This window comes from Salmo salar, chromosome 07 (genome assembly GCF_965601325.2).
Source record: "Salmo salar chromosome 07, fSalSal1, whole genome shotgun sequence".
In the NCBI taxonomy this organism is placed as follows: domain Eukaryota; kingdom Metazoa; phylum Chordata; class Actinopteri; order Salmoniformes; family Salmonidae; genus Salmo; species Salmo salar.
In genome coordinates, this window is record NC_138297.1 from 50,052,046 (window position 1) to 50,156,733 (window position 104,688).

At 42.5% G+C, this 104,688-nt stretch overlaps 6 protein-coding genes across 6 annotated transcripts; 4 read left to right on the forward strand and 2 right to left on the reverse strand.

The window, feature by feature from the left end:
• Positions 1 to 678: 678 nt before the first annotated feature.
• Positions 679 to 1,878, reverse strand: LOC106609464 (fibroblast growth factor 23-like). Its single transcript, XM_014208328.2, has 3 exons — positions 1,644 to 1,878; positions 1,436 to 1,539; positions 679 to 1,119 (listed from the first exon to the last, which is right to left on the reverse strand). Exons 1-3 carry the CDS (start codon positions 1,876 to 1,878, stop codon positions 679 to 681), a joined length of 780 nt encoding a protein of 259 aa, XP_014063803.1.
• A 1,501-nt stretch (positions 1,879 to 3,379) lies between these two features.
• LOC106609473 (fibroblast growth factor 4B) lies at positions 3,380 to 11,628 on the reverse strand. The gene is made up of 3 exons (XM_014208338.3): positions 10,806 to 11,628; positions 10,193 to 10,296; positions 3,380 to 7,864 (listed from the first exon to the last, which is right to left on the reverse strand). Exons 1-3 carry the CDS (start codon positions 11,143 to 11,145, stop codon positions 7,685 to 7,687), a joined length of 624 nt encoding a protein of 207 aa, XP_014063813.1. The 5' UTR covers positions 11,146 to 11,628; the 3' UTR covers positions 3,380 to 7,684.
• A 27,273-nt stretch (positions 11,629 to 38,901) lies between these two features.
• LOC106609453 (RAD51-associated protein 1-like) lies at positions 38,902 to 42,198 on the forward strand. Its single transcript, XM_014208306.3, is given in 10 exon segments — positions 38,902 to 39,087; positions 39,090 to 39,120; positions 39,429 to 39,475; positions 39,601 to 39,745; positions 40,463 to 40,569; positions 40,776 to 40,868; positions 41,016 to 41,153; positions 41,263 to 41,463; positions 41,588 to 41,758; positions 41,910 to 42,198. Coding segments are annotated over 10 exon segments (1,125 nt in total). The 5' UTR covers positions 38,902 to 39,023; the 3' UTR covers positions 42,038 to 42,198.
• A 1,275-nt stretch (positions 42,199 to 43,473) lies between these two features.
• Positions 43,474 to 56,841, forward strand: LOC106609440 (dual specificity tyrosine-phosphorylation-regulated kinase 4). The gene is made up of 15 exons (XM_014208284.3): positions 43,474 to 43,605; positions 43,895 to 43,964; positions 49,013 to 49,093; positions 50,024 to 50,197; positions 50,359 to 50,473; positions 50,641 to 50,804; positions 50,932 to 51,068; positions 51,177 to 51,317; positions 52,693 to 52,831; positions 52,987 to 53,068; positions 53,189 to 53,361; positions 53,481 to 53,541; positions 54,050 to 54,179; positions 54,554 to 54,750; positions 54,950 to 56,841. Exons 1-15 carry the CDS (start codon positions 43,574 to 43,576, stop codon positions 55,231 to 55,233), a joined length of 1,980 nt encoding a protein of 659 aa, XP_014063759.1. The 5' UTR covers positions 43,474 to 43,573; the 3' UTR covers positions 55,234 to 56,841.
• Positions 56,842 to 60,067: 3,226 nt separating this feature from the next.
• Positions 60,068 to 83,077, forward strand: LOC106609392 (putative polypeptide N-acetylgalactosaminyltransferase 8). The gene is made up of 11 exons (XM_014208174.3): positions 60,068 to 60,391; positions 76,221 to 76,467; positions 76,914 to 77,080; positions 77,212 to 77,395; positions 77,476 to 77,673; positions 77,878 to 77,992; positions 78,160 to 78,345; positions 78,613 to 78,750; positions 78,913 to 79,008; positions 79,162 to 79,326; positions 79,451 to 83,077. Exons 1-11 carry the CDS (start codon positions 60,199 to 60,201, stop codon positions 79,583 to 79,585), a joined length of 1,824 nt encoding a protein of 607 aa, XP_014063649.1. The 5' UTR covers positions 60,068 to 60,198; the 3' UTR covers positions 79,586 to 83,077.
• A 6,250-nt stretch (positions 83,078 to 89,327) lies between these two features.
• Positions 89,328 to 91,123, forward strand: LOC106609391 (putative polypeptide N-acetylgalactosaminyltransferase 8). The gene is made up of 4 exons (XM_082977223.1): positions 89,328 to 89,478; positions 90,108 to 90,354; positions 90,598 to 90,764; positions 90,896 to 91,123. Exons 1-4 carry the CDS (start codon positions 89,328 to 89,330, stop codon positions 91,081 to 91,083), a joined length of 753 nt encoding a protein of 250 aa, XP_082833349.1. The 3' UTR covers positions 91,084 to 91,123.
• Positions 91,124 to 104,688: the final 13,565 nt, after the last annotated feature.

A 104,688-nucleotide genomic window follows, 5' to 3' on the forward strand; every position in this document is an offset into this window, starting at 1 on the left:
GGGGTGGTGAAATTGTGGACATATTTAAAAGAGATCTTAAAACATCTTTTTAGCTTTGCTTTTCCTTTGGGTCCTTTTTTGTTGTTCAGTTTGTGTCATTCTTTTGTTTTTTTATCTTATGCTTATTGTTTAGTAAATATTTCAGCTTCTATTTTCATAGTTTTTACACTTTTTTCCCCTGTAAAGCACATTGTGTTGCATTCTATGTCTGAAATGTGCTGTATAAATAAAGCTTCATTTGATTTGATAACCAACGATTTTTTTGAAGGCTTCTTACATTGTAAAACATTTAATAAAGTGACTTCAGCTCAACTCCCTTTTTTTCTTCAAACAAGACGCACAAATATTTCGGGTTTCAGCATGATTCTCATAAGAATCCATCCCGTAAACAGAGCACACTCAAGTGCAGAATTTGCGTCATAGAATTAAAAAGCACGGAAACCAATAGTTACATAATCACTAGCTACTGTGCTATAGTGAAAAATGATCAACATACAACGTTCCATCTAATGACTATATACAAATGACTAATATGCTCTAATAAACCTGTCACGGTCAGACTTTCACAAGTGTAATAGTTGGGGTTTGTTTCCAGACCAGCTGGAAAAGACCCAACGTGAACGCGCACACAATTTATATTCTTAAACCAAGGTGTACAACTGCAAGTGTCCTGTCCCCTTATCCCACCATTGCATTCATGATACGGGGGCTGGGAGGGGGGTTTAGGGAATGCACGTTCCACGGGTCGTCGGAGGGAGAATGGGGGGTCTCCCTGGAGATGTTGCGTCCCTCGGGGAGTTCAGCCTCCTGGTCCAAGGTGTCATCCAGCTCCGGCATAGCCCGGGAGTCCTCATCCTCCTCCGTTTGTCCCAGCATGTTGTACGGGTCAGAAGGGTCAACCACCCGGTTCCTCTTCTCCCGGTGCAAGAGGCGCTCCAGCGGCACGGTGTTCTTCTCCGACAGGAAAAGGGAGGTTTGCGGTATATTCTGACCCACAGTGTACACTTGCTTTATCCCTTCCAAGTTGAGCAGAATACCAGTTCTGCAAGAGTAGTACACATCGCGGTGGTTTTCCAATAGCTTGTGGTTAAAAAGACAGTCTTCCTTGTGGCAAACGGTCTGTAAACAGATACATTCATACATTTGCGTAAAAACGCAACTTAGAAACGTATATCCATTAACTTAATTGTTTAAGTGTTGCTTGAGTGCTAAACACAAGAATACTTCGACCAATGTAAACCAAAACAAGATATAGGCTGTATGTTTGGATAAAAGTGGTCTGAAATCCGTGCGTAAAAGCGCATTTTTTTGGTTTGTGTCAGAAAGGGTTCAAATGAGGGAAAAGTGCCATTCAATTATCTCACGAGTTTTATTCTCAATGTTAAGAAAACATGTATTTCAGTTTAATGTATAATGAAAATGGGCATTTACTTACAGAGCTGAAAGGGTTTCCCAGGGCATCCATGCACAGGTAGCGGTTACTTTTGACTCCAAGTATCGCCACGCGCTCTCTTGTTTCCGCCTTCAATAAAATCACACCTGTTGACAAAATGTATTGTGTTAGACTATAGAAGCAGATTAAATACAAAAACTTAAAACCAAATTTCATTCAAAACAAAAGGCCAAAAGTAATAAGAACTTACTGTATGAGCTTCGAAGTGTAGTTTTGCACACGTGGCCATTTAAACTGATCTCAAGGTAGAAATTGTTCACATCTGAAGACGTCTGCAGGTGTACGTATCTTCTCGGATTCCCCCAGTTGGATCCCAGGAGAGGGGATGGGTTTGGAAGGGCATCCACAAGTCGAAATCCCTGAAGAACAGCCAGTAAGAACACAAGGACGACGTCCCTCATCCCAGATGTCTTGGTTATTTCCATCTTTTCCCCAAAGAACACTGAACATATATCACAGAGATTTCGGATGTAGCTGTGAGTTCTGCAGCAAACTGTTTGCAAACTTCAGCTGATCTGATGGTCCAAAGTTCGAGGACGGTTCTATTTAAAGGGACCCAAATGCCACTCCTGCTCACATCCTTTAGCCTACGCTGCGCTCGCCCCCAACGCAGATGTGGGTCTTTCTTTCGGCGGAAGGAAGGGGGTGCATCTCCACCTGAATGTTTGTCTAGAGGTATTGGTCACCAAATAACGTAGTAGTCTCCTTGAGCAATGTCTGTACAAAAGTGACGTCTTTTTTTTCACGCAAAAAAACGTTCATAATCAGGATCCTTGGACTCACGTACCGTTTGTCATCTCAGTGTGTGAAATATACCCCTCTGTCCAGTAAGCATATTTTAATTACATATATATGTTTTTGAGATATAGAAAAAAACAATGAGTCAAGGATAACCTTTATTGAATCCAGTTTTACCCATTTTATAAGTCTATAGATAATCTATACAACCAATGTCCAAGGTTTCCTGTCCCTAATCTATACAACCTATTCCCAACACCATTCTAATGTTTTGAAAACTGAATTTTATGATAGTAATGGAACATTATGGTACAATCTGTTTGAATTAAATGATAAGACAACATCTTAGACTTAGATAAATATTTGACCATTTAAAAACACTGATCTAATGTAGTGCTGTATTTCTATCTAACGTTTTCTATTTCATTATAAAAACATGAATCCATGCCTGAATATGACTAATTAAGCTCCAAATGAACATTACACTGAGTGTATATGTGATGATGAGTGGCCCTCGTAAATAAAGTATGGTTGTTGGTGGCGACTTTCCATCACAAACAATTCCACCATTACAGAGTTTGACCAGCAGAGGGAACCACAAGGTAATTTATGTCGCAATATGGACGGCACGGGGTTCTAGTGTGGGACCAAATACAAATAAAATGAACAGTCATAACTATCTTATTTCATATATGTAGCCTATTGCCCTTTCAAATTCATTTTAATATTCTGTTTCTATGTTTTATGTACTTGGTCTTTTTAAGCACCTGACTAAATGAATTTCCCCTGGTGGGACAATAAAGTTGATCTAATCTAATCTTCAGACATGATGATTTCACGTTAGACACTTTTCCAAGAGAGAACTATTGCCGATTTGCCTTTGTTGTTGGTGCTTCAACATAAGAAGTGTCAACATTCTATAAGGGGGTTCAGGGGTCACATTTTGCAGAGCAGTGCCCCTGAACCTTAAAATAGTAGATCACCTTAAGTATTGCAATAGGCTGTAGAGGGCATAGCACACTGGTCAGTGTGCATTACACACTATATGGTAATTCATTCATCTTTGTGAGTGAGGTGCTAGAAGGAAATCAAGTTGATCTCATCCTAGGTGACGTGTACATGATTCTCTGTCATGTTTAACAAACCCATACAGCCCCGGGCTCAATAAGAAACCAAGAAAACAACAAGTATAAAACAAACGTTTATTGGTATCTCAGGAATACAGTAGAATGCTGTGCACAGCACATACGTACAAAAATAAAAGGAAAAACATTTTCAATATATTAGTAGTCTTACGTAGCCTCGTCAGTTTTTCAGAAATAAATGATTGCAGAAGTCTACTATTTTACAATCGTCATAACAAATTAAAACTAAGGCAGAAGGTGAGGTATATGTTAACAGAGAGAAGGGGCATATGTGGAAGCTCACTCCCCTTAGTGCAGGGGTACAAAACCAAGAGAAAGAAAGTTTTCCAGAAACACACAAGGGAAACACATGCAGACACACTCCCAATCAAGCATGATAACAGGATGCCTTCTCTGCTGAAGTTCATTGACACATTTCACAAATCATTTTCAAAAAGAACTAGAATTTATTGTGGTCGTATGTTTTGGTCAAGTCTGATAGGGAACAGAATATGAACCTGTAATCTTTATGCTTCCAGCTTTTAGTTGCCTCACTATCCCGTTACCATGCTCAGACATAGGAAAGACAGCATTTTATAAGCTACTTTGAAGATAGCAAACTTTCACTTTTCACAAGAAGCACTACTTTCAATATTTTCGAAGATATCTGATAAGGTGCACCTTTGACATCTTGTTGACTTTGAGGGAGGGCGTGCAAGACTCTTACACTCACGCACGCACGCACGCACGCACGCACGCACGCACGCACGCACGCACGCACGCACGCACACACACACACACACACACACACACACACACACACACACACACACACTTCACACACACTTCACACCCTGGTATGTTGACATGAGGATTAAGCTGTTCAAATGAACTCACATTGAACTTATTAAAAAGATATTTGACTCAGTTTTATCAGAACAATGTATCTGATTATGTTTTCGTTTTTACATTTACCAATGTCAATAACTATCCCAGAATGTTTTCATGTAATACCACATGCAGTCACAGCAGCAATACGTCTTAAGTCTGATCTCTGAGACCACTCTTTAACCAATAGACAAACAATAGGATTTACTTCCAGTACATATATTCTCATTACAACAAGTTAGGAAAAGGAGATTTGAACCAGGCCACTATACCATGTGACAGATTCATTGTATGCCCATAATAATCCATCCTAAAAAAAGTAAATTCCTGTCGCACACCACTAGTAAGTGTACAGGTAGGTAGGTGCTGCCCTTTAGAGAAAGCTTCCATCAATCCTGAAAATAACCTCAACGGACTCTTGTAAACTGTGGAAATTGTTTAACAGTTACACTGCAATATGAAACTCCCCTGCAATACTCCAATGTGCCACTAAAATCTTTAAATAACCGTTCCAAGACCTCTCTGTTAAGATTGCGAAAGTGTAAGGGAAGGTTTGTTTTAGACAGGATTGGAAGCTCGTGTCCACAGTCTTTTGACATCAGAGCCTTGGTTCTCAGGCAGAGCCAGGTGATTCCTGAAGAGCGGTTGGTTGGTTGACGTCACAGTGGCCCACAAGGTCTGCTGTAGAGACACAGAGAACTGGGAGGATAGAGACTTGCAGTGACTTTGCTCTTTGCCTCAAGTACTGCATCAAGTCTGCAGAGGTCCCCTCCCCGGAAGTATTCGGATGTAGACTACGCACAAGTGTGTGAGGGAAGGGGTGTGAGAGGAACAAAAATGAAATCTGCATTCACATTAATGCAGGGCAGAGATGCATCAAACCAAGTGTTTGAACTTCGGCAAGAGAAATTAAAGACGTAACTCAAATAACTGTAGATCTCAGACACATGCATTCTCAGCCAGGCAATCAGATATGAAAAGTGACAATGATAGTTTTTTTAAAAAGCTACAGTCTATGATTCGAAAAACAAAACGCTGCCTAGCCACTAGTTTTTATAGTTTTAACCCACAGTGTTTGTTTACAATTACATTGTTCACAAACAGTGGAATAAACCAAGCTTAAATTTTGGGTTCTGATGGGGTAAGACTGTTTAACTAAGGTCATGAGGCATTTCTAAGTTGTATTCTTTAAGAATAAATGGCTATAAAGGCTCATTACATTACATTTAAAGTCCAAAAATGGATGCACCAATCACAGACTGTAGCTTTAAAGCCACGCACATAAGAGCAATTAAGGACAAGATGGAAGTCTTGGAGGCCACTGATGGTCTTTCTATGGAGACCATTCAAACAGTGCATAAGGAATTCCATAAATAAATAATCAACCCAGCACAGCCCTGTATGTCCCTTTAAAACCAATCAACTAGCTTTACATCAAATTCATTGCAAATTAATCAAATAGAGAGATAACACTATCAAATAGAGACAAATATTGATTTGATGGGAGTGGGGGGGAAAGGGTGGGGAGGGGGTGACTCAAATAGCAGACCCCCCTGGACACAGAGTCAGGGTCAACACTGGTCCATGACTCTGACCGTGAACTAAAAAAGGACTAAAGCAGGAGAGGAAGCTCCTGAGTTACTGCTGGAATCCCAAGGTCCCTCCAGCCCCATGGGTTTTCACAGGGTTATCTGACGACCGGGGTGGAACTGGTTAAAGGGGAGTATGTGGGGAGCAGCCAATCCTCCTGGACTGAGACACATTCTTGCAGGGGATTCAACAAACAGAGACAGCAGGCCGCATCCCATAAGTCTTTCCTAGGTTAAAATAGTCCTGCTTCTCCTCGGCTCCACCAAAGAGAACATTCCCAGAGGGTGACTTGGGGTGGGCAGAGTGAGAAGCCTCAGTTTTCAAGTAACCAGCAGCAGAGGAAAGAACACTATCAACTATGAGGCACTGCACTGTCCTTCAGTCCAGTGCTACACATTGACTCCAGGAACTGAGCCTCCCGTAATTACATTTAAAACAACTTTCTGCCACTGCAGTGCTGCTGCAGAGCACACTGATCTGGGAGGGGTCTATGGGATTTCACCAAACACACTTTAACAAACAACTAAATAAATAATCATGTATGGGAACGATTCTCACCAACAAAAAAAGACATCAGGCACCATCATGGATGGTCACTGTGCAACCTGAACTACGCAACTTGTTCCTGGTTCTTTTTTTCTGGTTCACATTTGTCAATATTTACATAATTTTTCATTGGCTTAACAGACATCTTTATGTATGGCGATGCACAAAAGCTTGCAATTTTACATTTCACACACTCACCCAAAGCCAAACGCTAAAGCTTTTGGGTACGTCAGCAGTGTCCCAGTTTGTGAGCAGATACATGTTTTATTGTGCGTTCTTATGCTAGTCCCTTTTTCAGTTCATTTCAAGCCATGATGCAAATGAGCTCTGAGACAAAGGAGGTTTGAATCCAGTCTGTAACACATAACTGCCCCACCATGTTTAAATGACCTTGCGGAGAGACTGGAGTCTCACATGGCGGTTAAACTTCTACTGTGGGTGGGCAACTGAGTTTCTCTACCTCCCCACACTCATGGAAGTTCTCCTCTAGTCTTCTCTCTGTGTACCAGAGTGTATATTACTTAATCGATCTAATTACAGAAAAATAAAATAAACCAGAGATAGACCTGCCCCCCTGAGGCCCTCCTCGGAGTGTCAGCCCTATTTCTGACTACAGCGGGTGTCTCTTACATGCAAGTTTAAGGGGGCCACAAGTGGGAACACCAAGGCACCTTCACATCGTGCAGCAAGGGAAGTGCATTTAAGTAGTCTCGTTCTCAATCCCCCCTTTTGCTAGAAAATAGCAATCTTGAACACAGGGGAGTGAACCAGCAAGTGCTCAAAGGTCTCAGAGAAAGGATAAACTAAACAGGTATTACCTTGAGCATACAGTAACTCCATGCATCTCTTTATCCAGTCAAGTGGTTCTTTGAGGTAATAAAAAGTATCCATTTCACTCCTAAAAGCTAAGGATATTAGTCATCCACCCTAAAGACAGGGTGAAGATGACCCAGTATCTGTGAGTTAGAGATGTCTTTAACGCCCAGGAAGCTCCGATTCAAGCTCCCATTAGACAGCTATGCAAGCGTTATAATGTCAAAATCCGTTTGTTATGGAGTTTGGCTGCGCAACTATCTTCATTTACTCCCGTTACAACCGGTATGTACTTCCAGAAAAGGTGTAAATACACTCCTCAATCGATAATGATAAGTGATAAGCAGCAAATAATGGCATATACATAAGTTCTAATACAAAGGTAGCTATCCAAATATACATATATAAAGATAATAAATACTTGTGTAGTTTTTGCAGTCCTTTTGTAATGGTATATATTTATATTGTATAATTGTATATTACCTGGGAGAACATCCACATGTGCAAATTAGTGAGTTATTGCCAGCTTTGATCATAATAATCGGGGGAGGAAGTGTGTGACAGTCATGGCGGTGGTGGCCTTGTTGCCTCTCTTTGCGCGGCCATGTTTGCTGAGGGCGATGTAGGAGCCCTTGTAAACCGAAGACTCATAGGCATTGTAGTTGTTTGGCAGCAAGGTCTCCTTGAACTTGCACTCGTCCCGGAAGAATTTCTAAAAATGGCAAATGGAGAGACAAGGTCAACAAAAAGCTTTTAGCATAACAACATTTGGGAAAAAAACGGCTGGAATTTTAGCCTGTTAAGGTGGGATGGAGTTTTTGGCCCACAGCATGACATCATAATTTGATCTGGTTATTCTGACCAATGACTGGTCATCTTTTATTTGTATATGTATTCTCCTACTGTGAAGGGGTAAGCGGATTAGGCTCTATAGTCTAGACGATTCTATCCACCAATCGGGGTTGTGTATGTAAATATATTTACATTTCTACCAACCCGCATACATGATCAGACATAATTTCAATGGCAAAAGGAGGTGCAGTGAAATAAATGAGAAAAAATATATTTGGAGTTATTTTCCATGAAATAGACATACAGCGACGATTAAAAATGTTAATTAAAAAGACTGCATGCTGGCTTTAAATGACCACTTCAAACTTCTAAAACCACATGCTCTAAATTTCTGTTGTAATGCAGTCATTCATATTCAATAATTTCCAAGTTCTATAGTAATCATTTTTTAGATAATTTTTCATGATTAAAATATTGGGTTTTCTGCCAATCTAACATAAACATACAGACAATAAACTATTTCAAGAGTAATCCAAATACAAAGGAAACAGAGGACTGGACTCAACGTGGTTAAAATGAGTTCTGACACTCCTTGTTCATCAACGTCATGATGAATCATTGCCTGCTGATTTACAGTGTCTTGTCAAACTGAACACATTAAATACATTTCAGCAAGTTGTAGATCTCCTCCACGGCAATAGATTTGGCTGTTTACTGCAGCTAAACACTACTCAATTCAGTCACAGTTTATAAAGCCAGAGGCCCAACATCGCGAGACTTCCGGAGTGAAAAATTCTTCCTTAGTTGTTCATTTTCTCGAAATCTAAAGGCACAACCTAGATTGACACTTACATGTTTTAATTTTCGTCAAAAACAACTTCATATCAAAGGAGTGCCTTTGATTGGTGGCCTACACCTGCGCAGTTCGGCGCCAAACGACCATTAGTACCAATGATGTGTTTCTGCGCATGAGCTTAGCTAGCCAACGTTGCCATGACATCACCTACAAGCGAGATAAGGGATTTCTATTGGAGATGCAGTTTCTACATACTGTAAAACTTAAAATAATAGCCAGAGCGGTTTATTTGCTTCAATCACCGAACACAACTGGCACTTACATTATAACACTTGCAGATCTGTCAAATGGGAGTTTGAATTGGAGGCTTCCATTTGAGCAAGGCATCTATTGCTCAATAAAATGTTGAAAAGACTACCACACTTTATTGTGACCAGTATGACCAGTATAAACATTATAATAACACATCCAGTGCAGATCAGACTTGCAATGACTAGGCTGCCTATCACACACCGCAATTTCAGCTTCAGCATCATTCTCTCACTCTTTGTATCCACTGTAATTGAGGCGACCATGTCAAACCACACTGCAGTCTCATCCATGGCAATAATGTTGCTCTCCTGTACCTTCTATTGCGCAATCTTTACCATATGCACTGAAGTTCACTTGTAAACAATGCATTTAGACCCATCGTTTATTTGAAACATGCGTTTATTTGCTGAAATGTGTGACGATGTCCGGCTATTAAAAGGAACAGGCGGCTATTTGAGACTGCATTTTATTGAAGTTTTATTGTATCTTCATACTAAACCATCTTTGACTGCAGGACAAAAGCAGGGTGCAGTTTTATAGGCTAAAATGTCAGAGCCAAATGTTTGCCAATTCAGACCAATTTACAGCAGTAGGCCAACACTAGACTATATGGTGCAATATTTTCATTCAACATTGGGCCATAAAATCAATCTTAATATAATCAATGCTAAAACACCTTCTCTTTAGATTAGTAGGCCTACCTTGAACGTTGATTGATTCCTTCAATAAATAACTTCAGACATTCAACTCCCAGAAAAGCAATCAGATGACTGATAGACTATTAGGCTAGTGTTAACTAACGAGTTCAATAGGCATAATTTATATCGTCTTATTCAACAGATCATATTTCAATAAGAATTACATATTTGTTATCCTTTACAAAACCCCTTTCCATTATGCTACACAAGCTACAGAAAGACCACACTGAAACAAGTTATAACCGGGGAAATTGGGAATTATGAATAATTTACAGTGGAATCATTCCGTGCCTCATGAACGCTTCCTGCAGTGAGGTAATATTTGATTTGTAATAACATATTAACAAAGAACTTAGCTAATCTCAAACACATTGCGTTTTTCTCCATCTCTCTTAGAAATAGCATGCCAGCAATAGAGGGAAATACAATTGCGCACACCTACCGTTCCATACAACCTTCCTCTGCTGTTCATTGCGACAAACAGCTCACTTCTCACTCCATACATACTTATCACTCCTCTCTCCACCGTAGAGATCTCTATTAGACCTAGTCAAACAAAGCATGGTGTTATACAGAGGAACCTTGTCAAATTGACAGTGTATCAATGCGTTTGATTATGGGGGAACAAAGACGTGCATAATGCAGCGGTGGGTGTAACCTTGTAGGTGGCTACTCTGCATGCATCGTCTTTGTTCTGTATCATTTGGGGAGCAATGCTGTTCATTTCCTATTGCCCAAATGAATATCTATCATAACTGCACTTTCTGACGTGCATGGCAATCCTTTTCTGGGCCACAGAAGGAGCCAGTGTAAAAATAAGTTGGCGTCTATATTGGTCCAAGCATTCATGTCATGTTTTGGCCTGGGAAGATATTTAGCACTGACTGATACAAGGTTTTTTAATAGATTTGTCTTTGCTTTGAGAGACATTCAATGTTGCCGACGCCAATGATTAAATATCATGCAAGACCGACAAGGAGCTCTCAAGTCGCCTTTACTTGGGACCGCTCATATTATATGTTCTCTATTGAATTACATTTCAGGATGCGACTCACTGTACTGGCTCTCATTATGTACACCGTTTATCCTGCCGTCAGGGAGGATCTGCAGGTGAAATCCAATGCCCACGTTGCAGTAAAGTCGCCGCACTCTCTTGATGCCCATCAAATAGTCACTCTCCCAGTTCATGTCCGATTTCGCCCCAGAGATTCCCAGAACGGAGCGGGAAAAGAGGGTCTCCCACCTTTGCTCCAATAAAGTTGCATTAGTCCTGCTTGGAATCGGATATGATGACACAATCCCCAATAGAGACCCCAAGAGAACAATTGCAGTCAACGTCGAGTGCGTGTTGGCTTCGTTGCACATACCGATGAAGAACCTTTGCGCAATGGCCATCCAGTTTACCTTCGGGGCACGTGGTCAAAGTTAATGGCCCTAAAAATACCTGTCTTCTTGTTTTTCTTCCTTCGGCATGGTGGTAAAGGCTTATTTTTGGAAGGCAGATCAGGTCTTCTGGCATGAAATGACAGCCCGAAAGAGGAGTAGAAAAAGGAGAGAGCGTGACAGAGCTTGAGGTGGTGGTGCTGATCATCTTTTGCAGCTCCGCGCCTCTCTCGATAGGCAACGCTGGCGCCTCTCTCAATAGGCAACGCTGGCTGTGGAGAATACCACTCACCAAAAACCTATGTCACCTTGCCAGGCACTCGTATCCTTATATGACATCACTCTGACTCCATTGCTGCCCGTCAAAGTGAGGGAGGGGAGAGAGAGAGGAAGAAAAAGTTGCAACCCAGCAAGTGTATGCAGCAAGCGCCGAGCTGCAAGTCTGATGAGAGTATGTGCAGCCACTGTCACTTCACATGTGAGATGGGGCAAGGGGAGAGGAGTTTCATTGGGTAGAGTTGAGCAATCATGGGATGCGATTGGTACTTTGACGGAGCCCAAATTGGGACGCTGGTCATATGTCTGACAGGCTGCTTCCTTATTTAGAATGAAGGTGTAAAAACAGTCCAGTAGTCACCGGAGAGCAATGGCAATCCTGTCCGCCACTTCCTTCGCTGTTTGTTCAGGAAGTTTACACAGCAACACATTTCAGAATTCCTGGAAAGATTTCAGTTTATTATAGAGAGAATGCACTTGCCACCGATTAAAAAAGGAAAACCAATATTAACATGTCACAGGAATGTGAGTGATCTTTCAGTCTACGGGTTCCTTTACCCCCCAACCTCCAGGAAAACGCGGTGTTATTGTCAGCCTTGAACAGACCACATAACGCATACGCCGCGGGGAATGCCTACACGTCAGAGAGTACCATGCTACGTGGTTCCCCAGGTGCTTAGGGTGCCAAGGGGCACAAGTCAAGTCATACCTTGGCAACCACTAAGAGGGGCGCTGTTGCTGATACACAAACAACAGTTATATGAAATCATTGCTTTGCTTTGGTAAAATTCTCATTTGAAAGACAAAGCATTTTGTCTGCTACATTTATATCTATACATTTCTTAAAATCAGAATGTAGACCAGTTTCCATGATAAATAACATTTTAGCCTATAACATTGTATTAACATGTTATTACATAGCAACGGTTGCATTGCAATTGTATTTAGGACTACAGGAATGGAGTTGCAGCCTGATTTTTGTTCTTCCAGAAGTGGATATGGACTGTTCTTCCATTTGTGTAATAACATAAAACACTCCATTACTATTAAATAAGCAATGACTGTTGTAAATGTTGTAACTTCCAAAAATGATTGCTATAAAAATTCTAATTGGGACAGTTGTAGTGGGGTACCAAAGAGTCAGAGCATTGCAATATTTTTCACAATTATACAGTTTAAGTGATCTACAGTTCAAGTGAAAGGGGAACAGTAGAATAGGCAAGCATGGCAGAGAGTTTATTCAGCAGTCTGCACAGAGGCCAACACGCAGGTACAGAGGCCAACAAACCATTACAGAGGCCAACAAACCGCTACAGAGGCCAACAAACTGCTACAGAGGCCAAAAAAACGTTACAGAGGCCAACAAATGGTTACAGAGGCCAACAAACAGTTACAGAGACCAACAAACCGTTACAGAGGCTAACAAACAGTTACAGAGGTCAACAAACAGTTACAGAGGCCAAATGTCACGTTCACTGTCCTCAAACTCCCTGTCATAAATCAGCCAAGGCGCAGCGTGCCGGTAATTCCACATCTTTATTTGAAGGTGAAAATGAACAAAACAATAAACAGTAAAACAGAAAAGAACGTGACGCAACTGTGGCGCACACAAAACACTCACAGAAATAATAATTACCCACAAACACAGGTGGGGAAAAGGCTGCCTAGGTATGAATCCCAATCAGAGACAACGATAGACAGCTGCCTCTGATTAGGAACCATACTCGGACAAACAAAGAAATACACAACATAGAATGCCCACCCCACATCACACCCTGACCTAACCAAAATAGAGGAAATAAAACGTCTCTCTCAGGTCAGGGCGTGACAGTACCCCCCCCCCCCCCCCCCAAAAAAAAAGGTGCGGACCCATAGGGAAGGGTCCGGGTGGGCATCTACCCATGGTGGCGGCTCCGGTTCGGGGCGTAGCCCCCGCTCCGCCCGCTGATCCCTCTGCTTTTGTCTCACCGGGCCGTGGATTGTCGTCGGAGGAACCGGACCGTGGATCATCGCCGGAGGCTCTGGACTGCAGACCGACGCTGGAGACTCTGGACTGCAGACCATCGCTGAAGACTTTGGACTGCAGACCGTCGCTGAAGACTCTGGACTGCAGACCGTCGCTGAAGACTCTGGACTGCAGACCGTCGCTGGAGAATCCGGACTGGGGAACGTCGCTGGAGGCTCCGGACTGGGGAACGTCTCAGGAGGTTCCGGACTGTAGGCCGTCTCAGGAGGTTCCGGACTGGGGACCGTTGCTGCAGGCTCCGTGCCATGGATCATCACTGCAGGCTCTGTGCCATGGATCATCACTGGAGGCTACGGGCCATGGATCATCCCTACAGGCTTCTTGCCATGGATTATCACTGGAGGCCCCGGGCCATGGATTATCACTGGAGGCTTCGTGCCATGGATCATCACTACAGGCTCCGGGCCATGGATCATCACTGGAGGCTTCGCGCCATGGATCATCACTGGAGGCGTCGGACCATGGATCATCACTGGAGGCTTTGTACGTGGAGCCAGAACGGGTCTCATCGGACTGAGGAGACGTATTGACAGCCTGGTGTGTGGAGCTGCCACAGGGCGTAACAGGCTGGGGAGACTCACTGGAAACTGGGTGCGTGGAGCAGGCATAGGGCGTACCAGACTGGAGAGACTCACTGGAGGCCGGGTGCGTGGGGCAGGCACAGGATATACTGGGCCGTGGAGGCGCATTGGAGGTCTCGAGCGTAGAGCTGGCACAACCCGTCCTGGCTGGATGCTTACTTTCGCCCGGCAAATGCGGGGCGCTGGTAGTTACAGAGGCTAACAAACAGTTACAGAGGTCAACAAACCGTTACGGAGGCCAACAAACAGTTACGGAGGTCAACAAACAGTTACAGAGGTCAACAAACAGTTACGGAGGCCAACAAACAGTTACGGAGGCCAACAAACAGTTACGGAGGTCAACAAACAGTTACAGAGGCCAACAAACAGTTACAGAGGTCAACAAACCGTTACGGAGGCCAACAAACAGTTACAGAGGTCAACAAACAGTTACGGAGGCCAACAAACAGTTACGGAGGCCAACAAACAGTTACGGAGGCCAACAAACAGTTACAGAGGCCAACAAACAGTTACAGAGGCCAACAAACAGTTACGGAGGCCAACAAACAGTTACGGAGGCCAACAAACAGTTACAGAGGCCAACAAACAGTTACAGAGGTCAACAAACAGTTACGGAGGCCAACAAACAGTTACAGAGGTCAACAAACAGTTACGGAGGCCAACAAACAGTTACGGAGGCCAACAAACAGTTACGGAGGTCAACAAACAGTTACAGAGGCCAACAAACAGTTACAGAGGCCAACAAACAGTTACTGTTGATGTGCCCTTGGTCAGGGCGCTTGACCTGGTTGCTCTTTTGGGTATCTCTGGATGGGAGTGTCTGCTAAATGATTAGAATGTCATGTACGTTTTGAACGGCTTCACTACAGGTAGATTGTATGTTTGAATATTCAACAACACCAAAAAAAACAGTTACATAGGCGTTTTGCAATCTTCACTCATGAATCTATATGAGCTGCCTGCGCACAGCGCTGTTCAGTGACCGTGGTGCTGAATCAGCGATCTTCTGTTTTCTTTCCGCTGATTGCTGTGTTGTCCATTGTTCCAAATGTTTGGCTGCACTGTTCCGTTTAGTTCGTGCTGATCGAGGTACTGTCCATGAGGCTCACTGTTTGGCCGTACTGTTCTGTTTAGTTCATGCTGATCGGGGTAGACCTACTGTCCATGGTGCTGAATGTTTGGGATCGTGCAGTTCTGTTTACTTTGTGTGAATTAGGGTACTATCCATGGGGCTGAATGTTTGCTCTTGCGTTGTTCTGTTTACTTCGTGCTGATCTGGGCTCTGTCCATGGTGCTGAATGTTTGAGCGTGCGCTATTCAGTTTACGTCGTGATGATGAGCGCTCTGTCTGTGGTGCTGAATGTTTGTGCACCGTGGTATTAGGGGGTATTAATATGCAGTGATGCATCACCTAGCCACACTAGCTTTGTCCAGAGTGGCTCGTCATGTGGTTGCTAGCAAGCCAACAGCATGCTAGGTAGTGCTCAGTATCAACAGCCAATCCAGTAGGGGCTTGAAGCTATAGTGAGCTTCGATTGGTCAATAGCCCCGCAATATTGCTGAGAACTTGGATAAAGTTCAGCTTTCCCAAACTTAAGTCCCGCCTTGGTCACGCTCTCTTGCCCATGCTCGCATCGCCCAACGATCCCCCGCCCACTTCGCTTCTCATCACTTTTCTTCCGTTGATAATGAATGGCTTCCGTTGTTTCATCGCCCCACATCGTCTTCATTTAACACGGGCCGTTAGTGCACAACAATGGTCGTCACTATCTGGCCAAGAAGACCTGGTTTCGTAAAGTCTGATTTTGAACCTAACCCTAAGCTAATTTTTTCTCATACATTTTAACGATATAGAAAATTTTGACTTTGCAGCTTGGCCATAGTGGGAACCCACAACAATGGATTCCTGCAAGCTAGTTAGATGTCTTCATTGTACCTGCTGCTTCTACAATTTAAGTTACAACATCAGTAAACCATGATGAAAAGAACATTTATTGTATGCCTACAGCGTTTAACTTGCTGGGCAAGCAGAAAGTCCTGCAAACAGCATCTGAATAGGCAAAAGGAAGATGTCATTGACAAAGTAAACCTTAAATCAATTTTGGGAAAGCTATGTTAATGAGAACCATGCTGAGGCCCTGACACTGACGCTGCTGAGCTCTGAGACACAGACATGGACCACAGAGAGCTTTCAACAGTCTGATTAAAGTGCAGCTAAAACTGCTGTGTGTAATGACAGCCTAACAGATAGTGATTTTAGGGTAGACCTTGCTATACCACCACCATCAGCAGCAGCTTACCACCATATGTCCAGTCCTGACAATACTGCAGGGATGCCTAATGATAATGTATATGTCTAATATTGGCCATCACATCTGCATCGTCTGTACAAAAAAAATCATGGCAAAAAAAATGGATTATCTGTTTTTGTCCAGAATTTCCATATCAAGTGCGTCTGTACTGACAAAATGTAGGGGTTTCATTAGCAGAAATTGAAGAGATCCACTGGCAAATTTGAAGTGCACAGCCGTTATGGGTTGTTTAATGGAATTCACTCTTTGGGACATCCTAAAAAGAATGTTCTGGAACAAAGTTCATATTTCAAATGCTTAGGGGGGTTGCCCAATGGCCACGTTAATCTTGTTAATCTGATGAACGACCCCTAAGCACCTCTGCATTTTGAACTGTGACAATACTTTCAAAGCACCAACAGACCATGAGGAGATGATGGCATGGGAGGAAAACTAATGGGTATCAGCCAAGAACATTGCAATTTCGCAGAGCATGTTCTGACATACTTTCCATTAGCATTTCGAATGGATTATATCACATAGCAAGATTAAAAGACAACACGTCTAGATGCATGAATCCTTGACAGAGACAACTGTACTCGACCCATTAACAGCTGGGTTACTATCCACAGCAATCTGACTAGAAAAATACAATTAAACACAGCTGCCTGCAGCACAAGAAGGAAACAGAAACAGTTCAACAGCAACTGCCGTTGTCGAACAAGCCGGGTCTCAAATGTGCGTTTGCTTTCATTTATAATAATATACAACCCATTTCAGAAAAACTAAGGATACCATCGAAAAGAGAAATTCTCTACTCTGAGAAGAAGTAACCCCCTCTATGGAGTTCATATCATCGTTTCTCTTCCTCGCTCCCCACCACATTTCTAAGATCTTACAGTTTGTTTGATATGTAGAATATCACTGAGTCAGCAGGATTATTCAACACTGAGGGTGAAAGAGAGATTTTCAGTACTATAAATTATTGATAAGCAAACTCAGCCTAGGCCTACTACTAATCTGGCACAACGGCACATAATATCAAGATGTGATTTAGCCTTGTAAGGTTAACAGCTACAGTGAGGGAAAAAAAGTATTTGATCCCCTGCTGATTTTGTACGTTCGCCCACAGACAAAGAAATGATCAGTCTATAATTTTAATGGTAGGTTTATTTGAACAGTGAGAGACAGAATAACAACAAAAAAATCCAGAAAAATGCATGTCAAAAATGTTATAAAATGATTTGCATTTTAATGAGGGAAATAACAATTTGACCCCTCTGCAAAACATTACTTAGTACTTGGTGGCCAACCCTTGTTGGCAATCACAGAGGTCAGACGTTTCTTGTAGTTGGCCACCAGGTTTGCACACATCTCAGGAGGGATTTTGTCCCACTCCTCTTTTCAGATCTTCTCCAAGTCATTAAGGTTTCGAGGCTGACGTTTGGCAACTCGAACCTTCAGCTCCCTCCACAGATTTTCTATGGGATTAAGGTCTGGAGACTGGCTAGGCCACTCCAGGACCTTAATGTGCTTCTTCTTGAACCACTCCTTTGTTGCCTTGGCCGTGTGTTTTGGGTCATTGTCATGCTGGAATACCCATCCACAACCCATTTTCAATGCCCTGGCTGAGGGAAGGAGGTTCTCACCCAAGATTTGACGGTACATGGACGATTTACTTGTATTTAAGAGCAGTTGAAGGCCACGGAAGGAGAGTTGTATGGCATCCATCGTCCATCGTCCCTTTGATGCGGTGAAGTTGTCCTGTCCCCTTCGCAGAAAAACACCCCCAAAGCATAATAATAATAATAATAATAATCAAGGCGGTGACCCGATCCTGTAGGTTCATGCTCTACAACATTCGCAGAGTACGACCCTGCCTCACACAGGAAGCGGCGCAGGTCCTAATCCAGGCACTTGTCATCTCCCGTCTGGATTACTGCAACTCGCTGTTGGCTGGGCTCCCTGCCTGTGCCATTAAACCCCTACAACTCATCCAGAACGCCGCAGCCCGTCTGGTGTTCAACCTTCCCAAGTTCTCTCACGTCACCCCGCTCCTCCGCTCTCTCCACTGGCTTCCAGTTGAAGCTCGCATCCGCTACAAGACCATGGTGATTGCCTACGGAGCTGTGAAGGGAACGGCACCTCCATACCTTCAGGCTCTGATCAGGCCCTACACCCAAACAAGGGCACTGCGTTCATCCACCACTGGCCTGCTGGCCCCCCTACCTCTGAGGAAGCACAGTTCCCGCTCAGCCCAGTCAAAACTGTTCGCTGCTCTGGCACCCCAATGGTGGAACAAGCTCCCTCACGACGCCAGGACAGCGGAGTCAATCACCACCTTCCGGAGACACCTGAAACCCCACCTCTTTAAGGAATACCTAGGATAGGATAAAGTAATCCTTCTAACCCCCCCCCCCCTTAAAAGATTTAGATGCACTATTGTAAAGTGGTTGTTCCACTGGATATCATAAGGTGAATGCACCATTTTGTAAGTCGCTCTGGATAAGAGCGTCTGCTAAATTACTTAAATGTAAATGTAAATGTAAATGTAAATAATGTTTCCACCTCCATGTTTGACGGTGGGGATGGTACTCTTGGGGTCATAGGCAGCATTCCTCCTCCTCCTCCAAAACACGGCGAGTTGAGTTGATGCCAAAGAGCTCCGTTTTGGTCTCATCTGACCACAACACTTTCACCCAGTTGTCCTCTGAATCATTCAGATGTTCATTGGCAAACTTCAGACGGGCATGTATATGTGCTTTCTTGAGCAGGGGGACCTTGCTGGCGCTGCAGGATTTCAGTCCTTCACGGCATAGTGTGTTACCAATTGTTTTCTGTATCTGTGTATCTGTGTGTGTGTGTGTGTGTGTGTGTGTGTGTGTGTGTGTGTGTGTGTGTGTGTGTGTGTGTGTGTGTGTGTGTGTGTGTGTGTGTGTGTGTGTGTATGTGGAATGATTATAGACGGAACAAAGAAACAGGAAGTTACCCAGAGGGAAATGTGCCAATAGAGTTTTCTTTTGTTATTGGCAGGTCAGCTGTCTCCATACCAATTATAGGGTCCTCTATTCACACACACACACACACACACACACACACACACACACACACACACACACACACACACACACACACACACACACACACACACACACACACACACACACACACACACACACACACACACACACACACACACACACACACACACACACAGATACACACACAGACACACAGACACACAGATACACAGACACACAGACACACAGACACACAGACACACACACAGAATGGGCCGAAGGGTATAGCCATTCATACAGGCTTTGTGTACAAGTGTAAGTAACTGGATATACTGGGATATCAAGCTCTTTCAATTAGGCTTTTATTAACGTGGGGTTAGATGATATTGAAACAACAGCTGGGGAGACCCAATATGCATTGGAAGAGAATTGTTCAAGGATGACATCAGAACCACTAGCATACCCCCAGCAGTGTATTCAGCACAGCTATCTTCAAGCAACTAGCCCAACCAGCACTGTTAGTGTAGCCTATATGATATTGATGCCAACAGCATTCTTTAAACATAGGTTGCTATGAGAAACATTGTGTTGAAAGTCAATACTGTACTTAACAATTGTTGTACGACTGCATGTCTGCTCATCTCTGTTAACAACCCTCCAGACGAGCTTCAATGCCATACAACTCTCCTTCCGTGGCCTCCAACTGCTCTTAAATACAAGTAAAACTAAATGTATGCTCTTCAACCGATCGCTGCCTGCACCTGCCCGCCCGTCCAGCATCACTACTCTGGACGGTTCTGACTTAGGATATGTGGACAACTACAAATACCTAGGTGTCTGGTTAGACTGTAAGCTCTCCTTCCAGACTCACATCAAACATCTCCAATCCAAAGATAAATCTAGAATTGGCTTCCTATTTCGCAACAAAGCATCCTTCACTCATGCTGCCAAACATACCCTCGTAAAACTGACCATCCTACCGATCCTTGACTTCGGCAATGTCATTTACAAAATAGCCTCCAATACCCTACTCAATAAACTGGATGCAGTCTATTACAGTGCCATCCGTTTTGTCACCAAAGCCCCATATACTACCCACCACTGCGACCTGTACACTCTCGTTGGCTGGCCCTCGCTTCATACTCGTCGCCAAACCCACTGGCTCCAGGTCATCTACAAGACCCTGCTAGGTAAAGTCCCCCCTTATCTCCGCTCACTGGTCACCATAGCAGCACCCACCTGTAGCACGTGCTCCAGCAGGTATATCTCTCTGGTCACCCCCAAAGCCAATTCCTCCTTTGGCCGTCTCTCCTTCCAGTTCTCTGCTGCCAATGACTGGAACGAACTACAAAAATCTCTGAAACTGGAAACACTTATCTCCCTCACTAGCTTTAAGCACCAGCTGTCAGAGCAGCTCACAGATCACTGCACCTGTACATAGCCCATCTATAATTTAGCCCATACAACTACCTCTTCCCCTACTGTATTTATTTATTTATTTTGCTCCATTGCACCCCATTATATCTATTTCTACTTTGCACTTTCTTCCACTACAAATCTACCATTCCAGTGTTTTACTTGCTATATTGTATTTAATTTGCCACCATGGCCTTTTTTGCCTTTACCTCCCTTATGTCACCTCATTTGCTCACATTGTATATAGACTTATTTTTCTACTGTATTATTGACTGTATGTTTGTTTTACTCCATGTGTAACTCTGTGTTGTTGTATGTGTCGAACTGCTTTGCTTTATCTTGGCCAGGTCGCAATTGTAAATGAGAACTTGTTCTCAACTTGCCTACCTGGTTAAATAAAGGTGAAATAAAAAAAATAAAAAATAAAAATAAAAATAAAAGTCTAGCAACTAGCCCTTTCAGTACTAACATTCCTGACTATTACATTTCAAGAATTGACATCCCACTGGGCTCAGACGTAATTTCAGCGTCTAGTTTTGATTTAGATTTGGTTATGTTGTCAACTAACGGGAGTTCAGCGTGAAACGAACAAAAATGTGACCATGTCGTTTTGCACGTTGATTCAATGTCATAACGTAGATTTTTGTTGTTGTTGAAATTACTTGGAAACAATGTTGATTCAACCTGTTTATTCCCATGGGATGAGCAATTCACATTTCAACTTGAACCCCAAACTAGCAGTAACTATGTTGCACGAGCTCATTCAGACTACAAAGCTGAATTTCCATCTTACTGAAAGCAAGCAATAAAACTCACAAAAACAAAGTGGACAAGCATTCACTTCAGTGATATGGTGACAATTAAGAAACCCAGTAATCAATATGGGACAGACTTGAAATGAAAAGCATTGGATTTCATTTGGAAGGAATATAGGCCAGTCAAGTCAAAGGGGACTGAATACAATGTGGGGACTGAATACAACGTGGGGACTGGATACAACGTGGGGACTGGATACAACGTGGGGACTGGATACAACGTGGGGACTGGATACAACGTGGGGACTGGATACAACGTGGGGACTGGGGACTATTTTCTTGCTGATGCAGCCGATCCATAATTCATCAGCAGAAAAAGAAGCAGTATGACTTTGCCGTTTGGCGGTTCCTACGACTGCAGGAACCGGCAGTGTTGTATTTATTTATTCATTCTGTTTGATGGAGCATGTGCTTGTACATGCATGATACTATGTTCACATACTTATGCATGCCGCTTACTCAGAAACGTAACTGATAGCCTAAGTTATGTACTGTGGATAACATGTGCATACATAACATTCTGACAGGAATAAACACGTGAAAGAGTCAGAGGTGTATGGGAGAGATTGGGAGTAAGCTACTGAACAGCAGTGAGCACGCCACACAACACAGTAGCCTACATTCACTAGCCTAACAAAAAAACGAAATACACTACTAAACAGACAGGCTTCCACAGAGGGCCCACTGAACGTAATCAATAATAAAACCCTGGTTCAAATGGCATGCTCAGTGCGACCTTTCGGCGGCATTGATTTGGGTAAGTGTAGCTTGGCAGACGGGAGTGTTCAGAGTGGAGAGAGCAGTTTTCAAGGATACAGCCTCTGTAGAGAAAGGAAAAGTGCATCTGGTACACAAGTGTCACAGAAATTCTCAAATGGGCATAAGTGTTTGAGGGGAAATGTACCAGGGCAGAGGTGACCTTTCTGAAGGTCCACAGTCATCGATGACACAGCAGAAATCATTAGCATTTTACTTGAGTCAAAAATACAATTTAAACAGGAACCACTAGCAAACTGTCTTAGAAGAGGGCTGTAGTCGGAAGGATATGATACTTCTCCAGTATCTCCTAAGAGGTTTCTCAGTCTATAAATACAATACACCATGTTTGACAACAATGTAACCCAATGCCGATAAATTGCCAGCCAAACTCAATTGTGCATTTAAATCCAGTCAACACACATTAAGCAGAATCTGATATGAAGTCTTTAGATACTGTATTTACTCTCATTTTGATCACAAGGTTGCAAATTCAATGGACAAAATGAATTGGAGAATGTTGACCATGTGAGCATTTTCTCCTCATCTGGCTTGAGTGGTGAAAAGCAATTCCTGCCGAGCCACATCACTTGTAGGCTAAGTCATAGACTTGCTTTCACTCCAAATGACAACAGGATGCTTCACAATGGACATGGACATTGATTCACCCCGGGAGAGGTGAGGGGAACAGCAATGCCTCTTCAATGAAATGTGATCAAACAGATTACAAGGCCTTACATGGCAAAATGGTTAACATGTGTACTTTCCAATGTGCTTGCTCAGCTCTACTGACATAGTTGGCACCGATTAAGGATTTGTGTGTCATAGTCATCTGCAGTGTACATTTTTTAAATAATAATATATAGTTGTTTAAACTAATTATTATTAAGCAACTGGTTCCACAGGTTTTTTTTTTTGGTTTACTCAATTTTTCCGTCCAAGTGTTACCCGAATAAAAACATTTAGTTGGCCCTTACTCCAACTTGAGAAAACAAAATGCAGTCAATTTAAAATGATGCATTTGCTCAAATTGTCTCACATGTTCATTCAACTATATATTATTATTATTATTTGGGCTGTGCAAATGGTTACACACACACAAACAGTGCTTTTAACATACAATGTGTTCAACTATGTAAATATGTATATTTGACACACATGATTACATTGTGCATGTTAATTTCTACAGTGATTATTATTCAACATGTACTTACCTGGGATTTGAAATCACAACCTCTTGGTTCAGGGCATTCCAATCTTCCTGCTACACCACCGTTTCTGTGTACATTTTCAGTTAATCTGACTATTCTCTCATCATTTAGTATTTCGTTTTTATTAGGATCCACAGTTAGCTTCTTCCTGGGTTCCAAACAGGAACAACCCAACAAATAAAATACATAATATACATAAATATACATACATAGCACTTCATTTACATTATAATTTAGCCATTCAGCAGACACTCTCATCCAGAGCGACCCACAGCTATTGCATTCATCTTAAGATAGCCAGGCGAGACAACCACATATCACAGTTGTATCCCAAACACGTATCACATACATAATACAATACATAATACAATGCAAAATACATAAAAATGTCTGTGTGTCTCTTCACTGTCCCTGTCGTGCCGTAAGGTGTTCTTTTATATGTTTTTTTTTGTTGCCAGTTTGAGTTACATGTGGTGGCAGAGAGGTCCATGTAGTCATTGCTCTATTTAGTACTGTGAGTTTCCCAGCCTTTGTTCTGGACCTGGGGACTGTGAAGACACCTCTGGTTTCATGTCTTGTGTTGTACCCATGAGTATCCGAACTATGTGCCAACTGCTTGAACAGACAGTTCGGTACCTTCAACACATCACACCTCACACAAAGACCAATAGTGATGCAGTCAATCTCTCCTCAACTTTGAGCCAGGAGAGATTGACATGCATGTCATTGACATTCGCGCTCCGTGTACATCTAAATGCAATACGGGCTGCTCTGTTTCTTACCAACTGCAATTTGCCTATGTCCTTCCTGACCACACAACTGGACAGTAGTCCAGGTGCGATGAAACTAGAGCCTGTAAGACCTGTCTGGTTGACTGAGATATCAAGAAAGCAGAGCAACCCCTTTTCTTGGACAGACCTCTTCCCATTTTAGCACCCATTGTCTATATGTTTTGACCATGATAGCTTGCTATCTAGGGTAACACCCAGCAGTTTAGTCTCTTCAACTTGCTTCGTAGCCACATTATTCAATAACAGATTCAGATGAGGTTTAAGGTTGAGCGAGTGATTTGTCCCAAATATTATGCTTTTATTTATTTTTATTTTTTTATTGTTTATTTTTACCCCTTTTTCTGGCAACCATGTCAGCGTGTATGCGCCTGGCCTGCCACAGGAGTCACTAGAGCGCAATGGGACAAGGACATCCAGGCCAGCCAAACCCTCCCCTAACCCGGACGACGCTGGGCCAATTGTGCGCCCCCTCATGGGTCTCCCGGTTGCGGCCGGCTGCGACACAGCACAGGATTGAACACGGATCTGTAGTGATGCCACAAGACCGCTGCATCACTTGGGAGGCCCGTATGTGTTTTGTTTTTGAGATATTTAGCACCAGCCTATTGCTAGTTACCCATTCAAAAACTGACTGTAGCTCTATGTTAAGGGTGTCAGTTATTTATTTTACTGTTACAGATGACGTATATAGTGTTGAGTTGTCAGCGTACAGGGACACACAGGCTTTATTCAAGGTCAGTGGAAGGTCATTAGTAAACACAGAAAACAATAATGGTCCAAGCTGGCTGCCCTGCGGTACACCACACTCAACCGAATTTGCATTAGAAAGGCTTCCATTAAAGAAAACCCTCTGCTTTCTATTGGATAGGTATCTGTCCATCCATGATAAGGCAGAAGATGTTAATCCATAACACCTACGTTTTTTCAGCAATATGTTATGCTCAATGATACCAAAGGCTGCACTGAAGTCCCTCCAAAACAGCTCACACAATCTTCTTATTACACATTTCTTTCAGCCAATCATCAGTAATTTGTGTCAGTGTCGAGCATGTTGAGTGGCCTTCCCTATAAGCATGTTATAAGTATAATTTTTTTGTCTAATGTTGGTGGGGCATATTACTCTGTTTTAATGTTACTCCTTAATCACTATGATAAATAAAATAGTTTTTCTTGAGTGTACTTTTAACAGAGCTGAAATTTAATTTAAAGTGCAACGTGTAGAATTCAGGTAACACTTAAGCTGAGTAAACAGAAAAAAAGGCTGTGGAACCAGTTACATAATAATATTTAGTTGAAACAGCTAGATTATTGTTTTACAGTGTGGCTTTAGTTAAGGGTGGAGGACGGAGAGAGTGAGAGAGATCAGAGGAGGTGTCAGCTGCTGAGTCGGCACCCTATTCCCCTGGCTCCTCTTTCCTTACCCCCAGGAACCCAACACCGAGCCAGACGCCCCCAGACCTATCCCGGGAATGTAAGGAATTCTGTGACATATTCACTCACCGCTTCGCACGTTCTCACCCCCACACAACGTAAACTGTGCCACCGGCTTTGAGCGCGGTGTGAGGGTGTGACCACCTAGCCTCCGCAGAGTGATTTGTGATGCCATAGGCATCCATAAAGGTAATCATGCTGATGGAGATGCTCAGGGATGGCACATCGCTGTGGGTGTGAGTCATCGATACACCGATTCTGTCATTGTGCCAGCAGACCAAAGTTGACATAGTCTCTGTCTATCATGGCCTCTACAGAACAGACAGGATGTCCGCATTCACTGAACTTATCAAACAGAACTGAGGGGATAAATGTAATGAATTGAATAAAGTTGACAGTGATCAAGGCCTGCTGAAAACGTCTCAAAATGTTCAATAATGCTAATCAAAGCCCGCATCCACAAAGCGTCTCAGAGTAAGAGTGCTGATCTAGGATCAGGTCCTCATATGTCTTTACAATCATATTTATTGTGATCTAAAAGGCTAAACTGATCCTAGATCAGCACTCCTACACTGAGAGGCCTTTGGGATACAGACCCTGGTCTTTATATAAATAATAGTGTTTTACCATTTTAGTTTTAGTTTGGAAAGTTAATTTATTGGATCAAAATCTGTTATTTTTGGTGACATTCTTAAAATTCAGTTCAAGCTCTTGACAGTCCACATATTACAACAAGTAATCAAATTCATACTCCACCTTGTCGTCCAGATAGAACTCATAGGATATTTTTTTTTTAAATGGTAGGTAGCATATTTGTTAGAAAGCACTGTTGGATAACAGTCAAAATGCTTTACATTGATGAAAAAGACTTGGGGTAGCACTGTGAAAGGAGCTTCCATTCTGGGCTGCGTGAGTCACTGTTGTGAACATCGCCATCTGGTGTGAAACAGGTGGAAAGACAACCCACCTTGTCCAACAGATAATAATTCACTGCATTGCAGCATTCATTGGGCCACCACCAGCACACGTCTTGACTAAGCATCAACTCTGTCTTTTTTTTTTTAAAAAGGACATTAAAAAATATATTTTTTAAGAACTGTACATCTGCATTGTTTTCACAGACAATCTTCCCGTATTTGGAGCACGAACATAAGCAGATTTACTTTATCAAGCCAATGCATCATGCATTGTTTTAGTAAGAGGACACTGTGTCAGCCCCTGCATTGCAGGCAGTGAGTCTCAGTGGAATAGAAAACAGGAAAAAACTGCCCAGGAGCATCTACAAGAGGGAGCTACGTTAGGCCTAAATCTTTTTAATACGGCAGTTTAATTGCTGTAACTGTTGTTCCCTCCCTAAGGATAACTCATTTATCTCTTCCATTTGATATTACATGGATAAGTTGTAGAAATGTTGCTAATGAAATGGACTGTGAATAATTAATTGAGAAGGATTGGACTGGAGTCATCCCTTGTGCAGCAACCAAATTCATTGATTATATCGGAAGCGATGAGTGCTGTGTATGTGGGTTTGTGGGGACTCTGATTGGTCTGCAAGCTGGGCTTGTCTCTCTACATCAGCACAGAGGAGGAGAGTCTGAGACTAAGGATGACAGGGAGGGTCTGATACAGACAGCTGCACAGTTAACACACACGCAATACACCTATTGCTACATGAATCCCAGCAAAACTGTGTTTATAGAGTCATTTACAGATTTTAACGAGAAACAAAACACACATATTGTACAAAGAATATGAAATTAGTTTGCAAGTAGTCTCGTTCACCAGCCGGCTTTCTATACAGTAAGAATTAGCCTGGGTGGGGACAAGGTTATTTGGAAAAAAGTACAAAAGGACTTGAAGGTGTGTCATCTTCTCCAGTTAAATGTTCATAATTATTTTCCATACAGCCAGTTACATAGTTACATACATTTGACTCCTACATAGGAACGCTGGCTATCAAGATGGGATTGTTAGTGCTTGTGTCTATCAGCCAGACACTTCCCTTGGGGAGAAGTAGTCCTCAAGTCTTTCAGCCAGACGCTTCCTCTGGGGGAGAAGTAGTCCTAATGAGGCTGATCCCGGGTGCCCTTCAAGTGCCACGCCGGAGTGTAGAAAACTATGCTGTTTTAAAGATGCTATTTTGAATGGTGTCAGAGTGTAAGACTGGCAGCACTGAATGCTGCGAGGCCCTTCAGATGCTGTTTATATCCCCTAAGTCTGTCAACACTTGCAATCATACTGCAGATGCATGACCCAGGACTGACACTGGCAACAACCCCCCACATCCCCTTCCCCAGAACTCAAGTGCCTACATTCCTCCCCAAGAATGATTCAGCATATGAATGATACAACAGAATTGATATTTATTAATATGCACTATTCTGATAGTGCTCCATCATCAAACATAGAACTCTGTATTTTTGTTCTATTCTGTTCTGGAGTGTTTGAGGACTGAGATCTGCGCAAAGGTTACAGAATAATATGCCATTGCTGATGTACTATAGAGCTGCAACTGAATTCGGGTGTTTTCAATATACTTCCTGTACAAAACATTTACAATTTGGATACAATGTTTCACCGTGTCTGCTAGGCTATATCACAGATATTTACACACAAGGCCAGCTCAGTTCTGGGACTGGAATATGCCTACCTCACTCAAAGAAGCACTGATGAACTTGAGTCTGTGGTGAGACCCTTTGTGATTGTTTTTCTACCGCCTCACATCCCCCCAGCAATTAGCATTGTGGCTGCCTGGTGAGTGCACAAATAAAGTAACTGAAAGCGTACACTTATGAAGAGGAGTCATAGACAACAAACTCCGGAACACACTGATCGAGTGACTGGTCTGGCCCACTTTGGTCTGCCTGAGGGCTGGAGCGGTGGCTGCTGTGGTCAGAACTGTTTGGTGGCCAAAGACATCAGACCTAAGGCCATTTCTGAGTTACAACAACACCACGCTGACACAACCTCAGTACCGGCGGATATCCGAAACACTTATGAGCCAGACAATCCATATTTAGCAGAGGGTTGTGTGTGCATATATACAGCGCCACCTATAGAGTACAAATTACACTATCCGGTCTAGTAGTACTGAATTAACTGGTAAACAATCAATTAAATTCAACGATTTCAATATTCAATCCAATATATTGGTGTGATTGCTGTGCGATCATCAGGGTTGTGCCTCCGTAAAACAAATGGTGAAAACCTTTGGACAAGCATCCTTATGCAAATTATTTAGCGAAACTTAACTTTAAAAAGTAGACATGCCTTAAACTTGTGGTTTCCAAGGATATTCTTAATGTGAATACTAAAAAATACATGCACTGGATGCATGCGGTAGATAAACGCAGGTAGTGGATGCATGCGGTAGATAAACGCGGGTAGTGGTTGCATGCGGTAGATAAACGCGGGTAGTAGATGCATGCGGTAGATAAACGCGGGTAGTGGATGCATGCGGTAGATAAACGCGGGTAGTGGACGCATGCGGTAGATAAACACGGGTAGTGGACGCATGCGGTAGATAAATGCGGGTAGTGGATGCATGCGGTAGATAAACAAGGGTAGTGGACGCATGCGGTAGATAAACGCGGGTAGTCGATGCATGCGGTAGATAAATGCAGGTAGTGGACGCATGAGGTAGATAAACGCGGGTAGTGGATGCATGCGGTAGATAAACACGGGTAGTGAATGCATGCGGTAGATAAACGCAGGTAGTGGATGCATGCGGTAGATAAACACGGGTAGTGGATGCATGCGGTAGATAAACGCAGGTAGTGGATGCATGCGGTAGATAAACGCAGGTAGTGGATGCATGCGGTAGATAAACGCAGGTAGTGGATGCATGCGGTAGATAAACACGGGTAGTGGATGCATGCGGTAGATAAATGCAGGTAGTGGACGCATGAGGTAGATAAACGCGGGTAGTGGATGCATGCGGTAGATAAACGCAGGTAGTGGATGCATGCGGTAGATAAACGCAGGTAGTGGATGCATGCGGTAGATAAACGCGGGTAGTGGATGCATGCGGTAGATAAACACGGGTAGTGGATGCATGCGGTAGATAAACGCAGGTAGTGGATGCATGCGGTAGATAAACGCAGGTAGTGGATGCATGCGGTAGATAAACGCGGGTAGTGGATGCATGCGGTAGATAAACACGGGTAGTGGATGCATGCGGTAGATAAACGCAGGTAGTGGATGCATGCGGTAGATAAACGCAGGTAGTGGATGCATGAGGTAGATAAACGCGGGTAGTGGATGCATGCGGTAGATAAACACGGGTAGTGGATGCATGCGGTAGATAAACGCAGGTAGTGGATGCATGCGGTAGATAAACGCAGGTAGTGGATGCATGAGGTAGATAAACGCGGGTAGTGGATGCATGCGGTAGATAAACACGGGTAGTGGATGCATGCGGTAGATAAACGCAGGTAGTGGATGCATGCGGTAGATAAACGCAGGTAGTGCCCCTGTGAAAGCATCTTCCTGTCGTCTGAGCCTCTATTAAAGGGGACAAGTCAAACAACTAAAATCTGTGTGGTCAGACAGCCAAACCAAACCCATGTAAAGTAGGGTTCAATGAGACTGTGACCAGTAACAACGTCAATATCTAGCAACAGACCTAGATATTTAAATATATGTTTTTTAGGGGATTTTTTAAATGTTATTCCAGTGTAAAGAATGTAAATAACAACATCAAAGGCTGCGGAACTTCTACATAAGGACAGCCTGTCTATACTAGGAAACCCACTCAAACTGACAGTCATTAGTCTTATGCATAATGATAGGAGTTATGTTAGTGGTTTAAAGATAAAAATAAAAAAAATCCATTATTTTCTACTACATGTTCACAGTAAGTAGCACACAGATAACCACACTGCTGCAATGCCAAGTAGATAAACACTCAGTCATAAGACTGAATTATTTGTTGAATTTGTCAGCAAATACCCTACCTCTGGTAGATGATTTACATGGTGGTTACTCCGGCACTAGGCAGGTAATTACATTGTCACATGTAATTAGCCTACCTTGTCACAGAATGTTTTGAATGGGTAATTACAATGGAAATCTATTCATTAGACATTCACTCTTTAATTAAACTGTAATTTATTGTGTTTAATACCCATAATCTCCAGTTATTGATTAAATTGTAAATGTAGTGCAATATAGTGTATTTATTTGCAAAACCCATTAGCTGCCTGCCTTAGCAGAAACAACAGTGATGTTTGCTCTTACTGCCCAAAATATTATGATTGACTTTGTTTGGGTACATATAGTGGTCAGGGAGTGTGCTATTTCCCCTTTCTTGTACCAAGTTAAAAAGAGCTAGAAGTCTGTATGGATAAGTGCCAATGCAAATTTCTGATGGGTATGTCCTAGATCAGTTTAGCATAGTCTTGTCCCTCTATCCTCAGACTGTCAGACTGTCTGGTCTGTGGCATACGACACCAACGACCAACGTTTTGCATTCTGTATGCTATTGAAACACCTTTACCTGTGAAAGAGTGTGATGTTATGACCGCGAGATGGCCGGGGCTGATATTTTAGTCTGAACTGTAGGCAGTGTTGTAGGAGTAGAGGAATGTGACCGCAAGCCCTTTAGCCTCATTGCTGCAAAAGCATTCCGTCCTAAGTCTGGGTCCAGGGTTATGGACCATCAATAGAAAGGTCCACTGCGTGACAAACCACAGCCGACTGTCTGCCACCCACAAACTGGAAAATGACAACCCTCCAAAGTGGTGCTCGTTCAGAAGTCTCGTTGTAAGAGAAAATGAGTGAGTTGTGATTGCTTCCAGCCGGCGTGTGGGCGGGCTGGGGACGTGTCACGTTCATGTCACTCGCCAGGTCACCAGGTTGTCTGAAACTTACCCAGTAGGATAAGTCACATAGTGCCACCTGCTGGATCACTGGCTTCTGTGGAATTGTGGATGTCACCCAAGTCTGGGCCTGCAACAGTGATCGAAGGTATCAGTACCCTACGTACTGCTCTGGTCATGTGAAAATAGCTATTTCTTCTCACCCTAGACCCTGATGCGCATTAGTGGGGGCTGGTGGGATGAGCTATGGGAGAACAGGCTCATTGTAATAATATAATAAATGGAACGGAGTCCAACATGTGATTTCCACATGTTTGATGTTTTTGATACTGTTCCATATATACCATTCCAGCAATTACAATGAGCCTGTTCTCCTATAGCGCCTCCCACCAGCCTCCTCCAAGTTGCATGTTATGAATGATGATCATGATGCAGGAGCTCCCTCTAGTGTCAGTCCTTCACAAAAGAAATTGAACAAATTCTAATTATTTCACAACAGTTCAAACATGGAAACCAGGAGGGGTAGTAAGCTAACATATGACGTTTTTTAAGATGGTCATACCATGGATCATTTTGCTCTTAGATTTTTTTTATTTTAGGACTCCTTTAGGTATATATATAAAAAAAGACATTCAAATAATTAAGGAATAAGGATTTGAAGTGTCTGTCCTATATCTAGGAGATATACGAAAGCTCTGGAAATATTTGGGTTTTTTTGGACACATATTTACCCCCTTATTTTTGTTGGCACAAAACTACCTCCATACTTCCATTAATTTGAATGGATTCAAATCAAATCAAATTGTATTTGTCACATGCGCTGAATACAACAGTTATAGACCTTACCATGAAATGCTTACTTACACGCCCTTAACCAACATTGCAGTTCAAGAGATAGAGTTAATAAAATATTGACTAAATAAACTAAAGTAAAAAATAAAATAGAAAGTAACACAATAAAATAACAATATCGAAGCTATATACCAGTGCCAGTGCCGAGTCAATGTGCAGGGGTACAGGTTAGTCAAGGTATATTGAACATGTAGGTAGGGGTAAAGTGACTATGCATAGATAATAAACAGTGAGTAGCAGCAGTGTAAAAACAAGGGGGGTGTCAATGTAAATAGTCCGGGTTGCCATTTGATTAATGTTCAGCAGTCTTATGGCTTGAGGGTAGAAGCTGTTAATGAGCCTTTTGGACCTAGACTCGGTGCTCCTGTACCGCTTGCCATACGGTAGCAGAGAGAACAGTCTTTGACTTGGGTGACTGGAGTCTTTGACAATTTTTTGGGCCTTCCTCTGACACGCCTAGTATATAGGTCCTGGATGGCAGGAAGCTCGGCCCAAGTGATGTACTGGGCCGTACGCACGACCCTCTGTAGCGCCTTACAGTCGGATCCCGAGTATTTGCCATACCAGGCGGTGATGCAACCAGTCAGGATGCTCTCAATGGTGCAGCTGTAGAACTTTTTGAGGATCTGGGGACCAATGCCAAATCTTTTCAGTCTCCTGAGGGGGAAAAGGCATTGTCGTACCCTCTTCATGACTGTCTTGATGTGTTTGGATCATGATAGTTTGTTGGTGATGTGGACACCAAGGAACTTGAAACTCTCGACCCGATCCACTACAGCCGCGTCGATGTGAATGGGGGTGTATTAGGCCCTCCTTTTCCTGTAGTCCACGATCAGCTGCTTTGTCTTGCTCACGTTGACGGAGAGGTTGTTGTCCTGGCACCACACTCCTCCATATAGGCTTTCTCGTCGTTGTCAGGGATCAGGCCTACCACTGTTGAGTCGTCAGCAAACTTAATGATGGTGTTGGAGTCGTGCTTGGCCACGCAGTCGTGGGTGAACAGGGAGTACAGTAGGGGACTAAGCACGCACCCCTGAGGGGCCCCCGTGTTGAGGATCAGTGTGGCAGATGTGTTGTTGTCTACCTTTACCACCTAGGGGCGGCCCGTCAGGAAGTCCAGGATCCAATTGCAGAGGGAGGTGTTTAGTCCCAGGGTCCTTAGCTTAGTGATGAGCTTTGTGGGCACTATGCTGTTGAGTGCTGAGCTGTAGTCAATTAACAGGATTCTCACATACAGTCCATTAGGAAAGTATTCAGACCCCTTCCCTTTTTCCATATTTTGTTACATTACAGCCTTATTCTAAAATTGACTAAATAAAAATATGTTCTCATCAATCTACACAAAATACCCCATAATGACAAAGTGAAAACAGGTTTTTAGAAATGTTTGCTAAAAAAAAGACCTTATTTACAAAAAGTACCAGTCAAAAATTTGGTCACACCTACTCATTCCAGGGTTTTTCTTTATTTATTTTTACTATATTCTACATTGTAGAATAATGGTGAAGGCATCAAAACTATGAAATAACACATATGGAAACATGTAGTAACCAAAAAAGTGTTAAACATCAAAATATATTTTACATTTGAGATTCTTTAAAGTAGCCGCCCTTTACCTTGATGACAGCTTTGCACACTCTTAGCATTCTCTCAACCAGTTTCACCTGGAATACATTTACAACAATCTTGAAGGAGTTCCCACATACGCTGAGCACTTGTTGGCTGCTTTTCCATCACCCTGCAGTCCAACTCATCCCAAACATTCTCAATTGGGTTGAGGTCGGGTGATTGGGATCGTATACAGAAAATAGCCCTATTTGGTAAAATACCATATTATGGCAAGAACAGGTCAAATAAGCAAAGAGAAACAACAGTCCATCATTACTTTAAGACATGAAGGTTAGTCATGAAGGTTAGTCAACCACCGTGTCTTTGTGAAATACACAGTAGGTGAACGGATGATCTCCGCATGTATGGTTCCCACCGTGAAGCATGAAGGAGGTGTGATGGTGTGGGGGTGCTTTGCTGGTGACACTGTCTGTGATTTATTTAGTATTCAAGGCACAGTTAACCAGCATGGCTACCACAGCATTCTGCAGCGATACGCCATCCCATCTGGTTTGCGCTTAGTGGGCTTATCATTTGTTTTTTCAACAGGACAATGAACTGACACCTCCAGACTGTGTAAGGGCTATTTGACCAAGAAGGAGAGTGATAGATTGCTGCATCGGATGACCTGGCATCCACAATCACCGAACCTCAACCCAATTGAGGTGGTTTGGGATGAGTTGGACTGCAGAGTGAGGAAGATCAGCCAACAAGTGCCCAACGTATGTGGGAACTCCTTTAAGATTGTTGAAAAATCATTCCAGGTGAAGCTGGTTGAGAGAATGCCAAGAGTGTGCAAAACTGTCATCAAAGCAAATGCTGGCTACTTTGAAGAATCTCAAATATGGAATATATTCTTATTTATTTAACACTTGTTTGGTCACTACATGTTTCCATATGTGTTATTTCATAGTTTTGATGTCTTCACTATTATTCTAGAATGTAGAGAATATTAAAAATAAAGAAAAACCCTTGAATGAGTAGGTGTGTCCAAACTTTTGACCGGTATTGTAAGTATTCAGATCCCCAGGTACATCCTGTTTCCATTGCTCATCCTTGAGATGTTTTTATAACTTGATTGGAGTCCATCTATGGTAAATTCAATTGATTGGACGTGATTTCGAAAGGCACACACCTGTCTATATAAGGTCCCAAAGTTGACAGTGCAATCCTATCTCGTAGAGCTCCGAGATAGGATTGTGTCGAGGCACAGATCTGGGGAAGGGTACCAAAAAATGTCAGCAGCATTGACGGTCCCAAAGAACACAGTGTTCTCCATCATTCTTAAATGGAAGAAGTTTGAAACCACCAAGACTCTTCCTAATGCTGGCAGCCCAGCCAAACTGAGCAATCGGGGGAGAAGGGCCTTGGTCAGGGAGGTGACCAAGAACCCAATGGTCACTCTGACAGAGCTCTAGAGGTCCTCTGTGGAGATGGGAGAACCTTCCAGAGGGACAACCTGTCACACCCTGATCTGTTTCACCTGTCTTTGTGATTCTCTCCACCCCCCTCCAGGTGTCACCCATCTTCCCCATCATCCCCTGTGTACTTATACCTGTGTTCTCTGTCTGTCTGTTGCCAGTTCGTCTTGTTTGTTCAAGCCTACCAGCGTTTTTTGTATCAGCTTCTGCTTTTCCCCCTGTCTCTCTTTTCTCATACTCCTGGTTTTGACCCCTGCCTGTCCTGACCTTGAGCTCGTCCTCCTGACCACTCTGCCTGCCCCTGAGCCTGCCTGCCGTCCTGTACCTTTGCCCCACCTCTGGATTATCGACCTCTGCCTGACCTGACCCTGAGCCTGCCTGCCTTCCTGTACCTTTGCCACTGTTGCTCTAATAAACATTGTTACTTCGACATAGTCTGCATCTGGGTCTTACCTGATTCCTGATACAACCATCTCTGCAGCACTCCACCAGTCAGGCCTTTATGGTAGAGTGGCCAGACGGAAGCTACTCCTCAGTAAAATGCACATGACAGCCTGCTTGGAGTTTGCCAAAAGGCACCTAAAAGACTCTCACACAATGAGAAACAAGATTCTCTGGTCTGATGAAACCAAGATTGAACTCTTTGGCCTGAATGCCAAGCGTCACGTCTGGAGGAAACCTGGCACCAACCCTACGGTGAAGCATGGGGGTGGCAGCATCAAGCTGTGGGGATGTTTTTCAGCAGAAGGGACTGGGACACTAGTCAGGATCAGAGGAAAGATGAACGGAGTAAAGTACAGAGAGATCGTTGATGAAAACCTGCTCCAGAGCGCTCAAGACCTCAGACTGGATTGACGGTTCACCTTCCAACAGGACAACGACCCTAAGCACACAGCCAAGACAATGCAGGAGTGGCTTCGGGACAAGTCTCTGAATGTCCTTGAGTGGCCAGCCAGAGGCCAAAGACTTGAACCCGATTGAACATCTCTGGAGAGACTTGAAAATAGCTGTGCAGCGACGCTCACCACCAACCTCACAGAGCTTAAGAGGATCTGCAGAGAAGAATGGGAGAAACTCCCCAAATACAGGTGTGCCATGCTTGTAGTGTCATACCCAAGAAGACTCGAGGCTGTAATCAATGCCAAAGGTGCTTCAACAAAGTGCTGAGTAAAGGGTCTGAATAGTTATATAAATGTGATATTTAAAAATAAAAAAATATATACATTTGCTAAAATTTCTAAAAACCTGTTTTTGCTTCGTCATTATGGGGTATTCTATGTAGATAGATGGGGGGGACAATTTAATCAATTTTAGAATAAGGCTGTAAATTAACAAAATTTTGAAAAAGTCAAGTGGCCTGAATACTTTACGAATGTACTGAAGGTTTTCCTTTTGTCCAGGTGGGAAAGGGTAGTGTGCAGTGCGATTGAGGTTACTTTCAGATGAGTGAGAGTCTCATCTTTCCATAAAGTGGTCACAGTTTGTAGCCCAAACCGTTCAAACACTACTAACGTTTTTGTGAGAAGACTGATTTTGGGGATTGTCTCATGGTCTGACACTCATGGTTGGCCTCTTTACAGCAATTGCGAAAAGCCGACATATGTGGATGCTGCGGATTGAGACGCAGGCCACGCAAAAAACAGAAATCTCTAGTTTAAACTGACAAATTTTGACAGGGATTTTTTTATTGTTACTTAGATTGATGTACAGCTTTAATGGAAAGTTGCCAGGAAAAAGCTGGAAAAATATGCTTAATGTCGTAATAATTAAACACAATGTTCCACCAGCATGCTAGAGCGGCTAACGCTACTTCTTGATGTTCAGCCGATCCGGTTGCAGCAGTCTGTTGTTTACCCCTGGCTGAACGGCGTGTATTTTTTATGAACACTGTATGCATCATTTTTCCAGTTTATTTTCCGGATGCTCGCCATTAAAGCTAGTTAAGAAGGAAATCGACACCCTTGCATCCTGAATGGAGGATGTTTTATGTACAAGCCGGTCGCCAGGAGACACAAGTGTATAGCCAGCTGCATACATTCCAGTTGGACACACATGACAAACGACATAAAATAAATAATAGTGCCATCTGCCAGGGCTACTTTACCAATAACCACCTCAAACATTTCCGCCAGCACTAACCTTTTATACAGTGATGGAAAAAGTACCCAAACAAGCAATCAAATGTATTTATAAAGCCCTTTTTACGTCAGCCGATGTAAATTGTCATACTTGAGTAAAAGCAAAGATACCTTTATAGAAAATGACTCAAGTAAAAGTGAAAGCCACCGAGTAAAATTCTATTTGAGTAAAAGTCTAAAAGTATTTGGTTTAAATATACTTAAGGATCAAAAGTAAATGTAATTTCTAAAATACACTTAAATATCAAAAGTGAAAGTTAAAGTATAAATCATTTCAAATTAATAAAACCAGGTGGCACAATGTTTTAATTTATGTGTTTTAAACACTGACATAATTTACAAACAAAGCCCCCTCTAAAAAATAAATAAATAAAATAATATTTACCAAAAAAAAGCTACAAAAGCATTCCTGTTCAGTGAGTCCACCAGTTCAGAGGCAGTAGGGATGACCAGGGATTTTCTCTTGATAAGTGCAGTGAATTTGACAATTTTTGTTTCCTGCTAAGCATTCAACTTGTAATGAGTACTTTTGGGTGTCAATGAAAATGTATAGAGTAACAAGTACAGTATTTTCTTTATGAATGTAGTGAAGTAGAAGTAAAAGTTGTCCAAAAGGAAAGTAAAGTAAAGTACGGATACCCCCAAAAATGGCTTAAGTCGTTCTTTAAACTATTTTTACTTAAGTACTTACACCATTGCTGTTATATTGCACTTTCTTAAAATGTATCTTTCTTAAAATGTATATTTATGTTGCTAAACCTGTACAACTCTTATTAAATTAATTAAATTGATATCGTTAATTCACACAACAACAAAAACAAATTTAGCTCATCCAATTTTGTCGATTTTTAGCCCTGAAACAGAGGCCACAAATAACACTTGCTACATCTACAAGTTCAATTACATAATTTACAAATCAATTTTTTTTAAAGCACCAAACATGTTTGTACCACACAAAACCTCTCGAACTGTTAATTGATTAATGATTGTTGATTCATCTTTAAAGATACTTTGGTATAATCTGATCCTAGACATGGGGTTATAGATTCGTGAAAGTTGTATTTCTTCTCAGCAGATTCGCCTCTTCTCACCAGCTCACACAGATGGAACAAGGAGGGTTGGTTATAAAAATCTTTGCGAAGATGTCCATTGTTTCTCGTTGCGTCCTCTGTCCTCGTCACACATTGAATGAGAAAGCCAGAGGTCCCGCCCCTGTGACATTCTTCTTCATTCGGTTTTGAGAAGGAGACGAAGAGAGAGGAGATAGGACGCAACGATTTTGAAATTGAAATCTCCCTTTGTCTCACACAAGTGAAGAACAAACGACGAATCATCGAATCTGAATCGTCAGATTTGTAATCACATTTTCGGGCGGGATGATTGAAAGTTTGTTTTCGTGGATCAGTGACCACTGTTGAAAATCTGCATAGTATGTTTTATGGCTACTTTTATGATACGATCAGTAAAACATTTGAGCAATAATATAATTTTGACCATCGCTAAATGAAAAGAACTGATATGGAGCGACCATCGAGGTTTGTAACCAAAGCTTACCTTCTTTATTACCTAAGCCTCGCTAGCTATTACAGTAACTTGCTAACGTAACGTTAGCCAGTAGTACGAGCTGACAGCACAGACTAGAGAAATGTATTGCTTTGCTTGATCTTTAGTCTCGGAAATCCCAGACCTACATTGGGACATTGTAGGTGGCAACCCGTCTGTCTGTCTAGGTCTTGCCAAATCTTGTCACTTATAAGGCGTGTGTGTGTGTGTGTGTGTGTGTGTGTGTGTGTGTGTGTGGTTGGTTGGTTTTTATTGATTTATTATTCTTTTTTTTTTACAGGAAGACAAAGCTTGTAAATTATTCCGATTTCCAGGAATTGGATGATGGTATGTCAAATCCAATGTATTTCATACATTTATGGTGTAAATAGCAAGTTGGTGTTGCAATTCCCTTCTCCTTTTATGGTTTGTATGTAATCATGTGTTCCACTGTTTCTGATCATGTGAAACAGATGATGATTTTGCCTCTGTGAAAGCACCACCCAGCAAAAAAGCCAAGGAGAGTGTGAAAGAACCAGCACAGGAGAAAAGCAAGAAACCCTCAAACAAGACCTCCAGTCAAGAGACTGGCTCACAGCCCATAAGCCACAAGGACAGGTAGGAAGTTGAATCAGAAACAAGCAGAAACCACCCTTAAAAGCTTTACTAAACAACACCATATATTCAATAGAATTTATTGTTGTTTCTTTGTTCCTCAATAAATATGTTGTGGAGACAAAAGGTATGAAACATTCTTAACAGTTTTGTAGTGTGTGACGGCGCCTATGTATACAGAAGCATGCATGCAGAACACAAACACACTGAATGTCCTTGTTGCCCTCTGTCAGTGCCCCTTCACCTTATTCTGCATAGTGACAGATAAACAATAACAAATACCCAGTTGCAGGCAGTATTAGAGACACTGTGTCTAGATGGTGTATGTAATGACATCAGGCTGACCACTGGCCCAGAGAACTCCATAAATCAGTGCTCAAACTCAAATGAGTCTTTTAGCCAGACGCGTTGCTTGTGATCTGCCATGCATCAAATCACAAAAAGACACAATGTGTGGTGAATCATTGGCAAGGTCTCTGAGGCCAGTGGCAGTAAGGGTGTTTTGATGTGTCATGGTGACACAGAGTGACAGTCACTCTGAATGTAACCTTGTGATCAATCTGCTCTATGTTGATCAGTATTGTCTGTGAAACTGCAGCTCAGGATGACCAGAATTCACCTACACGTATCACGTGTTACATGTCAACTTTGTCACACTTTTGTCACATGTCCCTTTGAGAAGGCCTTTAATGTATCAGAATTGTACCTGTTGTTTTTCAGGAAACCATTGGATGAGAAGCTGTATGACAGAGATTTGGAAGCAGCTCTTACTTTGTCGTTGCTTAAAACCACCGAGATAAATGAGGAACAATGTTCTTATAATCCAGGTTTGCATTGGACTGTTGATTCTTTACAACTGGTGTTTGAAACATTGCTGTTCAACAGCAAAACAGCAATTTGGAGGGGTTTGGCTCATTGGTAGATTTATCACAATGTGCACATTACATAGAGTAGAGAATAGATGACACACATGTCTCACCTACTGTCAACAATTATTTGCAATTTAATTGAGTTTTATTCTATTTATTTTTAGAAAGATGTGTCAAGAATCAACCGCAAAAAGATGGTGAAAATCTGGATCCATCATTACGCCTTTCTAACTGCAGTGTGGACATCAATCATTTGGGTATTTATTTTTTATATCTAAAATGCATGGGTGGTGATGCTACAAATGCCCACCACTGACAAATCTCTTTAATATTATTGGATCCCATGCTTTTGCATGTCACAGACACTAGTGATCCCTTTGTGATTAGATCATCTCCTCCCTTAGGCCTTGACCAGATCACGAATGATCGGGGATCCCCTTGCGCCCCCTCCAGACAGAGGAAGGCAGCCTCCAAGGCTACAGAGCAGCAAAGGAGCATGCTGAAGGATGGCGATGAGGACTACAATCCCAAAGGGACACCAGGTTGTCATAGCAACAAAATGGCATAGGCTCTTTGTTTTTCTACATTCCAGGTGTATTTCATGACACACATTTGTTGTGTACTGTATACTGAATATTCCTTTCTATTCAGATTCAGAGAGTGATGCTGATTTCAGTGATCCAGCTGAAAGTGGTGATGATGATGAGTTCACAATAAAGAAACCAGAGAAAAAGAAGAAAAACACAAAAGAGAAGACAGCTAAGAAGGAGCAACCAAAAGCTAAACCTCAGGCGGCCTCAAAGGAAGAAAAGCAGCCTTCAAAACCATCAAAAACCAAACCACATTTGACAGGTACTTAATAGCTTTAGGAACTACTTTTACGCTGGTTGTAGTAGAACTGCCATTCTAATAACTCAATCTCTTTATGCTCCCAACCTGTAGAGTTTCAATCAAATTGTCCTTCTGTGCCTTACAGGGACTCCCAGTCTAAAAACTCCCACCTTAGGTAGAAGTCCAACTGCTAAGCCTGCTTCCGTGCCCAAGAGGTCTCCTGCCGCTTCTCCTGTCTCCAGACCTGCAGTCTCTGGCAGACCTGCAGTCTCTGGTAGTCCAGCAGGGGGCAGAATACCCAAGTGGAATCCTCCAGGTAAGACTGACTGAAAGGTCAAGGAGGTCATCGTAATCTCTTAATCATAAGCAGGTGTAGGACTGCATGTTTGGAAACAAGGTTGTGCCTTGTATTCAGGCATTTTAAGACCCAGTTCACCCATTATTTTTCTCATTCAACTTGTCATCAGGTCATGTTGGAAGAAGTCCCGGCTCATCACAGAGTGCCCCAGTGAAGTCTCCAGGGCAGGGTCTAAGACTTGGACTGTCTCGCATGGTGCGGGTTAAACCCCTACACCCCAGTGTTGCTAGTCACTGACCCCACCTATCTATTAAAGAGGAGCGCTGTGCCTCTGCGTAATTGACAGTTAACTTTCAGGATTCCTTTTGTAATCCTCTAGATCTGTCTATTTTAATAAGAGGCATTCAAATTGTACTGTTAATTAGTATTTGTCTGGTGTCATACATGCGCTCATTTTATAGCAGCTCATCTTTTGGACCATTTGAATTAACAAAGGTCAGTTCCCAACTTTTACTGTTATTAGGCCTACAGCAAAGCCTTTAGATTTCAAACCCTTTGTGTCTTTTATTATTTCAGAGAGGTTTTTGTCTTCTGTCTGTTTAGTTTTCACTCAAACATGTAAAAGAAATGGTGCAATGGCGCACTCTGCTGGATACAATAATCTTAAAATGCTAAATGATCATTGTTAAAGGGACGGAGACCCTGCCCCTGTTTCGGTAAGAAGCTGAGGGATGAGGCTGGAGAAATGTAACCACTCTGAAATTCATAGATAGAGCTGTGGATGCAAGGACTGACCATATAGTAAAAACTATAGTTTTTACCATGTTTTGAGGCTATATACCCAAAGTGCAAAAACAGGTTGAATCAACTTTATTTTCACGCCATTTCAACCCCAAAAAAATCTATGTGATGAAGTTGAATCAACGTGGAAAACTGATTGGATTTTCAAAAAGTCAAGGTAAGGGTATTTCATTTTATTTTTCACCCAACTTTTAACCTAAAACGAGATGACATTTGTTGTTAATTTCATGTTAAATTCACGTTAGTTGACAACTAAACTAAATGTAAATCAAAACGAGAAGTTGAACTGAAGGCTGTGGCTAGTGTTTGTTTGCATTTAATGTATTAACAAACATTGGGAGTAAAACAGCTTATATTTTGGGGTCTGATGGGGTATGACCATTGAACTAACCTCATGAGCCATTTATATGTTATATTCTTCAAGAATCAATGGGCCAATATCATTAATTTTAAAAGTAAAACAATGGATGTAGCAACTGCAGAATGCCCCTTTTATATAACGTTTTACCTTGATTTTATGAACATCTAGTAGAATAGGCTATGTACGTGTTCTATTTGTGTTTAAGGTTTTGTGGATTTTGTTGTTTAGCGAAATCTTTGTACAATGTGTAAATATAAAACATTAAAGATTCAATAGAAACTAACTTTTTATGTAGTGAGCATGTTTCCAGTATAGCCTGTATAGGTATAATGAGTTTGTTCAGCATCTCCGTCTGTTATGGAACATTGTGGACAGCTGCTTTTTGAGTGAATGATAATTCTCATTGCTCCCAAAACCAGAAATGGAAAGTGAATCACCAAACATTATCATGATTTTTTTGGCGTTACATAATGCGTTGTTTTACGTGTTGATTTCACTTTTAGTGCTGATCAGTCAACAGCGCGCCGCCGTCAGTCCGAATGTATCTCCATTACGACATCATGAAATCACAATGACATGATGCGTATGTATGCATAGTCAGTTTGACCATTGCGTTTGACTGAGTTCAATATTTAGTTTACTCCGTTACCTTGCAGCAGTAAACACCGGACATGAGCGAAGTAAATCCATCCAATGAGCGAAAGTAAGTGTGAATTAGTTATGACTTCCATTTCCGATTTTGTTTATCAATCTTTTTTTATCATGAATTTGCCAAATTTTCTAGTGCATTTCCTATTTTTTCAGTCTATTGCTGTGTTATTTTCTCAAATCTACTATGCAAATATCTAAAGAGATAATGGACAAATATGATTAAAAAAAACTCGCTCACAAAAGATAATTCCACTATTTAAAAAAAAAAAAAGCTATGTATGTCAAAAATCTCCAGAGTCTCCATAAACCTCTCAAGTTGATGACCTTTCTGTTTTCAATAGGAAAGAAATGAAAAAGAAGTTGAAGAGACTTATCGAAAACAGGAACCAACATCTCCCGTTGTTGATAAAGGTACTGTATTTCTCTTGACATTTACAATATATACATTTAGCAGACACTCTTAGATCACCTGAGAAAAGCCCAGAATTCAACAGTCACATTTGCCTAACAAAACTCCAGCCTTGGATCCAACCAGGCCTACCACAGGAAGAAGGTAAGCTTACCATCAATCTGAAGCCCTACTCCCAGCTACATCGCAATCCTCTGGCAAATAAAAAAGCACATTGATTGATACCTGAGTAACACAGTCTTTGTCTCTGCACAGGCTGAATTCTATGTGCAAAGCTGCAATCCAAAATAAATTAAGCAATAGTCTGTGACTGGGATCTGCTGTAGGCCACCTGGGATTTGGGATAAAAATAGCAGGACCACTGGAGGACAGGATAAAAAAAATGTGGAATGGGGAAAAAAAAGCCACCACATAAAATTAACAAGAAAAGGAGAGTGGGAGACTCCCTGATCCAGTGGTGCTAATTCATTTCCTGTAGAATACCAGTGAGAGGACGCCTGAAACCAAAGGCAGGAATATGAAATAGTGAGAGATGATGAATTCCCTCTACATGCCATGCACCCAGGAAACATCTCGGTGCTACTAGAGATGTCGTTATACAGACTGCTCCTCTGATCAAATGTCTATTTAGGGCTGCTGACTGCGGCACGATCTACCTCAAACTCTGGAACATGTACTATCAGAACTCAGCCAGGGCTGATGTTGAAAGCGAAGAAAAAGACACGAGCGTTGCGGCTACATCAGCACTGCAATGCCTAGAAGAAATGCAAAAAAAAGGCCTAGGAATTTCATTTTGACATTGTATAATGAATCTAGCTTGATAGAAGCTTTCTTTCATTGGTCCCTATTGGACTCAAAAGAAACATCACATTATATATTTTGTTTCAGGTAAATTGCTCATGGCTGTACATTGTGCCCATATGTGGTTGCTAACGGTGGCAACCAAAAATGGCTTGTTAGAGCACAAGTCCATTGCTCTCGGCAGGGAGTGTAGGAGGTGACGTAAACCTGTCTTGGCTTACCTGGCTGACATGGAGCCAGACTGCCTGTCTCATCTCCAGCACCATGGACAGCAAACGGGGGAACAGACAGTGCAGCTCACCCCACCACGTGGCGGATGTGCCGACAGATGGCTCAGAGTGGTAGACAATGCAGACAGGTCGCTTACACCGTGTTCAGGGGGGAGTGATATGCCAAAAGTGTTGGGTGCTCTACAACATGTTATACATGCTATATAGACAGTCCACTGAGCAGTCTTTTAATGCATGGCAATGGACATTTCTGTTGATTTGTCTATGGTGAGTGTCCGGTGTTTTCCTGGTCTTGTTGGAGGCATTCTCAACAAACTATTTAGTTGGAAATTGGAAATGAAGCATCATCTTCTAATCATGAAGGCTACATTTTATTCTTTAAAGTCCCCCCCTCATTTTATGTATGGAGTTAAATCTCTACGTTACAGCACAAAGAAAAGGAAGTATGTGCATTCTCTGACCCCTTGTAGCTAAGTCAAATAACCCACAAATTCCCAGTGGAATGAACTTCAAAGGTAGCCCACTCTATCATTCACTTCACATTCCTCAGCCACTGCCTGCCTGAGGTGTCTGTCTGGGACAGTTGTGTCACCACCACTGCTCAGTCAAAAGGATAGAGTTCACTCTGACCAGCAAGGTTAGACCGGTTCTTACCCCTGACAGACAGACAGACAGCACTGTTTAGGGTAAAGCCAGCAGCGCCTGATTAGTCTACTCAAGACAATATTGTGTCTAGCTGTCTCTGAACGCAGATTGAAGTGGATACAATCTGTGTTAAAATATGGGTCCTTGGGAAAGGCCAGCTACACAGGCCAAACCTGTCTGTCCCCGGCCTTTTCTGGGACACGAGGATGGTGACAAGGTAAGACTCCAAACAGGGCTGATTACTAATGCCTGTTATGACGTTCTCTGGATCAGCAGTGAAGAGGTGGTTGTTATTGAATGCTATTAGTTATTGTCGGATTTACCTTGGACTTGATCATAGAAATTCAAACTGCATGAAGTGCATTTGGTTGGTGTGTGTGTGTGAAGGTCTAAACAATAGAGATGTAGGCTTGGCCACTGTGTTTTAGTTCTATTGCTATAGTTAACACTGCATTGTGTGCTCTCAGGGTTGTGTAGAAATTGATGTCCACTACAGTGCTTATGCTCCTAGCTCTGCTCCTTCCGGAGTGGTTTTCCTCTCTGTGTCTCTGTGACAGTCAGTCCAGGGCAGGCTACTAATGGGATTTAGCCAGATCTGGATTAGACCAGTGGGTGGTCCCTCCTTACTCCCTAGCCTTGGATGCCTCCTACTACTAAAGTTAGAGAATAAACACCCACCTACAACAACACAGGTCTACTGGTGCACTCCATCATGCTGCAGGAAAAACATACCTTTGTTTCCACTAGAAAATAAAAAGGGCTATCCTTTACCTTTGCACAATTGTTTCCAGTTAGTCTAGTGTTATAAGGCAAAAAATATTGTCAAATAATCAATGGGATTTTATGCACTGTGGACAATGAACCTTTGCCCAATTACCTCAACTGCACTGTTGGGTATAACTGTTACACTGCATTAAGAAGTCAGTCTTCATAAAAATTAGTGGGCTTAGCCTATAGCCATGAACAGATTAAGGCTGGAGGCTTACTAGTGAGTGGTTGTGACTATAGGCTTCTTCAATATTGTGGACTGAAGCTGGAAATCATATCACCATGGAGACTGCAGCTTGTGAAATGGCAAAAAATAAACATATATGGATGGTATGTCAAAGGTGAGAGAAATACAATGGGTAGCAATGGAAAGAAAACAGCTATTTTCTGTTAGCACTGGTAAAAAAACATGTTGTTATGAAACAACCACTTATGTAGTCGTGTCTACCCCCGAGATGACTGACCATGCCGACGTAGGCTTCAGTAGAACAACCTGTACCACCCACTTCACCCGTGGGGTATGTAGGATGAATCATGTGAAAGTGTAGATGCCTCTCCTCCACATCTCAAAGGATTCTCCACTCTGGATGAGCAAGCACATGGTTTGCCTTCATGTGTAATTCACTTTCAATTAGAAGGTGTGCGTGCATTAGTTTTTTTTTACAATACCTGTACCAGAAGTCCTCAAAAGAATGGTAAACCAACAACAATTTTGAGAAGTGAGGACATGCCGGTCCTCACTTATAAAAAGGCTGTTTTAGGTTAAGGGTTAGGGAAAACAGGATTTTGAATGGCAATCAATTGTTGGTCCTCCTAAAAGTCCTCACAAGTATAGTAAGACACAGCGGTGTGTGTGTGTGTGATTAAAAACTGATCCAATGATTAAACATTTGATGATTTAGTACTGTTTTTTGACAGTTGCATTTTTACAACCTAAAGATCTTTACAACTGTAAAGTTGCTGTGATATCATTCAATATTCCATGTTTAATGTGGTTATTTTGATGGTACCTTCGTGGGAGACTATAGTGAAGTAGTTAGTGATCATTAGCCTCAGATGTGTGTTTTCAGTTCCCGGACAGTGAGTCTGACACCTGAGCACTGAACCAGTGTAGGTGCATCTCATTCTCTTCAGTAGGCCTACACGGCGAGATAAAAACCGCGAAGACTGAACCCAAGGATTTGGGGATTTAAGAAAAAATGGTGTCATACACGGGCTAGAGAGGGGATTTGTTGTTTGAGCTTGGTCACAAACGGTCGATGGATTTTGTTTTGCTGGGGGACTTGGCAAATACTGTACATGGTTCTATAGGCTACCAGATACATAATGGTTTTACGCGCAATGTTGATTCTCATGCTTGGAAAGTTATGTATGTGGTCCCCGAGGAGTCTGTGTGGAGTTGGACAGTTGAATGAATTGACAAACAATCTATACCGGGAGTCCAAGGTGTCGCTTGTCGATGTGGAATAAACCGTGACCGTAGAATACCCTAACAGGTGGCTCTCCTTCGATATGCGCGTCAGTCTAACAACAGCGTGCACACTCTCCATAATCTTCGGCCGACAAAGCTTTTTTTCTGCATCTACAGTCCGTTCATTACTATTCAGCAGTACTACTCTGCAGTTACCACCCAGCCCCAGCATCGTTTTGACGCGAAACGGAATATTGGTTTCTGCGCTTACTCGGGAATAAAATTGAGCCTGGGAATGTTTTCAAGCTGTGCGCTCACGTGGACCAACTATGAGTGATTCTCGATGATAATTGGAATTCACCCGGGTTATAACGCAATGTTTCCAGAAATTCATATCAAGGTGAGGTTTAAATAATGCTATTGCTTTGTTTTATGTAGCTCATTGGATACAAATTCCACATGGTCTTTTTTGCATTTTGGTTTAGTTCACAGTACTGTATTTGGAACCTCTGCACTTTCATCACTAACTTTAAGTGTACTGTACTGTACAGACTGTACTGGACAGACAGACAGTAATTAGGTCTGAAAACACTTTCCAACTGTTTTCAGAATCAGATGTCAATGCATTGACAGAATTACTCCCATGGTTTCATGGTTCCACTGACCTTCAGATGGACTAACCTCACTTCAATCCCCATGATCTACAGCTTGGTGTGCTCAGGAATGGATCATTGGCTTCCTGGGGTCTACTGGGTTAATATGATCTGTATGTCAGTGCTAACACCTAGCTGGTGTCAGCACTTGATTCACAATGTATTTGGGCTCCTGCACATTTTTATATCGCAGTATTCAAAAATGTGCTTACTGTATCTACTGTAGCCATAGTGGAATACACCCCCCCCCCCATGCATTTGTGCAGTATTGACTACAGCTGCATATGAACCACATTTGAGAATCATCGCTAGTCCTAAAAATACATTGTAATTTAATTAGGACGTTGGCCTTCATAGATTTTCTATATGCAGTCGGTGTGTGTGTGTGTGTGTGTGTGTGTGTGTGTGTGTGTGTGCGCGCGCACGTGTGAGTGCTGGGGCCAAGAAAAATAATGTGTGCCTATGTGTAGGTGTGTACACGTGTGTATTCGTCTTCAGCTAGCGCATATTATATGACATCCTTTTCTCATCCAACCCCACAGACAGATGCCTTCTCCCAGCAACACAAACTCCAGCCTGAATGCACATGCCTTGGGTCCAGCCGGGCCTACCAGCAGCAGCAGGTAAACCTACTCCCTGGTCCTCCAGTATTCTGCTCTTGTCTGTGGGTGGGTGGGGAATACGATGACTGTGTCATGATCTGGTCGTGTGGGGGAGTACTATGACTAGTGTGAGCTGTGGGGGAATACTGTATGACGGAACAGCTCAGCCCGCTCCTCTGAAAAGACAGAGCAGGGTAGTTATCACCAGTTAGTCCCTGCTGATTGGATCCTGAGTTTTAAGATTAAAAGTCATTTGCCTTACCCCAAAGGATTCAATGGCCTAAATAACAGTGTGAAAATGTGCCGGCCGTGTGCAGAGGTAACTGTCTTCGGTACCATGTTGCTATATATAGCTCTTTTATGAATAATTAATCTTGCAGATACTGCAGTAAAGCCCTGGATATGAAACCGTGCGTTCTATTAATAGAAATTCCCCTCTCGATTTGGTAGCTCTGTTTCAGTTCAAATCAATAAGGCCACGAGAGCCATACTACTGTAACTACAGCACAGCTTTATCCTTCAGTCAGAGGTAGTGCCCTGGTATAACCTAGCCTTTTGGGCAGCTTTTGAGAGGATGTGTTACATAGAGTACTGAGAAAGACTAGCAGCCTATAAACAAAGAGAGAGTGAAGGAAAAATAAATGGAGAGAGAGACTCCGAGTCAGGCTGCAGTGAAAGCTTCTGTCGAAAAGCAGACCTCCAAGGCTTTAGACCCTGCTTCACTCTCGCCCTTGCAGGTAACTCTATGCCCTTTCTGGGCACCACAGGCTACTTGCTGCCTCATTACTGAATCAGCAGGAAAACTAGAAACACCCAGTGCCGCAAACCTCGTTATGTAACAACACCTGTATTATCTCTGTAGATTTAACCTGGATGACCCTCTAAATGTGGGTCCTTCTCTCTCTGCCTCCCTCTCTCGCTCTCTCCCTCTCTCTCTTGTTCTGGCTGTAGAACTGTGGCTCGGGCAAAGGCACCCTGCCCAAGCTGGATACTAAGCCCTTGGTTGTAAACAATGTCAAGTACCATCACCTGTCCGAAAGCATCCTGCCCAACATCACCAGCAAGGGCCTGCAGAACACCTGTGATAGGCAGCTTTCAGGAACTAGGCATCAGGAAAGCTTCCAGGTGAGTCCTTGTTACAATTCGGCTAATCTCTTGGTATTATGTACTTAGACCCTAGTATATTGAAGCAATGAAACATTCTCCTGAGAAATTATAAGTGTTAAATTGTTACCATGCAAAACCTCTGCAACTAGGTCATTTCCTGTATGTTTTACAATTGACAGGATGAGAGATCACAGAGCTCCACAGTGGAGAGTCTGCCAGAGTCCATCAACAGGAAGAACAATCAGGAGCAGGAGAGGAATATTGAGGGACACAATCTTCCCATGTCTCCTGCAGGTGTGCTTGTGGGCTAAGGGTAGGACTAGGTCTGAGTAGGAGTTGGCGATTTAGTATTGGCAATTCTAAAGGAGAAAGAGTTTTCTGTTCCTTGGTCTTATTTAATCAGGAAGAAACAAATGCACACTGGGATTTGCTGACAGGAATTTCCTTTCCCTCCTATACAGAGGTCCTGAAGGCGTTCAAAGATCGTCTGACTGAGCATGAGCAGGAGGAGATCATGGACTACTCCAAGGTCTGGTACCTGGGCCTGGATGCCAAGAAGATGGAGGGTTCCCCCAGCCTGCCCCATAACTCTGGCTACGATGATGAGAGCGGAGGCTATCTGAAGGTAACATAAAAATGGGCACAAAGATGGCAGTAAAGAAGCTCTGAATTTCAGAACCATTTTTAGTGCCATATAGAGTTTAAGTTTTTGCAGTATTGCTTTTAAGTAAATGATGCCCTTTTTTCTGCAGGTCGCGCATGACCACATAGGCTTCCGGTTTGAGGTGCTGGAGGTGATCGGGAAAGGATCCTTCGGACAGGTCCTGAAGTGCCTAGATCACAAGACCAATGAACTTGTCGCCATCAAGGTCATTCGCAACAAGAAAAGGTGACTAACACCACTAGCTAGCATATCGTAGCACAGCTGGGTTGTCAAATACCAACCTTTCACTAATAACATGTTATAACACTGCTTCTCTCTTATGATTGGCTGCAGGTTCCACCACCAGGCCATGGTGGAGTTGAAGATCCTGGATGCGTTGAGAAGGAAGGACAGAGACAACCAACACAACGTCATTCACATGAAGGAGCACTTCTACTTCCGGAACCATCTCTGCATCTCCTTCGAGCTCCTGGGGTAGGATTGACGGACACAGACACTGTAGGGCATGGGTGTCAAACTCTGGCCCGCGGGGTAATTATATTTGGCCCGCGAGACAATACCAAATTACTACTAGAGCTGGCCCGCCGGTATTATACAGCGCATTCACCGCTAATACTACGAATCCCATAATGCTCTGCTGTAGTTTTCGCGCGCCAATCAGGACAGGACCCAGAAACGCCCTCTCCTCTGTGACAGTAGTCATAGCAACATAGACGCTACAACTGTCAGCGCGCTATCCCTTCCCAAAAATGGCGAAAAGTAGGCAGAAAACAGGAGCTTTCTGGACAAGTGGGAGGCAGAATATCTGTTTACATATGTAAAAGACAAACCTGTTTGTCTTGTTTGTGGAGTCAACGTGGCTGTAAGTAAGGAGTACAACATTAGACGACACTATGAAACGAAACACCATGACAAATACAAGGACCTGGACATGACTCAAAGGAGCCAGAAAGTAGAGGAGATGAAAAGAAGTTTGGTTTCACAACAGAATATGTTCAAAAAAGCCACATCACAAAGTGAGGCTGCTGTAAAGGCTAGTTATATAGTGGCAGCAGAGATCGCAAAATCAGCCCGGCCCTTTAATGAGGGAGAGTTAGTGAAAAAGTGCATGATGAAAGTTTGTGACCTCGTATGCCCAGAGAAAACGCAAGCATTTTCAAACGTGAGCCTGAGCAGGAACACAGTAGCTGATCGCACATGTGATCTTGCCACCAATCTGTATGACCAGCTGATGGAAAAGGAAAAAGATTTCGTTGCTTTCTCCCTCGCTGTGGATGAGAGCTGCGACGCATCTGATACTGCTCAGCTGTCAGTCTTCATCCGTGGAGTATTATCATTTTATTTGTAAAATTATTAGCCAGTGGAAAAAGTTTATTTTGGTATTTAAATCAGAAGGCTGCAAATAGAAAAGAGGCATACGATTTTTATTTAAATTTTATTTATTTAATAAATGAATGCCATTGATGTGTTTTTTCATTTGAAATTCGATTTTGCATGTCTCCACTATTAAATTATATATTGTATGGTAATAAGCGATGCTTGTTCCATATTCAATGTTAAAGCAAAACTTGTTTGGGTCCATATTAAAAGGTTCATTTGTTCAATGTTGGCCCGCGACTTTGTTCAGGTTTTACATTTTGGCCCACTGGGTATTTGAGTTTGACACCCCTGCTGTAGGGCCAAATATAAGATTAAATTCAGAAATACAATAATACCTTTTTGTTATTTGTTTATTTAGTTCAAGAGAGAATACTTCTGCTATAGTTCATCCACAGGAGGGAAACATGTAGTATGAAGATTATTTGGGCATTTAAATCTAAAGGATGTTTGCTTATCTTTGACCGTGCAGAGTGAACCTGTACGAACTCATCAAAAAGAACAACTTCCAGGGCTTCAGCCAGATCCTGGTGCGCCGCTTTGCCTACTCCCTCCTCAAGTGCCTGCAGATGCTGCACAAAGAGAAGATCATCCACTGTGACCTAAAACCGGTATGACCCCTAGCCATGACGTTTAACCCCTAACAACCTTGACATTACATAATGAAAAGTGAAGCATATTTGCACACATATTCATTGTTGGTTCAGTATAATGGTGCCACAGGAGATGGAGAGGATATGCTCATACTTGGGTATTTATTTTCCAGGAAAACATCCTTCTGTCACACAAAGGCCAAGGCAACATCAAGGTCATTGACTTTGGCTCCAGCTGCTACGAGCAGCAGAGAGGCGAGTGTCTTAGTTTGTAGGTTTCCTAATGTAAGGTTAGAGCAAGTAGGCAAACGGGGCACAAACTCATTATGGTATCACATTATAGCATAACTAATTCCTGGCTCTCCTCCTCCACAGTGTACACGTACATCCAGAGCCGCTTCTACCGTTCCCCAGAGGTGCTCCTGGGCCATCCCTACAGCATGGCCATCGACATGTGGAGCTTTGGCTGCATCCTGGCTGAGCTCTACACTGGCTTCCCCCTCTTCCCTGGGGAGAGTGAGGTGGAGCAGATTGCCTGCATCATGGAGGTACCTACCTAGTACCTACAATACCATGTTCTCTTTGTTAATGGCTCTTTCAACCTTGTGGTTTGGCTAGCAACGTTGATGTATTACTCACTGTGTGTGTTCACCTGATTTGTTCTCAGGTGCTGGGAATGCCTCCAAATGATTTCTTGTCAACAGCGACCAGGAAAAGGCATTTTTTTGGTAAGCGTTTTTGATCTAGTACAGTCACATGGTTTTCTCTTTGACTGTTCAATTGAAATTCTGTTTAACTGAGACCTTTCACATCTACTGATGTACAAATAGGATCACAGTTAAATGTATACATTTCTGACATAGGGATTTGCATCAGTTTAGTGTCAGAGGGTGTTTAAGCAATAAGCCTGAGGGAGTGGTATATTGGCCATATAACACAGCTGAGGGTTGTTCTTATGCACAATGTGAAAGGGAGTGCCTGGATACAGCCCTTAGCTGTGGTATATTGACCATATACCACAAACCCCCGAGGTGCCTTATTGCAATTATAAACTGGTTACCAACATAAATGGAACAGTAAACAAGTATGTTTATGTCACAACCAGGGTATATAGTCTGATATACACATGGCTGAAATGCTGTTTCAGCCAATCAGCATCCAGCACTCAAACTACCCGGTTTATAATTCTTAGTAAGAGATCCTCTTGTTGATTAATCACTGGTTGTGATTGTGCAGATTCCAAAGGCAACCCCAGGAACATCACCAGCAGCAGGGGGAGAAAGAGACGGCCCAACTCCAAGGATCTGGCCAGTGTCCTGAAGACCAACGATCCTCTCTTTCTGGACTTCATCAAACGCTGTCTCACGTATGTAATGTGCATACTGTACACCTGTCAATAACACAGCCATAGAATTACCCAATCTCAAACATTACTATTACTAAGGAGTCATGTGAAGCGAGCCTTCTTTTGCATTATTATTGACTTAAGTTTATTTACCGTTTACTCCTCCAGGTGAGGCCCATTGAGATTGAGATCTACAAGGAAGCCCAGTTTGGGGTTTTACCTTTGGTTCTCTCTGGGAGAATCTCATTTGCATACTCCTCTCTTCTCTCTCCTCGCCTCCATCTCAAAACCCAATGGAGGAGAAAGTCAGAGGGGAGGGACCTCAGAGAGCACGCGAGGTGTATGCAATTGAGATTCTCCCTCTGACTGACTCTCTGCTCTCTTCTCTCTGTCAGGTGGGACCCTAAGAAGCGCATGACGCCCGACGAGGCCATGCAACATGAGTGGATCCAGGAGGCCCGCTCCAACAAGTTTCGGCCCAAGACCCGCACCGTGAGAAGGCCCAGCGAGAGCCTGAGCAACGTGGAGAACAACAAGAACAACAAGATAGTGCAGCACATTCCCCACAAACCAGCCCTCATCAACAAGATCGGTAAGAGGAGCAGTCATCTACCATACTACCATCATGCCCTCATATGTATGTGTTTACATGTAAAAAAAAATATATATATTTTGCACTAGGCATTTTTTAGACTTTGAGAGTGGCAGATAGACACAAAGACTACATTTTCTCCACATCTCTATGATTGACATGAAGTAACAGGAATCTTACTTTCCCATCTCTGACGCAGTTGACAAGGCATTCTCCAGCCCGTTCTCCAACGCCACAGACAGTCCCAAGAGAGAGAACTCTGGGAAGCTGGCGTCCGCCGTGCGCTTGCGTCCGATCGGGGCTTCGGTTGAGGGCCAGATGGGCGAGGGCAGGACCAAGAGCACCAGGGCTGTTAGCAGCAGCAAGCAGGAGGTACCTAGGGAGAGATCAGTCCACATCGTCATCAGACCCCCGCTGGAGCACACTGCAGATGCAGACAGGGACAGTCTGGAGCCCCAGCAGGGCCTCTCCCCCATCACATGAAGGCCCCGGGACAGAGGGCTTGGGACTGGGAGGGGGTTGAGGGGAGGGGGGGATGCAGAGGTCACATCAGGGTTAATATCATCAGAGGTCAAACACAAGACACATATTAATAACATTAAACGGGGGTCATCGTTGGAGTGTATCCTGTTTTGTAGATGTAGTGGGTCATCAATTTTGTTATATTTGTGCTGTACTATAGAATATATTTCCTAGTCCAACGGTATGTTTAGCGCTTGGACTCTGTCTAGCTGCAGGAGAGGGCTTTGGAACACAGAGTCTTCGGTGGGTCTTTGGGTAGAGTTAAATGAGCTGTGTATCAGCAAATGTTGGTCTTCTCTGGTATTGCAGTAGACACATGGGCTTACTGCGTCTAGAATATGGCCACATTCACTTGTCATAAGCTTGGAAAGTAGCACAGGTCACTTGCATTGGTTTAAAATGGCTGTGAGATGCTGTGAGGTGGGATCCCTCAGCTTAGAACCCAGATCAATGCCCAGATTTGTCTGTTTTCCACTCTCAGTCTAGCCAGGTTAGGCCGAGCCACATTTACTGTGATTTTGCCAGAGGTTTAAAGCTCTTTGAGTAGGCTAATTCCCATTGCACGTTTTCTACTGGCATTGAAGTTTTGGCTTTAGGTTAAGCCCCGCCACCTGTTTGCACTGAAATACGCATGGCAAGCACAAGGAGTTGCCCGTGCCATGGATGCGATGTTTAAGGCTCTTAGCAGCACAAAGCATCTCCCATGCACAGAGATGATGGTGATAGTGGAAAAACGTTAAGCTCTAGTGTGCACAAACTCATCTAGAGATTACTCAAGAGTTTACCATGTTTATGGACTTTGACTTTGACTCAATCATTTGTGGTTGTTGACCAAAAGTATTATTGGTATTGTTTCATTACTAGTTTATTATGAAGATTCATAAAACTCTAGGTGTTACTGATTTAAAATGACAATTGTAAGTCAGTGAAAGAGCTGTTGAGCTGACAACTGTTAGCTCAAAAACAGGGCACCCAAGTGGTCAATGAAAAGGAATGTTATTTTCCTGACCTGAAATGCCAAGCTTGGACTGGGATTGGATGGTTTGATATTCTTTATACGTCATTGTCATGTACAAAGTTTCCCAGTGTCTACAAAACAGGAATATTCTGACCAGTGATCCTCACCACTTGTTATTCAAATGTGCCTTTCAGCATCCAAAGTGACTTCTCTCTGACCCACAATGCATCGTCTGTTTTTTACCCCTCACTCAAACGTCATTTTTAAAAAGCTCTTAATTTCTATTTTAATTAACTTCTCTTACCTTGACAAAAGGACAATTTGCTACAATGTTGAGTTTTCTTCAATAAAACCTGGGCCAAATGAAGAGTAGCTTTTTTTTGTTCTCTGTAAGCTTCTTTAAGGAAACTGGTGCTGATGCTTTTCACATGCTCCAGTTAGAGAAAGTAATTTTAAAACAGTGTTTTTATTTTTGTAACATGATCAGAAATGGAATAGATTTTCTTTTTAACAGTACATAATTTAATGTACATTTTACACTTTTGTTATGATTAAGTTATTGGTTTAAGGTGTGACCTGTATATGAAATATTTGGGTTAATAAACTCAGCAAAAAAAGAAACGTCCTCTCACTGTCAACTGCGTTTATTTTCAGCAAACTTAACATGTGTGAATATTTGTATTATCATAACAAGATTCAACAACTGAGACATAAACTGAACAAGTTTCACAGACATGTGACTAACAGAAATGGAATAATGTGTCCCTGAACAAAGGGGGGGTCAAAATCAAAAGTAACAGTCAGTATCTGGTGTGGCCACGAGCTGCATTAGGTACTGCAGTGCATCTCCACATGGACCGCACCAGATTTGCCAGTTCTTGCTGTGAGATGTTACCCCACTCTTCAACCAAGGCACCTGCAGGTTCCTGGACATTTCTGGGGGGAATGGCCCTAGCCCTCACCCTCCAATCCAACAGGTCCCAGACGTGCTCAATGGGATTGAGATCCGGGCTCTTCGCTGGCCATGGCAGAACACTGACATTCCTGTCTTGCAGGAAATCACACACAGAACGAGCAGTATGGCTGGTGGCATTGTCATGCAGGAGGGTCATGTCAGGATGAGCCTGCAGGAAGGGTACCACATGAGGGAGGAGGATGTCTTCCCTGTAACGCACAGTGTTGAGATTGCCTGCAATGACAACAAGCTGACTCCGATGATGCTGTGACACCGCCCCAGACCATGATGGACCCTCCACCTCCAAATCGATCCCGCTCCAGAGTACAGGCCTCGGTGTAATGCTCATTCCTTCATCGATAAACACGAATCCGACCATCACCCCTGGTGAGACAAAACTGCGACTCGTCAGTGAAGAGCACTTTTTGCCAGTCCTGTCTGGTCCAGCGACGGTGGGTTTGTGCCCATAGGCAACATTGTTCCCGGTGATGTCTGGTGAGGACCTGCCTTACTACAGGCCTACAAGCCCTCAGTCCAGCCTCTCTGAGCCTATTGCGGACAGTCTGAGCACTGATGGAGGGATTGTGCGTTCCTGGTGTAACTCAGGCAGTTGTTGTTGCCATCCTGTACCTGTCCCGCAGGTGTGATGTTCGGATGTACCGATCCTGTGCAGGTATTGTTACACGTGGTCTGCCACTGCGAGGACGATCAGCTGTCCATCCTGTCTCCCTGTAGCACTGTCTTAGGCGTCTCACAGTACGGACATTGCAATTTATTACCCCGGCCACATCTGCAGTCCTGCCTCCTTGCAGCATGCAAGGCACGTTCACGCAGCTGAGCAGGGACCCTGGGCATCTTTCTTTTGGTGTTTTTTCAGAGTCAGTAGAAGGCCTCTTCAGTGTCTTAAGTTTTCATAACTGTGACCTTAATTGCCTACCGTCAGTAAGCTGTTAGTGTCTTAACGACCGTTCCACAGGTGCATGTTCATTAATTGTTTATGGTTCATTTAACAGGCATGGGAAACAGTGTTTAAACCCTTTACAATGAAGATCTGTGAGGTTTTTGGATTTTTATGAATTATCTTTGAAAGACAGTTTCTTTTTTTGCAGAGTTTTTATCTCAAGCACTGTATGTATACATAACCAGGTCACATTAGCAATGTCGAAAATGAAATATATATATTTTTTACCATGTTTCAATTGTAATTTTAATGGTTTTCTCGTTTATTCTTCAGTGCTCGCTGAACATTGTTATTTAAGAGAGCCCCACAGACAATAGCTGGTGCCCTTAATGATGATATTGTGTGATGTACTGAATTACTGTTTTGCTATCTTTCTATAAGTCAGTATAATAGCATGCCAGGACATTGTTGATTTTATTGTACTGTACTACAATAAAAAGAAAGTGTGTGCATTCATTTCAACCAAATTATTTCACAATCAGCCATTGTGGTCTATTTGGAAATAATTTAATAGAGGGCATTCCACTTGATGAACTAAACATTGATACGAAAACATTTATGAACATGTAATTTAATAAATTGGTTGCCTCTGCCCATTTGATTGGACCTCAGATCATTTTGATGCTGTATAACACAAACATTCAGCTAGTTAATGAAACAATAGATGATTACCATGCAGGCAGATTGAGGGGTGAACATACAGGCCAGAAGAAACAGAGAAGCTACAGTATGGTGGTCACAGAGTTAACAAAGTATCATTGTTGGCTGTCTCTTTTCATCATAAATTCTATGCTCAATGGTTAACTGTGGTTAACTGTGTGCATCGAGACCCTCACACGGGGGAAATTGAGATATACTTCAATGCTCCGTTCAGCCTGCTCTCATAGACTAGACGCAACATAGTAAATGTAAATCCGGGACACTCATTGGTATGATATGTTACGTTTGGTATGGTTACACAAGACGGAAGGTTACTTAAGGCAAAAACAAAAGCAGGGTGGTTAGTTGAGTGTGTAACGTAAACGTCTAGCAACTCAAAGGTTGTGTGTTTGAATCTCATCATGGACAATTTTAGCATTTTAGCTTATTAGCAACTTTGCAACTACCTACTGTTTTTAGCTACTTTGCAACTGTTTAACATGTTAGCTAACCCTAACCCTTTAACCTAACTCGTGACCCTATCCCTTTAACATAACTCCTAACACTGACCTTAAACCCTAACCCCAGCCTAGCTAATGTTAGCCACCACCTAACATTAGCATTAGCCACCTAGCTAATTGGAATTCGTAACATACAGTATCATACGACTTGCAAATTCGCAACGTATTGAACAAATTGCAATTTGGAACATATTTTATCATACTAAATGGATGATGGACAACCACAAGTTAATGCAAACGTAACATTTCATACTAAGTGGAGTGTCTCAGATTGACATACAGAATAATTTTAAATGCTCTGAGACCTGGTTACTCCTTTACCGCTTAAAAGCAGGTGGTCAACCTAGAATGGAGAAGAGCTACAGATACTCTTTATTGTGGACTTGAGTTTGAATTACAAGACAAAGTGCTAGTGACAACCAAGACCATCACTTTCAGAGAGCCCCACCTTTGTAAGGTGGAGTATTGTGACTTTCGGCATTTATTCCAATCAACAATGACTTGAATGCCAAATTAATGGTTGAATCCAATAGGTGCGTGTTTTTGACCTGTTCACTAACGCAAATTCATTTCAACAGGATACAACATATCCTGAATCTTTTCTCAAGTATTTAAAAAAGGTGTTGGCGTATCATTGTACTTTCAGGACAAAAGGCGATCAAGTTACAAGGTAAAGGTTCATAGGCCAAAGTCAAATAAAAGTAACTGTGTGCTTTTAGTCAGAAACTCATTTGAATAATAGGACAAGGAACTCACACCGACTGAGTGCCAGCTAGGTATTGTGCAAACCACAGTACATACTTTCAAGTGAGCCTGGATCTTAGTGGGAGAGTAAGAAAGGAGGGCCATCCTGTCTGTATCCCCATACTGAGCGCTCACACGCAGAGGGACGATGAGGCTAGGCTGGGTTCGACGGCTGGTCCCTTTGCTGGCTATGGCTGCTGGAATACTCTACATCACATCCATTAAGCGGGAGGTTGCTTCTCATGGGGAGAGACTGCAGAGGGCCCATCAGAATGACTCGTTCAGGGGCCAGGACATGCTCAAGAGGCTGGAAAAGATGGAGGCTCACATCGAGAAGCTGGGTGAGTCTCAATCTCCTTCATTTACCTGTGACTTACCTGGAAGGGAAATGGCAGTAGCTCTGTCCACGTACTTTATCTGGACTACAGTCTGCCACTGTTCTAGATGGTAGGGCAGATTTAGAGGGGAGGATTAGAGAACACATTAGAATCTAGCCTAAACCTACATGTAGAGTTGATCCCAGAAAGTTATTTCACACTTCAGAGTGATGATTGTAAAAGGGAATCTGTTCTTAATTAAATAAAGAGTTTAATAAACTGATAAAGGATTAAATAAAATATGCCCATAATAATTTTTGATTGTTCTTTAACCTGTCTTGGCTAGGGGGCAGTATTTTCACGGCCGGATAAAAAACGTACCCGATTTAAACTGGTTACTACTCTTGCCCAGAAATTAGAATATGCATATTATTAGTAGATTTGGATATAAAACACTCTGAAGTTTCTAAAACTGTTTGAATGGTGTCTGTGAGTATAACAGAACTCATATGGCAGGCAAAAACCTGAGAAAATTCCAAGCAGGAAGTGGCCTGTCAGAATTTGTAGTTCTTTTGATTCTCTATTGAAACTACAGTATCTCTGGGGTTACGTAGCACTTTCTAAGGCAGGGGTGTCAAACTCAAATACCCAGTGGGCCAAAATGTAAAACCTGAACAAAGTCGCGGGCCAACATTGAACAAATGAACCTTTTAATATGGACCCAAACAAGTTTTGCTTTAACATTGAATATGGAACAAGCATCGCTTATTACCATACAATATATAATTTAATAGTGGAGACATGCAAAATCGAATTTCAAATGAAAAAACACATCAATGGCATTCATTTATTAAATAAATAAAATTTAAATAAAAATCGTATGCCTCTTTTCTATTTGCAGCCTTCTGATTTAAATACCAAAATAAACTTTTTCCACTGGCTAATAATTTTACAAATAAAATGATAATACTCCACGGATGAAGACTGACAGCTGAGCAGTATCAGATGCGTCGCAGCTCTCATCCACAGCGAGGGAGAACGCAACGAAATCTTTTCCCTTTTCCATCAGCTGGTCATACAGATTGGTGGCAAGATCACGTGCGATCAGCTACTGTGTTCCTGCTCAGGCTCACGTTTGAAAATGCTTGCTTTTTCTCTGGGCATACGAGGTCACAAACTTTCATCATGCACTTTTTCACGAACTCTCCCTCATTAAAGGGCCGGGCTGATTTTGCGATCTCTGCTGCCACTATATAACTAGCCTTTACAGCAGCCTCACTTTGTGATGTGGCTTTTTTGAACATATTCTGTTGTGAAACCAAACTTCTTTTCATCTCCTCTACTTTCTGGCTCCTTTGAGTCTGTTGGTGCTGACATCTTCAGGACAGGAATACCGGTTTACTTAACGGAGGAATAAACACACATGTTCATCATTGGTGTTTCAACCAGAACGGGGGAAAATGCACTTTATTTATTTTCGCACATGCGCAGTCATACATCTCTCATAGGGCATGACTGTACCAGTGTAAGAACACAATTCAACAACATATTAGTCCACATGCCAACACCCCCACTTGCTCTTATACTGTACAAGTCGTATTCAACCTAACTTTATCAACACATTTAGCCTACAGTTATTCATCTCACAAATGTCAGTTTATATTCCAAACATGTAACCCAAGAATTTTTCATTTTTGAACTTCGTTACAGGTTTAGTCAAAACATCTGCAGCCATGTCTGCCGTTGGACAATATTCAATACTTATTTTACCATCACTGAGTGCAGATCGAATGAAATGATATCTGATGTCGACATGTTTACATCTCTGACGACATACTGGGTTCTTTGACAGAGCAATTGCACCTTGGTTATCTTCAAAGATTGTTACTGGTGTATATTGGCACTCACTATCCATCTCGCCCAATAACTGTACAAGGTACAAACTTTCTTGTGTAGTAGCAGCCAGTGCCATGTACTCTGCTTCACATGTAGATAAAGCTACTGTTGGCTGCTTCTTAGACCTCCATGAAATGACAGGTCCACATTTAGTTAAACTAAAACAATACCCTGTTATGCTTCGTCTGTCACTTTGATCTGCTGCCCAATCAGCATCACTATATGCTACGAGGTTGAGTTTTTCCACCCCCTTTTTTGTAACACAACTCCTGATTCATTGTTCCCTTCAAGTACCTCAACACATGTTTAGCTGTTATCCAGTGTTGCTCTTTTGGTTCTGATAGGTATTGTGACAGCTTGCTGACAATCCAACTGATATCCGGTCTTGTACATGTCATCACATATATCAAGCTGCCTATCACTTCACGATACCTTTTTGAATCAATAAGTTCACCATCACCATCAAAGTTTAGTTTTTGTTCACATGGTGTTGACCTTGTCTTACAGTCTGACATACCAAACCTTTCCAGTATCTTTGTTATGTACCTTGTTTGGTTCATCGTTATTTTCCCTTCACTTTGTGTAAAATCAATGCCTAGGAAATGTCCAAGCCTCCCAAGATCTTTCATCTTAAATTTTTCACTTAACATTTCTTTTACACTTGTGAGTGAGTCACTATCACTAGCAGCGATAATTAGATCATCGACCCAAATTATCAAAATGATCCTTTCTGTTGCAGTTTGTTTGTTATAAACACAGTGATCAGCTGGGTTCTGTGTAAAACCATTTTCACTAAGGTGATCATGCAACATTTTGTTCCAGTTCCTTCCTGACTGTTTCAGGCCGTACAATGACTTGTTCAGTTTACAGACTAGTTGCTCACCTGTATCTGACCTGACTTCAAAACCCTCTGGTTGCTCCATGTACACTTCACAGTCAATAGGAGCATGTAGATATGCTGTTTTGACATCCATCTGATGTAACTCTAAGTCATACTGAGCTGCTAGCTGCATCAAACAGCGTACTGATGTCATATTTGCAGTTGGAGAAAAAGTCTCCTTATAGTCTATTCCTGCCACTTGACTATACCCCTTTGCAACATATCTTGCCTTGTATGTCTCAGTCTCATCTGAATTGTTTTTGACCGCATAGACCCACCTGCCCCCCACTGCATTTTTACCCTCTGGCAGTGTGGTTAATGTGAATGTATCATTTTCCCTAAGGGAATCCATCTCCTCCTTCATAGCAGTAGCCCAAATCTCTGATTTTGGTGAAATCATTGCTTCTTTGAAGGTTTGTGGTGCATTGCACATTACTCTGTAGCAGTAGTCAACACTAGGTGGTATCTGGTCATCACATTTCACTTTACACTCATAGTCTTTTAAGTACTGGGGTTTCTTCCTCGCTCTGTCTGGATAGCGTGGACTCTGACCATCTGAAGTCTCAATTTGCACATCTTGTGTCTCTTCTGAGTTTTGATCTGCCATCTTGGCTTTCGGCATGGGGTTTTCAAATCTCTCCCCATGAAGATCATCACTGTTTTCCAAATCTGTCTGAGTTTGGTGTTCGACTACACCTTTTGTAACACACTTGACTAATCTGTTTTTAAGAACTTTCCCAGTGTCTGGGTAGTAGACTAGGTATGCTGGACTATTTTTATCATACCCGACAAAAATACCCTTTTCACATCTTGAGTCTAACTTTTTCTTGTTCTGTCTATATGCATAGCAAACAGATCCAAATTCTTTCATCTTTGAAAGATCAGGCTTTCTCCCAGTAAACATGTAGTGTGGAGTCTGTCCTACACGCTTATTGTAACACCTATTGCGAATTACTGCAGCAGTCATTACAGCATATGTCCACAAGTTCTTTGGTAGTTTGCTTTCAAGTAGCATGCATCTTGCCATTTCGAACAGTGTTCTCCAATTTCTCTCAGCGGTCCCATTTTGATGGGGTGAGTAAGGGGCTGAAGTTTCATGTCTTATGGCGTTCTTACTGAGCAGTGACTGGAACTCTTTGGCTGTGAATTCTGTGCCATTATCTGACCTGACACACTTTATTTTCCCATAAGGGGCCACATCAGCAATAAACTTCTCAGTAGCTTTTACAGTATCACTCTTTGCTTTTAGGAAATACACAAAAACTGCCCCTGAATAATCATCCGTAAATGCTAGAGTATATCTGAACCCATCTTTCGCCTCTGGCTCAATAGGGCCAGCCAAATCAGTGTGCACAAGCTCAAGAGCCGCTTTTACCTTTTCATCAGGTTCTCTGTTTCTGCTCTGAACAAATTTTCCCTGAGTGCAGATTTCACAGTTGAGGGTAGATTTGTCAATCTTACCTGTGATTTTCATTCCCTCTGTCACATTTTCTAACTTTGACACATCCTCAAAATTACAGTGGCCAAGAATTTTGTGCCATGTGTGAATATCATAGCACCCATGACATCCATCATCATTTTCATCACTTACAGTGTTAAGATAGTAAAGTCTATCGTACTCCTTGATGTCAAAAGTGGTACCGTTCTTGTGGATGAGCTTGTTACACCCCTGTCGAAAGTTGACTGAAGCTCCGTTGGCTGTCGCTGCTTTAACAGAGAAAATGTCCTGTGGAAACGACGGCACGTACAGCGCCTTCGTCAGCGTTGTTTTTACCCGACGACCCGTGTTGTCTCTCAGGTAAACCTCCGCTGCACCTCTCCTCTCCGCGACACCATTCGTTCTTGTTCCGTCAGCCAGCTCCACGGAATGTTTTTCCGGTTTGAAAGTCTCGTCAAACTCCTTAAACTTCCCGATGTCCGTGACTATATGTGACGTTGCTCCCGTATCAACCATCAGCCCTTTCTGTTTCAGTCCACTAACCTGACAGTCACTTATTCTGAATGCAAATGTGTGGCTTTCAGCATCTGTTGCTTGTTTCACATTGTCTCTTCTTTTTCGTCTGCAATTTGCGTCAGTATGAGTGGATCTCTTGCAAAAACTACACCACTGTCTCCGTTCTTTGCGCTCTCCAGTAACGGTACATTCCCGGGCCTTGTGCCCTTTCTGGCCACAGTTGAAGCAGGTTATCTCGGTCCCTTTATCTCTCCCTCTTGGCCAGCTAACTTTAATGTTACTTGCCTTCATCACGTTGTCGTCAGTGGAAATGGCGCTAAACTTCTCGGTGCTTTCATAGCTCCTCAACTTGGTTTTGAACTTGCCAAAAGTTGTCGGCTCGTCACTCTGCGTAATGTGGATGGCAAACGGCTTAAATGATTCGGGCAAACCTTTCAGAATCATTGCAATCAACAGCCCATCACTTAAAGTCTCTTCAGCATTTCTCAGTGCTGTAATAGCCGTCTCAGCACGAATGATATAGTCCGTAACACTTTCGTCAGCGGCTTTTTGAAGAGAAGTTAGTTCAGTGTAGAGGCTAATCACACGTGGCTTCCCTTTACCTGCATAATGTTCCCTCAATATCTTCAACGCTTTTCTCCCATCATCTGCTGCTTCTCTCATTATCAGGGAAAGACTTTTATCATCCAAAACCTGTATCAATTCGGCGTAGGCTTCTTCATTTTTCTCTCCGTCTTCTTCATCTTCATCCACGCTCAATATGGCGGCCTTTAGCCCAAGCAAACGCAAGTGCCCCAAAAACTTTGTCTCCCATAACTCGTAGTTTTTTTCATCTCCGTCGAAATATAATCTATTCCATCGGCTTCCATGTTCCCTCCTGGGCCCATAACCTGTTGGTGCTGACATCTTCAGGACAGGAATACCGGTTTACTTAACGGAGGAATAAACACACATGTTCATCATTGGTGTTTCAACCAGAACGGGGGAAAATGCACTTTATTTATTTTCGCACATGCGCAGTCATACATCTCTCATAGGGCATGACTGTACCAGTGTAAGAACACAATTCAACAACATATTAGTCCACATGCCAACAGAGTCATGTCCAGGTCCTTGTATTTGTCATGGTGTTTCGTTTCATAGTGTCGTCTAATGTTGTACTCCTTACTTACAGCCACGTTGACTCCACAAACAAGACAAACAGGTTTGTCTTTTACATATGTAAACAGATATTCTGCCTCCCACTTGTCCAGAAAGCTCCTGTTTTCTGCCTTTCTTTTCGCCATTTTTGGGAAGGGATAGCGCGCTGACAGTTGTAGCGTCTATGTTGCTATGACTACTGTCACAGAGGAGAGGGCGTTTCTGGGTCCTGTCCTGATTGGTGCGCGAAAACTACAGCAGAGCATTATGGGATTCGTAGTATTAGCGGTGAATGCGCTGTATAATACCGGCGGGCCAGCTCTAGTAGTAATTTGGTATTGTCTCGCGGGCCAAATATAATTACCCCGCGGGCCAAATTTGAGTTTGACACCCATGTTCTAAGGCTTCCATTGGCTCTCTAAAGCCTTCAGAAAGCGGATTGAGGTGTCTCCTGTCTCTGGGCAGAGTAAAGTAGCTCAGTTTCTCAGTGGTCTGCCTGGTGACAAAGAGATTGGATATGCGTGTTCACGAGACCACGCTATTTTTTATATTCCTCTTTGAATGAATACACTATTGTCCGGTTAGAATATTATCACTATTTTACGAGAAAAATACCATAAAAATTGATTTTAAACAGTGTTTGACATTCTTCTGAGTGCGGTAACGGAACATTTTGATTTTTTTTGTCTCGAAATGCGCACACGCGTTACCCTTTGGATAGTGACCTGAACGCATGAACAAAACGGAGGTATTTGGACATAACTATGGATTATTTGGAACAAAAACAACATTTCTTGTGGAAGTAGCAGTCATGGCAGTGCATTCTGACGAAGATCAGCAAAGGTAATACAATTTTTCTAATACTAATTCTGAGTTTAGTGTGCCCCGAAGTTGGCGGGTGTCAAAATAGCTAGCCATGATGGCTGAGCTATGTACTCAGAATATTGTAAAATGTGCTTTCGCCGAAAAGCTATTTTAAAATCTGACATAGCGATTGCATAAAGGAGTTCTGTATCTATAATTCTTAAAATAATTGTTATGTATTTTGTCAACGTTTATGATGAGTAATTTAGTAAATTCACTGGAAGTTTTCGGTGGGGATACATTTTCTGAACATCACACGCCAATGTGAAAAGCTGTTGTTTGATATAAATATGAACTTGATTGAACAAAACATGCATGTGTTGTATAACATAATGTCCTAGGAGTGTCATCTGATGAAGATCATCAAAGGTTAGTGCTTCATTTAGCTGTGTTTTGGGTTTCTGTGACATATATGCTTGCTTGGAAAATGGCTGTGTGATTATTTTGGGCTATGTACTCTCCTAACATAATCTAATGTTTTGCTTTCGCTGTAAAGCCATTTTGAAATCGGACAATGTGGTTAGATTAACGAGAGTCTTATCTTTAAAATTGTGTAAAATAGTCATATGTTTGAAAAATTGAAATTATTGCATTTTTGAGGTTTTTGTATTTTGTGCCACCCTGTTCCACTGGCTGTTGAATAGAGTGGGACGGTGACGTCCCACCTAGCCCATTTACATTTACATTTACATTTAAGTCATTTAGCAGACGCTCTTATCCAGAGCGACTTACAAATTGGTGCATTCACCTTATAATATCCAGTGGAACAACCACTTTACAATAGTGCATCTAAATCTTTTAAGGGGGGGTTAGAAGGATTACTTTATCCTATCCCAGGTATTCCTTAAAGAGGTGGGGTTTCAGGTGTCTCCGGAAGGTGGTGATTGAGGTTAACCCATAGAGGTTAATCCTGTATACTGTTGCTCGCTGAACAACATTTGTTACATTTTGATCTACCAATTTCTGTGTGTCAAAGTTTACCACAATGTTTACTAGAATTTTTTTTTTTATTACATCAGTTACTTCAAGGTAATTCTCCAAAGCAGATCAAACATTGTTAATCAACTTTTTAAAAAACACACATGCAAACAGTGACTGAAGCTCCTAACCAACTGTGCTATTTTCTTCGTATTTTTGGGTTGTTTGTAACTTATTTTTTAACTTATTTTGTACATAATGTTGCTGCTACCGTCTCTTATGACCGAAAATAACTTTTGGATATCAGAACAGTGATTACTCACCTCAAACTGAACTAAGATTTTTTTCTGTAACAAGTCTGACTCGAAGGATGTACTGCTTTCTCAGGAACGAGCCCAAATCCCAGTAATTTGCGTGAAGAAAAGGAGAAAAAGGGGGCCGAGGTCGACCAGCCTTCTGTGAATTTGTAGGCGAGTGAGTAAACCTCCACTACCATCTGTTCTATTGGCCAACGTGCAATCATTGGAAAACAAAATGGATGATATACGATCAAGACTATCCTACCAACAGGACATTAAAAACTGTAATATCTTATGTTTCACCAAGTCATGGCTGAACGACGACACAGATAATATAGAGCTGTCGGGATTTTCAATGCATCGGCAGGACAGAGAACTTACGTCAGGTAAGACGAAGGGCAGCGGTGTGTGTCTTTTTGTCAAAACTGCTGCTGCGCAATGTCTAATATTAAAGAAGTCTCAAGGAATTGCTCGCCTGAGGTAGAGAACCTTATGATAAGCTGTAGACCACACTATCTACTAAGAGAGTTCTCATTACCGTCTATTTACCACCACAAACCGATGCTGGCACTAAGACCACACTCAACGAGCAGTACAAGGCCATAATTTAACTAGAAAATGCTCATCCAGATGTGGCGCTCCTAGTGGCCGGGGACTTTAATGCAGGCAAACTTAAATCCGTTTTACCTAATTTCTACCAGCATGTCACATGTGCTACCAGAGGAAAAATAATTCTAGACCACCTTTACTCCACACACAGAGCCGCATACAAAGCTCTCCCTCACCATCCATTTGGCAAATCTGACCATAATTCTATCCTCATGAGCAAAAACTAAAGCAGGAAGTACCAGTGACTTGCTCAATATGGAAGTGGTCAGATGACGCAGATGCTACACTACAGGACTATTTTGTGAGCACAGACTGGATTATGTTCCGGGATTCATCCAATGGCATTGAGGAGTATACCACCTCAGTCATCGGCTTCATCAATAAGTGCATTGACGACGTCGTACCCACAGTGACCGTACGTACATATCCCAACCAGAAGCCATGGATTAACCTCTCTAGGGTAGGTGGGACGAAATCGTCCCACCTACTCAACAGCCAGTGGAATCCCGTGGCGCGTTATTCAAATTCCTTAGAAATGCTATTACTTCAATTTCTCAAACATATGACTATTTTACACTATTTTAAAGACAAGACTCTCGTTAATCTAACCACACTGTCCGATTTCAAAAAGGCTTTACAATGAAAGCAAAACATTAGATTATGTCAGCAGAGTACCCAGCCAGAAATAATCAGACACCCATTTTTCAAGCTAGCATATATGTCACATAAACCCAAACCACAGCTAAATGCAGCACTAACCTTTGATGATCTTCATCAGATGACAATCCTAGGACATTATGTTATACAATACATGCATGTTTTGTTCAATCAAGTTCATATTTATATCAAAAACCAGCTTTTTACATTAGCATGTGACGTTCAGAACTAGCATACCCACCGCAAACTTCCGGTGAATTTACTAGATTACTCACGATAAACGTTCACAAAAAACATAACAATTATTTTAAGAATTATAGATACAGAACTCCTATATGCAATCGCTATGTCCGATTTTAAAATAGCTTTTCGGTGAAAGCACATTTTGCAATATTCTGAGTAGATAGCCCAGCCATCACGGGCTAGCTATTTAGACACCCACCAAGTTTAGCCCTCACCAAAGTCAGATTTACTATAAGAAAAATTGGATTACCTTTGCTGTTCTTCGTCAGAATGCACTCCCAGGACTTCTACTTCAATAACAAATGTTGGTTTGGTTCAAAATAATCCATAGTTATGTTCAAATATCCTCTGTTTTGTTCGTGCGTTCAAGACACTATCCGAAGGGTGACGAAGGGTGACGCGCCCGACGCGTTTCGTGACCAAAAAAATCTAAATATTCCATTACCGTACTTCGAAGCATGTCAACCGCTGTTTAAAAACAATTTTTATGCAATTTTTCTCGTAAAAAAACGATAATATTCTGACCGGGAAACCCTGTTTAAGATCAAAGAGAGAGAAAATAAAAACATGGTGTCGCCTCGTGCACGCGCCTCAGTCTCATTGTCCTCTGATCGACCACCATCCAAATGCGCTAATGTTTTTCAGCCAGGGGCTCCAAAGACATCATTCACCGGTTTGCCGCCTTCTGAGAGCCTATGGGAGCCGTAGGAAGTGTCACGTTACAGCAGAGATCCTCAGTTTTCAATAAAGAGAGTGTAGAAGCCCAAGAAATGGTCAGACCGGCCTCTTCCTGTAAGGAATCTTCTCAGGTTTTTGCCTGCCATATGAGTTCTGTTATACTCACAGACACCATTCAAACTGTTTTAGAAACTTTAGGGTGTTTTCTATCCAAAGCCAATAATTATATGCATATTCTAGTTTCTGGGCAGTAGTAATAACCAGATTAAATCGGGTACGTTTTTTATCCGGCCGTGCAAATACTGCCCCCTATCCCCAACAGGTTTTAAAGGCAACATCTGCATCGAGCAAAAGGCTAGAGCTGCCACTTTCAAGGAGCGGGACACTAATAAGACGAACCATCAAACAGGCAAAGTGTCGATACAGGATTAAGATTGAATCCTACTACACCAGCTCTGACGCTCGTCAGATATGGCAGGGCTTGAAAACTATTACGGACTACAAAGGGAAACCCAGCCGTGAGCCTACCAGACGAGCTAAATGCCTTTTATAATCGACTCACGTCCGTAGCCATGAAGTGCTTTGAAAGGCTGGTCATAGCTCACATCAACAGCCTCATCCCGGATACCCTAGACCCAATATAATTTGCATACCGCCCCAACAAATCCACAGATGACGCAATCTCAATCGCACTCCACACTGCCCTTTCCCATCTGGACAAAAGGAAGACCTATGTGAGAATGCTGTTCATTGACTACAACTCAGCGTTCAACACCATAGTGCTCACAAAGCTCATCACTAAGCTAAGGACCCTGGGACTAAACACCTCCCTCTGCAACTGGATCCTGGACTTTCTGATGGGCCGCCCCCAGGTGGTAAGGGTAGGCAACAACACGTCTGCCATGCTGATCCTCAATATAGGAGCCTCTCAGGGGTGTGTGCCTCGTCCCCTACTGTACTCCCTGTTCACCCACAACTGCGTGGCCAAACACAACTCCAACACCATCATTAAGTTTGCTGACGATACAACAGTGGTAGGCCTAATTACCGACAATGATGAGACAGCCTATAGGGAGGAGGTCAGAGACCTGGCAGTGTGGTGACAGTACAACAACCTCTCCCTCAATGTGAGCAATACAAAAGAGCTGATCGTGGACTACATCAACAGGGCTGTAGTGGAGCGAGAGTTTCAAGTTTCTTGGTGTCCACATCACCAACGAACTATCATTGTCCAAACACACCAAGACAGTCGTGAAGAGGGCACGACAACACTGTTTCCCCCTCAGGAGACTGAAAAGATTGTCACATTGGCATAGGTCCCCAGATCATCAAAAATGTCTACAGCTGCACCATCGCGAGCATCCTGACCGGTTGCATCGCCACCTGGTATCGCAAATTCTCGGCATCTGACCGTAAGGCGCTAAAGTACAGTGAGGTGTCATGGCGTTGCTCTCTGGGTTCACTATGCACCATCCCCCGACCTCTATACTTCTGACACAGGGCTGTGTGAAGGCGGTCGTAAATTCCAAAGGGAATGTCCTGCCTCACAGGCCACAGTTTTGAGACAGAGTGGGTTTCGTATAGAGAACAAAGGATTCTTCCACCTCACAGGATTGGAGAACCGAACGACATTTAGGTTCTGGAGAAGGTATAAAAGATCGGTGAAGAATCCAGCTACGAACTGGTCCGTTTGGTACAATTTTGTGAAACTCATTAGAGACAATATGGCCATATTACCATACTAAGGTTTAAATACTAGCCTCAGCGATGAGACTTACATCTAATGGTTGTATAAAATGTATGAATAAGGATAAAGCTATTTGGAATATGTTGAGATGCTATGTACTTATGTTAATGTGAGAGAATTGTATGTCTGTTCAAAGCTTAACTAAGTCATCGGCACGCCCCCAGGGACACAGACAGGACAAGGCGTCATGTGACAGCCTTTTCTATGTTCAGTATATAAGCCCCACCCAGAATTTCTTTCTGCAGACCAGGCCTCCACTCCATTACGAGTTGGCCAATAGGTTTGACCATGCATCCCTCTACTGAACTTTAACCATACCACGTGGTTAAACTTTTAGACTATCGATACCGACAGAATAACAACAAGTCTTTGATATTAATTACTAGTCTGCAGCTAGAAATTCGGTGTCATTGAACGTGAAGACCGACGAAACATCCATTCTATAACGACATTAATGAATGTCACTTTGAAAGATCCATACTAACCAAGAGAGAGAGTGAGAGAGAGGACGAAACTCTCCAACAAAGATCACGACGACACACTGAGCGTAAATATATATATTGATTGCAATTGTTTCTGAATGAGTGAGCGTTCATGTGCAAAGGCTTAGCATATCAATTGTTAATATTTATCAACTCTGTTGTGCCTCCTCAGCTGCCCTTTATCACCCTTTGTTTAACAAGCCGCCATGCCGGTTTAGCCCACTAGGGAACATTCCTTTATCATTGCTTTGTAACGATACCTACTGTTTTGTATGCTTTCTGTGAATTACTTAGTTTAGTAAATAAATGATTTTAAGACAATTGATGTATGGATGACTTAATGAAGACTGGGTTCGTGCAGATAACAACAATTTACGACGTTTGGAATGAGACTGGACACGAGGTAATAACACATCATTAAAACAAGAAGATAATAGATCAGATCTTATAATATAATATATAATGTTATAATATCTGACAGTTATATTAGGAAAATTATAACTGTGTAATCTGAATATTTTCCTTGGTGCCCTGACCTCCTAGTTAATTACAGTTACACGATTAATCAGTTAATCACGTAATAATAATTACAGAGAGTTATTTGAAAAACATGTCTTCAAGTTAATGATGCCCAAAGACACGACAGAGGCAAAAAAGTATTTGATCCCCTGCTGATTTTGTACGTTTGCCCACTGACAAAGAAATGATCAGTCTATAATTTTAACTTCTATGGGCTAGGTGGGACGCTACCGTCCCACATGCGGGACACAGCCAGTGAAATATCAGGGCGGAAAATTCAAAAACAACAAAATGTCATAATTCAACTTTCTCAAACATACAACTATTTTACACCATTTTAAAGATAAACTTCTCGTTAATCTAACCACATTGTCTGATTTCAAAAAGGCTTTACAGTGAAAGCAAAACATTAGATTATGTTAGGAGAGTACAAAGACAAAAATAATCACACAGCCATTTTCCAAGCAAGGACATGTGTCAATAAAACCCAAAACACAGCTAAATGAAGCACTAACCTTTGACGATCTTCATCAGATGACACTCCTAGGACATTATGTTACACAATACATGTATGTTTTGTTCGATAAAGTTCATATTTATATCCAAAAACAGCATTTTACATTGGCGCATGATGTTCAGAAAATGTATTCCCACCAAAACGTCCGGTGAATGCGCACATCAATTTACCAAAATACTCATCATAAACATTTACAAAATATATAACAATTATTTTAAGAATTATAGATAGACTACCCCTGGATGCAACCGCTGTGTCATATTTTAAAATAGCTTTACGGAGAAAGCACATTTTTCAATATTCTGAGTACATAGCTCAGCCATCACGGTGAGCTATTCAGACACCCGCCAAGTTCGGGGCAACCTAAACTCAGAATTAGTATTAGAAATATTCTCTTACCTTTGCTGATCTTCGTCAGAATGCACTCCCAGGGCTCCTACTTCCTCAAGAAATGTTATTTTTGTTCGAAATAATCCATATTTATGTACAAATACCTCAGTTTTGTTCGTGCGTACAGATCACTTATCCAAAGGCATAACGCGCGAGCGCGGAACAAGAGACGAAAAGTCAAAATGTTCCATTACCGTACTTAGAAGCATGTCCAACGCTGTTTAAAATCAATCTTTATGGTATTTTTTACGTAAAATTGAGATAATATTCCAACCGGACAATAGCATATTCATTCAAGAAGAAAAAGAAGGAGGGGCGTGCTCGCGGGACCGAGCATATCCAATCCCTATGTTGCCAGGCAGACCACTCAGTAACTGAGCTCCTATTATCTGCCCAGTGACAGGAAAATGCTCAAACCACTTTCTGAAGGCTTTAGACAGCCAATGGAAGCCTTAGGAAGTGCAACGTCACCCCACAGACACTGTAGCTTCGATAGAGAACCAAAAGAAGAACTACAATTCTCAGACTTTCCACTTCCTGCTTGAAATCTTCTCAGGTTTTTGCCTGCCATATGAGTTCTGTTATACTCACAGACACCATTCAAACAGTTTTAGAAACTTCAGAGGTTTTATATCCAAATCTACTAATAAAATTCATATTCTAGTTTCTGGGCCAGAGTAATAACCTTAATAAGCTTTTCATCCGGCCGTGAATATACTGCCCCCTAGCCCAGACAGGTTAATGTGCTTCATCTTGAGCCACTCCTTTGTTGACTTGGCCGTGTGTTTTGGGTTATTGTCATGCTGGAATACCCATCCACGACCCATTTTCAATGCCCTGGCTGAGGGAAGGAGGTTCTCACCCAAGATTTGACGGTACATGGCCCCGTCCATCGTCCCTTTGATGCGGTGAAGTTGTCCTGTCCCCTTAGCAGAAAAACACCCCCAAAGCATAATGTTTCCACCTCCGTGTTTGACGGTGGGGATGGTACTCTTGGGGTCATAGGCAGCATTCCTCCTCCTCCAAACACGGCGAGTTGAGTTGATGCAAAAGAGCTCCATTTTGGTCTCATCTGACCACAACACTTTCACCCAGTTGTCCTCTGAATCATTCAGATGTTCATTGGCAAACTTCAGACAGGCATGTATATGTGCTTTCTTGAGCAGGGGGAACGTGCGGGCACTGCAGGATTTCAGTCCTTCACGGTGTAGTGTGTTACCAATTGTTTTCTTGGTGGCTATGGTCCCAGCTGCCTTGAGATCATTGACAAGATCCTCCCGTGTAGTTCTGGGCTGATTCCTTACCGTTCTCATGATCACTGCAACTCCACGACGTGAGGTCTTGCATTGAGCCCCAGGCGGAAGGAGATTGACAGTTCTTTTGCGTTTCTTCCATTTGCGAATAATCGCACCAACTGTTGTCACCTTCTCACCAAGCTGCTTGGCGATGGTCTTGTAGCCCATTCCAGCCTTGTGTAGGTCTACAATCTTGTCCCTGACATCCTTGGAGAGCTCTTTGGTCATGGCCATGGTGGAGAGTTTGGAATCTGATTGATTGATTGCTTCTGTGGACAGGTGTCTTTTATACAGGTAACAAGCTAAGATTAGGAGCACTCCCTTTAAGAGTGTGCTCCTAATCTCAGCTCGTTACCTGTATAAAAGACACCTGGGAGCCAGAAATCTTTCTGATTGAGAGGGGGGTCAAATACTTCTTTCCCAAATCAATTTCTAACATTTTTGACATGCGTTTTTCTGGATTTTATTGTTGTTATTCTGTCTCTCACTGTTCAAATAAACCTACCATTAAAATTATAGACTGATCATTTCTTTGTCATTGGGCAAACGTACAAAATTAGCAGGGGATCAAATACTTTTTTCCCTCACTGTACCTGTTGTATTCATACCTGTTGTATTCGGCGCATGTGACAAATAAAGTTTGATTTGATTTGATTTTAAATGAGATCATACTCTGTTTGTATCAAAAGGAGTGACACATGTTGATTCTGTCAGCCATAACACATTTATTACAATGTGATGAACAGCTGTCATGTGTGTCCACAGTGAAGACAATCAACGACGGGAGCAGTCTGAAAGAGGGGCAGGCTGTGAAGGCTCCCGAGGTCAAGAAGGAGAGGAAGGTGGTGAAGAAGGTGTACCCCAACTCAGCTCTGTTTACAAGCTGGGGTGATGAGCTCTCAGAGAAGGAGCAGAAAGAAGCAGAGGGGCTGTTTCAGATGTATGGATACAACGCCTTCCTAAGTGACAGACTACCCCTGAACAGGGAAATCCCTGATACTCGCGATCCGAAGTAAATAATTTTCCTCATCTCTCCGCCACCTCAACACAGCAAATTATGGATCCGCTAAAAACTTCTGAATTCTAACCACAGTCTGTTGCATTGTGGCCATCCGAGGTCAATTCCATCTCCAGCACTGTGAATTCAATTTGAGCAATTGTGACCTTAGAACTAGAAGGTTCTACCTGTAAAACGATGATTCTAGCAATTTGTATCATGTATTCTTTTAAACTCAACAACATGGATTGGGGTGTCTAGAGTGCTATATAGGTAGAAAACATTGAACAGAACAAGGCTATGTCAATAAATACATTTTGACAAAAATGCAGATAGAACCTACAATTCAAAGCTCTCGCAATGACATTGAAGTTGACAATAACTTGAAGAGTGAAACAGCAGTTTTGGTAAAGTGAATGAATGATATGAGGTGGACCAAATGTATTTGTTGTGCTTGTTAGGTGTGCTAAGCACCAGTATCCCCATGACCTGCCCACCATCAGCGTGGTGCTGATCTACTTGGACGAGGCCCTGTCAATCATCAAGAGAGCCGTCCGCAGCATCATAGACAAGACCCCCCAACACCTGCTCAAAGACATTATACTGGTGGATGACCACAGCTCCAATGGTTTGCCTAATTGGTCAATGCTCTCAACATAGAAACATTTGCAATTACATTTGTAAACATTTAGATTGAACGTAGGTGTGGCTTTCAACTTTCGTTGGGTACCACTGATTTGCAAGTGTCTGCTTTCACAGAGGATCTAAAGGAGAAGTTGGATGCTTACATCAGCTTCATCCATGAAGAGCGTCCGGGCCTGGTGAAGAGAGTGAGACACAAAGAGCAGCTCGGTCTCACACAGGCCCGCCTCTCAGGTTGGAGGGAAGCTACAGGAGATGTGGTGGCCATCTTGGATGCCCACATAGAGGTCCATGTGGAATGGTAGTCTAAATGAAATATCTCAGTGAGACTTTTTGAATCCCCCCCAACATGGTGTTTTGACTCTGTGTTTGTGTGAACAGGGCGGAGCCTCTGTTAACGCGGATAAAGGAGGACCGCACGTTGGTGTTGACACCGGTGTTTGACAAAGTCCACTTCGATGACTTGACCGTCACACGTTATGGGCCTTCTGCAGATGCCTTTGACTGGGCCCTGTGGTGTATGTATGAGTCCTTCAGACCTGAGTGGTATGCCTTGAAAGACGAGACACAGCCAGGAAAGTGAGTTGGTCGTGATTTCATCATAGGATGGTAGTCCAGTTTCACAAATCTGTTTGAATAGGCGATAAGGAAAGCACAGCATTCGGAGGAAAATCTTACCTAATATTTACACCTGGATTATTATTTTGCATTATCTACTCATTAAAATGAATGTCACTTCTCCCAATGTGGAATTGACCATGATTTGTACTGTATGTTTGTCAGGAGCCCCTCCATTATGGGCATACTAGTGGTTGATCGCCTGTTCTTTGGGGAAATTGGTGCTCTGGATGGAGGTATGAAGATCTATGGAGGTGAAAATGTTGAACTGGGTATCCGGGTAAGCCCCTCTGCTACAGTTTCTAAATGAAAGTTTGAAATCAAAGCAGACTTTTTGTTCTTGAGTTATTCAGTTTGAACAAACCAATCTACATCCAACATCCAGACACTTCAGTACATATCTATAAACTCTTCCTTCTCTTCTCTCTTGGTGTTTGGTGTGTCTAGGTGTGGCTTTGTGGTGGAAGTGTCGAGGTCATACCTTGTTCTAAAATAGCCCACATCGAGAGGGCCCATAAACCCTATCTCCCCGACCTGAGCATTACAATGAAGAGGAATGCTCTGAGAGTGGCTGAGGTCTGGATGGATGACTACAAACATAATGTCAACATTGCCTGGAACATCCCACTGAAGGTACTGTACACAACAAACCATTCAAAAAAGTAGGTTTAGTTCAGCTGCTCATATAGAATAGCAATGATTGCTGTTTTGCATGCCTTGAGTTTGAAAATAAGTTGACTAGACAGTCAATATTATACAAAAAATTGTCTATTTCTCAATGCCATAATAAAGATCATAGGATCTATATAAAATTATGGCGGTAAGCAAAAGTGGATAATAGGTGGATTGCTCACATGGTCTGTGTTTCTGATTTAGAAATCTTCCTCTTTCTCACCACAGGATCATGGAATAGACATTGGGGATGTTTCAGAGAGGAAGAAGTTGAGAGAGAGACTGAACTGCAAACCCTTCCAGTGGTATCTGGATAACGTGTATCCCATGTTAGACCCCCTGGGTGACTTGCTTGGTTATGGAGCTGTGAGTGATGCTAAAATGTTACAGTTGTTCTGGAACTTTTTCCTCACCAACTGTGTTTAGTGGCATGCATGGCATCCTATTTGCAATAGGATACAGGGTCATAAATCTGGATAGGAATCTGCACTTTTATAACCGGTTAATCTCTCTACATAAAATCAACAGCTGGTCAATGACCAGAAGACGGATCTTTGTATAGATCAAGGCCCAGTTCCGGGGAACACACCTGTTTTATATGGATGCCATTATTTTGGTCCACAGGTTTGTAGAAACATTGCTTAATATCTTAGAATTTAACTACATGTATAATATGGTTCATCCCATGGCAGACTTGGGATTCAATCCATGCCACAATGCAATGTACTGTCAATACCACAGACTCAGAAAGCCTAAATATCTATACTCTCTGTCCAGAACTGTTATTATCGAGCCAGTGGGGAGATCTACATTGGAGGCATCAAGTCTCACAAGTACAACAGTAATCGCTGTCTGGTGGACACTGGCAGTCGAACCCCAGGACTTTATGAGTGCAAGGTGGCCAAGCAGAAGGGATTCCACATGCTCTGGGAATTTCAACAGGTAAGCACTCTAACATGATTTAGGGAAGTTGATGCTTATAAATTGTTGGAAACAACGGAGATGTCTGACTCTTGTTTTTAATTATTGTGATACTGTACAGTAGAATGTTTGCTGTATTTTACAGGGAAAAGCCATCCAGAACAGACAGACAAAGAGATGTCTGGAGATTGCCCCAGGGGAGGACACTTACTACCAGCTCATCATTCAGGAGTGCAGTGGGCAGCACTGGAACATACAGAATCTGATTAAAGACTTCTGATACACTGAGATAGGCCTACCAGAGACAATACAAGTGGGAAGGTGGTATTTACCACATACGACTGGTAAAAGTCCACTTGTACGCCCCTCCAACTGGTAATTACTAGTGGGAAACTCGTCTATCTTCTCTGAGCTCCGACTTCTCCCACATGCTGACCTCTCACTTCACCTACTAAGGAAATTACATTTTTAACAGCATTTTCAGCAGTTAAATGCAACAACAAAACATTCTTTACAAAAATCTATCTATTAATCTGTTTTTGAACACTATAATTTAACAAACATGATAGCTGTACTCATAGCTTATGGTTGACGCAACTTGTTGGCCATTAGCCAATCAACGTTTCTCAATGAGTTCGAAGCACGTGAATGCATCCAACTGGTATTTATGATTTCACAGCTGGTAATTACCACCTTCCCACTTGTTATGAACACAGCATTATCATCATGCTTTGAAAATCTGTTTAGCTAAAAAATATACTGCTCAAAAAAATAAAGGGAACACTTAAACAACACAATGCAACTCCAAGTCAATCACACTTCTGTGAAATCAAACTGTCCACTTAGGAAGCAACACTGATTGACAATACATTTCACATGCTGTTGTGCAAATGGAATAGACAACAGGTTTGAAATTATAGGCAATTAGCAAGACACCCCCAATAAAGGAGTGGTTCTGCAGGTGGTAACCACAGACCATTTCCCAGTTCCTATGCTTCTTGGCTGATGTTTTGGTCACTTTTGAATGCTGGCGGTGCTTTCACTCTAGTGGTAGCATGAGACGGAGTCTACAACCCGCACTAGTGGCTCAGGTAGTGCAGCTTTTCCAGGATGGCACATCAATGCGAGCTGTGGCAAGAAGATTTGCTGTGTCTGTCAGCGTAGTGTCCAGAGCATGGAGGCGCTACCAGGAGACAGGCCAGTACATCAGGAGACGTGGAGGAGGCCGTAGGAGGGCAACAACCCAGCAGCAGGACCGCTACCTCCACCTTTGTGCAAGGAGGAGCAGGAGGAGCACTGCCAGAGCCCTGCAAAATGACCTCCAGCAGGCCACAAATGTGCATGTGTCTGCTCAAACAGTCAGAAACAGACTCCATGAGGGTGGTATGAGGGCCCGACGTCCACAGGTGGGGGTTGTGCTTACAGCCCAACACCGTGCAGGACGTTTGGCATTTGCCAGAGAACACCAAGATTGGCAAATTCGCCACTGGCGCCCTGTGCTCTTCACAGATGAAAGCAGGTTCACACTGAGCACATGTGACAGACGTGACAGTCTGGAGACGCCGTGGAGAACGTTCTGCTGCCTGCAACATCCTCCATTATGACCGGTTTGGCGGTGGGTCAGTCATGGTGTGGGGTGGCATTTCTTTGGGGGGCCGCACAGCCCTCCATGTGCTCGCCAGAGGTAGCCTGACTGCCATTAGGTACCGAGATGAGATCCTCAGACCCCTTGTGAGACCATATGCTGGTGCGGTTGGCCCTGGGTTCCTCCTAATGCAAGACAATGCTTGACCTCATGTGGCTGGAGTGTGTCAGCAGTTCCTGCAAGAGGAAGGCATTGATGCTATGGACTGGCCCGCCCGTTCCCCAGACCTGAATCCAATTGAGCACATCTGGGACATCATGTCTCGCTCCATCCATCAACGCCACGTTGCACCACAGACTGTCCAGGAGTTGGCGGATGCTTTAGTCCAGGTCTGGGAGGAGATCCCTCAGGAGACCATCCGCCACCTCATCAGGAGCATGCCCAGGCGTTGTAGGGAGGTCATACAGGCACGTGGAGGCCACACACACTACTAAGCCTCATTTTGACTTGTTTTAAGGACATTACGTCAAAGTTGGATCAGCCTGTAGTGTGGTTTTCCACTTTAATTTTGAGTGTGACTCCAAATCCAGACCTCCATGGGTTGATAAATTGGATTTCCATTGATTATTTTTGTGTGATTTTGTTGTCAGCACATTCAACTATGTAAAGAAAAAAGTATTTACTAAGATTATTTCATTCATTCAGATCTAGGATGTGTTATTTTAGTGTTCCCTTTATTTTTTTGAGCAGTGTATAACATATACAGTACCCGTCAAAGGTTTGGACACACCTACTCTTTCAAGGGTTTTTCTTTATTTTTAATATTTTCTACATTGTAGAATAATAGTGAAGACGGCAAAACTATGAAATAACACATATGGAATCATGTAGTAACCAAAAAAGTGTTAAACAAATCAAGATATATTTTATATTTGAGATTCTTCAAAGTAGTCACCCTTTGCCTTAATGACAGCTTTGCACACTCTTGGCATTCTCTAAAACAGCTTCACCTGGAATGATTTTCTAACAGTCTTGAAGGAGTTCCCACATACGCTGAGCACTTGTTGGCTACTTTTCCGTCACTCTGCGGTCCAACTCATCCCAAACCATCTCAATTGGGTTGAGGTTAGGTCATTGTGAAGGCTAAGTCATCTGATGCAGCACTCCATCACTCTCCTTCTTGGTCAAATAGCCATTCCACAGCCTGGAGGTGTGTTGGATCATTGTCCTGTTGGAAAAAAAATGAAAGTCCCACTAAGTGCAAACCAGATGGGATGGCGTATCGCTGCAGAATGCTATGGTAGCCATGCTGGTTAAGTGTGCCTTAAATTCGAAATAAATCACAGACAATGTCACCAGCAAAGCACCCCCCACCATCACACCTCCTCCTCCATGCTTCACAGTGGGAACTACACATGCAGAGATCATCCGTTCACCTACTCTGCGTCTCACAAAGACACGATGGTTGGAACCAAAAATTTCAAATTTGGACTCATCAGACCAAAGCACAGATTCCCACAGGTCTAATATCCATTGCTCATGTTTGTTGGTCAAAGCAAGTCTCTTCTTCTTATTGGTGTCCTTTATTGGTGGTTTTTGTTGCAGCAGTTCGACCATAAAGGCCCGATTCACACAGTCTCCTATGAACACTTGATGTTGTGCAGTGAAGAATTTATTTGGGCTGCAATCTGTGGTGCAGTTAACGCTAATGAACTTATCCTCTGCAGCAGAGGTAACTCTGGGTCTTCCTTTCCTGTGGTGGTCCTCATGAGAGCTAGTTTCATCATAGTGCTTGATAGTGTTTGCGACTGCACTTGAAGAAACTTTCAAAGTTCTTGAAATGTTCTGTATTGACTGACCATCATGTCTTCATGTAATGATGTACTGTCATTTCTCTTTGCTTATTTGAGCTTGTCTTGCCATAATATGGACTTGGTCTTTTACCAAATAGGGCTATATTCTGTATACCAACCCTACCTTGTCACCACACAACTGATTGGCTCAAATGCATTAAGAAAGAAATAATTCCACAAATTAACTTTTAACAAGGCACACCTGTCACTACATCATGAAGCTGGTTGAGAGAATACCAAGCGTGTGAAAAGCTGTCATTAAGGCAAAGGGTGGCTACTTAGAAGAATCTCAAACATAAAATATATTATAATTTTTTTGGTTACTACATGATTCCATATGTGTTATTTAATAGTTTTGATGTCTTCACTATTATTCTACAATGTAGAAAAAAGTAAAAATAAAGAAAAACCCTTGAATGAGTAGGCATGTCCAAACTTGACTGGTACTGTATATATATATTTTTGTGCCTGTTTTGCATGTTATTTTGGCATTAATACGTGTCACATATCAGTTGGCAAACAATGTCAAAAAAATTATATTGAGTTAATAAAGCTGCATACAAACATGGTCTCTTGATTAAGGCAGCTCCAAAATGCAGGTGTTTCAGACTAGATCAGTGCTTTCTGTGGTGGTAGGGCAGCCAGCGGAAATACAGACCGTAGGGATTGGTAATGTTCTCTAGTTGCGCCGTGATTGGCTCAGTGTTCTGTCACTCATTTGGACACTGTCACTACAAAATCTATGGGGACAGCTCGAAAATTCAATCCCCTTTGGTGCTGCCATAGAGTTACACAAGAAGTCTCAAGGTCATTGGCCACAGATAAAATGACGTGAAAATAACATCTACAGTTACATCTACAGTAGCTTTGATTGGACTGATCATGTCAACATCATACTTTCAAAATCTTAGCTAGCAAGCTAGCAGTCACCACCATGAATCAAGTCTACAATCTACTGGCAAATCCTTTTCATCCTTGTCATGTGAAGGGAAATTAGAGATAAAACGTCTCTGTAATCATCAGCCATTGGACATAAACATTACACAACAAGTTGCAAATTCAACAATGAGTGGTTTGGAAGGAAGCAGTGCTAGCGTTGCAAAGCAATCACTATTTTGCTTCCCCTGCCTGCTATTCAGTGGAGAGGGTGTGCGATTCAAGTCTGGGTTTAAGGATTTAAAATAAATTAAACGTGGCTCAGCTATATACTGCAGATAGACGAGCCATCGACCTCCACAACCAACAAACGGAGGAGAATAGGTAGGTGGTTGCCAGAATTATAGCATTCATTAAATTGTGTGGCAATTGTGAGATAGCACTGTGGGGCCATGACGAGTCAGCCGACACCTTGAACCCAGGCGTTTTCAGGTGTATTTTTTAGATCATGTGTGAAGGAGATTACAGGCAACAAAGGCACTATGACGACCAACCAATTTTTAAGGGCACATCAAGCATGATCCAATACTAACTTTTGGATTGTATGTATGACGTGTACAGAGAAGCTATAGCTAAGGAGGTGTCTGAGACTCCTTTTGCGTCTGTACAGGCAGACGAGACTACTGACGTCTCCTGTAAATCACAGATGGTAATAGTGCTGTGCTATATGTTACCAGACAACAGTGTGTGTGAGAGGTTTTTGTAGAGGACAAAACTGGTGTTGGCCTCTCCAACACCATCAAACAAGTCCTAGCGCAACTGAATGTCAAGGAGAAGCTGTTGTTGAGGGAACATTGGGTAAGTGCATTGCTCAAGGGCACGTCGACAGATTTTTCATTTAGTCAGCTAGGAGATTCAAACCAGCGAACTTTCGGTTACTGGTCCAACGCTCTTAACCGCTAGGCTACCTGCCGTCATACCTGCCACCCTTTTCAAGGTTCAGCAGATGCTCCTCGTCATCCTTTCCGGTACCAAGGATGTCATCAAGGTAACACTGTGACCTAGGGAGGTCAGGCTCAAAACCTGATCAATGGCCCTTTGGAACAAGACAGGTGCCGAAGTGATTCCAAAAGGCAGTCCCATGTGGGTAGTGATGGTGAGGTACTTTTGTGACTCTTCATCTACATGCATCTTAAGGAAGGCATTGCTGAATTTCTTTCCACCAGCCGACCCTGTGCATAGTTCCTGGATAATCAGAAGTGGGTATTGTTTCACCATCAGTACAGGATTAATGGTCACCTTGAAATCTCCACACAGATGAACAGAGCCATCACGCTTGATCACATGGACTAAAGGTGTGGCCCACTCACTGTGTGGGACCGTCCCTAGGATTCCAATATTGACCAGCCTATTGTATGTCAGAATCCACCTTCGGTTTGATGGCATAATTCTGGAACTTTTCTGGCATTCATGAACTTTGGCTGAGAGACTGGCTTGAGCTGTAGTTTCACTGAAATGTTGTTCATACTTCTCAGTTCATCCTTAAAAACAGCTTCATGTCGAGTCAGCACAGCTGACAACCCTGTTTCTTCAACTGACACTGCATTCAACTTCAACCAGACAAATCTTTTCAAACCATGGCTGGCCCATCAGCGCTTTGACCACATAGATGGGGAGTACAGGCTTTTTGGCAGTTTAGTTACACCAGCACAGGACCTCTGCTTTTTTATTGACTGTCCTCCCAATGGTATTGTGACACCGTTGGCTGTAGAGTCTCCTTTAACTGTCAATACCTTGATCGGTAGCTCCTCATTTAGCCACACACAAGCCGATCGAGTGGCATTAAACTCAGTGTTCAGTTAGTCGCTTTAGTACTGCAAAATTATGGACAATGGATTCACCCTCCTCTTGGTTCCATTTGTGAAACCTGAATCTCTATATGATTACAAGTGGGTTGGGGCAAAAATGTACTTCCAAGGTTTTCACAATGTCCACAAATGACTGGTCACCTGTTTTCTCTGTCTGGACCAAGCTCCATAGCGAGCTAAAAGTTTCAGCTCCCATCACACTAAGGAATGTTGACATTTAAACTGAATCTTTAATGCCATTGACTGCCACAAAAAATCTAAACCATCCCAGGTAAGGACTCATCACACTGCATCAGTCTTTGGATAAACCCTCTAACACAGTAATTCATGTAAACCAACTTCACCTAGGTATGTAAGGACTGCATTTCAAGAAACAAAAACACTTTCTTTACGTTCAGCACATGATTAATTCGCCGAGCATCAATCACTCATGGGATACTTTTAATTTCTTCTAAATCGACTTCCCATGGCACGTCAGATACTACCCCCTTAAGAGGTGCCCTGCTCCGAAGAGCAACGCATGACACAGCAACCTTCTCGAATCGGGTGAGACCCAACACACACTTCTTCTGTTCCTCAGAATTATACTGAACAAAAATATAAACGCAACATGTAAAGTGTTGGTCCCATGTTTCATGAGTTGAAATATAAAAGATCCAAAAAATGTTCCACTGGAGAGCTCTTCTTTGTCTACACCTATTCAACATTTTTCACACACTCTTAAGCCTTAGCCGCACCCATCTCTTTAAGGATTCGCATGTGAGGCCATGTGCTAAACAGAGTGAGTAAGGTAGTGTAGTAAACAACCAAAGATTTCAAGACTACAAATTATTTAAGTAGTAGCCTACAATAAGGAACAACTCCAGGTAAAAATACACTTCATCTAGTCTTTGGCCATTATCCTAATCTGTCTTTTAAAGTGTCCAGATGAAAATATTATATAAATATTTAAGAATTATTAGATGATGCTTACCCAGACACTTGTCTAAATTGATGGGTCATGTGAAAGAAATGTTATTACCCCCCCTAGCCACACCTAGCTAAGTGGATGAGTCACTATTGTCTAGACATGCACACATGTTTATGAAATACAATAGATGGCCGTAATCACCCCCAGACACACCTGGCTAACTTGATGGGTCATGTAATCATTCTCTTGTGAAGTGGAGTCTTTTGTTTAGACATGGCTAGCTAGCTAAACAATTAACCATAATCCCAAACCATAGTTACAGTACAAATGGATTGTCATAGCTAGCCATAGCTAGCCATTAATTGCTGGAGTATAAACCTGCAGGTAGCTAAAGCTAACCAACTAGGTTCAATGTTAGCTAGCTAGCTAACATTAGGCTATAACTAGCAATGCAAATGACTTTCTCAGATACGAATAATATTACTACACAGATCATACATGTAATGTTAGCTAGCGAGCCAGCAAGCGAATGTTCGCTAGCTATCTAACAGAACATTTTAACTTGCAATGAAAACAACTTTATGACAAAATTTGATATGTATAATATTTAAAAATGTAGCTAGACTCTTAACCGTATGCATGGATGAGCGCTTCATTGCAGCATGTTTTTTCCGATTGATTTGTAGCTAGCTACAGCTTGTTTGGCTCGTTGTTGTGTCAAGTCACTCTGGTCCACACTGACCATGTGCAGAAAGTAGTCCGTCACAAAGTTTTCCCACTGATCTTCATTGATAGCACCTGCTAAATTCTGGGCAGAAATGTTGTTGAGAACAGTAGCAACACTTTTGCAATTCTCCATGGCTGACGTTATATCTTTCAAAAAAGCTGTGGTAGCAAGGATTATCTACACATACTGAGCAGCTCATGTTATAGACAGAAGGGGCTACATGGCAGACCAATCCAAACTCATATCTCGGCATGTCCAGCCCAATCCATTATCTCAGCCAATCATGGCTAGTGGGAGGGTTCCCGACTTTTTCTGAGGCTAAACCAACTATCATTTTTTCATTTTTATTTGTATTTACAGATGCTTTAAAAGTTTGTTATTAAGGCATATGAAAGTTCACATGTTCCAGAATGCATTTCTCCTCAAAAATGCATTTTGAAGTAGTGATGTAGTGACGTATGACATACGACTAGCTTCTTGAAACGGATCACATATACCAGTAGGAGTCACTGTTCAGGCAAGAATAGTTGCAATGTGGCTTCACATTTTTTTTTAATATACCTATTTATTTTGGTTGATGGCATGATGTTGAAAGAATCATGCTGCTTCAAACATAGCATTTTACTATCAACATTGAAACAAGGTAAAATAACATGTGTATAATCAAATATAAAATTCAACATAATTTCAACCACCCAATATAACGGAATAGGATAAATAAATAAATAATTGTTTCTACCTGGAATTTTCTACGTAATTTCAACGTATACATAGTTCTGATGATTATGTTGAAATTAGATTGATGTAACAACCCGATAGTCAGGTTAAGTCGATGTATTTAGGTTGAAGTCTTACCCTAATTTCAATGTTTACAATGCTGGTTGAAATTAGATGAAAACCGCATTGGTTGAATACTTTTTTCAAATCAAATGTATTTTGCATGTTGATTCCACGACATCATACGTTGGCAAATTACGATTCAACCAGTGTGTGTCCAGTGGGTAGCGACTGTGTCTAGAGTTTTAGTTAAGTTAAGAGGAACTTTATTGTCCCCAAACTGAAATACCCTACAGTGCTTTTTTTATTGAATCAAATGGGAATTAGTTATATTATTACAGGTGCTGACAGACAACGTGGCATTTACCTAGTTTGTGATGGGGCAAACTTCCAGGCCCCGTTTCCCTTCTCTTTCATCCGCTTCAGTGCCCACCTGGTCTGCGCAAGTATGTATGTTTGATGTATCTCATTATAGCCTAGTTTATCATTGTTGATATATTTTTCAGTACAAAAGGCTATAAAGTTACAAGGAACACATTCATGGGCCTAAGACAAATATAAGTAACTGTTTGCTTCAGTGCACTTTTCCTCTGAAAAGCCCTGTGTTTTACACATTTACAAATCATTTAGCCAATTATCATATTGACCACAACTCCAGGACCAGGGACAGTGAGTGATTGACAGCAAGGAGAGGTCCACTGGTCTAGGGGACGAGAGTGACGAGAAACTCACACCCACTGAGTGCCAGCCAATCAGCCAGCCAGGTATGGTGCACCTCACCTGTAATGGGAATATTTAAGATGACAAAAGTTCATATTTAATTAGAGGGCTCAACAAAAATGTTAGTATATTTGGAGTTTCTGTTATACATGTGATTTCCAGTGTTCTGTTTGTAACACTTGGGTTGATGGTCACTAGACTAGAGGCTGTATGTTATGGACTAAACTCATAACTGCTGATAAGGTTGACGCCAGACTGGAGGTACAAGGACAGAGGATACACTGATTATTATTATATTGTGTGAAACAATGTGATTCTGTAGCAGCTGACAAAGTCACTGCCTTCTGTTTTGACTTCCTACAAGCCTCTCAGGCTGGTGTTTACAGAACATTTGTACGCTGATTAGGATATAAGGTTGTTCTCAGAGAAGGCCAGTTAGACATTTTCTCTGCTTCTGTGCTGGAGGTTTCTCCCTGTTGCAACTTGTAATAAACAAATTGATTTTTGATTGACTATCTGCGACTGCTCTTCTCTTTTGTTCACTTGGAAATGTCTTACATCACCCCTCCCTCCTTTCTGGCGAGCCTGGATCTCAGTGAGAGAGTGAGAGAGGAAGGCCATCCTGTTTGTATCCCCAGGCTGAGCACTCACACTCAGAGGGACGATGAGGCTAGGCTGGGTCCGAGGGCTGGCCCCTTTGTTGGCCATGGCTGCTGGAATACTCTACATCACATCCATTAAGTGGGAGGTTCATTCTCATGGGGAGAGACTGCAGAGGGCCCATCAGAATGACTCGTCCAGGGGCCAGGACATACTCAAGAGGCTGGAAAAGATGGAGGCTCACATCGAGAAGCTGTGTAAGTCTCAATCTCCTTCATTAAACTGTGACTTACCTGGAAGGGAAATGGCAGTAGCTCTGTCCACGTACTTTATCTGGACTACAGTCTGCCACTGTTCTAGATGGTAGGGCATATTTAGAGGATTTGAGAACACATTAGAATCTAGCCTAAAGAGTTGATCCCAGAATGTTATTTCACATTTCACAGTGATGATTGTAAAAGGGAATCTGTTCTCAATTAAATAAAGAGTTTAATAAACTGATAAAGGGTTAGGTCAAATAAAAAAATATAGCCCATAATCATTTAGAATGTTCTTTAATCCTGTATACTGTTGATTGTTGCACAAAATGTGTTACATTTTTCTATCAATGTCTGTGTGCCAAAGTTTTCCACATTGTTTACTTTTACTTTTACAGTTACGTCAAGGTAATCCTCCAAGGCAGATCAAATCTTGTTTATCAACTTTTAAAAAGCTAATGCAAACAGTGCAAATAAGTTCATGCTTTGTTTGTACAGTATCAAAAGGAGTGACTCATGTGGCTCAACTAGCCACCTGTATTTCATTTATTTGGCCTTAAACAATCTGAATTATACAGTAATAACCAATTAATTATAGTTTGATGAGCAGCTGTCATGTTTGTCCACAGTGAAGTCAATCAACAAGGGGATCAGTCTGAAAGAGGGGCAGGCTGTGAAGGCTCCCGAGGTCAAGAAGAAGAGGAAGGTGGTGAAGAAGTTGTACCCCAACTCAGCTCTGTTCACAAGCTGGGGTGATGAACTCTCAGAGGAGGAGCAGAAAGAGGCAGAGGGTCTGTTTCAGATGTATGGATACAACGCCTTCCTGAGTGACAGACTACCCCTGAACAGGGAAATCCCTGATACTCGCGATCCTAAGTAAATAATTTTCCTCATCCCTCCGCCACCTGTACACAACACATTATGTCCAACTCAAGACTTCTGAATTCTAACCACAGTCTGTTGCATCCGAGGTCATCAGAGGTCAATTCCATCTTCAGCACTTTTAATGCAGTTTGACAAATGACATTGAAATGGACTAACTTTTAGAGTGAACCAGCAGCTTTGGTGAAGTGAATGAATGATATGAGGTGGACCAAATGTGTTTGTTGTGCCTGTTAGGTGTGCTAAGCACCAGTATCCCCATGACCTGCCCACCATCAGCGTGGTGTTGATCTACTTGGACGAGGCCCTGTCAATCATCAAGAGAGCAGTCCGCAGCATCATAGACAAGACCCCCCAACACCTGCTCAAAGACATTATACTGGTGGATGACCACAGCTCCAATGGTTTGCCTAATTGGTCAATGCTCTCCGCATACAAACATTTCAAAGTATATTTGTTAACATTTAGATTGAAAGTAGGTGTGGCTTTCAACTTTCGTTGGGTACCACTGATTTGCAAGTGTCTGCTTTCACAGAGGATCTAAAGGAGAAGTTGGATGCTTACATCAGCTTCATCCATGAAGAGCGTCCGGGCCTGGTGAAGAGAGTGAGACACAAAGAGCAGCTCGGTCTCACACAGGCCCGCCTCTCAGGGTGGAGGGAAGCTACAGGAGATGTGGTGGCCATCTTGGATGCCCACATAGAGGTCCATGTGGAATGGTAGTCTAAATGAAATATCTCAGTGAGAGTTTTTGAATCTCTCCCTCAAAATGGTGTTTTCACTCTGTGTTTGTGTGAACAGGGCGGAGCCTCTGTTTGCACAGATAAAGGAGGACCGCACGTTGGTGTTGACACCGGTGTTTGACAAAGTCAATTTCGATGACTTGACAGTCACACGTAATGTGCCTGCTGCAGACACCTTTGACTGGGCCCCGTGGTGTATGTACGAGCCCTTCAGACCTGAGTGGTATGCCTTGATAGACGAGTCAAACCCAGGAAAGTGAGTTGGTCGTGATTTCATCATAGGATGGTAGTCCAGTTTCACAAATCTTTTTGAATAGGCGATAAGGAAGGCACAGCATTGGGAGGAAAATCTTACCAATATTTACACGTGGATTATTATTTTGCATTATCTATTCATTAAAATGAATGTCATTTCTCCCAATGTGGAATTGACCATGATTTGTACTGTACGTTTGTCAGGAGCCCCTCCATTATGGGCATACTAGTGGTTGATCGCCTGTTCTTTGGGGAAATTGGTGCTCTGGATGGTGGTATGAAGATCTATGGAGGTGAAAATGTTGAACTGGGCATCCGGGTAAACCCCTCTGCTACAGTTTCTAAATGAATGTTTGAAATCAAAGCAGACTTCTGTTCTTGAGTCATTCAGTTTGAACAAACCAATTAACGTCCAACATCCAGAAACATTTCAATCTAAAACTGTAAACGCTTCCTTCTCTCTTGGTGTTTGGTGTGTCTAGGTGTGGCTTTGTGGTGGAAGTGTCGAGGTCATACCTTGTTCTAAAATAGCCCACATCGAGAGGGCCCATAAACCCTATCTCCCCGACCTGAGCATTACAATGAAGAGGAATGCTCTGAGAGTGGCTGAGGTCTGGATGGATGACTACAAACATAATGTCAACATTGCCTGGAACATCCCAACAAACCATTCAAAAAGTTATTTTTGTTCAGCTGCTCCTATAGAATAGCAATGATTGCTGTTTTGCATGCCTTGTGTTTGAAAATAAGTAGACCAGACAGTCAATATTTAAAAGAATAGTCTATTACTCAATGCCATAATAAAGATCATAGGATCTAAGTAAAATGATGGCAGTCAGCAAAAGTGGATAATAGGTGGATTGCTCACATGGCCTGTGTTTCTGATTTAGGAATCTTCCTCTTTCTCACCACAGGATCATGGCATAGACATTGGGGATGTTTCAGAGAGGAAGAAGTTGAGAGAGAGACTGAACTGCAAACCCTTCCAGTGGTATCTGGATAACGTGTATCCCATGTTAGACCCCCTGGGTGACTTGCTTGGTTATGGAGCTGTGAGTGATGCTAAAATGTTACAGTTGTTCGATATTTATTTCCTCACCAACTGTGTTTAGTGGCATGCATGGCATCCTTTTTCAATAGGATGCAGGGTCATACATCCAACTCATTATCAAATAAAATCAAAGTTTATTTGTCACACGCGCCGAATACAACAGGTGTCGACCTTACAGTGAAATGCTTACTTACAGGCTCTATCCAATAGTGTAAAAAAGGTATTAGGTGAACAATAGGTAAGTAAAGTTATAAAAACAACAGTAAAAAGATTGTGAAAAACGGTAGCGACGCTATAAAAGTAGCGAGGCTACATACAGACACCGGTTAGTCAGGCTGATTGAGGTAGTATGTACATGTAGATATGCTTAAATTGACTATGCATATATGATGAACAGAGAGTAGTAGTAGCGTAAAGAGGGGTTGACAGGTGGTGGGTGGTGGGACACAATACAGATAGCCCGGTTAGCCAATGTGTGGGAGCACTGGTTGGTCGGGCCAATAAACAGAGAGTAGCAGCAGAGTAAAAAAGTACCTTTCAAAGCAGTTCATGGCTACCGACGTGAGTGCTACAGGTCTGTAGTCATTTAGGCAGGTTGCCTTTGTGTTCTTGGGCACAGGGACTATGGTGGTCTGCTTGAAACATGTTGGTATTACAGACTCAATCAGGGACATGTTGAAAATGTCAGTGAAGACACCTGCTAGTTGGTCAGCACATGCCCGGAGCACACGTCCTGGTAATCCGTCTGGCCCCGCAGCCTTGTGTATGTTGACCTGTTTAAAGGTCTTACTCACGTCGGCTACGGAGAGCGTGATCACACAGTCTTCCGGAACAGCTGATACTCTCATGCATGCCTCAGTGTTGCTTGCCTCGAAGCGAGCATAGAAGTGATTTAGCTCGTCTGGTAGGCTTGTGTCACTGGGCAGCTTGCGGGCTGTGCTTCTCGTTGTAGTCTGTAATAGTTTGCAAGCCCTGCCACATAAGACGAGCGTCAAAGCCGGTGTAGTATGATTCAATCTTAGCCCTGTATTGACGCTTTGCCTGTTTGATGGTTCGTTTCAGGGCATAGCAGGATTTCTTGTAAGCTTCCGTGTTAGAGTCCCGCACCTTGAAAGTGGCAGCTCTACCCTTTAGCTCAGTGTGAATGTTGCCTGTAATCCATGGCTTCTGGTTGGGGGATGTACGTACAGTCACTGTGGGGACGACGTCCTCGATGCACTTATTGATAAAGCCAGTGACTGATGTGGTGTACTCCTCAATGCCATCGGAAGAATCCCGTAACATGTTCCAGTCTGTGATATCAAAACAGTCCTGCAGATTAGCATCTGCTTCATCTGACCACTTTTTTATAAACCGAGTCAGTGGTGCTTCCTGCTTTAATTTTTGCTTGTAAGCAGGAATCAGGAGGATAGAGTTGTGGTCAGATTTACTAAATGGAGGGTGAGGGAGAGCTTTGTACGCGTCTCTGTGTGTGGAGTACAGGTGATCTAGAATTGTTTTCCCTCTGGTTGCACATTTAACATGTTAATAGAAATTTGGTAGAACTGGTTTAAGTTTCCCTGCATTAAAGTCTCCAGCCACTAGGAGCTCCGCCTCTGGGTGAGTGGTTTCCTGTTTGCTTATTTCCTTATACAGCTGACTGAGTGCGGTCTTAGTGCCAGCATCTGTCTGTGGTGGTAAATAAACAGCCACGAAAAGTTTTGCTGAAAACTCTCTAGGCAAGTAGTGTAGCCTGCAATTTATCACAACATACTCTACTTCAGGCGAGCAAAATCTAGAGACTTCTTTAGATTTCGTGAACCAGCTGTTGTTTACAAATATGCACAGACCCTCGTCTTACCGGAGTGTGCTGTTCTATCTTGCTGGTGCAGTGTATGTCCCGCTAGCTGAATATCCATGTCGTCATTCAGCCACGATTCCGTGAAACATAGGATATTACAGTTTTTGATGTCCCGTTGTTAGGATATTCATGATCGTACCTCGTCTAATTTATTGTCCAATTATTGCACGTTGGCGAGTAATATTGACGGTAATGGCAGCTTTCCCACTCGCCTTCTGCGGGTCCTCACGAGGCATCCCGCTCTGTGTCCCCCGTACCTGCGTTTCTTCCTCTTGCAAATAACGGGGATGTTGGCCCTGTCGGGTGTTTGGAGAATGTCCTGTGCGTTTTGCTTGTTGAAGAACAAATCTTTGTCTAATCCGAGGTGAGTGATCGCTGTCCTGATATCCAGGAGCTATTTTTTGCCGTAGGATATGGTTGCAGAATCATTATGTACAAAATAAGTTACAAATAACGCGATAGGAATATGCAGGATAGGAATCTGCACTTTTATAACTGTTTAATCTCTGTCCATAAAATCAACAGCTGGTCAATGATCTGAAGATGGATCTCTGTATAGATCAAGGCCCACTTCCGTGGAACACACCTGTTTTATATGGATGCCATTATTTTGGTCCACATGTTTGTAGAAACATTCCTTAATATCTTAGAATGTAACTACATGTATAATATGGTCCATCCCATGGCAGACTTGGGATTCAATCCATACCACAATGCAATGTACTGTCAATACTACAGACTCAGAAAAGCCTAAATATCTATACTCTCTGTCCAGAACTGTTATTATCAAGCCAGTGGGGAGATCTACATTGGAGGCATCAAGTCTCACAAGTACAACAGTAATCGCTGTCTGGTGGACACTGGCACTCGAACCCCAGGACTTTATGAGTGCAAGGTGGCCAAGCAGAAGGGATTCCACATGCTCTGGGAATTTCAACAGGTAAGCACTCTAACATGATTTAGGGAAGTTGATGCTTATAAATTGTTGGAAACAACAGAGATGTCTGACTCTTGTTTTTAATTATTGTGATACTGTACAGTAGAATGTTTGCTGTGTTTGACAGGGAAAAGCCATCCAGAACAGACAGACAAAGAGATGTCTGGAGATTGCCCCAGGGGAGGACACTTACTACCAGCTCATCATTCAGGAGTGCAGTGGGCAGCACTGGAACATACAGAATCTGATTACAGACTTCTGATACACTGAGATAGGCCTACCAGAGACAATACAAGTGGGAAGGTGGTATTTACCACATACGACTGGTAAAAGTCCACTTGTACGCCCCTCCAACTGGTAATTACTAGTGGGAAACTCGTCTATCTTCCCTGAGCTCCGACTTCTCCCACATGCTGACCTCTGACATCACCTACTAAGGAAATTACCCTTTTAACATCATTTTCAGCAGTTCAATGCAACAACAAAACATTATTTACAAAAATGTTTTTGAACACTATAATTTTTGTACAAACATGATATCAGTACTTACTAATCAAATCAACGTTTATTTGTCACGTGCGCCGAATACAACAGGTGTAGACCTTAAAGTGAAACGCTTACTTACAGGCTCTAACCAATAGTGCGGAAAAAAGGTATGTGTTGTGTGTGTGTGTGTGTGTAGGTAAGTAAAGAAATAAAACAACAGTAAAAAGACATTTGAAAATATGAGTAGCAAGGCTACATACAGACACCGGTTAGTCAGGCTTATTGAGGTAGTATGTACATGTGGGTATGGTTAAAGTGACTATGCATATATGATGAACAGAGAGTAGCAGTAGCGTAAAAAGAGGGGTTGGCGGGTGGTGGGACACAATGCAGATAGCCCGGTTAGCCAATGTGCACTGGTTGGTCGGGCCAATTGAGGTAGTATGTACATGAATGTATAGTTAAAGTGACTATGCATATAAGATAAACAGAGAGTAGCAGCAGCGTAAAAGAGGGGTTGGGGGGGCACACAATGCAGATAGTCCGGGTAACAGCTCTCGATGTTGCAGCTGTAGAACCTTTTGAGGATTTCAGGACCCATGCCAAATCTTTTTAGTTTCCTAAGGGGGAATAGGCTTTGTCGTGCCCTCTTCACGACTGTCTTGGTGTGTTTGGACCATTCTAATTTGTTGTTGATATGGACACCAAGGAATTTGAAGCTCTCAACCTGCTCCACTACAGCCCCGTCGATGAGAATGGGGACATGCTCGGTGCTCCTTTTCCTGTAGTCCACAATCATCTCCTTAGTCTTGGTTACGTTGAGGGATAAGTTGTTATTCTGGCAACACCCGGCCAGGTCTCTAACCTCCTCCCTATAGGCTGTCTCTTCGTTGTCGGTGATCAGGCCTACCACTGTTGTGTCGTCAGCAAACTTAATGATGGTGTTGGAGTCGTGCCTGGCCATGCAGTCGTGGGTGAACAGGGAGTACAGGAGGGGACTGAGCACGCACCCCTGGGGAGCTCCAGTGTTGAGGATCAGCATGGCAGATGTGTTGCTACCTATCCTCACCACCTGGGGGCGGCCGTCAGGAAGTCCAGGATCCAGTTGCAGAGGGAGGTGTTTAGTCCCAGGTTCCTTAGCTTAGTGTTGAGATTTGAGGGTACTATGGTGTTGAATGCTGAGCTGTAGTCAATGAATAGCATTCTCACATAGGTGTTCCTTTTGTCCAGGTGGGAAAGGGCAGTGTGGAGTGCAATAGAAATTGCATCATCTGTGGATCTGTTTGGGTGGTATGCAAATTAGGGTGGGACTAGGGTTTCTGGGATAATGGTGTTGATGTGAGCCATTACCAGCCTTTCAAAGCACTTCATGGCTACGGACATGGGTCTGTAGTCATTTAGGCAGGTTGCCTTTTTGTTCTTGGGCACGGGGACTATGGTGGTCTGCTTGAAGCATGTTGGTATTACAGACTCAATCAGGGACATGTTGAAAATGTCAGTGAAGACACCTGCCAGTTGGTCAGCACATGCCAGGAGCACACGTCCTGGTAATCCATCTGGCCCCGCAGGCTTGTGAATGTACTTACAGTTCATGGTTGACACAGCTTCTTGGCCCTTAGCTAATCTGAGTTTCTCAATGAGTTCAATGCATGTGAATGCATCCAACTGGTATTGATAACTTCACTACTAGTAATTACCACCTTCCCACTTTGCTATGAACACAGCATTATCACCATGCTTTGAAAATTCTATTGGTCTTCAGCAGTGAGATGACTGTGTGATCTTAGTGATCTATTGGTTTTACATAGCTTCATGGGGACAGATATACAGTTTCTTCACAGAATGTGGAATGCTATTGAGCTGTGTTCTCCTTGGTCCTGAATGTACAGTGGGGCAAAAAAGTATTTAGTCAGCCACCAATTGTGCAAGTTCTCCCACTTAAAAAGATGAGAGAGGCCTGTAATTTTCATCATAGGTACACGTCAACTATGACAGACAAAAACTATGACAGAAAAAAAATCCTGAAAATCACATTGTAGGATTTTTTATGAATTTATTTGCAAATTATGGTGGAAAATATGTATTTGGTCACCTACAAACAAGCAAGATTTCTGGCTCTCACAGACCTGTAACTTCTTCTTTAAGAGGCTCCTCTGTCCTCCACTCGTTACCTGTATTAATGGCACCTGTTTGAACTTGTTATCAGTATAAAAGACACCTATCCACAACCTCAAACAGTCACACTCCAAACTCGACTATGGCCAAGACCAAAGAGCTGTCAAAGGACACCAGAAACAAAATTGTAGACCTGCACCAGGCTGGGAAGCCTGAATCTGCAATAGGTAAGCAGCTTGGTTTGAAGAAATCAACTGTGGGAGCAATTATTAGGAAATGGAAGACATACAAGACCACTGATAATCTCCCTCGATCTGGGGCTCCACGCAAGATCTCACCCCGTGTGGTCAAAATGATCACAAGAACGGTGAGCAAAAATCCCAGAACCACACGGGGGGACCTAGTGAATGACCTGCAGAGAGCTGGGACCAAAGTAACAAAGCCTACCATCAGTAGCACACTACGCCGCCAGGGACTCAAATACTGCAGTGCCAGACGTGTCCCCCTGCTTAAGCCAGTACATGTCCAGGCCCATCTGAAGTTTGCTAGAGAGCATTTGGATGATCCAGAAGAGGATTGGGAGAATGTCATATGGTCAGATGAAACCAAAATATAACTTTTTGGTAAAAACTCAACTCGTCGTGTTTGGAGGACAAAGAATGCTGAGTTGCATCCAAAGAACACCATACCTACTGTGAAGCATGGGGGTGGAAACATCATGCTTTGGGACTGTTTTTCTGCAAAGGGACCAGGACGACGGATCCGTTTAAAGGAAAGAATGAATGGGGCCATGTATCGTGAGATTTTGAGTGAAAACCTCCTTCCATCAGCAAGGGCATTGAAGATGAAACGTGGCTAGGTCTTTCAGCATGATAATGATCCCAAACACACCGCCCGGGCAACGAAGGAGTGGCTTCGTAAGAAGCATTTCAAGGTCATGGAGTGACCTAGCCAGTCTCCAGATCTCAACCCCATAGAAAATCTTTGGAGGGAGTTGAAAGTCCGTGTTGCCCAGCGACAGCCCCAAAACATCACTGCTCTAGAGGAGATCTGCATGGAGGAATGGGCCAAAATACCAGCAACAGTGTGTGAAAACCTTGTGAAGACTTACAGAAAACGTTTGACCTGTGTCATTGCCAACAAAGGGTATATAACAAAGTATTGAGATAAACTTTTGTTATTGACCAAATACTTATTTTCCACCATCATTTGCAAATAAATTCATTAAAAATCCTACAATGAGATTTTCTGATTTTTTTTTCTTCTCATTTTGTCTGTCATAGTTGAAGTGTACCTATGATGAAAGGCCTCTCTTACAGGCCTCTCTCATCTTTTTAAGTGGGAGAACTTGCACAATTGGTGGCTGACTAAATACTTTTTTGCCCCACTGTAAATGCAAATAAATAATAAATATGATTCCTGTATTTATGCTAATTTGTAGTTTCTTATTAATTTTCACCAAAGAGGGTCAATGAATATTTGTCTGCATTGACATCATATAGAGCTGAATTGACATCAGTGTAGTTTTGATGAAGTCCCGTCATCGACTGCTCAGGGATTTCTCTATGAGTTCTCGGAGATGAACATATTCCATATCCTCTGCCACATGGCCAGCCATCTCTCCATCAGCTGTGATGGCAGTGAGCTATATCTATGGTAAAGTCACAGTTTCTAGGACATATAACTACAACTCATAGTCAAACACCGAATAGAAGTTATAGGAGTGCCATATAAAAACTGGAGGTTTGAGGGCAACAGGACTGCATTTAAGTTTAGTTAAGAGGCGGCAGGTAGCCTAGTGGGTAGAGTGTTGGGCCAATAACCAAAAGGTTGGTGGATCGAATCCCCAAGCTAACAAGGTAAAAATCTGTCATTGTCTTTGAACAAGGTAGTTAACCCACTGTTCCTAGGCTATTGTTGTAGATAAGAATTAGTCCTCAACTGACTTGCCTAGTTAAATAAAAAGTTGGCTTCCTTCTTTTTACTGTTTCAGACAGCCATTAATATGGAGTGAATGCGATATTGTTGATCCTCTGTACTTTGAAGTATTGCCGTGGCAGCATCATGTTAAGAGTATGCTTGACATTAGCAGGGACTGGGGAGTTTATACAAAAGGGCCACGTATCTTGACTCTTCGGATTAACTTTAGACTCGGGAATGGGGACCGAGATGGATACATCGTTTTAGATGCAACGACTGTTTTAGTGAAAGGTTATGAGTCTTACATTACTTCAGGAAGTCCCTTTAACAACTGACTTCAATACCCATAATGCTTAGCGTTAGAACTACGGCTTCAGATACCCACATAGTACATAAATAGTTAGTCCCAATATATAAAATACAGTATTTCCTCCCCCTTAAATGGCATGTCCACATTAACATAAGCAAACTAAACATTCTCTAACTTGTTAGAGAGGGTAGACTGCCTCAACATCCCTCTAAACCCAAAGATAATTATTATGCCTCTTGCTTCCAGGGTTACCACTATGTATAACATTCAGGAGATTTTCTTTCTTTCTGCAGTGAAGAAGAAGCTGGTGCGCTTGCTGACTTGTTCTGGTGGTGTGTCAGCTCGCTTGTGAAGGTACCTCTGCTTCAGGGATTGTAGCTGCAGGTTCTCGTGGGAGCAACTGGTCAACATGTCTCTGCCAGGTCTGGTTGTCTTGGGTGCAGAATGTATGACATAGGCCAAGTCTTTTGAGAACAGTTGCTGGTGGCCACCTTTCTTTAGTGGTGTAGTTGCGTGTGAGGACTGGATCTTCAACAGTGAAATGTCTGTCTTTATACCGTTTAGCTGGCTGGTTGACTTGGTCTTGCTGCTTGTTTTACACCAAGGTTTTGGTGGGCATTGGCCTCAACAGGTCAAGGCCAGTCTTGCAATGTCTTTTCATGAGCAGATGAGCAGGGGACATTCCAGTTATTGCATGAAGGGTATTACAATACTTTAGTGGTGCTTCACTTCTGGACACCTTGAGTGCATGTTTGTCTGAACCCTTCACTCTTCAAGTCTATGAGTGGATGGATGATAAGGACTTGAGAGGATGTGTTTGATTCCATTGCTCTGGAGGAAATTTTCCAGCTCCTTGGAAACAAAAGATTGCAATTATCCGTGACTATCTGCTCAGGCAGTCCGAGACATCCAAACATCTCCGAACAGGTAGGTGATCCTGAAGATAAGATAATAAGGGTATTTCAGTCCTTGACGTGAAAGCACTGGGCTTCTCCTGCAGATGTGCTGTCTGACACGACGGCCCGAACTCCATATAGGGAAGCGTTGCAGGCCAGTGGAATTGGCAAGAACGGGTCAAAGTGAGTCAACACCTTATCAATCAATGCTGCCTTTCTTGAAAGTAGTGTCACGCTCCTTTGTAAACAACCAGGGTTTGCTCTCTCTCATTACCTCATGCAAAGGCTTCAGCTGCCAGATGAACTCGCCGTAGTCATTCAGGATGCCAAGGAAAGGCCGTAGCTGGCTGACTTTCTCAGGAGCAGGAGCCTCTGCAATGACTGTCACTTTAAATGGGGCTATGTGGAGACCGCCAGCATCAAATGGCCTAAGGACTCCACTGCATGCTTGAAAAAGTTGCACTTCTCTAATTGCAAACACGTAAGCCTTACTCTTTAAGTCAATTTAGCAGACGCTCCTATCCAGAGTAACTAGGGTTAAGTGCCTTGCTCAAGGGTACGTCGGCAGATTTTTCACTTAGATGGCTCGGGGATTCAAACCTGCAACCTCTCGGTTACTGGTCCAACACTGTTAACCACTAGGCTACCTTCCGCCCTACCTGCCACTCTTTTAAAGGTTCAGCAGTTGCTCCTCGCCATCCTTTTCTGTGATGAGGATTTCATCAAGGTAACAATTTGACCTAGGGTGGTCGCTCAGGACCTGATCCATGGACCTCTGGAACAAGGCAGATGCCAACGTGATTCCAAAAGGCAAGTGGCGGTATCAGTAGAGTCCCATGTGGGTAGTGATGGTGAGGTACTTTTGTGACTCTTCATCTACATGCAGCTGCAGGAAGGCTTTGTTGAGATCAATCTTGCAGTATTGCTTTCCACCAGCCTACCTTGCGCGTAGTTCCTCGATAATTGGAGTGTCATGACGTTGGCCTCTTTGAGTACAGGGAGGACAGTTGACCCCCTCCCCCCTTGCACCATCCCCCAACCTACCTCCCCCCACCCAGGCCCTGGGTGAAAGGGTTGTAAAAACTCTAAGAGGAGAATCTCTTGCCACATGGCCCATAGAGAGACACAGGAAATTCTTCCAACTCACAGAATTGGGGAGCCAAGCGACATTTGTGTTCTGGAGAAGGTATGAAAGATTGGTGAAGAATCCAGCTATGAACTGGTCCGCTTGGTACAATTTTGTGATACTCAGAAGAGACAATATGGCCATATTACCATAAAACGGTTTATATAATAGCCTCAGCCTTGAGACTTGCATCCACATGGTTGTATAGAATGTATTAATAAGGATAAAGCTTTTGTAATACATTGAGATGCTATGTACTGATGTTAATGTGATAGAATTCTATTTCTGTACCAAACTTAGCTCAGTCATCGGCACGCCCCCAGGGACACAGACAGGACCAGGCGTCATTTGACAAGCCTGTTCTATGTTCACTATAAAACCCCCCCTGACTTACTAGTCTAACAGACCCTGCCTCCACTCCATTGTGAGTTGGCCAATAGGTTTGACCATCCAAGTACTCTACTGAAAGTGAACTATACCACGTGGTTAACTTTTAGACTATTGATACCGACAGAATAAGAACAAGTCTTTGATATTAATTATTAGTCCGCAGCTAAGTAAATTATATCATTGAACGCGAAGACCAACGAAACATCCATCCTATAACAACATTAATGAATGTCGCCTTGAAAGATCCATTCTAACCGAGAGAGAGAGAGAGAGAGAGAGAGAGAGAGAGAGAGAGGAGAGAGAGAGAGAGAGAGAGAGAGAGAGAGAGAGAGAGAGAGAGAGAGGAGAGAGAGAGAGAGAGAGAGAGAACGCGGACAAAACTCTCCAACGGGGCGACGCTCCAACAAGGATCCCGACGACACACTGAGCGTAAATATATATTGATTGCAATTGTTCCCGAATGAGTGAGCGTTCAATTGTCAATTGTTAATATTGATGAACTCTGTGTACCTCCTCAGCTGAACATTTTATGACCCATTGTTCTACAAGACACCAGCCATGCCTGTTAGCCACTAGGGCACATTACTCTACCAATTCTTTGTGATGATAATTACTGTTTGTATACTTTATGTGAATTACTTAGTTTAGTAAATACATGATTTTAAGACAATTGATGTATGGATGACTCTTAGTAAAGACTGGGTTCGTGCAGATACAACAATTTACGACGTTTGGAATGAGACTGGACGCGAGGTAAAATACACCATTTAAACCAGAAGATAATCGGCCTATACTATAATAGAATATAATATATAATGTTATAATATAGGAAAGTTATATTAGGAAAATTATAACTTTGTAATCTGAATATTTTCCTTGGTGCCCCGATCTCCTAGTTAATTACAATTAAACGATGAATCAGTTTGATCGCGTGATAATAATTACAGGGAGTTAATTGATAAACATGTCTTCAGTTTAATGGTACCCCAAAGACACGACAGGAGGAAGCGGGTATTGTTACACCATCAGTACGGGATTAATGTTCACCTTAATCTCCACAGAGGTAAATGGAGCCAGTTCATCCATAAAAACAGCTGCATGTCGAGTCAGCACAGCAGACAACCCTGTTTCTTCAACTGACACCGATTCACCTTCGCCCAGTCCAGACAAATCTTTTCAAACCATGGCTGGCCCATCAGCGCTTTGACCACATAGATGGGGAGTACAGGCTTTTGGGCAGTTTAGTTCCACCAGCACAGGACCTCTGCTTTTTTTTATTGGCTGTCCTCCCAATGGTGTTGTGACACCGTTGGCTGTAGAGTCTCCTTTAACTGTCAATACCTTGATCGGTAGCTCCTCTACAGTCTCTGTGTCCCTGTTGCTTGACTGGTCCTGCTTTACAGCATGCAGGTGTTTCTTCTTGGGGTGCAGCTGGCTGTGTTTCCTTTTCCAGATATTTCCTTATAGCTATCCTTTGCTGGTTTCTCTCTATTTCTTTTACAAGCTCGCTCAATGTGTCCTTTCTTTTCACAATGTCGTCATGCCAGCTCCTTTGCCCAGCATTCAGATTGGTGATGACCCTGTTTTCCACATCGGTAACACTCCATGGTGCCCCCTTTTTTTCTATTCTGCACTGCTGCTGCGCTGTGCACTCTTGATGCAGCCCCCAGCTGTTGTGCTATTTTGCAGCTAGCTCCATTGATTCAGTGAGTAGGCACTTCTGTATTGCCTCACACATTAAGCCACACACAAGCCGATCGAGTGTCATTCAATGTTGCATTAAACTCAATGTTCAGTTAGTCCCTTTTATATTTTTGTAATAATTCCTTATTATGTGTCCAATTCGGAAAATTTGTCTTGCATCTCAACAAACTTAAATCGGGGTGGGGACTTTCTCTCCCAGCACATGTTAAATAAGGTCACATGCTTCTAATCAAGGTGTGTAATCTTTAGCCCAAAACATTTTGCAACAAAATTAAGAGTTTATATTGGACAAATTCAGGTAGGTCCCTCCCTGTTTCGTTCCGTTTGGTTCAATTGTGTTCCCAGTGAATACACCCATGGTTGCTACCTAATGAACTGAGTATGGAGTGTTTGTTGATGTTTAATGTGTGATCTAGTTAATAGACAGGTTGGTAACCAACCCATGTTCAACTATGGGGCAAAAAAGACGGGGTTGGCTTAGATTGTTGACAACATGTCAACTATATTTAATCTCTGTTTATTGAAAACATAAATACAGTTGCACAATGAGCACTT

Bases quoted from the DNA above. Each gene is read 5' to 3' on its own strand.
- LOC106609464 (XM_014208328.2), bottom strand. From the start codon at position 1,878: ATGGAAATAACCAAGACATCTGGGATGAGGGACGTCGTCCTTGTGTTC. The intron at 1,540-1,643 runs GTAAGTTCTTAT...TTTTGTCAACAG, and splicing joins TACACTTCGAAGCTCATACA to GTGTGATTTTATTGAAGGCG. The intron at 1,120-1,435 runs GTAAGTAAATGC...ATCTGTTTACAG, and splicing joins TGGGAAACCCTTTCAGCTCT to ACCGTTTGCCACAAGGAAGA.
- LOC106609473 (XM_014208338.3), bottom strand. From the start codon at position 11,145: ATGGCCATTGCGCAAAGGTTCTTCATCGGTATGTGCAACGAAGCCAAC. The intron at 10,297-10,805 runs GTGAGTCGCATC...TTGTTTGACTAG, and splicing joins ACATAATGAGAGCCAGTACA to GTCTAATAGAGATCTCTACG. The intron at 7,865-10,192 runs GTAGGTGTGCGC...TGCCATTTTTAG, and splicing joins GAGGAAGGTTGTATGGAACG to AAATTCTTCCGGGACGAGTG.
- LOC106609440 (XM_014208284.3), top strand. From the start codon at position 43,574: ATGAGCGAAGTAAATCCATCCAATGAGCGAAA. The intron at 49,094-50,023 runs GTAAACCTACTC...TTCTGGCTGTAG, and splicing joins GGGCCTACCAGCAGCAGCAG to AACTGTGGCTCGGGCAAAGG. The intron at 53,362-53,480 runs GTACCTACCTAG...ATTTGTTCTCAG, and splicing joins AGATTGCCTGCATCATGGAG to GTGCTGGGAATGCCTCCAAA.
- LOC106609392 (XM_014208174.3), top strand. From the start codon at position 60,199: ATGAGGCTAGGCTGGGTTCGACGGCTGGTCCCTTTGCTGGCTATGGCT. The intron at 60,392-76,220 runs GTGAGTCTCAAT...GTGTGTCCACAG, and splicing joins GGCTCACATCGAGAAGCTGG to TGAAGACAATCAACGACGGG. The intron at 79,327-79,450 runs GTAAGCACTCTA...TGTATTTTACAG, and splicing joins TGCTCTGGGAATTTCAACAG to GGAAAAGCCATCCAGAACAG.
- LOC106609391 (XM_082977223.1), top strand. From the start codon at position 89,328: ATGGCTGCTGGAATACTCTACATCACATCCATTAAGTGGGAGGTTCAT. The intron at 89,479-90,107 runs GTAAGTCTCAAT...GTTTGTCCACAG, and splicing joins GGCTCACATCGAGAAGCTGT to TGAAGTCAATCAACAAGGGG. The intron at 90,355-90,597 runs GTAAATAATTTT...TGTGCCTGTTAG, and splicing joins CCTGATACTCGCGATCCTAA to GTGTGCTAAGCACCAGTATC.